This window comes from Cervus canadensis, chromosome 17, assembly GCF_019320065.1.
Source record: "Cervus canadensis isolate Bull #8, Minnesota chromosome 17, ASM1932006v1, whole genome shotgun sequence".
In the NCBI taxonomy this organism is placed as follows: domain Eukaryota; kingdom Metazoa; phylum Chordata; class Mammalia; order Artiodactyla; family Cervidae; genus Cervus; species Cervus canadensis.
In genome coordinates this window covers 34,331,871-34,453,766 of record NC_057402.1, presented here as the reverse complement: position 1 = coordinate 34,453,766, position 121,896 = coordinate 34,331,871, and the positions used below count along the sequence as shown (strand labels likewise).

General features: G+C 44.2%; 1 protein-coding gene, 1 non-coding gene and 2 pseudogenes across 3 annotated transcripts; 2 read left to right on the top strand and 2 right to left on the bottom strand.

Annotated features, from left to right (window-relative positions):
• Positions 1-1,389: 1,389 nt before the first annotated feature.
• On the bottom strand, positions 1,390-52,042 carry ARID3B (AT-rich interaction domain 3B). 2 transcript variants are annotated; one of them, XM_043490321.1, is made up of 9 exons: positions 51,891-52,042; positions 48,318-48,946; positions 21,720-21,791; positions 21,426-21,498; positions 8,175-8,358; positions 6,675-6,943; positions 6,317-6,571; positions 4,800-4,901; positions 1,390-3,927 (listed from the first exon to the last, which is right to left on the bottom strand). In XM_043490321.1, the coding sequence occupies exons 2-9, from the start codon at positions 48,867-48,869 to the stop codon at positions 3,764-3,766; spliced, it is 1,671 nt and encodes a 556-aa protein (XP_043346256.1). In that variant the 5' UTR covers positions 48,870-48,946; positions 51,891-52,042; the 3' UTR covers positions 1,390-3,763. The 2 variants fall into 2 exon arrangements, with proteins under 2 accessions (XP_043346256.1, XP_043346257.1); XM_043490322.1 differs by having other exon boundaries at positions 4,800-4,898; positions 51,891-52,025.
• Positions 33,323-33,395, top strand: TRNAG-CCC. Its single transcript has one exon. It is a non-coding gene; the product is annotated as a tRNA-Gly (tRNA).
• Positions 52,043-63,046: 11,004 nt separating the features above from the next.
• Positions 63,047-63,201, top strand: LOC122454783 (annotated as a pseudogene).
• A 31,403-nt stretch (positions 63,202-94,604) lies between these two features.
• Positions 94,605-108,452, bottom strand: LOC122454930 (annotated as a pseudogene).
• Positions 108,453-121,896: the final 13,444 nt, after the last annotated feature.

Genomic DNA, 121,896 nt, shown 5'->3' with positions numbered 1-121,896 from the left:
GACCACTACTCCTTCGTCAGTTCTGTATTCCAAGTATCTGCTTCCAGTTTGTCTTTTTATGGTATCTTTGGATGAACTTTCTTTTTGGAGGGTCTAGTTTGAAGAACTCGTCTTTTCTCAAGGTCTTAGATATTCTCCTATATCTATATATTTTTTTTCTGTTAAGAGTGGAATGGAACTGCAGGCCTGGTGCCTTATTCTTTCCAGATTCTCCAATTCTAACTGGAGCCGTATTCAGCTTCCACTTCTCCCTCAGTTGCCTCACGTTCACTCCACACTGTTTCTATTTCAGTGTCTTTGGACCATGCTTCTTCTCATCTGGGGCCTCCTCCTGTAACAGGCCCACTCAGTCTCCACGTGGCAGCCCTGTGATGTGCCACAGGAAGTTGTGACGTGTTATCCCAGTTATGGGTTAATAAGTAAAGTACTAAAGGGTCGGTTATTTCTTTCAAAAATTTTTAAAATATCAGTGAGAGGTTCAAGACTGTCCCAATGTCACTCTCACTTTCCAGCACTTCAAAATGGCAGAGAAAGGTCACAGACAGATGAGGTGTATGTTATGGATGGAGGAGGACTATCACAAATCCACCCAGTGCTTTGCCTCTCTGCCCATTTCTCTTCGTTTTGTCAGTACCAGGTTGCACCTGTAGGATGTGCACTGCGCTAGAGAAAAGTGCTGAGCAGCCTGGCTCTAGGCCGAAGTTTCAGTGGCAGTGTCCCAGGGTGTCCACACCTAGAACGTCTCCCGGTTCCAGGTCACCGTGCTAGAAAAGCCTCTTTCTAAGCCTATGCCCTCCTCAAAACATGTCAGTAGTGTCTTGATGCTCAGAGGATAGTGCCCAAACCCCTCAGCCTGGGCTCCACCCTGGCCCCAGCCACACTTTTGTCTACCAGTACTACCCACAGTTCCCAACGCCAGGCCCTTTGATGCCACATGGACCCATTCGTCTGCTTTTCCTCATGTCTTCAGTTGGCGACTTCATTCTTCCTGCTGAAATGTCCACCTCCAGGAAGCCTTCCAGGGATTATCTGCCCATGGGTTCCAATCATGTTTTGTCAAGAGTCGTGTGTGCCTTCCAGACAAGTGTGAGCTCTGTAAGTGTGGGGACTGTACTTACTCAGCAGCAGTTGAAAGAGGGCTCATGGCCCTGTGCCATCTGGGACCCTGACATGATGCCAGGAGTCATGGGTGGTCATGCAGTTATCAGAGGTGCTCAGCTAATACAGAAGACAGGCTGAGAGTAACTGCTTTGGGGAAACAGTGAGTGAGCAGTGAAGAGAAAGTTTAGGAAAAATCAAGGGATCAGAGTAGTTTATTTAGCCCCTTTTATTCGGAAGTCCCTTGCCCTCTTCCTATTACTGTCAAATGAAAGAGCCAAAGCACCTGTGTCCTGCTTGTGTGAAGAGGTAGAGGTTTATTGAAATATAAACATTCGAGAACATGTAAGATAGAAAATAACCACAACATATACAGACACTTGCTGCAAAAGGACTTCTGAGGTATTCATCCACTGCCTAGGCTACCCATGTGCTATCACATTTTTTTTTCCTGGTTAAATACAAGTAAGACGGGGAAGGGGAGGGGACAGAGCGGCCCCGGTCAATGGCTGCCATGTGACCTCAGGGCTGCACCGTCCAGACAGCTCTTCTTGGCCCACGGCCCCATTCTGGGGGCACTGGCTGGCACGCCTACCCTCTGGCTTTCAGGCTGAGACCCTGCTGTTGCCCCTCAGGGCAGCGAGGCCTTGCTGACAGGGTGAGGCTGGGCAAGCTGCCTGGGGAAAGGGAGAGGATCCAACCACCAGGAAGACACAGCACATGGTCCCTGTGTCCTCTGGGTGCAAGGGGCCATCCTTCGCGAACTAAGTCCTGAGAAAGACACATGGGCCAAATGTCTGTGATGCCTTCAAGTGGGCCCAGCGCCAGCCAACCGGGCTCCTCCCTGCCCAGCCCTGTGCCGGCCTGGTGAGGCCAGGAGAGGGTCAGCCCCCAGCACATGGGGCTGTGTGTGTGTGTGTGTGTGTGTGTGTGTGTGTGTGTGTGTGTGTGTGTGAGAGAGACTGTGTGGGCGGCTGGGGGAAGAGAGAGGAGATGCAGTCAGCAACGCTGCAGCTCACCGGGCTGAGATATGTGTTCTGTGCTCAGGTGTCTGATTTCCCTTTCCTTTCCTAGCCAGACTGAGCGTGGGGCGCGTGCGGACTTGGGTCCACCTCGGCCTCCCACCGCTACCGCCGGATGATGTCACAGTGGGCGGGGTTCCTGAGAACACTTCGGAGCGAACCTGACGGAGAGGTGAGCCGTGTGTGAGAATCACTTCTTCTTTATGACACAGGAGCAGCCTGTTTCACCCCAGCGTCCAAGAGGAGACAGAGCTCTCTCAGCATCTCCTCATCTTCTGGGGCAGCTCGACCCCTGCAGTGTCCATGGCCTGCGCCATGGCCTGAGGTGGGAACGCTGAGTGAAGGGGAGACGCCCTGATCCTAGCCCAGTGAGGGACTGCACTACTCTGGTGGGAAATGGGTCAAGGGCCATCCTGACAACCAGTGTGGCTTCAGGACCCAACCTGTGTGAGAGGGGTCCCTCCGTCCCAATCCTCCCACCGCTGTGATCCCTGAGTCATCTCTCCCGCAGCCTCCCCCTCCTCCTCACTGGGGGGAATCTTAGGGAAGGGCCAAAGGGGCTGGGGTACCAAACCATCTGCTCGGCTTTGGGGGAGATCTGCTTTCATTTCTTTGGTGCTACAGTAACAACAATAAAAATTTTAAAGTAAAAAAAAACACAAAAGTCAGCAAACACATATAAAAAAGATTTCAGAGATGCAAATACTTCCTGAAGAATCAAACATCAACAATTACAAATCTGAGGTATTTCAATGAACCTGACACTGGCAGGTTTGGGGATGTAGGGGCTGAGATGGCCCCCCGCCGAGAAGAGGAGGGGCCTGAGGGACAAGCGGGCTGTTTCCTGGGAGAGCTGGCCAACAGGGATGAATGGGGGGGGCGGGTGGTGTGAGGTCTGGGCGGGTCAGAAAAGGGCCAGTGGAGTGGGTGCCAGGGTCTGCTTGGGCTGCCCCCGGGGCTCTGCCTCTGCCTTGGCAGATGCCCAGCAGGTCCTGGGTCCTGAGGACTGCCCTTATCAGGCCTTGCTTGGAACCATTAAAAGGGGATACGGGGCCCTGAGGACTGCTTCAAGACATGAATTTGAGGGACCCACACTCCACGAACCAAACATGGTAGGCAAGGTGGACTGGGAGGACCCCATCCCATGCTCAGCAGAGAAGGGCCACAGAGGTGTGCTCTTGGCTCCAAGCAGCCCCACATGGGAGTTAAAGATGGGGGAGCTGAGCAGGGGATGAGACCAGTGATGCTGGAGTCACAGCAGAAGGCAGGGGGAGAGAAATAAATTAAAGGGGAAGGGGTGTGGAGGGCCTTCAGCCCTGTGTCAGCTTACAGATTGTCGATACACTGTGCCCGGGATGGGAGGGGGCCCGGGAGCCCTGGAGCAAGCGGGACGCCCAGACCCTGCCCAGTTCTCCAGGACGATCCCTGATTGGACAACGCTGCCCTGTCAGGCCCCTCCAGCCTCTCCCTGCCTCTAGAGTACAGCAGGACCTGATGGAGCCTGGGCAGACGGACATGTCCAAACCCTCAACATCTGGCCAAATGGTGTCTGATGTGGGCTCCGTGAGATGAGGTAAATTCTGTGCATCAACTTCCGCCGCTCTCGAAGGGAGAGTGGGGAGTGGGGAGCTGGGTCCTGCCCCTCAGAGGGACCAGCTGGTGGAGGGCTCTGCACTGGGGGTGCCCCGGGATGAGGTAGGACTCGGTGAGCAGTGAGAACTGCTGCTGCTGCTGGAGCTGCTGCCGATGCTCTGCGGGGCGGATCCTGTGATGAGGTGGACTGCGGGTTTCTGGGCAAACAGCACACCTGAGTGAGCGGGGAGGGGAGAAGGCAGTGTGAGCAGACGGGGAGAGCAGGGATGCGTGCAGGGGTTCAGTCCCTCACCACATCACTCCTACCTAACCGGGTGAGGCTCCAGGCTGGAGGGTGCACTGGGTGCCCACACTGCCCTGCCGGCAGGTGCGTCTAAGCTGCTGAGGGGCAGTCATTTGGCTGAAAGGCCCCAAAGGCTCTAAGGGAAGTGCTCCCAGACCATGTTTGGGAAGAACAGAGATGAACCCGTCAAAGAAAGGAGCCTGTGCTTAGGAAGACTGTAATGGCAGACACATCTAACTTATGCATGCGTGTATGCTAAGTTGCTTCAGTGGTGTCCGACCCAGTGAAGACCCTCGGTGACCCTATGGACTGTAGCCCACCAGGCTCCTCTGTCCATGGGATTCTCCAGGCAAGATTACGGAGGGGGGGTAGCCATGCCCTCCTCCAGGGCATCTTCCAGACCCAGGATCGAACCTACATTTCTTAGGTCTCCTGCATTGGCAGGCGGGTTCTTTACCACTAGTGCCACCTGGGAAGCCCCAATTTAGTTTACAATACAACGTTAAAGGCATGGATGGAGTTGATTATGATTCTTTACATTCAATGACTTCTTTTAATTAACGAGTCAACCATTGGTCAAAAAAGGGTTAGACAAGGGGTCTCTCTGACTCGGTCACAGGTGGAGGGGGGCCTGCCATCCTGTTAGCAGTCCTCAGGCCTCCTCATCCAGAACTACTCTACCTTTGGAACTTTGAGACAACATGAAAGGCCCACCCCCTGGGAAGGTGTCCAGACAGGAGGGGGGCGAGGGGGCCCTGCAGGGAGCCGCACTGAGTCTGGCTGCCAGCCTGTACCTCCCTTACCTGCGTAAGTGGTACCATCGATGTCCACAGACATGCTGATGCTCCCAATGCTGCTTGTGGTTAGGTTCAGTGCTGCCGCTGAGGCCTCTGCTCTGTCCTCTGCTAGGGACAAGGGAGACAGCAGGCCCAGTCAAGCCCTTGGGCATTTCTGTCATCCCCTCTGAGGCCTGGCCACCCTCCCACCCTGGCCGCAGCAGGCTGAGGTCTCCCAGAGTTAGAAAGCACCTGTGTAACCTTCTCCCAGTGTAAGGTCTGGCAGGAGACCCAGGCTGGTCAATATCCTATCGCTTGCTTTCTCCACTGACCCACTTCAATTCCCCGGCTCGCTCTGCTCTCAGAGAAGAGGGGTCACATTGGGAAGGAGGCTGACCTCAGCTCACAGCTGTGTACTGACCCGTCTGGTGCGATTCAACAAACCCTGAGCACCCATTATCCACCGGGGGTGGGGGGGGAAGGGCCCAGGTTGAGGGGAGGGGTTGGAGTCAGAGATCACTAAGACCAGCCCCATCCACTGAGGACTCGCCTGGCTTCCTCCTCCCCTTTACTAGACTGGGAGGTCCTCAAGGAGGGCGTCTGCCTGTCCAGCCCCTGGCACTCCCTCTCAATCTGAGCCATCCACGGCCTGGCACACGAGGCCTCTGCCTGGCCCACCAGAGACTCTCCGTTCCTGATGTCGAGAGCCAAGAATTCTTCCAGATGAGCTGCTTCATCTATTAGCCTCTGGCCTGTGCATGACCAGGGGCAGCTGGCCTGAGTGGGGAACAGGGCAGAACCCTGCTGTCTGAGCCACCATCTCCAGTTTCCTTGGGCTCCTCGCCACGGGAGAGTGGGACAGGAAGGGGCTGCCTGGGAACATGCACAGCTCCCTTCACACCTGATTTTCCCCCAACACAAGCCTGCTCATGTTTGTTCTGAGACAGAGTCATGAATGGCAAAGAAATGTGTGAGGGGGAAAGGGGAGAAACAGGAATGAGGGGTGTGGGGTGTGTGGCTGCAGGGATGAGAAGGTGGGGCATCTGAAAAATGTGGAGGGCAAGGGACAGATGTCAATTATGCTGCCAAACTTGTATTTCCTCCTCCCTTCCCTCCTGAGGGCCACTGGCTGCTGGCCTGAGGCAGCTCCGGCCCCTTGCTGGGCCTCGGGAGTGGGGCGCAGTCTTTCTTCCAGGTGGTGGGGCGGTGGGGGGAAGGGCGAGCCCTTTAACTGAGACAGATCAAAAGGCAGGAGTGGACGGGGAAGACCCTGCAACTGGCCCTGAAGGTCTCCGGCTCCTCCTCCTTGAACAACTGCTTTTCCTTTTTGCTACAGAACAGAGCACGCCTGAGGAACTGCAGGCACCCTGGAAAATGACCTCAGCTTGGTGAACTGAGGTCTCCGTGGCCACTGAACCCCCAGGTGACCCCCTAGCCTCTAGATCCTTCTGCGGACCGGGTGAGAGGGATGGGGGCAGAACCTGGAGGGCCCCCCCCAGTCCCCGGACATGAGCCCGCCCAGAATGGAGCCGGCCGCTGCTCACCCCTGCCATTGATCCTGATCTTCATGGGCAGCTGCCGAGCCATGTGGAACAAGTTGCGCTGGAAAGCCTGCTGCACCAGGCGCTGCTCCTCCTCTGACAGCCTGGACACCTTCTTCTCAGGAGGCTCCCCCGACTCTAGCCGCTCCCGCAGCTGCTCCAGCGTGGCCGTCCGGGTACTGGCCTGCTGGCCGGCCAAGGTCACAGGCACAGCCAGGCGATTTGGCACGGGCACGGTGGTCACTGGGACTCCATCACCTGACAAAGGCACCAGAGCTGGACCCAGCCCACAAGCCGCCCTCCCACCTGAGTCTTGGGCCCGGGGAGTTGGTGCCCCTTCTCCCCCGGGAGCCCTGCAGACCTTTCCTGAGAGGAGCTGCCGGGGACAGTCGCGAGCCGCCGGCACTGGTGCCACCACTGGAGCCCAGCCCAAGGATGGGGAAACGGATCTTGGGTGGGGAGAGGAGGGCAGGGGCCCCGGCAGCCGCGGTGGGTGAGTAGCCAAAGAGGGAGGAACTATAGCTGGGCCGCCGGCCCTCCCTCCTGTTGCCGTCAATGGCTGCCTGCAGCTCGGCCGGGGAGCTCAAGGCTTTCTTCTCGCACTCGTAGGCATAGAGATATTTCATATACCTGGATGGAGGAAAGGAAGGAAGGAAGGAAGGATCACCCAAAATGCAGTGTCAGGACTGCCCAGTGTAAGCCGATGATCCTCTGCAAGGGGCCTCTGTGGGGCAGGCTCTGTCCTCTAGGATGAAGCAGCACAACCTGGTGAACTCGGTGGGAGAGGAACCATCAGGATAGCAGGACGCCCCAGCCCAGGCCCCCTAACTGCACCCAGGGCTAAATGCGGCTGGAAATGGAGTCACGGCTCATCAGGGAAACGGCTATCATGACTAATGTTTCGGGTTTGTGTGGCACCTTTCCAGTACCCTGGGAGAAAGGAGAAATGCCACGTTTTGCAATGTCTTTCTGGCTCCTTGATCTCCTAACCATTCTGAGTCAGCTGTTCAGACAGGCGCAACTCTTCCTGTTGTGTGTAGGCCTAGAAGTGCCGTCTCGCTTCGTGTCAGATGCCCCAAGAAAGCAGTTCTCTACCTAAGAACCTTGGGAGAAAGATGGCTCTGCTGGCTGTCGCTCTGTTCCCAACTTCTGCAGGAACCGTTTCATTGGATAAGACCCTTCTAACTTTTCAACAAGGCCTTATAAATGCCACCCAAGCCACACACAGCTGATCCTTCTGTCTTCTTCACAGAGCAATATCCTGAGTTCCCAAAGAACAGATTCCCCTCTGGCCCCCATTCTTCAATGCTCCCCCTGCTCCTGCCACCCTTATAATTAACTCAAATGGGTACAAAAACAGGTCACCAATCCCAGCAGAGGCTTGCCTGCTTTCCTCTGAGTAAGCTGAATGTCAAGTAGAAAGAGTCAGGCTTAGCGTAGGGGTACTGTGTAGGAGATGATGTCTTGGAAAGGTTGTGGACTTCAGAGACAGAAGTCCAGCTATGAACCTCAGCCTGCTTACTAGCTGATACGGCCCTGACCAAACGATCTAGGCTCTGAGACTTAGTTCTTGTTATCGGGAAAACAGGGACAAAACCTACTTGGTGGGACTGCCGGTGAAATGGAATGAATGAAATGAAACAAAACGGAAAGGTGAAGCAACAGCACACAGGACACGCCTGAGAAAAGGCGCTCAGGTTTACTCAGGTGACCGAGGGATTCATCTCAGAAAGCTCCTGGCTCTTTCAGGCATTCCGCCCGTCTTGCTCACTACACGGTGGAATTTCCTTCCTTCCCTGCCTCAAGGTTAATTCCCTCTCACAAGCCTCAGCCTCCTTTCTGTAGGGTGCGGGCCACTCACTGGGTCCTCAGGGTGAAGGCGGCGCTGGTGATGGACGTGGGCAGGTTCAAGCCTTTAGTGATCTCTCTCCAGATCTTCTTGTTGATGATCTCCACCAGGCCCCCCTTCTCCGTCACCAGCTTATACAGCATGTACAGGTCCAGGATCTGCTTGGCCATGATGGGGATTCGGTTGATGGGGGTCCCTGCAATGGTATAAGGAGAGAAACACAGGGCTAGGTCATTTTCAGGCAGAGAAAGAAGACATCTGTGCATGCCCACCTTTGACTGAGTTGGAAATATGTTCACAAATCTGCTCAGAAGTGTAATTTGAGTCAAACTCCCAAAGCCTGGAAGCTATCAGGCTAGCTGCCAGGTCTCCTTGGGAAGAACAGAAAGACAGGTTCAACTCACAGGCTTCATGGCCTTGGGTAAATCACATGGCCTCTCTGGGTCTGTTCCCCGCTGTAAATAAGAGAGCCAGACTACATGACTTCAAAGATTTTATTTTTTTGCTAGCAATATGACTCCTAATAATTTGGCAACTCAGTCCTCTAGAGCCTTCAGAAGTCATTCGGCTGCCTCCCCAGTGAACTAACTCTTTCCTGACCCCTGCACAGGGGAGGGCGGGTCCCACCGTCCACCTGGACAGCTCCCGTGCTTCTCTTCTGCAGCTCTCAGCGCCGTTTATAACTGTGCTTTAATTTCTCTGCATACTGCCTTGTTTTCTCCTCATCTCTTCTCCTGCTGCAGGATAGAGAAATGGGTTTTTTTTCTCTCCTGTGTCCCCACCATGTCAAAGGAGCTGCTGGGCACACAGGTCTCCAAGGGGATGAAAAGCCACTCAACAATTCTCTCCCCACTAATCACTCCACCCTCTCCCTGGCCTCTGAAAGAGGGAGGGTCAGAGCTGCTTCCGCCCTCTGGCCCCAAAGGGAAGTGACAGGAGTCAGGGACTTGATTAGGAAACCTGGCCCGGAGCAGGAAGGCCCACTAATGAGCACCCAGGGACGGCAGGGAGGGCGGGGCCAGGCTCCTTTCTTGGGCAGCCGGGATGCTCGTCAGGAGGCGTGATGGATGACTGTCATTTGGCAGCCCCGGGATTAATGATCTGGAGGTCAGAGGGGAGAATTCCAGTGGGAAGGGTCACCGTCCGGGGCACAGTATGAGACTTGTTGCCTTTTGATGGCAAGTCCTTTTACTGTACACCGGCTGCTCCTCCTCTGCCTTGCCACCAACCCCCAGACCCCCTCCCACCCCCACTCCGGCCTGCTGCGGTCTCACTGACTGCCTGGTGGACGTCAGGCCAGCTTGATTAGAGAAGGGCTGTTTGTTTCAGCTCCTCCTGCTTCTTTCCCCTCAAGGAATGGCATTTTCATCTCAGTCCCAGCACACTGCCCTCACTCTTTTTATAGGGTAATTCAAGCCAGAGTGGACTGAAGGGTCCCACGGTTATGCGGAAGCAGCAGTGTGAGTGCAAACACATGGCATTGCTGTGGTGGTCCCAGGCCCCTTTCCTCAGTGTAGGAGGGAGCTAGAGGTCTTGAAGACCTTTGTCCTGACAAAGGCCATGGAGTTAAATTCAAAGGATCACTGGTAAAATGTTAGAGAACTGCTGGCCTGCCCCTAAGACACAACAGCGCACACACTGGTTAACTTCTCCCTGAGCTGTTCTGGACAGCAGACTTCATTCCTGTCATAAGCACAGAAGTCTCAGGCAACAAAACTGGTCTCCCAGCAGAACAGGGCTAAGGTCTCCCTCCTCTGCAGCCAATGGCCTTGCCTTGAGAGTCTGGGAGGACCACTTCCGAGGTTCCCTCCCACAGGACCCCGAAGCTCTCAATTCCAGAAGCTTCTGGAACATCTTTACACATGACCCATTCACTTCCAGGTCAGATGTTCACACTCAGCTCCCCTTCATCCACTAGGCGAGCTCCCTTTTCCCATCCCTGCCTCTTCATCCAGCAACACCATTGCTCTGAGAGGCCTTAGGCAGGAACCTCACAAGGAGACTGCTCCTCTTCTCTCTCCTCCACCTTTAATTTGTCTGGAGGCTCACCGATTCCTCCTCTGAGGCACCTTTCAAAGCTCACTTGCTCTCTACAGCCATCACCCTGGGCCAGGCCCTCACTGGCTCCCCATTAGATGCCCCAGCAACCTTGAATCCACACGCTCAACCTGCATGCTACTGCCAGACAATCTGATGAAAACACCACTTTCACCCCATTACTCACTTCCTAGTTTAAAAAACCCACAATGACTCTTATTGCCAACCCAGCCCACCTCACGTGTTCAATATCATGACTCAGGTTCCCGAACACTCCTTAGAAGATTGTGCATGTGTTATTTGCTGACTTGTGTCTGACTCTTTGCGACCCCATGGACTATAGCTCACCAGGCTCCTCTGTCCATGGAATTCTCCAGGCAAGAATACTAGAGTGGGTTGCATTCCCTCCCCCAGGGGATCTCCCCAACCCAGGGATTGAACCTTGGTCTCCTGCATTGCAGGCAGCTTCTTTACCATCTAAGCCACCAGGGATGCCCCAACTTAGAAGATTATGTATGATGTGTTTCAAGCACATCCCAATAACTTACTCTCACTCAATCAGCTGGGTCTGCTCACCCTCACCCCACAACCCAACTTCTTTCTCCTCTATTTTTTGGGTTTTACTCTTCCTCTTCATCAACTCTAAAATCATGTGCCCAAATCCTTCTTATACAGGCCTTCAATGTTCGCTCTCTCCAGGAATAATTTTCTAACTACCTTGGTTCGAATGTATTTCTTTCCTCTTTGAATTTCTATTATAACCACTACAAGTTCCACAAATAATTACACATATTTCACTTATGCTCATCTGGTATCCCAGGAGGATTGTAAGCTCCATGAAAGCAGGGACTCTTTTTTCCTTCATCATGTCTTGAATATTATAAAGTTTAATAAGTGAAACTACCATGTAGATTAAACAAACAATGGGCTTCTCAGAGTCAAAGCAACCAGCTCTGTGCTAACCCAACGGGGAATATTAAATGCATTTTCTTCCTGTCAGCAGTGTGCCCGCCCGGGTCTGTCACTATCTGTAAGTGTCTAATGCTGACAGCCCTGAAGAGAAGTCATCCTCTCTTCTCGGATACTGGCAGGTTCATGAGTGTCACGACCTTTATTAAACAGACTAGGGAAGTGAGGACTCTAGCGGTTCAGCCCTTGGCGTCTGAGTCCTACATTAAGAGGAGCAGCAGCATGGGAATGGCTGGAGAGCTGGAGATTTTGAGGAGGTAAAGAAACCATGAAGTCCTTCAGTGGGGCCACAGAGAAGGGGAGACAAGTGTTAAAGCGGTGAAGGTGGCTGGGTCTGAGATGTACACAGAACAGGCATGGCTGAGTGAGTGACCACCAAGCTGGGCTTGCCCAGATGAGGGTGTGCCGTCCTTCAGAAATGTCTCCTTAGAGAGCCTGCTACCACATGGCTTTGGAACTCCACTTGCAAATAGCTTTCAGAGTTTATATTATTTTCATTTGATTCTCTCCAAGGTGGTAGACCTTCAAATATAAGGTCTTGGGGTACAGATAAGGCCCTGGATTGCTGTCAGAGGTAAGTAAAACACAGGATTGCTGTGTTTTACTTTTAGAAACAGTCATTCAAGGAAACAAGCCAGGAAAATAGGACAAAGTAAGCAGGCGGTTTATACTGATTTTGTGTGAAGATGAGGTGTGGCCATAAAGCATGACAGATTTCCTCGTGTGGCTCAAACTGCCTCTGAAGGCAACTCCCCAGGGAGGAATTATAGATTCCCTCAAAGCAGTCACTGGACTAAATGTCTAGTCATTCGAGATGACTTCTTTCAAAGACAACAACATCATAGATGTGGAAATGTCATTAAAAATTCGCCTCTTTATAGTCACATAGCAAGTGACTGCATTAGGCTGGGAGTTGCTCAGGGGCATGGGAAACAGGTGGAAACGGGCAGATACAGGACCTGAGAAGATGAATTAGGAGCAAAGTGGCATTCTGAGTCCCCAGAGTGACCTCTCCTCTACACCAGGGCTGCTCGGCCACCCAGCCCCACTCTGGGCACGCGGGGGTCACGATTTCTCTCAGAGGGGCCCCTACTGCCTGGCCAGGCACCACAGTTCCAGGAATCGGCGGGTAAGAGGAACAGGTGTTTTCCTCCTCATGGATGGCCCTCCACAAAACCCCTAAAAGTAGCGTCCAGAGCAGGTGGGCCCCTCAGTCCCACCAGAAACAAAGCTGACCGTATCCTGCAAGCCAACTTTAGATGACATCATGGCTTTCTCACATTAAGCAGCCAATCCGGACACAAAACCTGCCCTGGCTTTGATTATTTCGACAACTGAGAGACAAGCAGGGTCCTCAGGCCAGTCTGGCTCTGGGGTCTGCCCTGTACTTGGTGGGCCTAGTAGCCATCTCCTGTGTCCCAAGGAGACTCAACTACGAAAAGAGGGGGAGAAGACCTATAGCTGAGTTTCCCTCCCTGAACAAGAAAAAAACCCAAAAACATCATACTGGGGGGTGGGGGTGGGGGATTGACATATTCTAGGCCTCAGTTTCCCTGTCTGGCTGAAGCAGGGAATTTGGACTAGATGACTTCCAGCTCTAAAGTCCTATGAGTCTAGGAATAAAAACTCGAAGTTCAAGTCCATAAGCAATGCCTCTTCCCCCAGCCTTGGGAGGAAATGGGGGACATTTTGGCCTACCCTGTGGAATGGATTACATTATACTCTAAAGAGCCTCTTCACCTGAGAGACAGCAGGCCTCAGTCCCCAATAAAAGCCAAAGCAACCTGCAGAGAGCCAGGAAGGAGGCCAGCAGCCACTGCAGAGCACTCTCTGCAGTGGTCACCAGCATTGGCCCTGCAGGGGGCCGAATCCCCGCACCCCCCCACCCTGTTACACCTCCCAGAGAGGGCGGGAGCATGTTGCGGGAAACCCTGTGGGCTGTCAGTCACTGCTATCAAAGCAGGAGCTTGGATTGAGGGTAATTAATCATGGTCCCTCTGACAGCAATCCAGGGCCTTATCTGTACCCCAAGAAATGCCGCTGGTCTCCAGTTCCCTCCTCAATAAAGGAGACTGACAGTTCCAACAAAGAGGCCCCTTATCAGATTTCAGCCAGGGAGCCTGACGCAGCCCTAGGGAGATGCGGAAAAGGCTTTTATGAGGCTGGGACCCAGGGAAGCTGTTGGGGGCTCCGGGGGCTTTAACCCTTGGAGGTGGGAATGCCGCTGGGCACTGGCACTGGTGCTGCTATCCGGAGCCCTCAGCCCTCAGCGCAGACGGAGCCAAACAAAACCTGCTCCGGTCCTTGGCTCGCCTCCCTGCTGAGCCTGTGGAGACACAGCAGAGTAGGGGTGAGAGCAGAGCGGGGAGATGGTCTCCTTGAGCATGGTGGGCATGTTAGGGGAGGACCACTTCCTCCCCACTACAGAGAGTGGGCACATTCCAGGGATGACCAGAAGTAATCAGGGGCAGGGACCCAGGACGGAGCTGCCCCAGGACAGAAGGCGCATGGCTGCCTTCCTGCCTACTGGTCAGGGGTGAGAGCCCAGGACCCAGGGCGTGGCCCTGCCCAGGACCCTCGCTGCTTTTCCTGACTTTGAACAAGATCATTAATCATTTCCACAGCATGTCAAGAGAGCTGGGAGCCTGGAGGAGTTAAGTCCCCAGTTAAGCGGGAACGCAGAGGGGCAGGCAAGCCTCCTGCTGCATATTAATTCCTGCCCAGCTCTAGCCTTGCTCCCCAAGAACAAGTAGGGGAATCACTGGTGGTGTTCTCCCCCTGACTTGCTAATGTAGAAACTATTTCCCACTGGGAAACTAGGCAGCAGGGTGAGGTGGTGTGCCATGTAGTGTGGAGCTGACTGTTCTACCAGTCAGGGCCGAGCAAGGATGTGCGGATATCCGGATACTGGTCCTACACGTACCCTTCAGCCCTCTACCACGATCTCTCACTGAGGAGGCCTGCCTGACACAAGGCCTAGTGCCTAGAACCTAGATGAGTATCTTAAGGATACAGCACACCAGATCTTTTTTGCTGTGTACACCCCACTATCCGTTGCTCACAGCAAAATACAGAACATTTCCAGCACTCCAGAAAACTCTTCCATTATCCTTCCCAATCAATACCTACTCCCCACCCCACTCAGAGGTAATCATTATCCTGTATCACTATAGGTGATTTTCTTGAACTTTACACAAACCAAAGAATGCAGTATACGTAGTTTTCTGGGAATGGCTTCCTGTGTTACACATTAGGCCTGTGAGAGCCATCCAGCTGTGTACAACAGTAATTCATTCTTTGTTATTGCTGTGTGGTATTTATTCCACTAGAGGACTATGCCACCATTTAGTTGTCCATTTTACTACTGATAGACGTTTCAGTTCTTTCCCATTTTTGCCTATAATGAATGGTGTTGCTATGAATACTCTTGCGTGTGTCTTTTAGTGAACCAGAGCTTTCATTTCCACTGGGGATACACCTGGAGGTTTAACTGCTGGGTAATAGGGTTGGCATTCATTTAGCTTTAGTAAACACCACTGAACAGATTTCCAGTAGTGATGCCCATTTATAGTCCCACCAGCAATGAATGGAGTTCTGCAGGCACCACAACCTGAGAGGCTAATTTCAGACCCATTACCCTTCTTGATACTCTTGCTCAGACCAACTGCTTTAGGTGAAGTTTAATAGCACATGCAGTCTTGTACTCTACTATGGCCGATGATAAAATTAGGGCTATGGTGGTGCTGTTTCCTCCCATAAAAACTACGCTCAGAGAAGAAAACGAAGGAGTTAGAAGGAGGTGGACCATCAGGTCTTCTTTGCTTTGCCTGCTGCTGATTAACAGACCGGCCTGAGAGTCCAAGAGAAGGGTGGAGGGGTGACTGGGGAGAGGCCCAACAACTCAAGGCCATTCTCCCTGAGCATGCATGGCTGTCTGAGCTTCCATTGCCCATCTGTGCCTCTAGCCTCTCAAGACCTAGTAGATGTTCCCACAGTGTAAGCAGGTCAACCTCTCGCTTCAGACTTTCGCTATACCAATCCTTGGACGGTCTGCTGAATACTGGCTCACTTTGGAACAAAGGAGGCCAAACTATCAGTCCATGGAATTCTCCAGGCTAGTGGGTAGCCTTTCCCTTCTCCAGGAGATCTTCCCAACCCAGGGATTGAACCCAGGGTTCCCACATTGCAGGCAGATTCTTTATCAGCTGAGCCACAAGGGAAGCCCAAGAATACTGAAGTGGGTAGCCTATCCCTTCTCCAGTGGATCTTCCTGACCCAGGAATCAAACCGCGGTCTCCAGCATTGCAGGCAGATTCTTTACCAACTGAGCTATCAGGGAAGCCCTCAACCCAATTTTACCAAGTGCTAAAAGTACCAATAAATGATTTTGAAGGGGAAGAGGCTGAATTTAAAGACAATAATGAGCTATTCAAATTAATCATGCCTTTCAAAAACCAGGGATCTCTTTCCATTATCATGGATAACTGGTTAGTAATAAGGTATTTAGAAGTGGGGACATGGGGCTTCCCTGGTGGTCCAGTGGTTAAGAATCCACTTTGCAACGCAGGGGACACAGGTTCAATCCCTGGTCCAGGAAGATCCCACATGCCTTGGGGCAGCTACGCCGTGTGCCAAGACTAATGCTGGTGCTCTAGAACCTGAGAGCCTCAACTACTGAAGCCTGTATGCCCCAAAGCGTGTGCTCCGCAACAAGAGAAACCATCGTAATAAGCAGCCAGCGCACTGCAATTACAGAGCAGCCCCTGCTTGCTACAACTAGAGAAAGCCCACACGTAGCAATGAAGATCCGGGAGAGCCAAAAAAAAAAAAAAAACAGTGGGAGGGGAAGGGAACCCTAGCACTAGAACATCAGCTACCACCTGGGGAAAGAAAAAGACCTGGCCTGAAACAAAGGATTAATCCTGAGACAAAGATTTGTATTTTGGACTTTGATTTGGGGATAAAGTTGGAAAATGAAACCCCAAAGCCTATTTTATCTGACAAAGACAAACATATTTTAGTCTATCAGGAAGAGTGTCCATGGCACAGACCATTTAAGGTACAAAGAATATACGAGGAACTCCCTCCACCAAGAGGCAAAGCAATATATGTCACGAACATTTCCTTGCCTGAGATGGATAGATAAGCACACAACAGAAGGAAAAACACTCAAATTGCACTTTGAGGCAGACCAAGCCCTTTTCCCACAGTAAATTCTTTGTATATACACATCAAAAACAGATCCAACAATCCATTTGGGAAAACCAAGGTCAGTGTGCAGCCTTGAACAGAACTGGTGGGGGAGGGACAGCAGTTCTCCCGTGAAGTCCTGACAAAACTTGTCTTCCATGTGACCAAGCAGGTCTTCTGTCTGCTGTGGCAAGCTGGGACAGGGGCTGGAGGAGAGATCCTCGCTTGTGGGCGCTTAGTTAGGGGGCCCATGAGGCTACTGTTAGGGCTTTTCCCGGCCCCCCAATCCTGCCTTGACAGACGGCAGCCTCTGTGCCACTGTGACCCGTCACATCTGCCCTTCCCTGAGAGACAGGCTGTCTTACCTTGAGATGAACACTCTTCTTGCATGAAGACCTGTGCCCCATGTTTATCAGCTAGATGCTGTCAGACCCTCCCGGGCCCTGACCTGTGCAGGTGGGCCACAGTCCCTGCGGGGTTTAGAAGGCTGAAGGACAGCAGAGGCTTGTCCACTGCCCCAGTGGAAAGTGATGGAGCTGCTGGTGCTAGGGGCCAAGTTTCTCCAGGGCAGTGTGGGTGAGAGAAAGAATCCCGGCCTGAGGATGAGGAAACCATGTGCTAAAGCAGCTCTGTGGCCTCACGGGGGTCATCTAACCTGGGGGCTGGCTCCTGTGATAACCTTTGCTCTCTCTATCCCACAGAGGTGGAGCTATGCGGAACAGCAGATCAGATAATGGGTTGAAAGGGTTCTGTAAAGTACACAGGGTAACAATAATAAAATTAACAGCAAAATCATCTTCCTCCTCTTTGATGAAATCATACTTCTGCTTCGCTGCCTGGGGAACAAGACAAGAAGCTCTTCTTCCTCACTGATGAAGGAAGAATGTTCATAAGCCTTTGCTTATGAGACTTCCAAATCAGCACCTGCCCGCCTTGCCCACAGGATCCCCTGGAAAATCTACCAGGGAATAAACAACACCTCAGAAATCACCCACAGTGAATTAAATTAGTCAAAGAATTTTGTTTACAAATGTTTGCCTTTTTTTTTTTTTTTGACAAAAAAAGGTATATGTATGTGTTTTACACACATACCCACACCTGCATGTACATATGGCAAAAGGTGAGGAAAAGGGGGCATCAGAGTTTTGAAATCTAACCCATCTTTCTATAGAAACGTCTGTGTGGGAAGCACAAGCAAAAGAAACTTGTTTAGTTCAGTTTGGCTTCCCTCAGCAAAAGAAGAAACACATGATTCTGCAAGGAAGGGAATGAAACATCTGGTTTGGCTGGAGGGGGAGTGGGGGTGGGGCTCCCTGGTGTAGTTTTTACACAACTGTTTTAATAGAAAACTGCTCAAGGGGCTTTTCTTCTGTTTTGGTTATTGCGGGTGGCTCACTGTTTGCTCACAGCTCAACAGACACAACCACGGACACATAATACACAACAGAGAACTTGGAAAAAACTTCCAGATTGACTCTAACCAAAACCTTCTCTTTTTAGAGATAAGAAGAGGAAGGATTTGCTCAGGATGGATGCTAGCCCCAGCTTCACCTGCCTCAGTCCCCATGCCTCCCCACAGGCTGCAGCAGCCGTTCCGAGGCAGGCAGGACACAGGTGCCTGACTGGGCACTGTCTCAGCCTCTTCTCAAGTGCCTTCTGGGGTAGGTTTCTCTGCTGGGGGCGGGGAGGAGGGATCACGAGGGTGCAAGTCACCCAGTCTGGCCTAGAAACCAAGGTGCCTCAAGTTGAAAGGCCCATCTGCTGCAGTCAATTCACCCAAACATGTTAACAAGCTGGAGAGACCCAGCACAAAGCAGCAGTTATGGCCAGGCCCCTCTCCCACTGCACAGCCGTTTTATCACCTGCAGCTGCAGTCATTCGAGGCCACGGGCTGGGTGCCACCTCCCCTGGAGCCCGGGCCACTTCCTCTGTGGTATAGCTTCTGTGTCAAAGCTGTCCAGCCCACTCACGGCCCAGGTGGGCACCACTGGGCCTTTCAGACTCTGGCTGCTTTCCGGGGCTCCTTTAAAATCAACTGCTTATCCTTTATCTTAGCTCTGGAGGATGAGCTGCTGACGCACTGCCAAGGCTCTTCCTTGCACCCAGCCAGCTAACACGAGTGGGCTCCTGAGTGCCCCAGACTCCAATTTGGAATGACAAATAACTCACAAATGTCTAGGGGCCCTAGGTCTCACCATTCTGCAAAGAAGAAAGACAGCAAGCTTCATATGGCTAGAAGCGCAAACTGCTCCCAGTCCCCTTGAACCACTCATTCTAAATTTAGGTCATCAGACATGAGTCTTCCAGGGAGGAGATCACTGATTTTAAAGGGAACAACCTAAGCTCCACAGGCTCCTTGCCTCAGTCTTCCCTCTCAGCCCAGCTACACACTGACTGCCACAGCGAGCTTCCTGAAAGCACAGCTCTGATGACACTCCCCGGGTGTCCCTTCAATAACTCGGCTATGTCACAGACTGGAGAGTTACCTTCTGGGATAAACGCAGCTCTTCACAATCTGATGCCACCTGATTCATCTAGGCCAGACAAGGGTTCTTCCAGCCATGTCTGGACCACATATATACCTCTGCATTTCTGCCTCCACTCTTCCCCTGCCGGGGCTACAGCAACTCTCAGGTCTCTACACCCCAGCCTTGGATGGCGACCAGCGCCCACTCGTCTGGCCCTCAGCTACAGGCGGGAAGTTCCTCCCATTGCCAGACACAGGCCCTGCCACCCTCAGGTACTGCTCTCTGAATGGAGCTAAGATGATTTCCCTGAAGAGTTTCTCTGCAGAGAAAAGTTTTGATCTTCAACTTCTTTCCTACCCTTCTATGGCAGTGGTTCTAAACAGAGGGACACTTTTGTCCCCCCAGGGGACATTTATAATATCTGCAGACATTTTTGGTTATCAAGACAGGGGAGGAGCCCCTCCCCCCTCCCCCCCCCACCGACAAAGGACTATCTAGTCCCCAAAATCAATATGCTGAGGCTGAGAAACCGTATACTAGAGTAATTAACAAGTAGCAAAACTGACTCAACTGTTTCCCTTCTATTGTTGATATCAGCAAATAGTGAAATACCGAACATAAGTGCTGAAGAAAGAAAAAAGATTTACTCAGGGCCTGAATAACTGTAAATAGACAGGATCAAAGAGAGTCACTTCTGCTTTGGGTTCACTCTGGAATAGACTAGACGGCAGTCTGGCAGCCCCGGCGCTGTGCAATAGCAGGACACTCAGCATGCATCCCTCTGTACTGCTGACCTCCAATCACAGGCAGCTAACTGGGGGTGGGCTGGGCGAGGGGAGGCTCCCCACCACCACCACCACTGGGGCAGCTGAGTTAGGAAAACCAACAGGACTGTTCCGACAGAAAATGTGTCCTGAGCAGGGCTCCTCCCGATCCCTGCCCCCAGGTCTGGCCCTGTGCTGGCACTGGGGACACACAGAAATGACAAAGTGGCTGTCCTCAAGGAGATCCTCGTCTGTTGGGGACACAGAGTAGTAAACAAACAATTATGGCTCTTCACTCTTGGCTAGGCTGATATAACTTCCATTTTCCTTTAAAAATCCTTCTGGGAAGGGAGAAAAACAATAAAGCAGAATCTAAAGCAGTGGAAGCACACTGCTGATTAAAATCTATATTGCTATAGCAGCCCCTCTGAGACGAGATCAGCTCCTGGGTTTGCACCAGCTGGGCTTGCGGAGCTTGTAAATAATTAAAAGGTAATTGGAAGGGGAGACCAAAGTATTAAGTGGATTTCTCTCTCTCAGGGCAACCAGGGAGTTTCATTGCTGCGAGTCACATTATCTTTCAGGATTATATTCTTGTTTTTTACTGACACATGCAGCTCCAGATAACAGTTGGAGGAGTAAACTAATTAGAGCTGCTTAGACTGCTTTGATAGGCTTGGATGAGGGGAAACCCAGACTCAAAACTTTCGATTGCCTTTGTAAGCAAACCAGCGGTAATAGGCACACTGCTAAGAAGGCAATGAGACTTTGGAAGGAGGGGGAGAGAAAGAGGGATGAGGTTGGTGGGGAGAGGGAGCGGGAGAGAGGGAAGAAGGAGTTAAATCAGGATCTTTCATTGCTGGAGGCCGTCATTACAGCCCCACCTACAATAAAGAGGACTTCATTCCCAGGTCTCAGTAAAGGAGCTGACACAGAAACCAAGGGCTACATGATCAGGCAGGGTCCCAGGGAACATGCTGGCAGGAGCAGTTCCCCTAAGGCTTTGTCCTGAGGATGAAGAAGATGCCGCTACCCAGGTTGCCGAGAATTATCTCCTAGAGAGGCTGGGGTTCTGACCATGCTTCCTGAGGGCTGCCAGCTGGTGAACCCATTGCTGTGACAGAATACAAAGCCAGGAAGTTGAGTCACTGTGGGCTCAAGACTGAGACATGCCATGGTCCCAAGTGGAGATGGTTGGGGGTGGGTGGGTGCAGGAGAATGAGAAGGGGAGAAAGACCAGAAGCGGTAAGGCACCGTAAAGTGGATGCCCATGTGCCCTACAGTTAAACTGCAGGAGCACCCCAACCAAGCCAGTGGATACAAAAATCAAAGAGCCAATGGATAAGGAAAAAAGAGTTAGCTTTTCCTTCTTTTGGATCATTTCAGAATCCTCCCAACACATCCTGGAGGGCCTCCATTTTTTCAATTTTTTCACTGGCCATTCTAAGTCTCTATTAAGCCAGATGCACCAGCAGGAAGCCCCATATATGAGTTTTAAGTGATGTCCAGGACTACCTACTATAAGGCTAAGAAAAAAAGTGTATTTGAATTTGAAATGACTCCAGAGACCAGTTAATCAGAACAGTGACAAGAATAAAGCAGGACCGAATTTGGATGATCATTCCATTCATTTTCTACCCAGGCCCTCTCTGCCCTCTTCAACTTGACTGCCAATTATTCAGCTAAGTGTGGGACCAACTGGCAATAAATGGCTCTTGTCCTCCTGGGCTAAGATGCTGGCACTCCACAGGGAGGATGGCTAAGAGTGACGTGCACACAGTAGGCACTCAATAAATATTCAGTGAATTGAAATGATGAGTAGGGTGCACACTCACCCCTCTTCTGCATAAAGACGAAGAGGTCATCCAGGAACTCTTTCCTCTCCGGGTCACTGTCCAGTTCATACAGCTGCAATCCCAAACCCACCAAAAAAAAGAAAAAAACAAAAACACACCACAGTGAAAATAAATTCCATCTTATGTAGGAAGTCTTACAATAGCAATACATAACCATCTAAATGACTACAGATGTGACTCACAGGCCACTTCTATCCTCATTCCTTGGGAAGCAGATAGAATAACCCACTGCAGAACGGCCCCTTCTGTTATCACAAAGGAAACATTACAGACCTTGGCAAAATCACGAGAGATCTCTCTTCCCCGGCCTCCATCTGCATCATCACTCCAGGTCAAACCACCATTCTAAAGGGGAACAAAGCAAGAGGTCAGAAGGCAGTAGGCAGGGAGTAAGGGGGCAAGGCAGTCTTTTAGGGTGTAGAGGGGGACCCTGAGCAACTGTGCTCTCCTGGCTCACACTGAAAGACTGACTGCTTGAGTAACCGCCTCTGTCCCCCTAAAAGGGACATCTTGGTTTTTTGCTTTCAATTATGGTTCCAAAACCAGAGGGAGTCAGGAGGAAGAATCATCTTCATCTGCTGGAGGGGAGTGGGTGTTACTTATACCTGATAACCCTGGAAGAGGGGACACAAAGGCCTAGCTTTGAGAACTGGTTCATCCCTAGTTGATGTTCTGGAAGCCATAGCTCTGAGGTGAACCATTTTTCTGTAGGTTCAGTGTGACATATGTTTGTATGTTTTATGGTGTGCCTGTAAATTATACGGTATGTTGTGAAGATACCCAGCCTGGCCTCGCGCACAACACTTCAGTGGAAGATAAGGGGTCAAAGGGAGCAAGATGAAGATCTTGAAGATCTTGTGGTCGCTCAGCCAAGCCTCACCACCAGAAGACCTAACTCTAGTGATCAGAACTACCCAGTGATATGAGGGCCCCCAGGGCCTGAGATTACTCCCAAGATACAGAGAGACTGTTCCATTAGGGTGAAGTTCATTTTCATTAGAGAAGTAATGAAAACCTAATCCTAATTTAATTGATTAGGTCAAACCAACACCATTCAACTGATTGGGAGGAAATGGCAAATATGCTTTTGTTTATGTTCTTGAAATCTGCTTCCTGCTTTTATTCAGTTGAGTAACTCTTTTTTCTCAAATCAGTCATCATCTTCTAGAGGGAGCTTCCCTTCATACCCGGATGCACAAGTTCCCTGGAAGCACTCTCTGTTCATCTTGAGCTTAGAATCTGACATATTATTTTGGAATTATTTGTCATCCCCACATACTGTAAGCTCCTTGAAAGCAAAGCGTCTTCTTCATCTCAGTACCTGTAGCACACAGCACATTGCCTGACAATTTTAAGGCTCCGGTGAATATGTCATCAACTATAATCATTGTTAAAAGGCATTAGCTAATTATTTGAACCAATTAAGCACCTCTTCAAAAAGAAAAAAATATAGACACGTATACCACATAGGAGCGTCCGAAAGGCCCTCTGCCAGTGGAGAGGATGAAATGTCAGAGCAGAAGTCGCCCGTTCACCTCGTCCCACCTATCAATGAAGGAGCCAGGGATGGCACTGGGCACAGAGACCATCCTCTCTCTTCTCTCCTCCAGGGCCAAGGTGCCCACATGCACAAGCGCAGTGTACCACCCCGCTGGCTGGGGAGGGCATCTGGGGCTGGGGAGTGGGCTGAGCTGCAGGCCCACTTTGTGAGAACAGCAATTTACCACACACCAGGTTAAGGATAACCAGGAAGAAGTGACACCCTGTCAGTTGACATGAAACAGGCTCCATCAAATTGTTTCCCTGCTTATCTACTGCAAGACGTGCGTAAGGAAGTGCTCAGGAAACGCTATCTGGCTGTGCTCACATCATCTCCCCAGGCAGACGCTGTAGAAACCTTCTTACAGCACCTTCAGCTCAGGGAGGCCAACAACCGAGTGGAACACTGTTTCAAAAAAAAAAAAAAAAGCTAAAACCCACGCTGTAATTACAGTCAACAGAAACCTGGTGTCATCTGGTGGCAACTAGCACAATGAATAATCAAGATGAATTATGCCTGTCAGGTCAGCAAAACCAGACAGAGTTACAGTCCCCTTTCAAAGGCTGCAGCAGGTCACCCTAATGCCCAGTGATTTCGTTTGAGCCAGTAATTCCTGCTGGAAAGTCAATTATCCCGGGAGCCCCTATCAGCTGAAAGACATTTAATGGGGGATCATTGCAGCTTCTGTTATGTCAGCTGTTTACCGTGGCAGCTCAATTCCCAACTCTCTAGCTGGAGATCTGAAGCTGATTCTGCTCACAGGAGGATTCTTTCTCTATCAGTCACCAAGAGAGAGGGAAAAACAGTTTCTTTTTTTGCTAATCACAGTAACCTCGAGGCACTCTGAATGCTCACTCAGAAGCTATTTAACACTCAGCTGGGTGGAGAGGAAGGAATCCACAGCCTAGAATCTCAGACAGGGCTTTCCGCAGCAGGAAGGGAGTGTAAAAACAAGCATGCCAGTGCCAGTGCCACCAGCGGGTGTGACTATGTGTGAAAATAAACACCTGAGTGTGAGGGTTTGGCTCTGGGAACAGAGGAGAAGGCCTTGCAGGATGGAGACGTCGTGACTGCTGGTTTTCACCAGCTCTGCCCGAGTCACAGGACAGTCCAAGAACCAGGACAGTCAGACTGTGGATTAGTCATGGCCCACCAAGAACCACTCAGGTTCAAAATCTGCTTTGAGCTGTGATTTTACCCTGAAATGCACTAGGATGGTGACCAGAGAGGACAGGGAGGCTTGTCAGAACCGGGCAGAAACAGGATACGACATTCTTATGAGCAATCCCCCTGTTTGACCCATTCCTCAGACAGGAATGTCCATTAGTGTTTAAAGGAAACACAGGAAAAGAGCTGCCCGGGAGTGGAGGTGTTTTATTTTGTCCAAGGCAAAACTGGACCATTATATAATTGAAAATATTCAGTTGGGGCTGTTGGGGACACATCCACTCTCTCTGCATTGCTCTGTCTTGAGACAGTTAAACTTCCACCTTGATTCACAGGATTTTCTGGCTGAGGTGAGGGTACTTCCTAAGCCCTGCCTGTCCTTCACGGTCTGGTCTGGCTCTGGGAAGCCTCTGCCCACAGTCATTCTCCTCTGGGCAGTGTCGCCTCGTGTTCTGGTTATTAGGCCCCTGCCTGTGCCCAGTCTGTAAGCATCCTGTCAGGGTATCCCTGGCCCCCAGCACATAGAAAGCCCTGACTCATCTGCTGAGAGACAGGGAGGGGCTCCTCCATGGAACCTCCAACCCCACAGCTTCTGTCTTCCCCTCCTCCTTTCATTAGGAGGATTACAGGCTTCAGAAGTTATTTTCTTGGTTCTTAACTCTGCTCAACGGCTGCAAAACACAGCTCGCTTGTGCACTTCAAGTTTATGTACAGGAGGTTTCTACCTATCAACAGGGTATGGGTGTGGCTGCTGGGAAATTTTCAGCTCGGAAATGATTGAATTTCTCGAATGCAGAATGTGGCTGACAGCAGCTAGTGGTGGAGGAACACAGGGAATGGTAGAAGCAAATGTGGAGAAAATATACCCCCGAAGAGTCAGCTCAATAAAGATCAAGAGGGGTCCCCAAGTAAACCATTTCAGTTGAAGGGTCGCCACATGCAGTTGAGCAGCCGGGGAAGAGGCTTTGTTCCCTGTGGGCAGCAGGCAGTCAGGATTCAACAGCCCAGAAACGTGCGGAAGCAACAGTAGCCAGAGTGGCCGCTCGCTGCCATTTACGACCTTCTCAGCCTCCCCTACTTGAGGGCTCACTTTACCGGCTTTGATCTCACCAGGAGCTCACAGGAAACTGACAGTTTGTTCCCAAATACCCACCTAAGGCTAGCTTTCCCTACCAGACCCACATTCAGCTCATTTCCCCCAGGGAGGCCACAGAGTGTTTTGCCTATAAATCTCTCAAAATTGGTTGTGAAAGAAAGCTGGAGAAAGAAGAAAGCAGAGCAGGAAGCTAGTGTCCGCACATCTTCTGTGTAACCGGGGCCGGACCTGGAGCTAACCAAGCGATTTCTCCCTTAATTCCACAATGGAGAGGGGGTTATTTGGAGATGGGAAAACAATGGCTCACAGACCAAGTTAGTTACCTGGCCTGCAGTCTCAGAGCTTCTCAGTGGCAGCATCAGCATTGAAGCCCAGATCTGCCTGTCTCTCTGGTACACCACCACACTTCCTCGTGGGTGCAAAGAACAGTCAAGGTGGGACTTCAGGGAGGCATGGAGGGAGGAGATGAAGAATAATGTTCTCTGTACGCAGAATGCCTACAAATGCCAGGTCTTGCTTGGCCCTGGGCGGCTCTATCAACAGGAGATTCTTTTACTCCCTAATTCTTCTCATTGGTTTCATCTGGCAGGTGCAGCCAAACAAAACCAGCCCTCCCACAGCACTTGCCCAAGAGACTTATCTGGGACTACTGATGGTACCAGAGTAAGAACAGCTCACCTTTTACCACTACCTTCCAAACAGAATATCCTGGCTAAGAGGAGCCACCCACTTTCCTCTCTGAGAGAGAGAGAGAGAGAGGTGGGGATTGCTCTAAGGGGACTGAAAGAATATGGCACCTAGCACTCCCAACCTGCTTGTAAAAGGCCTTGAAAAAAATAACCAATCAGAGTCTAGTCTAACTGCCACTCAAAATTTAAATAGTGCCTCGTCAACACCTCAACCCTGGAAGGGGAAATATATTCATCATCCTTGAAAATCGAAAAGGCTGCCTTGTGGAAGAGGAAGCGGGCTTGTCTTTTTTTCCCCCTTTTCCCTCTAAAGCCCCAGAGGGCAGAACTAGAGTCACCAAGCAGAAGTTAACCGGGAGAAGATTTCAGGTTGATTACAAGAAAGACTTTTCCAACAATCAGAACGGCCCAGTAATGGAGTGGGCCTTCTCAGGACGTGGGCTGCTTCCTGTCCCCAGAGGACTGTCGGTCTGGTATGTCATGGTGGGGAATCCAACGTGAGGTGGGGCCCCTAGGAGAGGCAAAGAGCCTACGACATTCACTTTCCTGAGCACCTGCCCCACTTAAGGGAGCTGTGCAGGCTGCTGAGGAGAACCACCACTTCCCCCAGAGTGGTTCCCACACTGGTCTTCTACCACAGAGCTGGAAAAACAAGCTAAACACACGCAGCATTTAATATACAGAGCAAGCCGAAGTACCCAAACACAAAGTGCCAGGGAGCTGGAAGGAAGGAGGAGGCTCAGAGGTGGAGATGAAGCTGGCCTGGAAGAAAGGGCTGAGAGGTTTACAGTCTCAATGAGCATGGAGTGGGGGATAAACAAGGCATGTTTTGGCAGGGAGGATGCAAGTCTGAATAGTTAAGGTGGAAAGAGGCTGTGAGATGCCTTGAATACCAGAAGGAAATTTAAGCTCCGAAATGTGAAGAGCTGGGAGGCCGTGGATGTTTTCTGAACAGAAAAATAGATGATTAAATCAGTGCTTTAGCTGATTTTAATGATCCACTTTTGTTGGAAAATGCATGATATACACATACAAATGTCTGTAGGCATCTAATCGGACTGAAATTATGGGAGATTTTCACTTTCCAATTTTTTCATTATATTCATTCACATATGAACACTGGATCACCAGGATATATGAGATACTGTGAAAGGTTCTGAGGGGAAGAGAACAAGACAGATAAGAACCTCTGACTTCTTGGAGGTTAGAGTCTAATGGAGAGAAAGAGAGCGAGATGATTTTAAAAACTGTGTATTTTCTCTAGATTAACATCTGAATCATCTGCCATGACCCAACACTTGCTTCTCCTCCCCACCCATCCCTGCAACAAAGAAAATTCAGACTGCACTAAAATTACTGAGTAATTTAATGAACTGATACAATCACAATATTTAGTGTTTCAGGTAAGACAGCAATATGACTCTTCACTTAATAAAACGTATTTTTAGTGTTTCTCGGTAATGACTCACAAGGCCAACACATTACTTTCATAAACAACAGTGAAAACCTGAGAGGGAAAGCCGGCGCTGGGGCTGGCCACACTGGGAGTCTGGGTTGGGGGTGGGGAGAGCAGCAGAACCAGGGAGAAATGACTGTCCTGAGAGCAGCCCAGTCAGAGAACCAATTAGGGCTGGATGGAGGGGATGAAAAAGGACGAGAAGGATGAATCTGAATCTTAACGTGAGAAAAGTCAGTTCCAATGAAAACGGAGAGACGCCAGGCAGGGGGATCAAGCAGGACGCCTTGGAGCGCTAATGAAAACAGCCCACTGTCTCTGGGGGTGTGTTACAGGTGACAAGAACAACCCAACAGCCCTGGAGGAAGCCAGGATATAGCAGCTGGCAGCAGCAGGGCCAAAGGCTTATTGCCAAACTTCCAGTGAGAAGAGAGACATTTAACCAGCGTCTCCTGACCCAAGAAAGGTACCTTGGGCTTTTTCACTGGGGATTTGGAAGAAGAAGAAGGGGTAAAAAGAAAAAAAAAAAAAAGCCCAACCAGACCACGCCTCTAAGACCTTAGGAGCCAGCACTGCATTCCTTAGAGCTGTGCCTCCCCAGAGACAGGAGCGCCTGACTTTAAAAGCAATTAAGTATCTAGGCTATTTTAGGATTACTCCTTGACCACCTGGAATATCTTATTAAAGCACAGCTCAGATGTCCAAAGCAATTTTAGTTCCCATTCCTCACTCTTCCCCAAGGCAAGAGTTAACCCTTTCCTTCAGTTTTAAAGCACAGAGGCTAAGTTACTAGCTCTTCATTTAAGCTCCCCATATTCTGAAACCTATAAGATGCTGTCCTTAGAACGCCATCACACACACTATAGCTTTACAGAGATTCTTGAGTGTTCTCTGAAAGCAACACAACAGTAATGTGTTCCCTTTCTGTCTACTCTATACCTAATAGATTCTGAATCCCACCCACGTTCAGATCTGGGCAAATTCCTGGGACCTGAACCTCACAGTCAGCTCCATGGGTAGTCTTCAAAGGGCTGATCCCAAGCTCAAGGATATCAGTTAGTAACTTTGAAATATAAAGTGTAACAAAAGTATTCCGGCTGAATACTGCTGTTAGCACTGTTCTTTTTTTAAAATAAGCAACACATGGACTACCTTTTCTTTGCTATGCCTGTGTCTCTGTAGGTATTACGCGTAACACTTGTGACTATCTACTACTGGACAAGTGGATAATGTTGTAATGTTTAATGTCCAATTCCCAGATCTCCAGAGGAAGAAAAGAAAAAACACCTCTGCCCTCCCACCAGTTTTAACTGATCCCAAGAGGTAATGAGACATGCACAAAGGGGTAATGGGCAGGATTATAGGAGAATCCTGAAGGAGAGGGGAGCCCCAGGAAGTAAAACAGATACTGTTAGAAGCAACACTGTTGGACTACAAAACCCTACTGATAAGATCAGGATTACTGCTCTTAGCTCAGTGGCTCAGGCCTTGGAAGCACTAGTGTTATAATTATCAGATGCACACCTTCCGCGATCAGGTAACTTTAGCAGGAACCAGAAAGTGCTCCCCTAGTTCTTACTAGCAACAAAGGTCAATTCAAACTCGGTGGCTTGGAAAAAGAGCCAAGGGACCCTTTTTCTGATTAAGCAGCAGAAAGGGGGAAGTGTGGAGGAAGGGAGAGAGGGTTGCAGTCCTTCTGTTCCATCTAGGCATATAATCACACTTTCATGCCATAATCAAAAAGACTGCCCAGAAAAGGGGTGTTCCCACAAAAAGGAGGAAGAAAAACTCCAATGCACTCTTGGGGATGAAGACACCTCTATGGCGAAGAGTGAAGTGGCCCAGACAAGGCTAAGTCTGAGCACCCCACAGGAAAGTTCCAGCTCCTTTTGTGTGCAGTATTTGAGTTGGCAGCACAGCTTATTCACCCCGTCAGCTACCAACCACCTGACCGTCCGGAACGGTTGCTGACATCCCTTCCCACAGCAGCGCTCAGGAAGTCAGAGCAGGAGAGCCGAGTGGGACACCACCTCACCTGAGACCTGAAGAGGTCAAGAAAGCGGCCCGGAGTCCGTGCTTCAGAAAGGTTTTGCAGTTTTTTTTCAAACTACATATTTTAAATGTATAGAAAGAACAAATTTTTTAAAAAATGCTATGATGAATTATTTCATAAAGTTAAAAAAAAAAACCTTCCTTCAAGTTTGGGATTCTACAGAGCAAGTCTCCTCAGGCAGAATAGTTGCATTATGTTTACAAGTCAACCCCACGGACAATCTGAGAGCTTCTCCTGGGCTTCTCCCACCCCACTCCCACCCCGCTCCACACGCGGATGGCACTGTGGCGCACACATTCCAACTCTGATGCCAGCCGCCCCCGTGCTGCCTGCCACCTCTCCCAGGCTGAGTCTCTCTCATACAGGCGGTAACTTACTCCTCTGAGAGGCCTGTGCCCCCGGCACAGGGCCTGGCAGATAGAAGGGGCTCAAATGAACATCAGTACCTGAAAATGAAGCCAAAGGAATGAACTTCGGAGAGTTACTATGGGCTAAGTGATGAATTTGGCGTGGGGGGGGGGGGCGGCGGGGCGGGAATCACATACTGAAAAGCAGGTGAACTTCCAGTTTTAAAGGACAACTCCATAAAAGGGAACTAAAAGGCAATATAAGCCATTTTTAGAGAAAACAATTTAAAGTTCAGGAAGATAACAGAAGAGACTGTAGTCCCCCCTCCATCCCGGGCCAGCAAAAAAGAAGTTTGTTCATACATTCAATTAGACAAGCCTTAAAAAATGATAACATTCAGTGATAAGAAGGGATTCGGGCAATGGGATCTCCTAGATTCCCATAGGAAAATATTAAAACACCAGCACCTTTTCTGAAAGTCACTTGCCTCAAAATGCCTATGTCAATAAAAACAGCAGCAGCAATAACAACTAATAATAACTGCTTACCCAGGCCCTATTCCAGTGTTTTATGTGCATTAAACATTTAAACCTCAGCACAATGCTCTGAGGTAGGTACTATTACTATCCTTATTTTTCAAATGAGAAAACCAAGGCACAAGGAAGACATGAGGAAGTAAGTGACTTGAAGAAGGCTGCCAAGTGATCCAAGAGTGTGGAGTTGAGAAACTAATGCAGGCCGTGCACCTTCAAGTCCCTGCTGGTAACTGCCTTGCTTTCTTAGTTTCCTCCTGACTGTGTAGTTCTGTTCTATGAATCTACCTAAAAGCAGCAACTAAAAATACGGTACATCTTTATTTATAATAAAAAATTACAGTAGCCTAACAGTGTGACAGTGAGGGAACAGGGAACATGTGAAAATTCTCTCCATATGACAGAACATTGTGCAGCCATTTAACACAGCTTTTTAAAAGAGTTCAATCCCTACTTCACATCCTTTCCATTAATTCTAGATGGAGTTAAGATACACATATAAAAATACAACAATAACAACATATATATTTTATAATCTTGGGAGATGGGAGGGCCTTTTTAAGTATAACAGAAATCATAAAGGGAAAAGTCAATGAGGTTTAGCAACATCAAAAATTTAAACTACTCAATGAAAGAACTATAATTAAGCTGAAAAGCCAACAACTGAGAAAAACACTTGAAACACAAAGACAAGGGTCTATGCAAAAGAGCTACTACAGATCAGTAAGAAAAGATAACAGAATAGAAAAAAACAAGTAAAGGCAACATAAATACAACATAACAAAACTCATGGAATGCAGCAAGAGCAGTACTAGGAGAGAAGCTTATAGTTGTAACAAACACCTACATTAAAAAGTAAGAAAGATGTCAAACAAACAACCTAACTATACTTCAAGGAGCCAGAAAAAGAAGAACAAACTCAGCCCAAAGTTAGCAGAAGGAAGGAAATAATAAAGATTAGGGCAGAAATAAACAAAACGGAGAACAGAAAGACATCAATGAAACTAACGGGTTTTTTTTTTTTTAAGATAAACAAAATTGACAAACCTTTTCAGTTAAATTAAGAAAAAAAGAGAAGACATATTCAGAAATGAAACAGCAGACATCACAACAATGCCACCGAAATAAAAAGGATTATAAGAGCCTACCGTGAATGATAATATGCAAGCAAACTGGATAATCTAGAAGAAATGGATACCTCTCCAGAAACTTACAACGTACCAAGACTAAATCATGAAGAAACAGAAAAATCTGAAGAGACCTATAATTAGTAAGGAGACTGAATCAGTAATCAAAAACCTCACAACAAAGAGAAGCCCTGGAAGGGACAGCCTTACAAGTAAAATCTACCAAACATTTAGAAAATTAAAACATCAATCCTTCCCAAACTCTTCCCAAAAATTGAAGAGGAGGGAATACTTCTAAACTCATTTTATGAGGCCAGTACTACCCTGATACCAAAGCCAGAAAAAGCCACTGCAACAGAACTATCCGATGAATATAGATGTAAAATCCTTAATAAACTACTAGCAAACCACATTCGAGAGCACATTAAAAGGATCACACAGCATGATCAAGTAGGATTGATGCCTGGAATGCAAGGATGATTCAACATACCAAAAATTAATCAATGTGCCATCCACTTAACAGCATGATCAAGTAGGATTGATCCCTGGAATGCAAGGATGATTCAACATACCAAAAATTAATCAATGTGCCATTCCACTTTAACTGAACAAAGGATAAAAATCACACGATTATCTCAAGAGATGCAGAAAAAGAAACTGACACAATTTAACACCCTTCCATGATAAAAATACTCAACTAGGAAAAGAAGGAATGGTTTCAACATTTTAAAGGCCATATATGACAAGTCTCTAGCTAACATCCTGCTCAATGATGAAAAACTAACAGCTCTTTCTCTAAGATCAGGAACAAGGCAATGATGCATACCCTTACTACTTCTATTCAACATAGTACTGGAAGCCCTAACCAGAACAATTAGGCAAGAAAAAGAAGTAAACAGGCATCCAAACTGGAAAGGAAAAAAATAACATTACCTCTGTTGGCAGATGACATGCACTTATATGAATCAATAGAAACCTTTAAAGATTCCACACATACAACACACTAATAAACTGTTAGATCTAATAAATGAATTCTAGAAAGTTATAGGATACACAATCAACATACAAAAATCAGTTTTGTTTCTGTACATTAACAACAAACAACCTGAGAAAGAAATTAAGAAAAGCAATCTCATTTACTTTTGCAAATGATCACACAACAAAATACCTAAAATGAATCTTACTAAAGAGATTAAAGATTTGTACACTGAAAACTACAAAACATTACTGAATGAAAACAAAGGAGATACAGATAAATGGAAATACATCCTGTGTTCATGGATTGGAAGAACTTAATATTATAGAATGTCCATGCTACCCAAAAGTGATCTACATATTTAATGCAACCCTGACCAAAATCCCAAGGACATATATTAATACAAAAAGAAAAAACAATTCTAAAATTCTTTGAAACCACAAAGGACCCCAATAGCTAAAACAATCCTGAGAAAGACAAACAAAGCTGAGGACTCAGACATCCTGAATACAAAACATATTACAAAGCTACAGTAATAAAATAGTATGGTACTAGCATAAAGACAGACATATAGACCAAGAGAACAGAATGCAGAGCCCAGAAATAAACCCATGCACATATGATCAACTGATTTTTGACAGGATGCCAAGAATACACAATGGGGAAAGGACAGTCCCTTCAACAAATGGTGCTGGGAAAACTGGATATCCACATTTAAGAAATGGATTCTTATTTTACACCATGCACAAAAAAAATCATTTCAACCAAAATGTAAATAAGCATAAATAAAGTGAAATAAACCACTCAAAGAAGGACAAATACTGTGTGATTCCATTTGTATGCAGTATCTAAGGTAAACTCAGTGAAGAAGAAAGTAGAATGGTGGGAACTTCCTTGGTGGTCCAGTGGTTAAGACTCTGTGCTCCCAATGCAGAGATCCCAGGTTTGATTCCTGGTCAGGGAACTAGATACCACAACTAAAAGTTCACATGCTGCAATTAAAGATCCCTCATGCTGCAACAATGATGTGGCACAGCCAAATAAGTAAAATGAATAAACCTCAAGAAAAGAAAGGAAAAAGTAGAATGGTGGTTACCAGGGCCTGGGGTGGGGGTGGGAGGTTAAGAAACAGGAAGCTTAATGGGTATAAGTTTGTCATCCAAGATGGAAAAGTTCCAAAGCTCTGCTGTACAACACTCAGCTTAGAGCTAATAATATGAACTATAGACTTTAAAGTGTGTCAGAGTAAATCCTGTGTTTTTCCCAGGTAAAAAAAGAAAGAAAAATGAGCAAAGGCAGGGTAAGTCACAGCACAAATACAAAAGGCAAGTAAACATAAGAAAAGACAGTCATATACATATACCTGCAGACTGAGCAGATTCTAACTTCTAGAATATTTAATCTAGCCTACCACAGCAATACAGACAGAAGGACAAAGGGTCAAACAGCATCTACAAACACAGTCTGCATTTATACTAAACACACATACTCTCACACATTCTGTGGTCACACACTAAATAGGTAAATACACAGGAACAGTTATAGAAGCGGATTCATTCCTAACTGTGGCCTCCTTTGGGATAGGAGGATTGGTTGGGAGACAGTAAGGTAGGCAACCAGACACTATATTTTTAAAAACCTACATTTTTACGCATTTTTACTGTATTTTTCTATATTGTTTCTATTTTTCATGAGCATCTATTCAACATTACTTCAATAATGCTGAGATATGATTATAAAAACACTAATAAATAGGTCTTTATAAACATGCGTGAAAAGATAGTCATAATACTGAGTAAAAAACTAAGTTGTAAAACTCCTGTATCTATTAAAAACAAGTAAATGTATTTGTGAAGAGAAAATACTCTGAAAAGGTATAGAACAAACAATGACCTGTGGAAGGTCAGGCTGACTTTTACTTTATGTGTTTCTGTATCTTAAAAATTATTTGAGTCAATATAACTTCTGTGATATCTTTTATAAAAATAAAACTTTTAAAACAACACTTTAAAAATAAATTTTAATTATAAAAATTGCTCATGGTCTACAAGCAATAAATGCTGGAGAGGGTGTGGAGAAAAGGGAACCCTCTTACACTGTTGGTGGGAATGCAAACTAGTACAGCCGCTATGGAGAACAGTGTGGAGATTCCTTAAAAAGCTGGAAACAGAACTGCCATATGACCCAGCAATCCCACTCCTGGGCATACAAACCGAGGAAACCAGATCTGAAAGAGACACATGCACCCCAATGTTCATCGCAGCACTGTTTATAATAGCCAGGACATGGAAGCAACCTAGATGCCCATCAGCAGATGAATGGATAAGGAAGCTGTGGTACATATACACTATGGAATATTACTCAGCCATTAAAAAGAATTCATTTGAAACAGTTCTAATGAGATGGATGAAACTGGAGCCCATTACACAGAGTGAAGTAAGCCAGAAAGATAAACACCAATACAGTACACTAACACATATATATGGAATTTAGAAAGATGGGAACGATAACCCTATATGCAAAACAGAAAAAGAGACACAGATGTACAGAACAGACTTTTGGACTCTGTGGGAGAAGGCGAGGGTGGGATGTTTCGAGAGAACAGCATCAAAACATGTATATTATCTAGGGTGAAACAGATCATCAGCCCAGGCTGGATGCATGAGACAAGTGCTCAGGCCTCGTGCACGGGGAAGACCCGAGGGATCGGGTGGAGAGGGAGGTGGGAGCAGGGATTGGGATGGGGAATACATGTAAATCCATGGCTGATTCATGTCAATGTATGACAAAAACCACTACAATATTGTAAAGTAATTAGCCTCCAACTAATAAAAATAAATGGAAAAAAAAATTGCTCATGGGCTATTAGGTAATAAAAGCTGAACACAAAAATATAACAACAAAAAAATGCCTTTAACAGGCATTTAAAAAAAAGCACACAAATACAAAAAAGTTACATTTATACTGAAGTTATGTGGTTGATTATATTTTCTTCTTTATGAATTTTTAAAAATTTACTTATTTAATTGGAGGATTAACTACTCTACAATATTGTGATGGCCTCTGCCATACAAATTTTTTTTAAAAATATCTATTTATTTGCCTGTGCTGGGTCTTAACTGCGTCATGTGGGATCTAGTTTTCCAACCTGGGATTGAACCAGAACCCCCTGCATTGGGAGTGTGGAGTCTTAGCCACTGGACTACCAGGGAAGTCCCTTCCTTACAAATTTTCATATTTTCTAAAATGTATCTGAATTACTTGAAAAATCAGGAAAATGAAACAACTGAGAAAAGATTATGTTTGCCCTGCTCTCTCTGTAATAAAGAGGAGAGGCATGGAGGCAGAAGTTGGACCACCTGTGTTCACAGCCCAGCCTCCCAACTCTGAGACCACAACTAGCCCATTTCACCCCTTCTTTCCTCACCTGTAAAATAAAACAAACATGTAAAGGGGGGCAATTATCAGGGCCTACTTCACACAACTCACTGAAATGAGGCAAACACCCCAGCACAGGAGAGGTAAAAAAATTGAAGTGATTAAAAACCAGTGAAAAACCAAAGTAGCAAACAAAATCGTGAGTGAGAATAATCTGATGTAGAGCAACTCTACCACCTTCTCGTCTCCAAGGAAAACCTCACTAGAAATGTTAGATAAAATTTAACACCCCACACCCCTTACAGCTAAGCTTGAAACCAAGAGGGAAAGTGGAGTCCACTGTGTCATAAACAAAAAGGGAGGAATCAAAAAAAAAAATAAAGGGAGGAATCAGAGAGACTAGTGAGCAGGCACCGAAGTTGAAGGACTCAAGGGAGAAAGCACCCAGATATAGTTTTTAAAAGCAGAGGGCTGAGGACTGGGGATTTAATCACCCCTAAGGGAGAAGAGTCCAGGCTACAGGCCCCCTGCATGCCAGGAACCAGAGCTGAGATAAATTCATAAAGCTAGAGGCCAGGAAGGACTACACTTCCACACCATTCCCCCACCCCCGCCATGAAGTGGAGCCTAAAAAACTGCCCACCAACCTGGAAAAGAAGCAAGGAACCTTGCCATCTGCGAGGGGCCTCATAGAAAAAGAGGGTTTACAAGAAAATGGAAACTCAGGCTACACTCAGGTAGAGTGAGTGTAAGTTGCCCAGTCGTGTCCGACTGAGTATGGATGTAGAGGTACAGATGTAGACTCCAAATACACATACCCCAAACCAATGGCAACCAGCTAAATTTGTAGGGCCCCAGCAGAGGAGAAAACAAAACTCCCCTTCAGAATACTTCCATAATCCAAAACACATGGGAATCCCATGGAAACTAATCCCAACTCAAAATAGGCTTACGCTGAAAAACAAAAACAAACCACTGCAAGAGGAAATAAACCATCAGAGGGGAGAGTGACATGACAAAAGGAGGACTTGCACTCCAAGAATCAGAGATAATAATAATCTAAAAGCATCTTTAAAACAAGCATGCTGAAAGAATGGCAGAATGCTGGTAACTGTTGAAAGCTGGGCAAAGGACACAGGTGGTTCATTATCCTTTTCTTCTTTTGTATATATGAAATTCTCATAATAAAAAGTTTTTAGCAAGTCCATAATAAAAAGTTTTTTAAAAGTTAAAGAAGTTCAAAGAGCTAAAGGAAGAAATAGAAACCATATGGTAAGAAGAGGCAGTTTTTTTAAACCAAAAAAAGAGAACAGAAATTAAAACATGGTATTAAGATAACCATTTTTTTTGGTTAAGTAGTAGACAGAGCTGAAGAGAGAATCAGACACTGGAAAACAGAATGTGAAAATATTCCAGAATGCAGGAGAAAGACATAAAGAGATGAGGTTATAAAAGAAAAGCTACTAGGAAGGCTAAAAAGAAGGTTCAAATACTTCTAGTAGAATAGTGGTCAAGGAAAAAGAGGAGCCAAGGTGGGAAGGAAACATCAAGTTGAAGGAGCAGATTAAGGCCCAGGTCGGGTAAATAAAAATATGTTCAAATCCAGAACACTACTATAATACAAATGCAAAACAGCAGAGTCAGAAAAAATGTTGAAGCTAAAAAAGAGGGAAAAAAGATTCACAAAGGTGACAATTAAACTGACAATAGACTTCTCAATAGCAAAAATAGTTACTAGGAGATAAATGGGACCATATCCTCAAAGTGTTAAGGCAAATAACGGTCACTCTAGAATCTAAAGCTATGAACAATGGTACAGGAATAGAGGCAAGATAAAGAAAGACATATATCTAGAAGAAATTTTTTCAGTACCAAGACTGAGCTTACTGTATATAGAGTTACTAAACAAGGAAAGGATGAAAGTGAAAGTCGCTCAGTCGTTTCCAACTCTCTGCCACCCCATGGACTATACAGCCCATGGGATTCTCCAGGACAGAATACTGGAGTGGGTAGCCTTTCCCTTTCCAGGGGATCTTCTCAACCCAGGGATTGAACCCATGTCTCTGGCATTGCAGGCAGATTCTTTACCAGCTGAACCATAAGGGAAGAAGACAGTCAAAGGGAAAGAATGTCATGCAAAAAGTAATGGTGAGGTTTAAAAAAAAAAAAAGCATAATTTCTAAGCCAGTAAAAGAGAAAAAGATTGATTAAAGAAAATTCAATCAAATGAACAAAAGATAGAAAAGGAAAAAACAAGAATCAAAGTAAAAGTAGAGTTAAACTGGAGATTCAAAGTTAGAAGGCAGAAATAGGTAAACATGCATCACCGTCCTAATAACTACATGGCTTCCCCAATAGCTCAGTTGGTAAAGAATCCGCCTGCAATGCAAGAGACCTGGGTTTGATCCCTGGGTTGGGAAGATCCCCAAGAGAAGGGAAAGGCTACCCACTCCAGTATTCTAGCCTGGGTCGCAAAAAGTGGGACATAAGTGGCTTTCACTTTCACTAACTACATGGATTAAATTAACCTAATAAAAAAGACAGAGACTTTTAAGTCTTTTACATGTGGTCTCAAGATACTAACCAAAAGAAAGCCAGTCTTACACTGGATTATTTTAATTCACCTCTTTCTGAAAGTGATCACACAAACACAGCTTAGTAAGGATAAGAAAGACATGAATAACACAATTCAAAAGCTTGATCCAACAGACAGATATACAACCCCATGTCTAGACATTTCTCCAAAGACGACACACAGATGGCTAACAAACACATGAAAAGATGCTCAACATCACTCATTATTAGAGAAATGCAAATCAAAACCACAATGAGGTACCATTACACGCCAGTCAGGATGGCTGCTATCCAAAAGTCTACAAGCAATAAATGCTGGAGAGGGTGTGGAGAAAAGGGAACCCTCTTACACTGTTGGTGGGAATGCAAACTAGTACAGCCACTATGGAAAACAGTGTGGAGATTTCTTAAAAAACTGGAAATAGAACTGCCATATGACCCAGCAATCCACTTCTGGGCATACACACTGAGGAAACCAGATCTGAAAGAGACACATGCACCCCAATGTTCATCGCAGCACTGTTTATAATAGCCAGGACATAGAAGCAACCTAGATCCCCATCAGCAGATGAATGGATAAGGAAGCTGTGGTACATATTCACCATGGAATATTACTCAGCTGTTAAAAAGAATTCATTTGAATCAGTTCTAATGAGATGGATGAAACTGGAGCCCATTATACAGAGTGAAGTAAGCCAGAAGATAAAGAACATTACAGCATACTAACACATATATATGGAATTTAGAAAGATGGTAATGATAACCCTATATGCAAAACAGAAAAAGAGACACAGAAATACAGAACAGACTTTTGAACTCTGTTGGAGAAGGTGAGGGTGGGATGTTTCAAAAGAACAGCATGTATATTATCTATGGCGAAACAGACCACCAGCCCAGGTGGGATGCATGAGAAGTGCTCGGGCCTGGTGCACTGGGAAGACCCAGAGGAATCGGGTGGAGAGGGAGGTGGGAGGGGGGATCGGGATGGGGAATACGTGTAAATCTATGGCTGATTCATATCAATGTAGGACAAAACCCACTGAAATGTTGTGAAGTAATTAGCCTCCAACTAATAAAAAAAAAATAAATTAAAAAAAAAAAAAAAAAAAAAAAAACCCACAACCCCATGTCTATCAAATAAACAGTACACATTCTTTCCAAGCACACATGAAGAATTTATAAAAACTGATCATATATAAGGTCAACACAAAGGACATCATAACGAGTTCCAGAAAATTGACAGTACACCAGTTCTCTAACACCAATGGTTAGAGCTTAATTAAACATTTATAAAATAATATATTTTTAAAAGATAAAACTCACATATTCATAAACAAAAAAAAAACTTTTGAAAAAACCCACAGGTTAAAGAAGCAATCACAACCGAGATTTTGTACTAACCAATGGAAGCACTGAACATCAAAACTTGTGGGATACAGCAAAGGCACAACCTTGAGAGAAATCAGCAGCTTCAAATGCATTTTTGTTAAGTAACAAGAATTTCAGAAGATGTGTTAAACACATAATGAAAGAGGGTTAAAAAGCAGGACAGACACACAGAGTACAAGTAAAATTTAGGAAATCTAAATAAGATCAGTGGATCCCATCAATATCAAGATCCAGATTGTCAACATATACTACAGTTTTATGAAATGTTACCATTGGGGGAAACTGGACAAAGTGTATAGGATCTCTCTAAATTATTTCTTAGAACTGCATGTGAATATACAATCATCTCAATGAAAACGTCAATTAGAAAAAAATCCCCTACACTGATACTAACACACGCTGATAAGGATGTGGAGCAACAGGAATTCTCATTCATTACTGGTAGGAACGCAAAAGGGTACAGCCACTCTTGGAAGACAGTTTGGCAGTTTCTTACAAAATTAAACACATTCTTTCAACACAATCCAGCAATCATGCTCCTTGTTGTTAATATAAATGGGTTCAAAACTTCTGTCTACCAAAAACCTACACACAGATGTTTATGGTAGCTTTATTCATACATGACAAAACTTAGAAGCAACCATGATGTCCTTCAGTAGATGAATGGATCAACTGCGGCCATAGAGAAAATGGAATATTATTTGGTGCTAAAAAGAAAGGAGCTACCAAGCCATGAAAAGACATGGAGAAAACTTAAATGCATACTATTAATACTAAGTGAAAGCAGTCACTCTGAAAAGGCTGGAATGAATAGGTGGAGCACAGAGGATTCGGGGGGCAGCAGAACTATTCTGTTTGTTACTGTAACGGTGGATTCACGGCACATGTTTGTCAAAGCCCACAGAATGTGCAACAAGAGTGAACCCTAGTGTAAAACGATGGACTCTGGGTGATAATGATGTGGCACTGTTGGTTCATCAACTGTAACAAATGCAGCACTCTGGTGCACGGTGGGCATGTGTGGGGGCAGGGAGTATATGAAAAATCACTGTACTTTCTGCTCAATTTTGCTGTGAGACTAAAACTGCTCTAAAAAATAGTATTTTTTTTCAAAGAAATGAAATGGTGCTATTCACATAAAAAAACAGAGCAAATTAAAAGAAAGTAGAAGAAACAAATATTTATGCAGCACATAATAATATCTACTATTATTCTGCTGGTGCTAGGACACAGAGATAAGCAGAACACATCCCCATCCTCTTGGAGCTTACCACTGAGTACAGGAATCAGACATCAAACAAATAAACCACACAAATATAAAAGTGCAATGTTCAATTATAGCCAATACAGGCAAACCTAATTTTATTGTGCTCAGCTTTACTGCGCTTTGCTGATACTGCATTTTTTTTTTTTTTTAACAAACTGAAGGTCTGTGAGAACCCCAAGTTGAACACATCCATTGGTGCCATTTCCCAACAGCCTTTGCTCACTTCATGTCTTCTGGGTCACATTTTGGTAGTTCTCAAAATATTAAAAATTTTTTCATCACTGTTATATTTGTTATGGTGATCTGTGATCAGTGATCTTTGATGTTACTATTGCAAAAAGGTTACAGTTTGCTAAAGGCTCAGATAATGGTATTTTTTTTAATCAATAAAGCATTTTTAAATTAAGGTATGTACACTGTTTTTCTAGACATAATGCTACCACACACTTAGCAGTGCAGCAGACTACAGTAAAATGTAAACACAACTTTTACAGGCACCGGGAAACCAAAACATTCATGTGACTTTATTGCACAGTGATATTCACAACCAAATCTGCCATATCTCCGAGGTATAACATGACCCACACTAATAGTGCCTCCAAGAAAGTGACATTTAAAGTGAAAACGGAAGGCTGGGTAGGAGCATTTTAGGCAGAAAAACCAGCATATGCAAAGGCCAGGGTGGCTGGAGTACAGTGATAGGTCAGGATATTGGCAAAAATAAGGCTGGAGAAGCAGGCAGGATCAGATTATGCAGGTCCTGGCTTTTACAATTACAGCAACTGCCAAAAAACTTGAAGGGCATTAAAAGAGTGACATAATCTGATTTGGTTTTTAGATCACTCTAGCTGCTGTGTGGAGAATTAGACTGGGGGAGGGAAGACACACAAACTTGTTGATAGCTCTAGCAGTAAGTAGCTGGGATTAAGCAGGTGATGGTGGAGGAAAGAAGTGGCAGGATTCTAGATATTTAGATGAAAGAACTGACAAGACCTGGTGATGGACATCACCAGATGCAGTGACAGAGTAGGAGGTATACAGAGACAGTCAGTGCTAAGGTTTCTGAATGACCAAGTGGGTAGAAATGCCCTTTATAGTGAAGGAAAATAAAGGAGGAAATAATCGTGGGGGAGTAGGTTAGAAAGTAAGAGTTATATGCATTAAACTTGAGGTACCAATAAAACATCTAACACAACATCCACTGAACTCAGAATGGAAACACGGGCTCAAACAATATACATTGGACTCAATGGCTTGTGGATAGTATTTAAAGTCATGAAAGTGAAAGAAACTGCCCAGGGGAAGCATATAGAGAAGAGGGTTTAAAACTAAGCCCTGGGGAACTTGGAGTTCTAGAGGTTTAGACAGAAGAGAAAGAGATCACAGAAACTAAACCAATGGATGGGGCTACAGAAAGCAAAAAAGAAAATGTTTCAAGGAGAGGAGCCCACTGAATTCTATTGAATACTGCAGAGAAATCACAGGAGGGGAGGGCAGGCAGGGCTTAGTAAGATGGTGATCCCTGGGCGGCCTTACCAAGAGGAGCTTCAGGGATATACACAAGAGACACAGTCCAGACTGAAGTGTGTTGAGGAGTGAGTAGAAGGTGACGTAAGGCGTGCAAACCATTCCTCTGAGAAGCTTTGTTATGGCAAGCGGGGGGACCATCTGGACTACACAATGTGCTGGAAGGAGATGTGCAATCAAGGGAAAGCTTTTAAAAAGTGACTTCTCTGGAATTCCCCGGCAGTCCAGTGGTTAGGATTCTGTTCTTTCACTGCTGAGGCCTGTGTGTGATCCCCGGTTGGGGAACTAAGATTCTACAAGCCACCCCGCGCAGCCAAAAGATAAGTAAACAAAAATTAAAAAGATAAAAAGTGACTTCTTCTTCCCTGGTAGCAACTGAATTGGGCAGATTTACTGATTAAAGGAGACTTAAAGAGTCAGGGAAATGGGCTCACTGATGGAACAAGTCCTGAAAATTAGGAACTAGGGATGGGAGTGGAGACACACATTAAGGGATGAGTCGTTAAGTCCCTAACCAAGTATTTATAAGAATTCAACATAAAGCTTACTTTTACCTAAAGGAGAAATATCCCTATTTTAACACGGAAAGAAGCAGCTTCAAGAATGCAATGGCTTTAGCTCACATAATCCTGAAATGCTTCAGAGAAACCCAGAATACTAGAGTTTGGTCACAGTTTTAGAGCACTAAAGTTTATGCAACATCTTACCCCTACAAAGGTAGTAAAAACTGAAAAGTGACAGCTTCAAAAAGCATTTAGGCGCTAGTGACAATTCAACCTAACCTTTGCATCATGGCACACATTTTAGGAAGATTTTTCACACTCATATTCTCTTCTTCCACCTTTGTAATATCTTTAAAATTGTTCCCTGAGGATGGCAAGAGAGGATTATCATCCTCTGGGAAAGATGGAAGCATGGGTTCAGAATAGTAGGAGAGGACCTCCATCCAGAGCGCTATATAGCAAGCGTTGGAGACAGGATCTAAACCCACATCTTTAGGTTCTAAAACCAATGCTGAGTTAATAATCGCATCTCTTAATACATAACAAGGTTGCTGAGTATTTATGCCTTGACCTTTTGGGGTTCATATCTAGAAGGGCAACCAAGTTCTCTCACAAATCAACAGTGACATCTTAGATACCATGAAGCATTGGGCTGGAAGAACGCACTGACAGAGCACAAAGTTGTAGGTCCCAATCCTTTTCCAAGTAATGGACAGTCTGTTCACCCACATGATGATGGGAGAAGATACAAACTCAACACGGATATTGAAAACAGAAGTGAAGAAAACTCCAGGTTGCCAAACACTTCAGTTACCAAGATCAAGACACAAAGGAAGCATCTTGGGCAGTGTCTGATGAAAGCAGAGTGTCTCTGTTCGTCTTCTAATTACACAATCTAGAGCAGGGTTTCTCAACCTTGGCACTGCTGACATTGGGGGCCAGGTAATTCTCTGTTGTGGGGGATCGTCCTGGGCACTGCAGGAGGTTTGGCAGTATCCCTGGCCGCTACACACTCTGTGCCAGCAGGGTAACTCCACCTGCCCCGGTCATGACAACTGAACCTATCTCCCAACACTGCCAAACACCCACTAGGAGCGGGAAGGGGTGAGGAGATAGTCTCCATTTGAGTAACACTGATCTAAATGGATTCCACCATGAATACAGAACCTAAGGGCATGCAAAGTAGACCTACAAAGAAAGTGGAGAAAGCTAACGATCTTATTTATTTTCAGGCAATAGTTTGCACAACTTTAAATTAAAAGCACTGAATGTTCCAAAGACAAGCAGTATGAACCCAGAGCAGTAGGCTAAGCCCAAGAGAACACACCTCACTGCTCAGAGGAACTCTTGGTAGTGGATTCTGGAGACCAAGCAGTCAGTCAACTTTCCTCCTTCTCACGCTCAGTAACAAAGAGACTGCCACAGTACACAGAAAATCAGACATGCTCTCTGGTTCCCATATGCCCATCAAGCCATCACTTATCTTCCTATTCCACAGGAAGGAATCCTATGCCCTTCTGGAAAACTTGGCTTTACTAATAGGGGCTCAAGACAGACAAAGCTTGTACTGCCTGAACTGCTCTGTTTCCAGAAGGACAGAGGACCACCCCTAATGGGCCAGCAACACTCCTAGCTGGTTCTATGTTGATGGGGTTCTATTGATCTCTCTTGAGAGATGGGACACTCAGCTCTTTGTTGCCTTGTTTTACGATTACTTACTCTGCCCAATGAAATCTGATGGGTTTTAGAAGCTTGGTTCAATGGCATTATCCATCTACCCATCACTCTGGTGTCAGAGAATACCACTCTCTAACAGTCCAGGCCTTCCTTAAGAATGAATTATTTTCTAAGAGTTTCTTCAAGGAGAAAACATCAAATAATTTTGACTTTACAGGCTATAAAATGATTTCAGAAACAAAAGATAATCTGTGGAGCTCTTAAACTTTTCAAATTTTGCTTTGCAGTTGGCAGATGCCTGCTGTAGCCCCCCACAGCACCCCTAAATCTTCTAAAATACTTTTGAGTTTTCCTGTTGATTTACCAAGCTATGTTAGCTATGCTGCAGACAAAATCAACTTTATCTTGGTATATGAATACCTGAAACAAAACTTTTAAAATATCTGCAGCAGAGCTCAGATTGGGCAGTTGGGCTTTAACTGACTCAGGACAGAGTAAAATTGTCACAACCCAAGACTCAATCCCCCTTGAGGTTTCCACACTGCCTCTGCTAAACCTAGTTGGAAGGATCTTCAAGGGAGAAGCAGAGGCCTTAGCCCCTGGAGTATGGGCCTGACCCAAGAAGCTTCTGTAAAAGTCTGTTGTGTGAAAGAACAGAATGGACACTGTCACCCATTAATAAGATCTTTTTCTGCTCTCTAGAAGTTAAATGAGTAAGAAACAAGACTTTGAAGAATAATAATAATAAATTTTTAAAAAGCTAGTTTTAGTTTGTAATAGTTTCTACAGGCTCTCCCTAGGCATATCATTTTTTTAGTCCCCTTTCCAAAGCACAACTAAAACGTTTTTAAAGTCCCCAAGCACATTAACTACCACTTTCAGAAGCAGGATTAGACAAAGGGAGGGCAAAGAGCAAATCAATCTTGAACATTTAAATTCAAAAGGAGAAAAGAAGATGCACATCTGAAGTTTAAAGTCATTCTTACCTCGTGACCCCCTAATCTCCAAACTCAGGGGGAGGGTAAATTTAGGGTGAAAGATTAGGCCTCAGCTATGTGGCTCAGACGGTAAAAAATCTGCCTGCAATGAGAACCCAAGGAGACCCAGGTTCGATCCCTGGGTTGGGAAGATCCCCTGTAGGAGGGCATGGCAACCCACTCCACTATTCCTGCCTGGAGAATCCCCATTGACAGAGGAGCCCGGTGGGCTACAGTCCATGGGGTTGCAAAGAGTCAGACACAACTGAGCGACTAAACGCACACACACACACTGGCATTTAAAAACATTCTGGCAAGTGGTCTGTCAGGCAGTCTATAATTAGTGAGTATGCCTTGGAAATTTAAAATGAACTCAGAGGGTTTCAGAAGCCAACAGCCAGCCTCCTGAGCCCTGAGCTGCACAGGCATGGGACTGATGCTATTGAGAACCGGCGCTGGGTGCTGGCCACGGCGCACACGTGTGTGTACCCACATGCCACTTCTGCAGAGTGTCTTTTTTCAAGGCTCTCATGGCTTGACCTCAACACCTGCTGCACTTCCTGAAGACAGACAGGCACTGGAGCTGCACTTGTTCCTCGCACGAGGCTGCACTTTCTAGGAACGACCGCACACACGCAGAGGCTGGCCAGCTGCCAAGGCAGGGGCAGCCCAGCCGCCTCGGGCCTGAACTTTCCCAGTGCTGTCAGGGCGGGCTCCCGCTAGGAGCTGACTCAGCGGCCGGCGTGGAACTCTGCCAACCACACAGCAGTTCGGGGGCTGCCGGCAAGTCACAGATGTTTTGCTAAACCAAAGCAATCAGCCGGGAGGCGGGTCTGGGCTGGCGGCCAGGCCGCTGCTGTCGGGGAAGTTAGGACTCTCTGATCCTAGTCCGAGCTCTGCCACCACCTTCCTGGTGATCAGAGGGGACACCTCTGCGCTTCTCGGGGTCTCCCCTGCTTCTGAGTGTGTCTGTGGAGCTGCAGTGGAGGATGGCACTGTGTGCATGAAAAAGCACCTGGGGCATTACTACCACCGTGAGCTAGTTCTGTTAATCCTCACAACATCCTTGGAGGTATGCTTCGGTATTTTTATTTCACAGAGGGCTCAAAGGAATTAGGAGCCCTACTGAAAGATCACAAGGGTAACAGATGGAAGAGATGGTATTTGAACCCACTTTGCTGGCTCTGGAACCTACTGCAAACACTGCTACTGTAAAGCTCAGATCAACTGCATAGGTAAGGCTCCTGGATACAAAGATGCTCATTTTTCAGCCTACAAAGGACTTTCTCATATGGCTTCTTGGTTGCTCTGTGTAAATCCACAGCTCTTCACAACTGATTTCTAAACAGCATCACTGGACCACAAGAAGTATACATGCTGCGCTCTTCCCTAGAGGTCCAGGGGCCAAGACTCTGAGCTCCCAACACAGAGGGCCCAGGTTCCATCCCTGGTCAGGGAATTAGATCCCGCATACGGCAACTAAGAGTTCACATGCTGCAACTAAAAACCCCATATGCCTCAACTAAGAGCCGGCAAGGCCAAATAAATAAATAAGTAAATATTTTTCAGGGAAAAAAAAGAAGTATATGTGCTTACAGGGAGTACCCAAATATTACCCGGTTTATTATGAACTCCCTGCCTTCACACCAAGTCACTTGGCCTGGAAGAACTGATCATCACTCCCATTCTTTGGGTGAAGAAAAGGAGCGTGGCAAGTCAGGAAGACAAGCAGCAGAAGGCGAAAAAAGCACAGATTCCTTAGGCTCCACCTCCTGAATTAATTTATTAAGACCCTGGAGTCTACATTTTTTAAAACTATTCTGGAGCTCTCCTTAGATGACCCTCAAGCTCTGCCTTGTGTAGGAATCACTGAAGCTTGCCTTGGCTAAAAAGAGAACTGTGAGAGCCTCCCTGGTGGTCCAGTGGTTAGGACTCAGGGCTTTCAATGCCTGGCGTGAGTTCAATCCCTGGCTGGGGAACTAAGATCCTGCAAGCCGAGCAGCACAGCAAAATAAGTAAATAAAAAGAAAATTGTGAGGTCTACCCTTCCATGTTTCAAAGGAGGTAAAATAAGGGTGAGATGAAATCATGTCTACAAGGCTCTTTGCTGGAAAATATACACAATGCAACAGCTTCCCATCAGCCACATTTAGCAGCAAAACAACAAAATTGCCCTTAAAAAGCTCGATCCTGGGTTAGCCTGGGGCTAAGACACTATCTTAGGCAAGACAGTTCTCTTATCATACTACTACTAGAAAAACTGAAATTGGAGTCATACATCTCATTTTTAGATATCCCTCATAACACTGTTGCAACCTCATTCTTCCTCAACCCCCTCCCCCCAAAAAAAGACTGTATTGACAACCTTTCCCATTAAACTTGGAACTCTCTATATTAGGAGTAACTTACACATTTCATTGCTCTAATCAAGAAAACAACTATGAGGGGAAAACGCAAGGTTTATCCCTGTCTAGGCTGCTGGTCACTGAAGGAGGCTGAGAAGACACAGCCTGGCACAGACCCTGGCAGTCCAGTACCCCTCCCTGACTAGCCTTTTGGGGGAACAAATAAGCCCCCAAGCAGAAAAGACTGACCTGCTTGAGCTGCTCATCCAGATTCCAGCCCGGCTGCCCTGCCGTGGAGACTGAAGCGGAGGTCTTAGAAGCATCTTTGGTATGGTCTTCTTTAGCTTGCTGTCCATGGGGTGCGAGCCCCGGCGCTGGGAGCAGACCAGGTAAGGGGGCTGCTCTGGGGTCTTGGCGAGCCACCTTCTGCACATGAAAATATTTTGAAGCAGCCTGGGTCTCTTTCTCAGCCACCTCTGCAACTTCATCATCCCCATCCTCACCTTCCAAACCTCCTTCCTCTTCCTCAGGCTCTGAGTTCACCTTGCTCCGTTCAAAAACTCGGGCCACCGCGGTGGCTGGTGGAACTCTGGCTGAGGGACCCAGGGCAGGGCTGCCCGAAGGCCTCCCAGGTGTGGCAGAAAGGTGAGTCTGCTGTGTGACCAGCTTCTGGGCGTACAAGAACGGGGTTTCTCTCGTCTGCTGCCCCTGCTTCTCTCTGGCATCCATCTGCAGAGGAGCCAGGTGGGGTGGCTGTGGCGGCGGCGGCGGCTGCTTCTGCTGAGGGCGCAGTGGCTCCATCACTGCCTTGAGTTTCACCCACAGACTGGCATTGCTCCGAACCTGGGCACAGCCTGGCAGGCACACTGGGTCTAAACCTTTATGTGATTAATAGAAACCACATAGATGGAGAAAGAAAGGGGAAAAAAAAAAAAGATGTAAAACAGGTACAAAAAGGTTTTCTGGGCTTCCCTGGTGGCTCAGTGGTAAAGAATCTGCATGCCAAGGCAGGAGACCAGGGTTCGATCCCCGGTCTGGGAAGATCCCACATGCCTCAGAGAAACGAAGCCTGTGCGCCGCAACTACTGAGCCTGTGGCTCCAGAACCCGGGAGCCACAACTGCTGAGCCCAGGTGCCACAACTACTGAAGTTCGCGTGCCGGAGAGCCTGTGCTCTGCAACAAGAGAAGGCACCATAACGAGAAGCCCGCACACCGCAACTAGAGAAAGTGTAGCAATGATGACCCAGCACAGCCAAAAATAAATAACTAAATAATTTAGGGGAAAAAAAGACGTTTTCTTTGCTCCAGTAAAGGGCATGAGTTCTCAACATTAAACATGTGCCCGTAAACCTGAGCAGCAGGAGTTTGGGGTGGGTGGGTAAGAAAAAGTGTGAGGAAGAGGAACAGGATTTAAGAGGAGAAATATGGGATGAATCCCAGTAGTGCTGGACAACTGGTGGGTTTAAAACAAAGTAAACCTAGATGACATGAAGCCTGCAAACATCTGTGTTCTAATTCTCTTCCTCAACATTATCAAACACTAATCTGTTTATTACTGAAAAAGCAACTGGGTTTGCACGGTACAGAGGTTGTGAGTAGGAAAACCACAATAAAAAAGGAAAAGAAGGGCCTGCCTACAAGAAAGAGACTATTGCTTATGTTCCCAGGCCCATCAGAGAAAGATATTACCATCAAAGCAAGACAGAATTATTAGGCAGACACAAAGATTTTTCTCATAGAAAAGCAGAACCTAGCAAACTCCCCTTGGGTTTAAACTTTTAAAATTTTCCAGAATAAATGGCCAGCCTGCTTTTTGAGTGGGCTTAGCCAATGCTAACTGGACATTATAGCATCAAAAAGAATCCAATTTCAACAACATGAAAGAATGAAACACGAAAGGAGGCCCGAGTTTCAAATTGCAATCGTCAACTCAAAAACAAACAGGGGAGGGGGGATTCCTCTGGAGATTTTTAAGCTTTAATTAATTGTAAACAGGTATCAATATCGTCTAAACAAGTCAAAGCTCTTTTTTTAAAAACTTTTAATTTTTTTTTAAAGCTTCTTTTTTAAAAACAGTCTAGTAAATCTCTTCACATCCCCTTTCTTTCTGATTCACTTCTATGACATTCTATGACAAATACAAAAAGGAAAGGCTTTCAGGCCAAAAGTATTCTGGGGGCAGGTTTATCAGCATTCTTACCAATCAGTCTCCAAACACACACCCCTTTCACACCCTCTCCTCCTCTAACCAGCCCCCCTCTTCCCTTCTTCCTTTTCAGGCTCCCACCCCCAGCAAACCTCACTTGAGTTATGTTTCCTCAGCAAGTCTCCGCAACTGAATGGATTACTATGCATGGGCAAATTTTAGGTGAACAGGACTTGCAACATGGTGTACACTGCTATCATCACATGAAAGAAGCAGCAGCAGTGCACAGGTTGGGACTTGATAAATTTGATAAATGCACTGTTCCACTGTTTAAGGATTGGGCAGAAAGACTTTAAAAAAAAGAAAGAACGAAACCTAAATGTCTTAGCATCTTCAAAATTTCACGGGGAAGTAATCACACCCCTAGCAAAATCAACTGCTTGGATTTATGTTTTTTTGTTGTTATTTTTTAACATATTGAAAAGGTACAACTTTTAAAGCTAGGCAAAAAAATACATTTTAAAATTTTCATTTTCTGTTTAATCTTAGAAGCACTTCGTTTGTCTTTTGCATTCTGTGAAAAATTCAAATTCCAATTTGCCTCTTACTGCCTCTACTTCCTCTCTTTGCACTTTAGAAAGTGTGAGTTATGCCTGCAGCAATACTTTCATTCTGCTATAGACCTTTTTATAGCGTAACAAAGCATGAAAAGGTTAACACCCACATTAAATCCAGTCGCCAAAAGTGTTCATTTAAAATAAAAACAATCTGCATCAAAGAAAAGTAAACAAAAGAATAAGGCAAAGCAAAGAATTCGGTGATCATTTTCATTCTCCTTATAACATTACAACATCAATCGATCACAAGCGGGATAATTTTTCAAACAAGTCCTGCCAGTCATCGAACAACTGTTTCTCCTCTTGTGGCACCATCTTCTCTGTATGCTGTCCCCAGCCGGGAGGGGTGGGGGGTATCTCACAGCCTCTTTAGGAAGACTGAGATGACTCAGTTCTACAACTCGATGCGCACACCCTCCCCCAAAGAGCCCATCTTCCCTCTGACCCTAAGCAGCTACTAGATCCAAACAACAATACCACCTACCTACTTTTAGAAAACTTAGGTCTCAAAAATCTAAACCACTCCATCCCTTCACACGGCCCCCTCCCCCATTTCCCCTAAAGTTCCCGGACCTGCAAGACGGGCGCAACGGACTCCTTGCAGCTTTGAAGCCCGCCTCGCCCACCATTCCTTCTACCTTAGCTGCCAGATCCCTCTGCCAGCCCCCTTTAACCCCATACATCCATTACCCCGCCATTCTTTACATCGCCCCAAACCAACTCTATCCCTTTTACCTCTACCAAGCCCCCCTCCACCCCCAAGCCAATCCGCTGGCTCTTCTTAGATCGTCCCAACGCCACCTTATCTTTGCTCTCTCCGTTCCCAGGGGCCCCTCACTCTTCCCATCCCTTTATCTCAAATCACCCTAATGGGCGAGGGCGCTTCTGGGCTCCTCCCAGCGCTCTCACTTTTCCTCCGCGGCCCCCAGTGCTCCGCCGGCCCGCGCCTTCACGTCTGCCGCTACACACCTGCCTTCCCTTCTACTCCTCCGTCTCCTCCACCTGCCACAGCACCCGCTCCTGCCGAGGCTGAGGGAGACGGACCCCGCGCGGCTTACCTGTGCGGGGCGCTCCGGGTCCGCCGGCGGCGCAGGAGGCGGTCACTCAGGCCCCGGCGCGGCAGCTGCGTTTCGGAGTTCTCCGCAGCCGGGGGCCACAGCCGGGGCGGGGCCCGCACCGGAAGCGGCGCCGCGGGGCCGGGTTGCCGGCCCGGGGCGGGAAGGGGGCGGGGCCACAAGGAATGGGCGGGGCCTGATACCGGAAGTGGCCAAAAAGGGAACGAGGGGCGGGGTTTAGCGGAAGTGACTTCCAGGGAAAGCTCCGCCCAACTGAGTCGTGGGCGGAAGCTACTGGAAGCTGGCAGAAGCTTCCGCCAATGGGAAAGCGCAAACACGGAGGAGTTCCGGTGAGAGCACTTCCGCGGGGAGTTGAAAAAAGCCGGTCTTCTTGCTCCCTTTTCTGTGAGTTTTCTAGCTGTGAGGGTTGGTGTAACGCGGGCTAGCGGTAGGTTGGGAGGAAGGTAAGTAAAGGACAAGTGTCAGGGTTTTCTGCTGCTCCGGTCCCCTCCTCAGCCTCCTGCCTACAAACCGCTCTTCCTCTGAGATTCCCGCTTCCAGATTAGCTTTTCTGTGTCCTCTGAGGATTCAGCATCCCCTGGAACTCTCTCACATGGGTTAGTATTCTCACTTCCCAGGTTCCAGAAGTGGGGGCAATGTGTCAAATACTGTCACCTCTTGTAAAAACCCTTGCTTCTGTTACGCTTACTCTTAAGACTTTGCCACCCGTTTAACCACTTATGTGAAGATCTGTTAATACGTGCATCCAGCTCCTTTTCTTACTTTCTATAACCATCTACCATCTTGATAAATTCAGAATCACTGACAACTCATTTAACTTGCAGACTTCATCCCTTATCTCAGCCTCCCAATCCCAGTCAAAAAACCTGGATCTTGTCACCATAAATTCTGTCCTGTTCAGTTCAGTTCGGTTCAGTTCAGTCGCTCAGTCGTGTCCGACTCTTTGCGACCCCATGAATCACAGCATGTCAGGCCTCCCTGTCCATCACCAACTCCCGGAGTTTACTCAAACTCATGTCCATCGAGTCAGTGATGCCATCCAACCATCTCATCCTCTGTCATCCCCTTCCCCTCCTGCCCCCAATCCCTCCCAGCATCAGGGTCTTTTTCAATGAGTCAGCTCTTAACTTGAGGTGGCCAAAGTATTGGAGTTTCAGCTTCAGCATCAGTCCTTCCAATGAACACCCAGGACTGATCTCCTTTAGGATGGGCTGGTTGGATCTCCTTGGAGTCCAAGGGACTCTCAAGAGTCTTCTTCAACATCACAGTTCAAAAGCATCAATTCTTAGGTGCTCAGCTTTCTTCACAGTCCAACTCTCACATCTATACATGACCACTGGAAAAACCATAGCCTTGACTAGACGGACCTTTAGGAATCAGTAATTCGAACATCCCTCTATCCAACAACAGCCTGGTAACCTTGAGCTTGACTGCTCAAGAACATCACCATAACTGTCTTTTTCACATTAAAAGAACCTCCAATCTGATGAAAGCTTCTACTTAATTCCCACTTTTCAGTTCCCTCCTTATCCATCTTAAATTCAATGTTACATCATTACAGCCCCCCTCGTACTCTTAAGCCTGCCCCAACACTCCTCTTTTCCCCAAACAAGTCCTCCATCATTGATTGATGGGTTAACATGCTTCTGTATGCCTGTATCTTGTCACAGTAAATTGTCCTGCTGAGCAGATTGGCATCACTAAATACAATAATTTCAACCTTAAATGAGCTCTGAACAGTGTCTGGAAATTTCATTATATGTTTCTAGTTAAATTGCTCTCCACTGTCTGCAAATCTCTAATCCTATGCTTCCTGTACTGCTTCCCTGATTATCCTACTGTCTAAGTAATATAAAATGTAGAATGCCCTCAAATCTATAAATCTGCATGTGTTCCCATCCTATCCCTGCCTCCTATAAGTTAGTCAATCAAAAATATTCATTGAACAACTATATGCCAGATGAGACATCATCTAAGTGCTTGTTGAGCAATGAACAAAAATTTTTAAGGATGTTTCTAGTGTTCAGTTCAGTTCAGTCGCTCAGTTGTGTCTGACTCTTTGCGACCCCATGAACCGCAGCACGCCAGGCCTCCCTGTCCATCACCAACTCCTGGAGTTCACCCAAACCCATGTTCATTGAGTCGGTGATGCCATCCAGCCATCTCATCCACTGTTGTCCCCTTCTCCTCCTGCCCCCAATCCCTCCCAGCATCAGGGTCTTTTCAAATGAGTCAGCTCTTCGCATCACGTGGCCAAAGTATTGGAGCTTCAGCTTCAACTTCAGTCCTTCCAATGAACACCCAGGACTGATCTCCTTTAGGATGGACTGGTTGGGTCTCCTTGTAGTCCAGGGGATTCTCAAAAGTCTCCTCCAACACCACAGTTCAAAAGCATCAATTCTTAGGTGCTCAGCTTTCTTTATAGTCCAACTCTCACATCCATACATGACCACTGGAAAAACCATAGCCTTGACTAGATGGACCTTTGTTGGCAAAGTAATGTATCTGCTTTTTAATATTCTTTGTAGGTTGGTCATAACTTTCTTTCCAAGGAGAAACCCAAGTAAGATGGTTTCTAGTGTGGGGAGACAGAAAAACAAATATATGTGTGTTTGTATATATTCCAAAAAGAACAAAGCAAGGTAGTGGTTAAACAGTGGTCTCAGGTGGCTACTATTTTAGATGTTAGAGAAAGATTCATTGATAAGGGACACTTAAGAAGAAAATGGAATTGATCTGATGGGACTGTGCCATGTGGATATCTAGGGAAAGCAAGTTCTAGACAGGAGAAGCAAATTTAAATGCTCTGAGGCAGGAGGGTGCTTGACATGCTATAGAAATAGCAAGGAGATCGCTCTAGCTGATACAGAGTCAGTGTGGGGAGAGTGGTAGGAGATGAGATCAGAGAGGTAGCCTGGGGTCCAATCATGTGGGACTTTGTAGGCCATGGTGACAACTTTGGATTGTTACCACTAAAACCACTGAAGAGTTGTTTGATCACATTTAAGCCTCTTAAACTTTCATTCTAGCTATTATGTGGAGAACAGACAATGAGGGTAGAGAAGTAAGAGTGGAAGTGCTAGTTCTGGCAGAAGATGATGGAAGCAGTGGAGATGGTAAGAATGGGTCAAATTTCAGGTGCATTTTGAAAATAAAGCCACAGGACTTATTAATGGATTATATATAGTTTAGGGAAGAGAGTAAAGGATGATGTCAAGGTTTTTGTCCCAAGTAACTGCTAGAATAGTGATATCATTACTAACCAAGAAATTTTGTCCTAAGCTGACCCCGATTGAATGCTACTCAGCAATAAAAAGGAATGAAGAATTTTTTTAGAAAAGGGAATTAAGTATTGATATACCCAACAACTTGGTGCTACAACAACATAACAATAACAGCATTATGCTGAGTGAAAGAAGCTAGTCTCAGAATGAAAATCTTGAAAATATTAAAAATATACTGACAGAGAATAAGTCAGTGGCTCCCGGATTTAGGAATGGAAGAGTGACTATAAAGAGATAGCAAAAAGAAGGACTTGGGAGTGATGGAACTCTTCTGTATTCTGATTGTGGTGGTAATTACGTGAGTCTATACATGTGTTCAAATCCATAGAACTGTATAACAAAAATACAATCATTTTTATTGTATGAAATTTTTTTTTTTTCTGTGCTCAGAATATGTGTGCTGTCCATGCTCAGCCGTGTCCAACTGTTTGCAGCCCTGTGGCCCACCAGCCTTTTCTGTCTGTGGAGGACAGAAGAGAATTTTCCAGGCGAGAATACTGGAGCGGGTTGCCATTTCCTATGCCAGGGGATCATCCTGACCCAGGAATTGAACCTGCATCTCCTGTGTCTCCTGCATAGGCAGGCAGATTCCTTACCATTGCGCCACCTGGGAAGCCCCAAATTGTATGATAATTTTTTAAACCAAACTAGCCATGGGAGCTTTAGTTTCCCTTCCTAATTCTCAGGGTTCTCCCTTTAACATTTTGCAATGTTGGATCCTTCTATCTGCATTCAAACAAGCTCTAGTTTCAACCATCTTTTGCTTTGAAAAAACAAAAACAAAAAAAACACCCTTTCCCTTGACCCTATATTCTGTGACTAACGCCTTATCTCAAGATTCCCCTTCCTGGCAAAGCTTCTAGAATTACTGTCCTCATTGCAGCCAAAGCGATCTTATCTCTCTCTCTTTAAAATGCTCTTCGGCTTCCCATTACTCTTGGGATTGAGACCTAAATTCCTTCATGTGGCCGGCAGAACCCTAGTCTCTGCCTACCTCTTTGGTTTTAACTCTTTGCCTCAGGTGGAGTAGAGGACCCAAGGGGGGCAGCCTTCCTAGATAAACTCAGTAGTAGTTGAAACAACACACAAACTCTCTGCCCCACTCCCACCCCCCCACCCCCCATAGTCATGTGTTTAAGCTCTGGAGATATTCATCCATTCTGGTTACCAGAAATATCATTTAATCTCTCTACTTTGGCATCCAAGATGTGGTAGATTGAACAGAATAACCATAGTATTTTTCAGCTGCTCCCGTTGAGAGGTGGAGTCTGTTTCTCCGTTTTCTGAATCTCAGCTTGGTCATTTGACTTGCTTTGGTTCTATGGGATATTAGCAAATCTGATACTAGAAGTATTTAAAAAAAATTTTTTTTAGCTTTATTTACTTTTGGTTGCACTGGGTCTTTGTTGCTCTGTGTGGACTTTCTCCAGTTGCAGCAAGTGGAGGCTACTCTTCATAGTGGTGCATGGGCTTCCCATTGCGGTGGCTTCCCTTGTTTTGTAGCACAGGCTCTAGAACATGGGCTTGGTAGTTGTGGCACACAGGCTTAGTCACTCCTTGACATATGAGATCCTTCCAGACCAGGGATCGAACCCCACCTGTGTCTCTGCGTCGGCAGGCAGATTCTTAATCACTGGACCACTAGGGAAGTCCATAAAAATCTTAAAAGGTGCTTACAATTATGGCTTGCTCTCTCTTGCTGCTGAGAACTCTTTCACCACCTTGTGAAAAACTCTAGCTAACCTGATAAATGATGAAAGACATGTAGTCGTCACCCCAACTGACATCTAAGCAATTGCCAGACATGTGAGTGTGGCCCCTTAGACAAACTAGCCTACCAACCATCAGATGTGTGAACCAGGCCATTGTAGACCATCTAGGCCAAGCTATGCTGGCCAAGCCCAGAAGTCCATTGACAAACCCATAGACCAGTGAAAAATTAGGTTTATTGTTTTAAAGTTAAACCAGTAAGTTTTGGGGCAGTTTGTTTCACAATAAAAGGTAATTGAAACCCAGGGCATTTCTTTGCATTGTCCAGCTGGAATTGGTTGGTGGAATTCTTAGAGCTGAAGAAGAAAGTCTCCGTACATCGTCTTCACATAGCTGGCCTATGTTACCTAAAATTCTCCCATCACATTTTGCTTAAATACAGCATGGATGTACTCTTACATCATGTCTCTTATTTCAGCTGTTCAATATAGGTGATATCATTTGCATGGTTTTCATTGATTTTATTATTTTTTAAAAATAAAGGTTGAATTGTATAAATATTAGGTACCATTCATTTTAAAAATAAAGGTTGAATTGTATAAACATTAGGTACCATTTGTATGTATGTTTTGTTATTAATTTATTCTTAAATAGTACAGGGCATAAAAGCTAAGAAACAAGCTGAGAAATATGGTAAATGGCCACATTATAGAAAAATAATGTAATTAGTTACAATTAATGAAGGGAAAATGCTTTTATATATGATATAAAACCTTATATATCCTTATGATAACCAATGTGCTTATGATAACCAATGTGAATTATTGATGTAATTGTGTCCATCTTAGAGATTTGGTGTTTTCACATGAATAGGTTTCAATCTGGGGACTTGGGAACATAAAAAATGTTTTTGCATTGAAATTAACAGTGATTACATTTTCCACTTGCATTGGCCCCACAAGAGGCTTTTCAGGTAAGGCAGGAGGGGACCGTCCTTTTACTGTAATAGAAAATTAAAATGTGACAGATGATTAAGGCTCTTCTTGCTCTGAGATCAAGGTATAGCCTCAGGAGCCTCTATTATCACATGTGTACAACTGTGTGTAAAGAAAGAATGTGACAAGCCTAAAAGGAGGTGTATCCTGTTCACACATCCCTGAGGCGACCTTGCTTTTGTGGTGGTGGTTGTAGCAGTAATGTTATCTGTATCCTGATTTGACTTCCAGTGTGTTTTCCTACAGGGGAACATATGCCCATCAGGCTGACTCCTAGGTCCTTTCACAAAACTGTTTGAATTTTTTTTGTTATTGTTCATGTTTTGTTTATTTTCTTAAAAAATTTTTTTTCAATTTATTTTTTGACCTTACAGCATGTGCAGTCTCAGTTCCCTGACCAGGGATTGAAGCCGTACCCCCTGCAAATGGAAGCATGGAGTCTTTAACTATTGGATTGCCAGGGAAGTCCCTGTTGTTCATCTTTCAAATCAGGTAGTTAGTATTTGGTGCCTGATTGTCTGAGTTATGTTTGTTAGCCTCCACAAGCCAATCAACCCTGGGAAACTGCCAGCACCTAGTTATTGAGGCCCAAAATATCAAGGCCGGCCGGTGGTGGGCAGCCAGCCTTCCCCTGCAGGAAGCCCATTGCCTTTTAACCTGCTCTCACCAGAGAGGTCCTTTCCAATCCTTTGACTCTGGGATTTTCCAACATTTTGATGAACTGGGCTATATTGTTCTTTCCCTGACCTGGAAGAAGTCAGACCCCTAAGGCAAGTGATTCATCTTTGCAAACATTGGTTCATTTCTCTCTTCTTGACACAGAATTGAAAGCTATTTTTGCAAAACTTCACCCAGATTTCCAGCACTCAGTAGTCCCATAGGCTTCCAGAGCAAACGGGAATAGGAGACAGTTCAAGCCATCTGTCCTAGAACAAGACTTCTGGTCTCAGGTCTGTGTCTCTGGTCAGGGCTCTTTGGGAGCTATCTGGCCTCCCATCCAACAGAGCTGTTATAAACCAGATACTGTCCAGTGCTGACAAGACTAAGAGGAGAGGGTGCCCAAGCTGAAGTCAGCCTGGCAATGAGCTTGGTTGGCTGGGAGAAAAGTGGCGCCAACCAGTTCCTATAAATGTGTCCACAGACACCTACATGTGGTTAGGGGCTTTAACCCATCAAAAATCTTTATTCCTAAGCACCAACACTGAATGTTGAGTTCTTAAGAATAGTAATATACATTTTCTGTTGTCAAGATTGGGCTTCCCTGATAGCTCAGTTGGTAAAGAATCTGCCTGCAATGCAGGAGACCCCAATTTGATTTCTGGGTCAGGAAGATTCCCTTGTGGCACAACTGGTAAAGAATCTGCCTGCAGTGTGGGAGACCTGAGTTTGATCCCTGGGTTGGAAAGATCCCCTGGAGAAGGGAAAGGCTACCCACTCCAGTATTCTGGCCTGGAGAATTCCATGGACTGTATAGAACATGGGGTTGCAAAGAGTTGGACATGACTGAGCAACTTTCACTTTCGCTTTTCATTATCAAGATTGGCCAGGACTCTTGCCCTTTCTGTGTTTAAAAAAATATATATAGAGAGAGAGACAACTATAGAGATGTTATGGAAGAGACCAGGCAAAGATTGTAGAAACATGAGCTCAGAAGATGCAAAGTATATTGGAGAAACTTCAGTGGGGAAGAAGTTTCCCAAATATAGGGTGGGGAGCACTTGCTTTTGTAATGTTTAGGCATTGGGTTCATCATGTCTTTATTGCTCCCACACAGCACAGCTATGTTCCTTCCTGTTGTGAACTTAATGCTAGTTAATCCAGAATCTGAGCTAAAGGAAACCAAGTATGGTTTAATAGGCGTTAGGAGTTCCTGATGTTGTATTAATGTGGAATATATTCAGTACTAGAGAAGTTGAAAAGGTTGTCTGTTCTCCAAGCTTTCATTTGCTACTTTATGGCAAGAGCACGTGTTGAATGCTTTGATGGATTCAAGCCAATCTTAACACAGGTTCTTAACTCGGATGCAATTTCAGGGAGTGAGATAACTCATTTGGGAATCTGTTTCAGAAACTTCATCTTGAAAAACTGAGCTTGGTTTTCAGTCTCTCCAATTAAAGTGAAAGTTGGACTTTATATTGCTTATAACTGTACTAAGATTATGTTAGAAGAGAAAAGAGTGGTTGTAAAGCTAACTGATTTACTAGTAGTGTTCTCCCGACCAATCCCCTTTCATGCTCCCTGCCACCCTCACAAAAAATAGGGCAAAATACTTAGCTTAACACCGTGGTCATCAACCAACGAGTCATTTCCTAATATGGACAGTTGAACCCTCCAGTTTCACTTCTGGAATTCAAGTACTTGGAGAATGGCATTTACATTTGTGTACATTTTCTGCAACTCCTTCCCTCTCACTCCCCAACTCAGTGAACCCTCTGTGTTGTTGCTTTAACATTAATTTTGGCATCTACAATGGCTAAATTTCTGGAACCTAAAATATAGGACCAGCCTGAACCCAATACAATCTAACCCTAATAGTTTGATACAAAATTCAAATGAATAGTCACAAGATTTGAGGGCTCTCTCCTTAATAAAACTGAATCATTACCCCATGAAATTACAGTCTTTAAAAAGAATGAAGTCAGTACATTTCTACTGATATAGGAAGTCATCAGTGGTAGAATTTAGAAACTAGGAAGTCACAGAAAAGTATGTAAGAAAAAATCATCTTGGAAAAGAAAAAGTGATTTAATGAAAAATAATTTCCTATCTTAAAGATAGTTATGATACATGTGCTAACCTTAGACTCAAGTTTAATTTTTGTTTTCTTTTGTAGTTAGACAAAATTATATATTACGGAAAACTCTACACTGCTTATTAACTGATGGTTATCATGTGCTAAGCACTTTACTTACATTATCATTTAATCCTCACAGGAACCTTCATTTTGTGCCCAGTCGCTCAGTTGTGTCTGACTTTTCGCGACCTCATGGGCTGTAGACTGCCCAGGCTCTCTGTCCGTGGGATTTTCCAGGCAAGAATACTGGAGAGGATTGCCATTTCCTTCTCCAGGGGATCTTCCACATCCAGAGATCCAACCCATGGCTCCTGTGTCTTCTGCATTGGCAGACAGATTCTTTACCTCTAAGCCACCAGGGAGGCCCGAACCTGCATTTTACTGTATGAGAAAACTAATGCATATAGGAGTTAAACAACTTGCCCGAGGTCAAATACATGTTACGTGTAGCAGAACTGGGCTTTGAACGCAGGGTCTCTGACTATGATTCATGCTGCTGACCTCCATGCTATATTCCTCCCATCAATGTAAATGTTTGAATTTGTAACCATTTGAGTTTTACAATAGTAGGCCACAGAGAATCAATATGGTCAAATATTAGCTTTGTAATTTGGCTAAAAGGAGCTAAGTAAAGTCCTAATTCATAGAGTAAAGCCAGATACTGGTGGACCTGAAGCTGACCTGTGCCTTACATTTGCAGAGTACAAACCGAAAGAACTGCAACATAGGATACTAACTAAAGGTTAGAAACAGCCTCAATGGTTCATGTGTAGGAAACTGGTTAACTAACATGGTACTTAAGCTATCAAAAAGCAAAATGGAAAGAAGATAAAAATGAAGTTTGCAATGTACTAATGTGGATCACTTTCCGAGACATTAAAAAAGCAAGGCTCATTACAGGATGTTTGTATGTTACCATTAATAATTATGTTTAAACAGGATGTGCATATATAATCATTATGTTGAACAAGCATGACTCATGGGGTGTATATCAGTTAATGCAGGCTAAACAACTGCAACAAATAGATCCAAAACACAACTCAGCAAAGTAATTTATTTCTTGCTTACCTAATAGTTCTGGACAGATATTTAGGTCAGGGAGGAAGCGCTCCTACATTACTGTCATTCATGGGCCTTGGCTCTGTTCATCTTCTGGTTTGCCATCCCCTGGGTCAGAAAGTGACACACACTGCTTCCACTCAGACTGGAGAAAACATTGTCATGTGGCCGTACTCAAATTGAATGGGAATATGGGAAACTAGTTTAATAGTTCCAGGGATTAATGGATTTTGCTAGACAGACAAGGCCTCTGTCACAATCAGCCTCTCTGGTCACCAAATATATTCACCTTCTCCCCAAGGGTGAAGACAAAAGTCTCATTCAATTATTGAATTTCATATCAAAATCATGATTGCAGTCTTTTCTAATTAGCTTGGATGAATTGCCTCATGGTCTAGCAATCTATGAGCTAAAAGTCAAGTTGTTGCTATCAATACTTCATTACTACTCCACCCAGTACCCAACGATAAGACAGAAAAACAGCAATAAAAGTCCCTATTTGGAAAAGGGAAAATGGGAAACAAAGCAGTCATATCCAAAGCTATCACGGAATTCTGACATATATATTATGAAGATATTCTTGGGCAGAGGATCAGAATAGACATTTTTCTGAAAGAGACATACAGATGGCCAAGGGCACATGAAAAGATGCTCAACATTGCTAATCATTAGGGAAATGCAAATCAAAACCCACAATGAGTTTAAAAGTTAAAAAAAAAGAAACTCACAATGAGGTATCACCTCATACCTGTCAGAATAGGTATTATCAAAAAGACAACAAATAACAAATGTTAACAAGGATGTGGAGAAAAGAGAAACCTGAACTGTCAGTGAGAATGTAAATTGGTGCAACCACTGTGGAAAACAGTATGGAGGGTCCTCAAAAAACTAAAAATAGACCTACCATATGATCTAGCAGTTCTACTTCTGGATATTTTTCTGAAGAAAAAAGAAACATTAATTTAAAAAGATAAGGTCTGGGGTTGCACTGCCAGGGACTCTCTGCTCTCTGGAGGGAATATCCACAGTGACCCATTCCCGGAGACTGGGCTGCATGACAAGAAACTCCCAGTTCACTCCTGGAGGGATCCTGACCATCTCCTGGCCAGAGAAATGGCTCCAGAGCAGTACCTGCTGCACCTTTTCACAAGTAGTACAGGGTCTATTTTTCACATCATTTGGTTGAGTTTTATGTTTGTAATTTACTCTCTTGTTTGAAAGCCTGAGGCAGTGGAATCAACAATAACACTTCCTACATCATTTAAGAGTAGAAATTACAGGAATTTGCTGCTTGCAATGTCTTCTCACCAGACTTTCAGGATCAAGTGATTCCTGGCCAAGGAACAAAAGCGGCATTGTCCCATTTCCCAATGGATTCAAATGAAAACTGGCAATAAAATTGGTACAACTCCAAGAGAAGACATTGGAGAAGAATCAGACTGAGTCTGTAAGAAGCCTCGCATAAGTGCTACTTACCTGCTGAAAGTCTATGTAGGATACATTTTAAGTTAAAATTTTTATAAAACAATATATGTATTATGAGTCCATTTTCATAAGGTTTTAAAAATATGTATGTATACACAGATATGCATACACACACACACACCCCTATATGTGTGTGTGTACATTAAAGAAACTGGAAGACTGGGGCTTCACTGGTAGTGAAGTCCAGCAGTTAGGAGTCTGCCTTCCAGCACAGGGGACATGGGTTCGAGCACTGGTCCGGGAAGATCACACGTGTGGTGGAGCAAGAAAGTCCCTGTGCCACAAATACTGAGCCCGTGCTCCAGGACCTGGGAGCCGCAGCTACTGAGCCACGCGCTGCGACTGCTGAAGTGTGCCCGAAAGCCTGTGCTCCGCAACGAGAAGCTGCCACCATGAGAAGCCCATGCACCGCAACTAGAGAGTAGCCCCCTCTCACTGAAAGAAAGCCCGGCACAGCAGTGAAGACCCAGCACAGCCAGAAATAAATAAATGAATAAATAAGTAAAATTTAAAAACAACTGGAAGACTATATACCAAAGTCTTAACAATAGTTATCCCTGTATGGTCCTATTATAGGTGATCTTTATCTCCTTCTGGGTCTTTTCTACACCCTCTAATGACCTACTGTCTGAACACCTCGTGAGTATTTTAAGGGAGAAATAGAATGTTTGGCTCTTGGTGTTTCCTCACTAGTGGTCCATCTGGCTCAGTAATAAATAAGTGAAATGTGTTGTTGGAAAAGGTCTACCCTTTAGTGGACCAGAAGGACACATCAAACGGTAAACTGTGACTATGAATGACTTTGTTTTCTGCTTCTTTTGTTTTTTGGTTTCCTATTATGCACATGTTAACTTTAAAAAATGTTATCTTAAGAACCTTAAAAAAAAAATATGCATTCCTATGGCTTTGCAACCTTATTTACAATAGTCAATTTACAAAAGCAACCTAAGTGTCCATTAATAGATGAGTGGATGAAGAAGCTCTCTCTATATAAAACATATATATAACATACATAACATATATATAACACATATATATATCCTGACATATACACATGCAATGTAATATCAGCCTAAAAATAATGAAATCTTGCCATTTGTAATAGCATAAATGGGCTTAGAGGGTATAGTGCTAAATGAAATAAGTCAGAGAAAAACAAATATGGTTATTATCTCACATGTGGAACCTAAAAAACATAACAAATGAACAAACAACAAAACAGAAACAGACTCCGAGAGAGCAAACAGGTGGTTGTGGAGGGGAGGGGTGAGGGAGGGTGGGTAAGTGAAACGGATGGGGAGATTAAGAGGTACGGTTGTTGTTTTTTTAAGAGGTGCAGTCTTTCAGTGACAAAATAACTGAGCCACAGGGATAAAGTGAACCACATAGGGATTATAGTCAATAATTATTTAGTATCTTTGTATGGTGACAGATGGTGATTAGACCTGGGGTGATCATCTCATAACAGAAATATCCAATCACCATGCTGTGCACCTGGGGCTATTAATAACAAAATGTTGGTCAGTTATACATCAATTAAAATGAAAAGTTAAAGGGAGTTCTTAAAAAGATGCTCTATCCGGGCAGTGAAGGAAGTTCTCAGATTAGACCAAGTTCTGCTCTTGTCATTGTTATTCTCTTGTCATTGTTCTCCGTATGCCCTGCTTCTGCCCTCTGGCAAGTCCTTGCTCAGCCACTTTTCTCCCTGGCTCTGTGTGAAGTGGGAGCATGCCTTCCTTGAGGACTGTATAGCTTTGACAACCTGCTTCCAGATGGTTGGAGACCCAAGCGCTGTTTTATGGTTTTACTTATTTATTCAGGCCAGGCTTGTGGGGGTTTGGGGCAATATAGTTCCCCCAGAAATTTCAGCTCTCTTTGCTTCTAAGCAGCTTGTATTCCCAAAGATCTCTCAGAGAGGTTTTCAACATTAGCAAAAAAGTAAGAGAAACTTCAAAAAATTTCAAAAAGTAACAACCTGGTCAATACTCCTTATGTTATTCCCATAATTTAGGTCAAGAAGAGGATCTTTCCTGAGGGTTTAATCTGTGAAAATCTGGATCATGACTTTGGTGAACTTTCCAGTCCCTCTTTATTCTGCTAGTTGTATGCTTATTGATGTTGCAGCCGTATACTCTCTAGTTGGTGTTGGAAAAAGACCCTGATGCTGGGAGGGATTGGGGGCAGGAGGAGAAGGGGACGACAGAGGATGAGATGGCTGGATGGCATCACCAACTCGATGGGCATGGGTTTGGGTAGACTCCGGGAGTTGGTGATGGACAGGGAGGCCTGGCGTGCTGCGATTCATGGGGTCACAAAGAGTCGGACACGACTGAGTGACTGAACTGAACTGAACTGAACTGATGTAGTGGCTGCCTCATGAGATGGTGCAATAGATGAGCCTGAATCAAAACCACATGATGATCACCGCAATCCCCATTTCACCTGGCAGGGAAAACCATAACCATATCTCAGAATGAATCTAAGAATCCATGTAATCTAGATGAATTAGATCTAGAATTCTAGACCAGGGCTCAGCAAACTGCAGCCTGTGGAGCAAACATGGCCAACCATCTGTTTCTTTAAATAAAGTTTTATTGAACACTTACTTGTTTATGTATTCATGATGCTTCTGTGCTACAACAGCATAGTTGAGTATCTGCAACAGAGATGGTACGGGTCACAAAGCCTGCAATATTTACCTTCTGGCCCTTTGCAAGAAAATAACAAATTACCCATTCTTTTTTTTCTAATTTTTGATAAGATGCATCCTGATATATCTGTGCATATATTTTTTAGCATTCTCTTTCATATCTTTTTTAAAAATTGAAGTATAATTGATATACAATTGTATCTCCATTGTATAATTATATACAATTGGGTTAGTTTTGGGTGTACAGCACAGCAATTCAGTTATATAGATATTTTTTCTTTTTCAGATTCTTTTCTCTTATAGATTATTTCAAAATATTAAGTTGCCTGTGCTATACAGTAGGTCCTTGTTGGTTTTATTTTATTTATTTTATATTTATTTATATTATATATTATCATATATTATTTAATTTATTTTATTTTCAATTTTATTTATTTATTTTTGGCTGTGTTGGGGCTTTGTTGCTGCGAACGGGCTCTCTGTAGTTGTGGTGATCAGGGCCTACTCTCTAGCTGCAGTATGTGGGCTTCTCCCTGCAGTGGCCTCTCCTGTTGTAGAGAATGGGCTCTAGGGCGCACAGGCTTCAGCAGTTGCAGTGCATAGACTCAGTAGTTGTGGCACACGGGCTTAGTTGCCCCGAGGCACATGGGATCTTCCCAGACCAGAGATCAAACCCATGTCCCCCTACATTGGCAAGTGGTTTCTTAACCACTGGACCCTCAGGCAGGTCCCAGTTACCTATTTTATACATAGTGGTGTGTATATGTTAATCCCAACCTCCCAATTTATCCCTCCCTCCACCCTTTTCCCTTTGGTAACTATACTTTTGTTTTCTATGTATGTGAGTCTCTTTCTTTTTGTAAATAAGTTCGTTTGTATCTTTCTTTTTTTTTAGAGTTGCCCCTTCTTGTTCTAGACAATAGTAGCCTCTTCCATGATCTGTCAGTGAGGACCAAAAGGGAGAGGAGAATGGAAAATTCCACTCTTTATATTACAAAACTACAGAAAAATTCCACTCTTTATACTACGAATCTCCCTATCAAAAGGGAGATGAGAATGGAAAATTCTACTCTTTATACTACAAAACCAGTATGGTACCAGCACAAAAACAGAAATATAGACCAACGAAATAGGATAGGAGGTCCAGACATAAACCCACACACCTGTGGCCACGTAACCTATGACAAAGGAGGTAAGAATGTTCTATGGAGAAGAGTCTCTTCAATAAGCAGTGTTGGGAAAACTGGACAGCTACATGTAAACGAATGAAATTAGAATACTCTCTAACACCATACACAGAAATAAACTCAAAATGCATTAAAGACCTAATTATAAGGCTGGACACTATAAAACTCTTAGAGGGAAACATAGGCAGAACACTCTATGACATAAATCACGGCAAGAACTTTTTCAACCCACCTCCTAGTGTGATGAAAATAAAGACAAAAATAAACAAATGGGGTCACAGGTGAAAAATAAATAAATGGAAACTAATTAAACTTAAAAGCTTTTGCACAGCAAAGGAAACCACAAAATAAAAGACAACCTTCACAATGGGAGAAAATATTTGCAAATGAAGCAACCAACAAGGGATTAATCTTCAAAATATACAAACAGTTCATGCAGCTCAATATCAAAATCCCCAAACAACCCAATCAAAAAATGGGTGCAAGATCTAAACAGATATTTCTCCAAAGAAGACATACATGGCTAAAAACACATGAAAAGATACTCAACATCACTAATTATTAGAGAAATGCAAATCAAAACTACAGTGAGGTATCACCTCGCACAGATCAGAATGGCCATCATCATCAAACAATCTACAAACAATAAATGCAGGAGATGGTGTGAAGAATAGGCAATCCCCCTACACTTGGTGGGAATGTAAATTGGTACATCCACTGTGGAGAACAGTATGAGGGTTTATTTAAAAACTAAAAACAGAGCTACCATATGATCCAGTAATCCCGCTCCTATATCTGAAGATATGCACCCCAGTGTTCATTGTGGCACTATTGTCAATAGCCAGGACATGGAAGCAACTTAAATGTCCACCAACAGAGGAATGGATAAAGAAGTGTGGTACATATATACAATGGAATATAACTCAGCCATAAAAAAGAATGAAATAATGCAATTTGCAGCAACATGGATGGACCTCAAGATCATCATACTGAGTAAAGTAAGTCAGAGAAAGACGAATATGTTGATATCACTTACATGTGGAATCTAAAAAATGGGTACAAATGAACTTATCGACAAAACAGAAATAGAGTTATAGATATAGAAAACAAACATGGTTACCAGGGGGAAAGGGTGGGAGGAGGGATAAACTAGGAGGTTGGGACTGACATATATACACTATCATGTATAAACTAGACAGCTATTAAGGAGCTATGTATAGCACAAGGAACAGGACTCAATACTCTGCAATGGCTTATTTGGGAAAAGACTTAAAAAGAGTGACTATGTGTATAACTGATTCACTTTTGTACACCTGAAACCAACACAACACTGTAAATCAACTATACTCCAAAAAAGATTTTTTTAAAAAGAAAAAAAATTCCACTTTTGCCTGAAGAAACTTACTCATGCCCTTAGGAATTGAAACAGGAAAAGGTAAGACTTTTCATTATCAACCTTGGGCTGAATCACCCATGGACACCAAACTTGTTACAGTAGGTCTGCTCTTGAAATCCACCTGATCAATGACTAACCCCACTTCAGTTTGAGCCAGTCATTGCCAATCATTTATATTTAATCTAAACCCCTCATTTTCCCCAAAATCTATATAAACCCCATCTTTTACTTTGTTCATAGACATTATCTGTCTCCTTGCAGTTCTCCCTTGCCTGTCAAGAAATAATTTCCACTTGGTTTTTTTTTTTTTTCCTTTCTAGTTTTAAAGAATTGTGATTCCTTTAATACTGCAAATCTAAATGATAGTGACTTAACATAATAGAAGTTTATTTCCTGCTCACCTAGTAGTCTTGAGCAGGTGTTCAGCTTTGTGGGGCAGCTCTTATCTTCCTTTTCATTCATGGATCCAGCTGCATCCAGCTGGCAGAAGAGGAAAGAGAGTTCCCCTGTGTGTGGATATTGTGGGAGGTATTTACTAGACCAGTGCTGGAAGTGGCACCTCACTTGTTGTAGTTGTTGTTATTCAGTCGCTAAGTGTCTGACTCTGTGACTCCATGGACTGCAGCGCACCAGGGTCCTCTGACTCAGATTCATGTCCTTTGAGTCTGTGATGCTGTCTGACCATCTCACCCTCTGCTGCCCGCTCCTCCTTTTGCCTTTAATCTTTCCCAGCATCAGGGTCTTTTCCAATGAGTCAGCTCCTTGCATCAGATGGCCAAAGTATTGGAGCTTCAGCATCAGTTCTTCCAATGAATTCAGGACTGATTTCCTTTAGGATAGACTGGTTGGATCTCCTTGCAGTCCAAAGGACTCTCAAGAGTCTTCTCCAGCACCACAATTTTAAAGCATTAATTCTTTGGTGCTCAGCCTTCTTTATGGTCCTTCTTTATGCTCTCACATCCATACATGACTACTGGAAAAACCATAACTATGACTATATGGACCTTTGTTGGCAAAGTGACGTCTCTGCTTTTTAATATGCTGTCTAGATTTCCATGGGGTCGCAAAGAGCTGGATACGGATGAGCGACTAAGAGCAGCACAGCTAGGTTTGCATAACTTTCATTCCAAGGAAGAAAGATCTAATTTCTTGGCTGCAGTCACCGTCTGTGGTGATTTTGGAGCCCAGGAAAATAAAATCTGTCACTGCTTCCACTTTTCCCCCTTCTATTTGCCATGAAGTGATGGGACCAGATGCCTTGATCTTAGTTTTTTGAATGTTGAGTTTTAAGTCAGCTTTTTCAGTCTCCTCTTTCACCCTCATCAAGAGGCTCTTTAGTTCCTCTTCACTTTCTGCCATTATAGTGGTTTCATCTGCATATCTGAGGTTGTTGGTATTTCTCCTGGCAGTCTTGATGCCAGGCTGTGATTCATCCAGTCCAGCATTTCGCATGATGTACTCTGCATGGAAGTTAAATAAGTAGGGTGACAATATACAGCTTTGTCATACACTTTCCCAATTGTTCCATGTCTGGTTTTAACTGTTGCCTCTTGACCTACATACAGGTTTCTCAGGAGACAGGTAAAGTGATATGGTATTCCTATCTCTTTAAGGACGTTCCACAGTTTGCTGAGATTCACACAAAGGCGTTCGCATAGTCAATGAAGCAGAAATAGATGTTTGTTTCCCCCCGCCCCCTACCCCCCGCCATTTCCTTGCTTTCTCTAGGATTCAACAAATATTGGCAATTTGATCTCTGATTCCTCTACCTTTTCTAAATCCAGCTTGTACATCTGGAATTTCTCATTTCGCATACTGCTGAGGCCTAGCTTGAAGGATTTTAAGCATAACCTTGCTAGCATGTGAAATGAGTGCAATTGTACAGTAGTGAACATCCTTTGGCATTGCCCTTTTTTGGGATTGGAATGAAAACTTACCTTCTCCAGTCCTGTGGCCACTGCTGAGTTTTCCAAATTTGCTGACATATTGAGTGTAGCACTTTAACAGCATCATCTTTTAGGGTTTGAAATAGCTCAGCTGGAATTCCATCCCTTCCACTAGCTTTGTTCATATTTATGCTTCCTAAGGCCCACCTATTTGAATACCCCAACCCATCTTACATTTCAGTGGATAAAATTTATTCTAGACATTGTATCAAATTGCAAAGGACAGAATATATGTTAGTAGGGAGTCAGAAGTCTCTACTACAGAGTATAAATCAGAAAACATCTTTTTTAAAAAACTTTTTATTTTGTATTGGGGTATAGCCAATTAACAATGTTATGATAGTTTCAGGTGTTCATAAAGGGACTCAGCCATACATATACATATATCCATTCTCCCCCAAACTGCCCTCCCATCCTGGCTGCCACATAACATTGAACAGAGTTCCCTGTGCTATACAGTAGGTCCTTGTAGAAAGCATCTTAATTTTTGTCTTCCACTGGCCCTTTAGTTTATTCTGTATGGCTGTTTTTCCTTTGCCCCTTTTACCTAGGTCAAGTCCATCAACTTTTCGAATCACTCTTAGGTGTTTAAAGTCCTCCTGAAATGCTAGTCTCCCGAACAACATTAACATCAGTTAATTAACAGAAATTAACATCAGTTAATTATCAGAAATGCCCAGCTCCCTCTAATAGTCATCACTCTTAAATTGATTTAAAATTGAGGCCCCTTCCTCTTTCCCAGCCTGGGCCTCTAGGATGTGGGTCACCTCCTATGAAAAAATTTTGCGTGATCAATTCCATTCCTTCTTCATTCAGTGCTTCCACTTTCCTCATCTTGTTGCTGTCTCATCCTTCTAAGCTGAGTGGCTGTTTATTCATCTGGTGTGTTTGTAGAGATTAGAAAAAGGTCCCCCTTCTGAGTGAATGCAACCCCATGTGAGACCACTGTGCCTCTGTTTGAAGTAGAAAAAGGCAACTCTTCCTCCAAGTAGGCACAGCCCCATGCCAGGGCATATGGTTTGGAGACTGAAAGCATGCTGGATTTCAGCCCCCTTTGGCACCTACAGCCAGGCACCCCTTTCAGTGAATGACTTTATACAACCACGAAACTGCTTAAGGTTGGAACACATGGAGGAAGTCACAGGGGAGACAGTAATGTTTGTACTTGACTTGTGCTGTCATGGGTGACATCTGCCTTCTCTAGGGTTCACAGATGTTTAAGGTTTACTCTTATTTGTTTATTTTTTGCAGGCTGTATTTATGAGTTCTTTTTTTAAATTTCTTTTTTTATTGGAGGTAGATGCTTTACAGAATTTCTGAGTTCTTTGAAGCTCCATCATTCCATCTTTGAGGATCTCATCTCTGCACCTATTTTTTTTTTAAAAATGTATGTATTTACCTGCATGTTAGTTGTGGTATGTGAGATCTAGTTCCCTGACCAGGGATCAAACCTGGGCCCCCTGCATTGGAAGTGCCAAGTCTTAGCCACTGAACCCGCATGCAGGTCCCCTCTCTGCACTTGCTTTCACACAGATGAGTATGTTGCCTTTGTGGTTGTTTGTTTATAATTCTTTGTTGGGACTCGGCATCTGGTGATACGCCTCCACCTTCCTTCTGCTGAAGTCCACTCATTTCTTTAGGCAGCTTTCTTGAACAGGATCCAAGACAGTACTTCTCCAGAGTTCTTGCCTGTATGTACTACACTTGGACTAGAGAAAACATGCTCATTTGACCTACTGTTGGGAAATCTGTTATATCCCAAACTGTAGCCTCGTCTCTTCCCCACAGGATGGCTAAGCCAGACCTTTATTTTTCACATATCCCAGATGTAACTGAGATCTGAGCCACTGTGTCTCAGATTGGAAGGAACATACATATGGCCGCACGATCCCAGCCAAATTCCTTATGTCAAGGGGCACACACACCTCTGGATGAGGTTGGGGATGGTGGCAATGACCCAGTACAAAGTAGAATAACTTTCTCTAAAACCTTGAATCCCCTATCTTTTTTTCTGCCTCTCCAACAGCTTTGGTAAGCTGGAGGTGGGTGGTGAACTAAGCGTAAAAAACTGGTTTTTCTACATTCTCCTTCTGGAAATCCTGTGTTGGTGAATTTGCATCTAACTTTGAATATGACCTTACTGTTTTGGGATCTCAGCCAAATCCAAGACTAAGTGAGGTTCATTTAAATGTTTCATCTATACATATCTCTGGAAGTATATACATGGAACAGAAAATATTGGTTATCTTTGAGGGAAATTTGTTGGCACAGGGAAGTTGTGGGAGGGAGAATTTTTCACACATACTCTTTTGAACTGTTTTAATTTTAAACTATATATATGCAGTACCTATTTAAGAAATTTACCTTCTAAATATATACTAAAGTACATTCCTGCAATAGAGCACTTTCCAACTCAAAAAAAATGAGCTAAAAATTCTGATGTAGAAAGAAATCTCAAAGATGTTAAGAAAAGGAAGATCCAGAATGTTTCATAATGCACCTATTTATATACAATAAAATTATGTGTAATTACATGTTTTTAACAATAAAAATAATTATTTTTTCATAATAATTTTATTGGGATAGACTAAATTATGTTGTAACAATATATTAAACTTGAAATATTTCTGGTGCATACACATGTCCATTGAGAGATAAGCAACTCTTTTAGGGCAGCTGTTCTGTTCTCCATGTGGTGATGCAGGGATCCAGGGTGTTTCCATCTTGTGGCTCTTCCACCTAAAGGCAGGGCCCCACAGTTGCTGCAGCATAGGAGGGAGCTGGCACTAAACACTTTGGCTAAGGAGGACACATATCACTTCTGTTTGTAATCTTTGAAGCAAAACTAGTCTCATGGGCCCTGTCTCACTACAAGGCAGGGTAGGCAATATTGTCCTTCAAGTTGAGGAAGAAGAAAATAAAATGGGTTTCAGTGTCTTGTGACATTGTTTCTGCCACAAGGACACGTGCACAAAAAGGTAAGATAAGGGAACTTCCCTGGTGGTTCAGTGGCTAAGACTCCTTGCTCCCAATGCAGGGGGCCTGGGTTCTATCCCTGGTCAGGGAACTAGATCCCACATGCTGCAACTAAATACATTTTTTTAAAAAAAGGTAACAAGAGGAGGGAATCTGAGGATTTGAAATCAGAAGATTTACTTTTCACAGTACTACTCACTACATTCACTTTGTTGTTTAGGTTTTTTTAAACCTTTGGGTCATGTATGCCTTTTCAACTAAAGGAACAATTACATTTAATATCAATGGATATTAAAACTAGTTTTAAGAGGAATAGATATAGTGTAAAAATATCTCCCCACATGATACTTATTAATTACAAATGGACAAAGTTTAATTTTACAATGGGAAATGTGACAGACACCGCCTTAATTTAGGAGTCAAGTTAATTAACATCACCAGTAATGGGACAAACAGATATCATGTGCCTCCTGATTTAGTGAACTGAGAAGAACACAGCATCATTTTTGTGATGTTCCTGCCAAAATTGCATAGCCTGAACTTAATCATGGGGAAAAGAACAGATAAAACTTGAAGGATTTTATACAAACTATGTTGCCTATATTCTTCAAGTGACAAAATAATGAAAGGCAAAGAAAGACTGAAGAATTAATCTAGGTTGAAGCAACTAAAGAGATGAGTCAACTAAATGCAATTTGAAATCCTGGATTGGATCCTGAACCAGAAAAATACTATTTTCCTCTTGGCTGTAAAGGTTATTATTGGGACTTCCCTGGTCATGTTCCCAGTGCAGGGGGCCTGGGTTTGATCCCTGGTCAGGGAACTAGACCCCAGTGCTGCAACAAAAACCTGGTACAGTCACATAAATGAAAATAAATATAAGAAAAAATAAAGGACATTATTAAGACAATTTATGACATTTGAATAAAATCTGGAGGTTAGGTGGTATTTTTTTTTTAAAGATTTATTTATGTATTTAGTTTTAGGTTTTGGCTGTGGTGGGTCTTTGTTGCTATACATAGGCTTCCTCTCATTGTGACAAGCGAGGGCTACTCTTCATTGTGGTGCTCGTTTCTCATTGAGGTGGCTTATTTTGTTGCAGAGCATGGGCCCTAGGATGTGATGGCTTTAGTAGCTGCAGCCCGCGGGCTCTGTGCTGAGGCTTCTGGGCTCTAGAGCACAGGCTCAATAGTTGTACGCACAGACTTAGTTGCTCTGCGGCATGTGGGATCTTCCCCAATCGGGGATCGAACCCATGTCCCTTGCATTGCAAGGTGGATTCTTAACCACTGCACCACCAGGGAAGCTCCGGATGGTATTATTGTAACAATAACATTTTTTTGATTTTATAATTGTGCTATTTTTATGTAAAAGAATGCTTTAGGAAACACAAACTGTCAAATATTTAGGGGTAAAGGGGCATCATAACCGCAATTTACTCTCAAATGATCACAGGGCTCAGGAAATAATTATATGTTATATACATACATACATATATGTAGAGAGAGAGGGAGGTGGGAGAGAGGGTAAAGTAAGTGTGGTAAAATGTTAACATTTTGAGAATCTGAATAAAAGGTATATAGGAGGTCTTTGTGTTTTTCACACAGCCATTCTATAACGCTGAAGTTCTTTCAAAATAAAAAGTTTTTAGAAGTGACTAGTTGAAAATTCCCTGGTGGTCCAATGATTAGGACTGTCAGTGTTTTCACTGCTGGGTTTGATCCCTGATAGGGGAACTAAGGTTCCACAAGCCATGACATGCCCCCCAAAAAAGTGACTAGTAACTGTGCATATTAAGTTTGTGACTTCTAAATACAATACTGATGACCAAATTCTATTTGTAATAGGATAAATGTACAGAGTAATTATTTTCAAATTATATCTCACAGACTTGTGGTGAGAATCAAATGTTGTAATATGTATAAACGCAGACCATTGTCATTATTGCATTGTTTATGTGTGAATACATTGTTTTGATTATTATTATTTTCAATTTGGCTGAAGTGGGTGGTTCCCACTGGAGAGTAATAGAAGTTGAGGTTGAAAGAGTGACAGGAGAAAAAGACAAAATCTTTTAATTTTGAAAAAGATACTGAATCCCAGGCAAGGGGGCTTAGGTTTTGCCTTGTGAAGGTCAACTTGGGATACTGAAATGTTGAGTACCAAATGGGGATGGGGGAAGCTGAGTTCTTAGCAGCGCTGGTAGTCTCCTTAGGGGTCAGCTGAAGAATGTTTCAACCTCATTTTAGGTAAGCTGCTGGGTTTTGCAGATGAAGCATCGACTTTTTTTTTTTCCAGTGGGTTTTGTCATACATTAATATGAATCAGCCATAGAGTTACACGTATTCCCCATCCCTATCCCCCCTCCCACCTCCCTCTGCACCTGATTCCTCTGGGTCTTCCCAGTGCACCAGGCCCGAGCACTTGTCTCATGCATCCCACCTGGGCTGGTGATCTGTTTCACCATAGATAATATACAGAAGCATCGACTTATGAGGATTCAAAGATTGAGAGGACAGATAAAGAAAAACAAGGAGATAAGAAATATCACATCACCAAGACCAGCGTCATAAATTGGGGGGCCCATTGTGAAATGAAAGTGCAGGGCCTCCTGTTTAGAAGCTAAGAAGAATTTCAAAACAGTAACAACAGAAGATTAAATCAAGTCAGGGTTCCTACTGAGCATGGGGCTTCATGTGAGAGCACAAGCCACAGACCCGTGAAGCTGGCCTGTTCGCACAGTCACCAAGGATGTCCACATCCTGTCGTTCACCCAGGGTTACCAGGTGCTTTCAGCTGGAAGGGGCTGGAAGCTGATTCAAAATGGCTTCAGCTATAAGGAAATGCAGACGGCAGAAAGTTGTTCTTCAGGCATAGTATGAGCAATGGCATTTGAAGTCATAAAGGCCCAGGTTCTTTGGGGCAAATCTCTGCGCTCAGCATATGGGATTTGCCCTCAGGCCCCATAACATCCAATGTAGGAAATGGGCCACCTCCTCCTCCTCTTTACGTTGAATGGAGTAAAGATGCCTTTCCCAGGTGGTGGTTTAGTTGCTAAGTCATGTCTGACTCTTGCAATTCCATGGACTGTAGCCTGCCAGGTTCCTCTGTCTATGGGATTTTCCAGGCAAGAATACTGGGATGGTTTGACATTTCCTTCTCCAGGGTATCTTCCTGACCTCGTGGTTGAACCCAGGTCTCCTGCACTGCAGGCAGATTCTTTACCGGCTGAGCTACCAGGGAAGCCTCTCACATTTCCTTAGTAAGGTCCCGTATCCGTGGCAGGAGGTATTTGGAGCCATGATTGAATTAAGTAATCAGGATGCTCCTCCTGTAGCTCCGAGTGGGGTCTTCTTCCGCTGAACCTCAGGGAGGAGGGTGGACAGCTAAACAAAATCCGGGCTCTGGTGGGAAAGAGGAGAATAATTTTTTGCAATGGTCTCCAACAAACTGCTGATTCCAGAACTGCTGATACAAAGGCAGGGTGGTGGGTTAGCAACACCATGCTGTGTTACACTGTTTACCCTTAGGTGGGTCACAAAAGTATATTTTTATTTCAATAAAGACATGTTTATTCTTATGTATATATTTAAAAAATTAATTGTAAGGGGAAAACCAAAAGCACCAACCATAAAGAAAAAATTGATAATTCAGGCTTATTAAAATGAAGAATTATTGTTCATCAAAGACACTATTAAGGGAGCAAAAAGGCAAGCCACAGAGAGGGAGAATGTATTTGCAATATGTGTTTCAGACAACAGACACTTACCAAGAGTGTACACGCACACACACATACATACACATCAAATATACATATACAGGAATGGGGAGGGGAGAGGCGGGAGAGGTGGGAGAAGAGGATGTGTAACTTGTGGCAAGTCAAAGAAGAGTCCCTGGGGTTCTGGAGCAAACCCATGCCACCTACAGTGGAAAATTCAACACCCTTTGAAAAATATATACACATATTACAATACAAAAGATCAATAAGCAAAAACTTATTTTAGATAAGTTAGCTAAAGGGCAAAGAACATGAACAAATACTTGACAAAAGAGGATATACAACTGACCGATGAACATGAAAAGTTTTCAGCCTCATTAGTCATCAGGGAAATACAAATAAAAACCACAATGAGATACCACTTTATGCCAGTGAGAATGGCTAAAATTAAAATGACTGATATCAAGTGCTGCTGAGGATGTGAAACAACTAGAACACTCATTCAGTGCTCCTAAGAGGACAAACTGGTACAGCTAGTTGGAAAATTATTTGGCAGTACCTAGTAAAACTAAAAATGTCTATGACTCTTTTAACGCTTAGGTATGTATCCTCAGACAGGCATACATGTGTATATGAGCAAGAACGTTCATAGCAGTGCTATTCATAATAGCTAAGACCTGGAAGCAACTTAATTGTCCATCAGTGGTAGCAAGGATGAACAAATTGAGGTGTTATCACACACACAAAAATACTATATATCAATGAGAAAAAAGAAATTATTGCCATGTACAGCAAAACAAAAATATGAACTTCACAGACATAATGTCAAAAGAATGAAACCAGCCACGAAAGAATACACATGGTATAACTTATTCCATTTATATTAAGCTCAAACATGGGTGACTGAGTACACTCATACTCACAGCGGTGTTACTCACAATAGCCAAAAGTTGGAAGAAGCCCGTGTCTGGCGACAGATGAATAAATAAAGAAAGTGTGGTATAGGTTTACTATGGAATCACTCAGGCTTAAAAAGGAAGGAAATTCTGACATATGCAACAACCTGGATGGACTTTGAGGATATTATGCTAAGTGAGATAAGCCAATCATTAGAAGACAAATACTGTACGATTTCCCTTACATGAAGTATTTATTTATTTAAAATATTTATTTATTTGGCTGTGCCATGTCTTAGCTGCAGTTTGTGAGATCTAGTTCCCTGATCAGGGATCAAACTTGGACCTCCTGAACTGGGAGTGCAGAGTCTTAGCCACTGGACCACCAGGTAAGTCTCTGTTGTTGTTGAGTCACTAAGTCCTGTCCAACTCTTTGAGACCCCATGGACTGAAGCATGCCAAGCTTCCCTGTCCTTCACTATCTCCTGGAGTTTGCTCAGACTCATGTCCATTGAGTTGATGATGCCATCCAACCATCTCATCCTCTGTCACCTCCTTTTCTTCCCGCCCTCAATCTTTCCCAGCATCGGTCTTTTCTAATGAGTTGTCTCTTCTCATCAGGTGGCCAAATTATTGTAGCTTCAGCTTTAGCATCCTTCCTTCCAATAAATATTCAGTGTTGATTTCAGTAGTATTGACTGGTTTGGTCTCCCTACATGAGGTATTTAGAGTAGTCAAAGGCACAGGGATGAAAGGAAAATGGAGGTTTCCAGGAGCTGGGAGGAGGGGCAGGGGCAGGGAGTTTTTTTAATGGAGGGTTTCAGTTTGGGAAGAGGAAGAGTCCTCAGGATCGGTTGTGTAAGAGTGTGAATGTACTTAGCATTCCTGAACTATACACTTAGAAATGGCTAAGATGGTAGATTTTATGTTGTGTTTGTTTGACCACAGTTTAAAAAAAAATTTTTTAAGGCAGTTAAATGAATCTGTGGTGACAGGGGGATAGTGGTTACTTTGGAGGAGAGACTTGGACTGAAAGGGGGAATGAACGGGGCTTCTGTGGGTGCTGGTAATTTCTGTTTCTTGAGCTTGGTGATGATCACCTGGTGAATTCACTTGGAATTTATGCACTTTTGTGTATGTATATTACCATGGGATACATGGTGGTGAGTTGCCCAGATTGCCCTTCAAGGAAGGACCTGCTGCCCGGCTGCAGGGAGAGTGGTCATCGGATAGTCTCCAGCTGTCAGTTCCCTCAGAGCCTACAGAGGGCTGCCTTGCCTGAGGTCACTCCTTCCTGGGGCAGCCTGCATCTGGTGACTGAGCAAGGTAGGGGTGTAAAGATCCAGCCATTTAGACTTAATGTTGGACAAGTCTGATGGGACTTCTCACTCCAGAGTGAGCTGCTGATTGGCTGAGACTCTGTTGAGCCTGCAGCACAGGTTAACTTCCCCGCTGCCCAATCCTGCTCTCACTCCCTTCCTTTCACAGGTGTGGATCTCTAACAAGCATTTCACTTATTTATTTACTTTTTAACTGTGCCATGCAGCTTGCAGGATCTCAGTTCCCTGATTAGGAATCAAACCTGCACCCCCTGTAGTGAAAACATGGAGTCTTAACCACTGGATCGCCAGAGAAGTCCTCATCTAATAAACATTTTACATCCCAAACTCTGTCTCAGCATCTTCTTCTTGAGAACCTGACCTTTGACAGTTGGTAGCAGAAGCAGATGAGAAAGTTGATGATAAGATGATGTTTTAGAAACTGATCACCACCCATCCGACAAGGAGGACCCCCTTACTGGAGGCAGATGGAACGCACCAGTGGTGAGTTGGGAGGGTGGGCCAATAGAACAGAATGCTCTGGAGGGCATAATGTACCAGATGACTGAGATGTGTGGAGGGACTAGGGCTACATGGATGATGGGCTATTGCTAATCTGACTGGATGTGCACATCTCATGCTAAAGTCAAGGTCCTGGTTGGAAAAAACCTGAAATTCTGACACATGGAATGAAGATATCATGGTGGACATTTCTAAACATTTTAACTCCATGAATTCCTTTGAATCTTCTGAACCTGCAGAAATGGCCCACTCCTCCCTCATAAGAGCCAGCATTGCTTCTCTGCTGGGGGACAGTGCAGATGACCCTCCCTCACAAATCAACAAGTTCCCATCGTGATCTACCCCTACTCCCTTCCCAGTCACTTAGCCTACACTAGGTTAAGTGCAGCATAACCCAGCTATGGAAGTGCTGATTGTGATAAGGGAAGGAAGGGATTGTGACCCAAAGAAGCAGCAAGGTCCAGCCACATATATCTACAGGAGCCAGAGGGGATACATATGGAACTGGGTTCTGAGGGTAGTTGATGAAGGGGAAAGAAACATAAAGTTAGAAATGGAAAACTTTATTGACTTGGGATCCTTCTCTTGAATTACAAGATTCAGTGTCCTGGCAAAGACCAGGAGATGGTACAAACTCACCACTAGGATGGATCCTAGAAGCATGGAAAAAGCTATGATCCATGCTACATGTGTGCATGCTAAGTCACTTCAGTTGTGTCCGACTCTTTGCAACCCCATGGACTGTAGTCCTCCAGGCTCCTCTACTCTTCTCTAGGCAAGAATACTGGAGTGAGTTGCCATTCCCTTCTCCAGGGGATCTTCCCAAGCCAGGGCTCGAACCCAGGTCTCCTGTATTGTAGGCAGATTCTTTACCATCTGAACTACTAGGGAAGCCCTATGCATGCCACAGGAATATTAAATGTGGAAGATGAAGTAGGATTAAAAGACTTTCAGGTAAGTGAGAATGTCAAATAGATTATGGATAACTAGACCTGCTAACAAAGGACAGAAATGGTATGGACCTAATAGAAGCAGAACATATTAAGAAGAGGTGGCAAGAATACACAGAAGAACTATACAAAAAAGATCTTTGACCCAGATGATCACGATGGCGTGATCACTCACCTACAGCCAGACATCCTGGAATGTGAAGTCAAGTGGGCCTTAGGAAACATCACTACGAACAAAGCTAATGGAGGCGATGGAATTCCTGCTGAGCTATTTCAAATCCTAAAAGATGATGCTGTTAAAGTGCTGCACTCAACATGCCAGCAAATTTGGAAAACTCAGCAGTGGCCACAGGACTGGAAAAATGTCAGTTTTCATTCCAATCCCAAAGAAAGGCAATGCCAAAGAATGTTCAAATTACCACACAAATTCACTCATCTCATTACTTTTAGCAAAGTAATGCTCAAAATTCTCCAAGCCAGGCTTCAACAGTATGTGAACTGTGAACTTCCTGATGTTCAAGCTGGATTTAGAAAAGGCAGAGGAACCAGAGATCAAATCACCAACATCCATTGGATCATCGAAAAAGCAAGAGAATTCCGGAAAAACATCCACTTCTGCTTTTTTGACTATGCCAAAGCCTTTGACTGTGTGGATCACAACAAACTGTGGAAAATTATTCAAGAGATGGGAATACCAGACCATCTTACCTGCCTCCTGAGAAATCTGTATGCAGGTCAGGAAGCAACAGTTAGAATTGCGCATGGAACAGGACTGGTTCCAAATTGGGAAAGGAGTACGTCAAGGCTGCATATTGTCACCCTGCTTATTTAACTTATATGCAGAGTACATCATGTGAAATGCCGGGCTGGATGAAGCACATGCTGGAATCAAGAATGTCAGGAAAAATATCAATAACCTCAGATATGCAGATGACACCACCCTTATGGCAGAAAGTGAAGAAGAACTAAAGAGCCTCTTGATGAAAGTGAAAGAGGAGAGTGAAAAAGTTGGCTTAAAGCTCAACATTCAGAAAACTAAGATCATGACATCTGGTCCAATCACTTCATGGCAAATAGATGGGGAAATAATGGAAACAATGGGGGACTTTCTTGGGCTCCAGAATCACTACAGATGGTGACTGCAGCCATGAAATTAAAAGACACTTGCTCCTTGGAAGAAAAGTTAAGACCAACCTAGACAGCATAATAAAAAGCAGAGACATTACTTTGTCAACAGTGGTCTGTATAGTCAAAGTTATGTTTTTTCCAGTAGTCATGTATGGATGTGAGAGTTGGACTATAAAGAAAGGTGAGCACAATTGCTTTTGAACTGTGGTGTTGGAGAAGACTCTTGAGAGTCCCTTGGACTGCAAGGAGATCCAACCAGTCCATCCTAAAGGAAATCAGTCCTGAGTGTTCATTGAAAGGACTGATGTTGAAACTGAAACTCCAATACTTTGGCCACCTGATGCAAAGAACTGACTCATTGGAAAAGACCCTGATGGTGGCGAAGATTGAAGGCAGGAGGAGAAGGGGATGACAGAGGATGAGACAGTTGGATGGCATCACTGACTCGCTGGAAATGGGTTTGAGTGAGCTCTGGGAGCTGATGATGGACAGGAGGCAGCCCATGGGGTCGCAAAGAGTCAGACACAACTGAGCGACTGAACTGAACTGAGACTTGCCAGATAGATTATGGTCCATGAAAAGAACCAAAAACATTATTTACCAAGGCCATAAAAATTTTGTTGCAGCTTGGTGAGAGGCCCACCAAAATCTCTAAAATAGTTAAGCAGCAGCCCTCCTCTGTAGACTAGCGCTGATGATAGAAGATACTGTTCTAGAACTTGGCTCACTATAGCAATGAGGATAACTGGACCCTGAGACAATAAAGGCCAAGTAGCAGTGCTTAACTTCCAGAAACTAGGGAATAATAATGATCATAGTGGCTGGTAAGTTTGGAGTGGCAGTCAGGAGAACCTGGCCCAGAGAGTTATGGTTAACAGAGGAAAACATCCCTAGAGGTAGAATAGATGGGCAACTGTCAAGGGTACTTAGCAGATGCACCAGCTTGTACCAGCTAAAGAAATTAAGGGTAGATGATTGGAAGACTGAAAGTAACAGCCTCAAGAAAAAATCACAATCTCTTGCCCAGTGTCCAGACTTAAGCCAATTTTCAGACCATGACTGAAGGAGTAGAGAGTCCCTAGGAGGAAGGACCTTCAACTCTATAGCAAGAGTACGTGATTCCATTCTGCTCATAATTGCCCTTTTTGGGGTGGAGGACCACGTACATCTCCATGGGATAGAGCCCTTCAGTTTGGACTGAATTGTATTCCTATTTATTTTCAGACATGCAGTTTGCAAGCTGGAATGGTGGTCTCTTGGGGTTCTCAGGAATCCAGAGGACTGATGATAAGAGCGGTGGCCATCGACTACAAATTCTGCCATGGAGAAGCTGACACCAACATGCCTGAGAAACTGGGGGAAAGGCCCAGGTAGCTCCAAAGGTTTGGGAGGGCTTGTGATCCGCTAGGCTTCCCTATGGCTACTGCAGCCTACTGTCTTGGTTAGGGGAGGTTTAGAGAGGCATGGTTGCCATGACATCACAGTGTTGTGACATCACTAAAGCAGTAGGCAGCAATGCCTTTGTCACTTCCCTTTGTCTCATGGGAATTTAGAAAGAGATATATAGTAAGGATAAAAGGAGAGGAATTATCTTTTTTATGAGGTCAGGCTGCCTTCCTGATATGCTTAATTTCTTCTTTCACTTCCTGTAAATTATGCCCATTCTAATATTTCCTAGGTCAACTTTACCCATGAAATAGGAATAAGTCCTATCCCAGTTGCATTTCTAAAGAAACAGTAAAAACTCTCAGGGAGCATTAGGAATCTGTGACGATTATCAGTTCATGGGTAAGAGAGTTCTTTACCAGTTACCCCTCCCTGAGAACCTAGGTAGGAAAAGAAGGCCTCATTTGTAATTTGTTATCAGTCTTTCCCCGGTAGAGACCTATGGCCATTTACTTGTGTAACTGCACTAGGAAAGGAGGAATACAGACGTATCAAGGTCTGTTGGATACAGCGTCTATGTTCACAATGATCCTGGAGACCTCAAGTATCATCTTCCCTTTCCCCATTAGAGCTGAAGGCCAGGAAATAAGTGGAATCCTGTCTTAGGTTTGACTTACAGTGGGTCCACTGGGTTCTTGGACCCACGCAAGGGTCGCTTCCCTGTGTGTATAGTTGAGGTTAGCTTACTCCTGAGGATCAACACAGATAAGTGCTGAGAGTGGGGATAACAGAGGTTGGTTCCATTCTTAAGCAAACAAAGGCTGTAGGGTGCTGGCTTCAGTCATATCTGTTTAATTCACCATTCACCCCTGTAGAGCCCAGATGAATTCTGGAGGGTGACCACAGACCTCTGTGAGCTCCGCCAGGTCCCAGAGCCCTGACTGCAGCTATTGTGCCAGGTGAGGTATATATACCAGAGCACATTACATCGGCCTCAGGTGTTTGCTATGCAACCACTGACTTGGCCAAATCAGAGAAAAAAAAGGACAGAACACAATTGAATTTACGTGGAATGGACAACTGTATACCCTTAGAGATTTCCCCCAGGGTTACGTCTCTTACCCTAGGTCATAATATAGCCTGAAGAGACTCCAGTATCAGGACACACTGCAGAGCATCACGCAGACGAATCACACTGATGACCTCATGTCACTGGACCAGATGAACACTGGACTTAGTGGAATGGTACACTGGAGGCCTTGGTAAGACACAGGCACTCCAGAGGGAGCTGTGAAGATTCAGGGCCTTCTACATGCATAAAATTCTTAGGAGTCCAGTCGTCAAGGGCATGATGACTCTCCTCCAAAGTAAGAGCCAAATAATTGCCATCTTAACGTCTATCAGAGAAGGAAGTACACTGCCTGGTGGGCCTCTTCAGGTTTTAGAGTCAGCACATTATATACCTGTGGATACTGCTCCAGTTTATGATATGAAAGGCAGAATGCTTTTTTTTTTTAAATTATTTTTTGCTGCAATGAGTTAGTTGCAGCACATGCTTTCGTTGAGGAGCATGGGCTTAGTAGTGCGGGGTTAGTTGCCCTGCAGCATGTGGGATCTTAGTTCTCCTTCCAGGGATCAAACCCACATCCTCTGCCTTGGAAGGTGGACTCTTAACCACTGGACCTCCAGGGAAGTCCCCAGAGGCAGACAGATGTGAATGAGGCCTAAAGCAGGCCCGGAGCATATTGGATCCCTTCCATCCTGGAAGGGCCCGTGGCTCATTCTCACAGGAGCAGACATGTATTCCAGGTATGGTTTCCCCTTGTTTCCCGCAGAGCCTCATCCAGCACCACTAAACAAGGCTTATCGAGGATTTGATCTGCTGTCACAGGATCCCACATAACTGTATCCGATCAGGGCCCACTTTACAGTGAGGGTAAGACCATGTAGGGGGGAAGCCTGTGACCATGGGATTAATGGTCATATCCTCCGTTGTATCTGATGTAAGAAGATGCTTAGGGCAGCCTGTTGAAGGCACAGCTGAAGCAGAGGCAAAGCTCTGCAAAGATCGGATGCCCTTCTCCAGGATACAAGACACACACATTGCATCAATGTAACAGTGGTATGCCACAAACGTAGGAATTATGTTAGAATGGATAATATACATTAGTGGCATGGGGATCATAGGTTGACTCTCCATGGCCAACACTCCTTTCTTTCTAGAAATACATCATTCTTTCTAGAAGTTTACAATTATCTTGTGTTGAAGTGTGTGCACAGGTACACAAAAATATAAATCCTAATTATACCTGTGTGTTTTTGTTTTATGTTTCCTTTTACCCCCCCCCCCCATTGGATCAGTGGTTAAAACAAAGCTTTTTTTCCTTTCTCTTAATTTTGAACTAATTTCAAACTTACAGAAAAATTACAAGACTAACACAAACTAGAACTTTGGGAAGTTTACTAGAACTTTTTTGTCCTGAACTACTTGAGTGTGTTGCCAGCAATATGCCTTGCTTCCTGCACAAATACTTCCCTGTGTGTATTTCCTACAAACCACGATATTCTCTTATAAGAAGTACAATACAACCATCAGAACCGGGACACTGACAATGAAACTTCACTACAATCTAACCTGCAGAGTCCATTCTGGTTTTGATGGTTGTCTCAACAATGTCCTTACAAAAGAACCCAACCCAGGATCATACCTTGATTTTGATTTTTCATCCCTCTTAGTTTCCTTTAGTCTGAAACGTTTCCTCAGTCTTTCCTTGACCTTCCTGACCACTTTTGATGATAACAGGCCAGTGATTTTATAGAATGTGCCTTGATCTGGGTTTGTCTAATGTCTAGATTTAAGTGATGCACTTTGGCAGGAATATCACAAAAGTGATGCTGTGTTCTGCCTACTGCATCCTATCAGGGAATGCACAATTTCAATTTGGTGTGTTACTTGTGATGTTAACTTTGACTACTTGATTCACTTGATTAAGATGGTCTCTGACAACTTAAACTGAGGTAGTTACAATTTACTTTCATATTTCAAGATCAAATCTCAGCTTTAGGGACTTCCCTCATGGCCCAGTGGTTAAGAATTCACCTTCCAATGCAGGGGGTGCGGGTTCAATCCCTGGTTGGGGAACTAAGATCCCATGTGCCTCATGGTCAAAAAACCAGGACATAAACAACAGAAGCAGTGTTGTAACAATTCAATAAAGGCTTTAAAAAATGGTCCACAGCAAAAAAAAAAAAGAAAGAAAGAAAAACTTTAAAAAAAACTAAAGAAAAAAATCTCAGCTTTAGCTAGAACTCACAAAGTATAAATATGAGGGTTTTTTTAAACTGTGATCTTACATAAGCTTTACAACTTTCACTTAAAGAAGAAAGAAAAAACACCATTATATCTTCCCCTAAATAGAATACAAAAGACTGGGTCCATCTCTCAGTATAGTTCATATGTAAAATGTAGGAATAATATATATCCAGAATGGGAAGGAACCTTAGGAGTCAGATCGTTTAGCCCTCCTACCCTCTTCAGGCCTTTCCTGGTGGCTCAGATGGTAAAGAGTCTGCCTGCAATGCAGGAGACCCACGTTTGATCCCTGGGTCAGGAAAATGCCCTGGAGAAGAAAATGGCAACCCTCTCCAGTATTCTTGCCTGGAAAATCCGTTGGATGGAGGAGGCTGGTGGGCTGTGGTCCATGGGGTTGCAAAGAGTCAGGCACGGCTGAATGACTAACACTTTCACTTTCACCCTCTTCAGTCAAGGTCACAGTATCTCGGACAGCCTCGGTGACAGGCACGGTGAGCCAGCATCTGCTTGCACATCTCCAATGAAGAGAAACCAACCATCCCTGGGGACAGAATGTCCATCGTCAGATGACACTGATGATAAGAAAGTCCTTTACTTTGCTACCAAACTTTACATACCTGAATTTTCACCATTTATACCACCAAGTAAACAATGTCACATAAATCATTTACTCTAAAATTTAAAAAAAAAAGATGGTCTCTGCCAGATTTCTTTGGACTCAGAATCTAAGATCTGACTGCTAAGTGGGCTTCTTGCTTTGGGATGTTGCCCCTCCCCAGTCCCTCTCAGTGAATAGACCTGGGAAAATCTGTTCTATATATACATACCTTTACTTATACATACATTGTTACCTACTTAAATATTTTTGTTATATTTTTAAGAGTTTTTATTGAATGATAGACATAAAATATTATATTAGTTTCAGGTATATGGCATAGTGATTCAATATTTTATATATTATGAAATGATCATAATAATCTAGTTACCATCTGTCACATACAAAGTTATCACTGTATTACTGACTGTATTCCCTATGTTATACATTACATCCTGTGACTTATTATTTTATTTTATACCTCCTTATATTAAGTGAAAACCATTCCACTTCCAATCCAAAACCACAGTTTTTCTAATTTCTCCATGAAAGTATTTATCCTTTCATTAAAAAAAGTTATTGAAGTATATTTGATTTACAATGTTGTGTTAATTTCTGCTGTAGAGCAGAGAGACTCACTTATACATGTATACGTTGTTTTCCATATTCATTTCTATTATGGTTTATCACAGGATGTTGACTATAGTTCCCTGTGTTATACAGTAGGACCTTGTTGTTTGTCCTTTCATTTTTGATAGTGACTCCCATTATCCTCAAGATACTTACATTTTTTTTAATATATATTTACTTATTTGATCAACCCTTTGTATCTTCTGTGTCTCTGCTGTCCCTTTCAGGAACACTCTCCTCACCTGGCTTGGACTCTGACGTTCCCAGTTGGGCTGCTGCCGTATTCCTGTTGTCCTGTGCAAACCTTCCTCATGCTTGGACTAATATCTCACCCTTGACCACTGCTGATCTTCCTTTCCCCACCATGGACTGCTCTCTCACTCTGTTGGGCTCTGACATTCTACCTGACACTTATTTTTGTGAACAGTATAAAATGGGGCTCTAGATTTTTTTGCTGGTAAATAATATCAGTACTGTTTATTATATAGCCATCCTTTTGCCATTGAATTAAAAATTCATCTTTTAATATGTTATATTTTTATAATCAGATATCTATTCCTGGATTTTCCAGTCTGTTACACTGGTTCATTTGTCTAAGCCTATGCCAATATCATGTGGATTTTATTATGGTTGCTTTATAGTGTCCTCTGACATCTGGTAAGCCAAGCGCACCTTTAGCACACTTCTTCCTATATTTAATGGCTAGTCACAGGTACCTTATTCTTTCCAAATGAATTTCAGGATAATTCAATCCAATTAAAAAGAAATACATGGGGATTATAATAGGAATTTTATTAATTTTACATAAATTTGTAAAGTTGGCCTTTTTGTGACACACCCAAGAAGGAAACAATGAAGGCCTTCAATGTTTTTTTCGTTGTTCAGGTCTTGTCTCATACATTTATCCAATGCATATTTTTGTTGACCATCTACCATGTGCTAAGCACTGTTCTGGATGCTTGGGATACAAGAGTGAACAAAACAGACACACTCCTTGCCTTTTTGAAGTTTCCATTCTATTAATAGTAGGGAGAGACAGGTAATAAACATATAATACATAACACAGGTAAATATGTAATATGTCAGACAGTGTTAAATACTATTGCAAAGAAAAAAAAAAGACTCCAGCTGAGAGGGATATAAAATGCTGGGAAGAGGGTTGTGTTCCATTTAGGATGATAAGGCTGCGTGGTGACATTTGAGCATTGCTATGAGGAGTGATTCATGCCTTCCAGGCAGAGGAGATGGCAAATGTGAGGGTAGGAGCCTGCTTTGTGTGTTAAATGGTCAGAGAAAGAGCAAGACGCCCAGCACGGCTTGAGTGGGCTGAGTAAGGGGTAAATGTGTTGGCGGATAGTGAGGACTTTCGTTTTAACTGTGACTGAAAAGAAAAGTAATTCCTGAGTGTTGAGCAAAGGAGTAACATGATCTGACGAGGGTATTAAAAGATCAGTCTGGTGGACAGGAGTGGAAGAAAGGAGATCAGTTAGGAATTTCTTAGGATAGTTCTCACCTGAGATGATGGTGGCTTGGACCAGAGTGGCAGAGATGGTTAAGAAGCGGGGGATTCTGATCCACGGACTCAAGTGCCGCCATCGTCCACCAGAGGGCGCTACATATGAGTCCTGGTGAGGCTGGGCTGTGACAGCCGGTCCTTTCCTCACCCTCCCAAAACGACAGGTTGTGGCATCTACCTACATAACCGCTACCCCTCCCCTTTTGATTTTATTCAAGACCGGTGTGTCCAGTCTGAAGGGATGAATCATGATAGTATAAGCACCATTCCATCTCCACGATGATATTATCTAATGTCATAACCTTCTTTTCCTTCCAAGACCCTACACTCTCTCTTAACCTCTCCTATACAGGGTACATGCATCAGCTAGTTTCTGAAGGTACCGGGAAAACAGGTCTACTGACTGTGAAAGGAACTCCTTTCTTTGCCATTTCTTTTGGGAACATTGCCTCTTTAAACCTATGGTGTTGAAAAGAAAATTATATAATGTTTTTAAAAATGTACTTCATGTGCACTTAAAGAAAAACAGACATACAAAAGAGTTGACAGCAGTACTGTCCAATAGAACTATAATGGGAGCCGCATACATAATTAAGTTTTACAAATGTTTAAAAGTAAAGAAATGAAGTTTAATAATGCATTTTAATCCAATATGAAAAATATTATCATTTCAAAATTTGAACAATGTAAAGTATACTTAATGAAATATTTTACATTCCTTTTTTTTTTCATATGAGGTCTTCAGAATCTAGTGGGTATTTTACACTTATAGCATATCTCAGTTTAGACCGGCCACTTTCCAAGTGCTCAGTACCCACATATGGCCACTGTACAGGGCAGCACAGTGTGTAGAAGGACATTTTATCATCCTCCCGGTACCCTATCTTCTCTTTCCTTCACACTAAACTCTCTCCTGCACCCCAGCTTGGTAACAATCACGACTGTCCAACCAGAGACACCATTTCCCAGTCTCCTGTCCAACTAGAGACTCCATTTCCCAGTCTCCCTAAAAGTTGTGTGTGTATCCATTTCTCTACTGCAGTATAACAAGCTTCCACAAACAAGAGTGTAAAAAGAAAAACCACCCACTCACTGTCTCAGAGCCCTGTAGGTCAGAAGTCTGGGCTTGGCTGGTTTTCTGCTCAGGGTCCCACAAGGCCGAAATCAAGGTGTCCACTGGGCTGGGATCTTGCCTGGAGGATCTCGGGAAGAACCTGCCTCTTTTGTTGGCAGAATCCAGTTCCTTGTGGCTATGGCTCTGAGGTCCTGTTTCCTGGCTGGCTGGGCCCTGGGAGCTGCTCTCTGTTCCTACAGGCTGCCTAGACTCCTTCTCATGTGGTCCCAGTTCCTCACACTTTGAATCTCTGACTCTCCCTTCCACCTACTAGTTGGAAAAACCTGTTCCTTTAAGGGGCTTGACAGCCAGTCGCCTGAGATTATTGATAGATTAGGTCCACTTGGGTAGTCTTCCTTTTGCCATATAACATAATCACAGAAGTGAGATCATATCCACACTCAAAGGGCAAGGATTATGCTAGGGGCATTGGGGAATTCTAAGAATTTGGCCATGTGACTAAATTCTGGTCAATAGGAGGTTAGTGGCAATTCAATCCTCGTTGCTCAGGCCAACATTTTGGCTGTCATCCTTGTTCTCTTTTCCTTACACCTCACTGATCAGAGGTCACATTCTGTCAGCTCAACTTCCAAAACACACTCAGAGTTCAACCACTTCTCATCACCACCCTCTGCCTCTCTTGAGCTGGCTGAAGTTATCTCTCATGAGGTTAGCGCAGTCACCTCCTAATTGGCTAGGCCTCGGCAGTCTCTTCTCAATACAGCAACCAGAGTGATCCGGGTACAACTATAGTGGACCATGTCGTTCCCCTGTTCAGCACCCTTTGATGGGTGCCCATCTCAGAATGAAAGTCAAAATCCTTAATATGGACTGCAGGCTGCTTTGTAGTCCTTGTAAGGTTCTACTTTGGTTTCCTTATTATCTCTGCGTGTGACCTTGAAATCCTACCACTTGTCCCTTTTTTCACTTCACTGTAGCCTCACGTGACTTCTTGCTGTTCCTTAAACGTATCAAGACATCCTTAGGGTTTTTGTGCTTGCTATTCACTTCGTCTGGAATGTTCTTTCGTCAAGATATCTGCATGACTAGCTACACTCACACACACACAGTCAGGGGAGGCTTCATATTCCCATACCTTTCTTTGTTTTGTACTTTGTAGTACTTTTCACTGTACCACATACTCTGTTTTAAATTTGATTCTTGTCTTCCCTGTGCTCAGTCACATCTGACTCTTTGTGGCCCATGGACTGTAGCCCACCAGGCTCCTCTGCCCACGGAATTTTCCAGGCAAGAACACTAGAGTGGGGTGCCATTTCCTCTTCAGGGAATCTTCCTGACCCAGGGATTGAACCCATGTCTCTTGCATCTCCTGCACTGGCAGCTGGCTTCTTTACCATTAGTGCCCCCTGGGAAGCCCGTTTGTCTTACCTGCTTAGTCACTGCAGTTGTGTTTGACTCTGGGCGACCCCATGGACTATAGCGTGCCAGGCTCTCTGACCATGGGATTCCCAGGCAGGAATACTGGAGTGGGTTACCATGCCCTCCTCCAGGGGATCTTCCCAACCTAGGGATCGAACCCGGGTCTCCTGCACTGCAGGCAGATTCTTTACCACTGAGCTACCAGGGAAACCTTTGTCTCCCCTACTGAAACATAAATCCATTAGAACAGGGACCCCCAGTCCCCCCAACTGCCACACCCATACATTTGTTTATTACTGTACAACCTGGCCCACAGTAGGTACTCAAAATTCTTTGGTATGTGAATAATAACATGAGAGGGCGATGATGGGAGTTAAAGCATCCTCAGGTCCTTATATTGTGTGGAAGGAAGACAGCGATATTGATTAATTTTAGACTTTGCTAAGCTAAATGTGCATGCTACGTTTTTCAGGATTACTTTTAAAAGAACAGAAATAGAACTGCAACTTCAATGTTGTTGAGAAGGGAAGGGCAGAAGAGGAAAATTTAAGCCATTGGAAGGCAGGAATAAAGGAAAAGTGGCAGATATATGATAAAAAGAAATCACAGAGCTTTCTGATTCCTATGGAATAATGGCAGATGCCTAAATCCCTTCACAATCCTGCAAAACCCAAACAGATCAACAATGAAAGCAAATTACATTACCCCAGCCTTCACCTACAGCATCCTAGGAAAGGGAGAGTAGCTCCAACTTCAATTTACATGTAAATGGAAAGATTAATATCTGAAACCAGAGGAGCCTGCTCCAGAGCTAATGTCTGAACAGAGGAGTGGCAGGTAGGGATGTGGTGTGGAAGGGAGAGGACTGTGGCCTGGTCCTAGAGGAGGCCAGGTACTAACAACATCAGCTAGAATTATCCCAGAAGGAGAGAGGATCCTATTGTGAGAGGAGGAACACTGAGGACAGGTCTGAGACCTGGTGGATCAGAGCACTGGCAACTGGGTGATTGAAGCATTTGTGAAAATTGATGATATAAGTCACAAAAGAAAAATCTCAATTTTCTTTAAAGAAAGCAATGATATAAATAACAAATTTATTGAGATTTAAAAAAAAATCTCAATTTTCTTAAAAAGAACAGTGATATAAATAGAATTCTCCAATCACAATGCAATAAAAGTGTTAATCACAAAAAGAATCTTTCACCTAGAAAATTTTAAAACTCTGTACCAAGCAACTCTTGGGTTAATAAAATAATACAAACCAAAATTCCCGAATTTTATGAAATAGCAGTAATGGAAACACAGTTTATCTGAATCTATGTGATACTGCAAAAGTAAGTTAGGAGAGAATTATTACATTAGATATCTATGTAAAATTAAAATCAATTTAAAAGCTAAAAAAATGCAAAGAAAACCAAAAGAAAGTAGAATGAAGGAACTATTAAAGATATAAGCAGAAATTAGTGTTAGAAAACAGAAAAAGAAACTAAAAGGAATAAATAAATCCAAATGCTGGTTCTCAGGAAAAAAACTCAACTCAACAAATCACTAGCTAATCTAACCAGGAAAAAAAAAAGAGAGAGAGAGAGAAAAGGCATAAATATGCAAGATAAGAAATGACAAGGAGGAAATAGCCATTGAAACAGAAGAATTAAAAATTTAAAAAACACATTTAGTTTTATTGTAACAAAGCAACTTGTACACTTTAAACATTTAAAACTGAGCATCATCTTTACTTTTCAGTGAAGCAAAAAGAAACATTTAAAAATATACAGGGACAAAATTACAATAGGGAATGTCAACTGCATGTAATTTCCTACAGGTCCTGCTGATTCTCCCATCAAGTGGCAGGGCTCAAGTCATTAGGAGAGAATTTTGTTTTAAAAGGGGGGCTTCCCTGGTAGCTCAGCTGGTAAAGAATCCACCTGCAATGCAGGAGACCTGGGTTTGTCCCTGAGTTGGGAAGATCCTCTGGAGAAGGGAAAGGTTACCCACTCCAGTATTCTGACCTGGAGAATTCCTTGGACTGTATAGTCCATGGGGTCGCAGAGTGGGACACAACTGAGTGACTTTCACTTTTTTGTTTTAAAAGTGTCATCTTAAACTGAAAGTACATCCGTTAAATATCACAATTAAACTTGCCAAAGGAGTAGTCATGTTGTCAAAATACTCATTTAACCCACCCAAACATCTCAAACCCACCTTTTGCTGACCTTCTGTAACCCCATTGTTTAAAAGTTTTTTTTCTTTTTTAAAAAAGAGAAAGTAGACACTATATGTTGGTAAATGCTAACTGTCTGTATTCACATAGAGACACAATGTAATCTCTGAGCACAATATACAGAGAAAGGAGGGGAAAAGGCTAGAATTCTATGCACTATCACACAGAGGCCTAGGACCCTCCAGCTTCCAGCAGAGCTAAAGGAGCAGAAGGTTTTTCTTTTTTCCCACAGAGCATGGTGGTGTTGATTCTATAGCCTTTGTTGTGACAGGAAGGGATAAAAATGAATTTGGATTAGAAAGGAGTAGAAATTCCTTTTCCATTGAATTCTGCTCAAGGTATTCACAAATAAGTTGTGAACCTTGGTATAAAGGGGAAAAGAGATCTTAAAAACAGGGTGACTGAGCACAGGAAAAGAAAAAAGAAAAAGACTGCAACTTGCTCCCAGGGACTGGAGAAAATGAAAAAAGGAAGGTTGGAATCCATCCATGTTCCATTAGTCATCTTCTCCTTCATCTTCCTCCTCCTAATCTTCTGCACTTTCATCCTAATCTCCTTCATTAATATCTTCCAATCCTTCCTCCTCTTCATTGTCACCATCATCTTCTTCTCCTTCCCCTTCCTCATCATCCATGTCAGGAAACAAGTAGCACTGTAATGGACTTGGCCAAATACCATCTTTGATGACCTCTCCTAATCCATCTGCACCTGCATCAGAATGATCAATAAACCAGGTGAAGAAGCTCCCTGGTTCCTCATGCTGTCTCTTCCTGCTGGCTTTATTCTGCATTTGACTTGATCAAATGAAATCCTTTCTGGATTTCCATTTGATTTCAGTGGACTTTGAAGATAGATCACTACTCTCACGTAGATGAAAGTTTTTGGAGACAACTTTATTTTCAAAGTAAGTGAAAATAATTTTCTAGTGTCATCAAGATAAAAATCTGTTCTGTAACCTGACTTAATATCTTCAAATTCCGTCACTTCAGTGCTTGTCAAATAAGGCAGCGCCTCTTCATCCTCCTTCCCAAGCAGTGCAGACGCTTGCGGATGGTTAACAAATGTTGTTACCCCCAAATTTGGGATTTTGGCAATCAATTCCAACTTCTTCTGAAAAAATGATTGGCGGAATTTGTTATGTTTCTGTTCTACTTTCAAAATCTCCTCACTGGCTTGTTCATTAAGTCTATTTCATTTTGTTCTCCATCAATATGTCCAGTTGCTTCTTGCTGTTCTTGTTCTTCCTTCAGCAAGTTCAGAGGAGACGTTTTGTCTGGCCTGGAGGCAGGAGTCAGTTTTGGTTTCTTTGGTTTCTTTGTGTGGGATGGAAGTGGAGACTGGTGTTTGGGGGCCGTGCTGGGAAAAAAAACAAGAATCAATCCAGGGGAAGAGGTCCATAACATGAACTCTGAGAACTAAGGCTGCCCCAGCAAACAGAGGTTTGAATACCTAAAAATCTTAAGAAACTACTTTTCATAAGTCTAGAACAAACACATTTGAAAATGTAGCATAAATAGACAACTTCCTAGGAAAATATTATTTGCCAAAATTTACCCTAATAAACATTAAAAATTTAAATAAACTAAATAATTACTCTTCAAGAATTCACAAGGCCCGGAAGAATTCATAGGAGAACACATCAAATCTTCAAAGCTACTTAAGAAGTTCCAGAGTATAGAAAGAGACATTCCCACATTATTTTTATTTTTTAAAATTTCCCCCCACATTATTTTTAAATAGCCACATGCAATTTAAAGAAATCAAGAGGGAGAAGTAATCTTTGATATTTATTCAAATATTCACCATTTCTGATACTCTTCACTATTTCCTGAAGATTCAACTTCCCATTTAGTTCCAGGCAAGAAAAGGAGAAATAAGTAAAAAGGGGAGAAGTGGTGATACTTAAAACCAGAAAGCAAAGCTTTTCCAGATATCTTTGGCAGAGTTTGCTTAAGTCTCAATGGCTGGAAAACTCTGCTCTCATTTTTAGCTGGCATATGGCTTTTCTAAACAAATTCAGAGTTCTGATGGTAAAGAAGACACGGAAAATGCTTGTTGGGTAGAAAGAAAGCAGTAACTCCAACAGCCCACCCTTTTGGCTATCCATCCTCCCATAAACAGAACATATTCCCTCCCTAATGAAGACAGTTCTGAGGTCTCATTCAGATACTTCATCCATCTCAAAAGTCAGAATATCTAGTTCATTGGCAGTTTCTCCACTTAGCCCTGGTGTGAATCCTCATACCAAGCCCAGTAACCTATGAACTAAAAGCCAAGTTATCGTCCCCTGATTCCATATGTAATAATGGAGAAGGGAAGGGAAGAGTGGGGAACTTATCAAAGCTATTGAGACTATTAGATCTATGGCAAATACCAAATTCTGCTAGACAGGAAAAGCCTCGTTTGATAGTAATTTCCTTACTCAGACAACCTATTCCCTGGGAAGAACTTTATCGATTGTGCTTCATAGTCCAAGTTTCATCTTTTTTAAAAATAGACATCTTATTTTTAAAAAGTATTTGTTTATTTGGCTGCAGTGGATCTTAGTGGCAGCACTCAAGACCTTTGGTCTTTGCTATGGCACACGGGACCCCTAGTTGCAGCATGCAAACTCTTAGCTGCAGTATGTGGAATCTAGATCCCTGACCACAGATTGAACCCAGGCTCCCTGCACTGGGAGTGCCGAGTCTTAGCCACTGGACTGCCAGGGAATTCCCTCCATCTTCTTTAGAGTGACTTCTCATGCGTTACCCTCTTGAACCATATTTGGAGCAAACTTTGTGGAGGATGCCCTGTCTGTTGTGTGTGTTCGGGGACCTTGGGTTGAATAACGATAAATTCTTGCTGGTCAGATCCTTAAATTTTCATTTTTGGTGATATGATTCCCTTAAAAATGTTGTAAGCTTCCAGTCTATTTACCTCTTCTTCAATCCTTTGTGTGAGTAACCACAGCTGAAGCTCCTGTGAGGTCACAGTCCATGGACCTAAACATCTTCCTCTATTATCTTTTGGCGTCTGTGTTCTGCTTATTCTTCTGGCCTTCAACTTAATGCTCACTGTCGCTAGACAATTGGAAACAAAGGGCTCTAGCTGAAGAGAATGCTTTGCAGACACCCCACCCCACCCCCCCGGTTCTTCTCTTGAGTGGTGATTCTTTCTTTTTTTTAAGTTGATTTTATTGGAGTATAGTTGCTTTTTAATGTTGTGTTAATTTCCGCTGTACAGCAAAGTGAATCAGTTATATGTATGGATATACCCTCTCTTTTTTAGATTTCCTTCCCATTTAGGTCATCACAGATCATTAAGGAGAGTTCCCTGTGCTATATAGGTTCTCATTAGTCATCTATTTTATACATACTCGTGTGTATAAGTCAATCCCAGTCTCCAAATTTATCCCATCCCCTCCTTCCCCCTTGATATCCATAAATTTGTTCCTTACATCTATGCTTTGCAACTAAGTTCTTCTGTACCATTTTTCTAGATTCAACATATAAGTGATATTATACAATGTTTGTTTTTCTCTTTCTGACCTCATTCTGTATGGCAATCACTAGATCTATCCACCTCTTTGGAAATGGCACTATTTCGTTCCTTTTTAGTCCTGAGTAATATTCCATTGTATATATGTACCACATCTTCTTTATCCATTCCTCTGTTGATGGACATCTAGATTTTTTTTAAAAAAATTTATTGGAGTATAGTTGCTTTACAATGTGTTTGTTTCTGCTGTAAAGTGAAACAGTTATACATGTATACATGTCCACTCTTTCATGGATTTTCTTCTCATTTAGGTCACCACAGAGCATTGAGTAGAGCTCCCTATGCTATTCAGTAGGTTCTCATTGGTTATCTATTTTAAGCAAGTGTGTGTTAGTCGATCAGTCTGATTCTTTGCGATCCCATGGACTGTAGCCTGCCAAGCTCCTCTGCCCGTGAAATTCTCCAGGCAAGAATAGTGGAGTGGATTTCCATTCCCTTCTCCGGGGGATCTTACCGACCCAGGGATCGAACCCAGGTCTACTGCATTGCAGGCAGATTCTTTACCATCTGAGCCACCAGGGAAGCCCATTTTATGCATGGTACTATATATATGTCAATCCCAATCTCCTGTGGAGCAGTGATTTTTAAAAGAAGGTGCTTAGGAAAGGCCCAGGACACCAGTCTCATCTTCTAAGCTATTGCTTGGAGGCCACCTTCCTATTTGGAGAACAGATGCAATGATCTTTTTCAGCCTTGCAAATCTCCAAGTTATAGAATCATCAAATTATCCCAATAGGATCAGATTATCCCAAATTATGGGATCTCAAAGGAGATGGCAGGCCCTAAGCAGAGTCTTCCTTAGTGAAGTGGTACTTCCTTCCTTTTTTTCTTCAACCTGGATAAAACTAGCTCATTGGTCTCCTTCAAGACTTTGTTGAAAATGGAATGAAGTCACCAGCATGTGCCAACATTCTGAATCATTCCAGCTGTTTTCCCTAACACAACAGAATAGGTTGGCGTGTGGGGTATCTCCCATAGAAGAGCAAATTGACCGTGTGTTCCACCACTGCACAACAAAGTCATTGGAATTCCACTCTGCAATGCATGTACCCTCCCAGCCCAAAAGCCCATCTCTACCACTCAACAAAGTTCATGTTTCGGATTATGTCACTTGCAGTATCCCACTTCAGGGTACTGAATTCTCTGAGTGATAGAACTGTATTTGGCTGCATTTAGAAACCCAACAAAGTGGCCAAATCCGTATGAGGTTTACTTTTCTCCTGTTACAAGGAGTCTGAGACAGGCCGTCTGGGAACTGATGCAGCTGCTCAAGGAGTCAGGCTCCTTCTCTTCTTTCCTGCCATCCTAAAAGTGAACACGTTAGTTGCTCAGTTGCATCAGACTCAGACCTCATGGACTGTAGCCTGCCAGACCCCTCTGTTCATGGAATTCTCCAGTCAAGAATACCAGAGTGTCTAGAGTTTCCCTTCTCCAGGGGATCTTCCCAATCCAGGGCTTGAACCTAGGTCTCCTGCATTGCAGGCAAATTCTTTACCATCTGAGTCACCAGGAAATCCTGCCATCCTTAGTGTCTGTCTTTCGGTTGCATGATCACAAGTTGGTTGTCTCTATTCTGGATATTGTGTCTGCTTGGAAGACAGGAAAAAGGGGGTTGGGAAAGGCAGAATGCATGTGCCAGTTGAATCTGCCCTCTTTAAAAAAATATTCAGGAAATCAATCACTTTTCCAGAAGCACTACCCAGGGACTTTCAGTAGTATCTTCTTGGCTATAGCCACCCTTAGCACCAGGGGAGTAAGGGAGATAAATATTTTTAAACTATGACTAAAAAGAGGGTTCTATTAGTAAAGAAGAAGAGGATATTACATACTGGACAGTAATTAGGTCTGCCAGACCAATATGAACTGTTTAATACAAGAAAACAGATATCATGGCTCAAGGATCTGAAAAGTCCAGAGGCTGCACTTGCTTGATTCAGTGGCTTAAGAAATCACAAGGAATCCAGTTGCTTTCTGCTCTCCACCTTGCCTTCCTCCATGTCAAAATAACCTGAGGCTGACTCCCCTCATGGTCCTCAGACAACTTGCAAGGTTACAAGCTTTCTCATTCTTGCCCAGTGGGAAATAGAGAGTATCAGGATCCTAGCATTTGCAGCTGACATGCTCAGTCCATCGCTGGGCTCAGAGGATGGAATGCACTGATTGGTTTGGCCCAGGTGGTGAGCTTAAAGCTAGGTCTAGGATGGAACCATTCCAGGAACTCCAAGGATCAGATTCTCCATGGAAAGTATGGTCTGTTGAAAAGGGGCCAGGGACCTCTGGAGAAGGAGCTGGGGAAATGGACGATACAGAGACGACCAACAAATGTCCTCAGAATATCCAGAGAAGAGAAGGAGTCAATCGGAAAGGGAATTAATCACCACAAGAAAGACTGAAAAAAGGAAAGTCTCTAAAGGGACATGGTCAGTATTCATCCGAGCATTGGCTGGGGACAGGGAGGTCTAGTCCAAAGTCATATCCTGTCCAGTCCCAGTGTCACATGCATTTTTACTATGAGGGTCTTGGAAGCATGCTCCTGCTATTCTTGGCGCCCCCCTCCCCCAATTTTGGTGCTCTGCTTCCAGCTTACCACACAGCCTTCTGATTATACTTGACTTCCCAAGCCGTTTTCTTATAGGGAGTGAATGTCTTAATCAGAGACTGGAATGCTTGGTAATTCTGGTTCATGGTGTGAATTAGTACATCAGCATTCTGATTTTCACATGAATTTCTGACTCACTGTGTCAGCAAAATCTCTTTTCTGAGACTGTGTCTGAGAACAAGACCCTGAAGTCCTGGTGTTCCTAGGATACCAGACGACTCATTGTGAGTCTACTAGCGACCAGCCAGTGGCTTTTCCTTGAAGATCCCCACATTATCATGTGTCTAACTCACTGTCTACTTCCTGGGTACTGATTTGAGGTTTTCTAGAGTTAAATGTCTTATGCTAGAATCCCACTGTATCATTCCTGATGTGGATAAGGCTGGGCTTGAGCTGATACAAAGTTCTTTTTCATCTTTAGGACCTCTTTCTGTGAAGACTCATTACCTGCATAGCTACTCTTCTAATTCTACAATAAAAGAGTCTGAAGTACAAACTTGAATCTTATATGAACAGATATTTCACACGAAATTTGAATTGAAAATATACTCCTGCTCATAAGTCATATTTCAGTTCAGTTCAGTCGCTCAGTCGTGTCTGACTCTTTGCAACCCCATGGATCGCAGCACGCCAGGCCTCCCTGTCCATTACCAACTCCCGGAGTCCACTCAAACCCATGTCCGTAGAGTCATAAGGGATGTGTAAACTAAAATCAAAATGAGATATTACTACATATCCGTTAGAAAGGCTAAAATGAAAAAGACTTGGCCACACCCAGTGTTGGCAAGGATGTGAAGAAAGTAGGACACATACATTTCTGCTGGAAATGTGAAGTCAAGTGGGCCTTGGGAAGCATTACTACGAACAAAGCTAGTGGAGATGATGGAATTCCAGCTGAGCAATTTAAAATCCTAAAAGATGATGCTGTTAAAAGTGCAGTATTCAGTTGTTGTCATTGCTGAGTCTCTCAGTCATGTCCAATTCTGAGGCCCCATAGACTGTAGCCCACCAGGCTCCTCTGTCCATGGGATTTCCCAGTCAAGAATACTGAAGGCGGTTGCTGTTTCCTTCTTCAGGAGATATTCCTGACCCAGGAATCGAACCTTCATCTCCTGCAAGTTTCCTGTATTGCAGGAGGATTCTTTAATGCTGAGCCACGAGGGATTCCCACTGCACTCAATATGTCAACAAATTTGGAAAACACAGCAGTGGCCACAGGACTGGAAGAGGTGAGTTTTCACTCCAATCCCAGAAAAGTGCAAGGTCAGAGAATTTTCAAACTACCGTATTATTGTGCTCATTTCTCATGCTAGCAAGGTAATGCTTAAAATCCTTCCAGCTAGGCTTCAGCAGTATGTGAATCGAGAACTTCCAGATGTACAAGCTGGATTTGGAAAAGGCAGAGGAACCAGAGACAAATTGCCAGCATCCACTGGATCATAGAAAAAGCAAGAGAATTCCAGAAAAATATCTACTTCTGCTTCATTGATTTTTCTAAAAACTTTGACTGTGTATATCACAACAAACTGTGGAAAATTCTTAAAAAGATAGGAATACCAGAGCACCTTACCTTATCTCTTGAGAAACCTGTATGCAGGTCAATAAGTAACAGTTAGAATTGGACATGGAACAATGGACTGGTTGAAAACTGGGAAAGGAGTGTGTCAAGGCTGTATGTTGTCACCTTGCTTATTTAACTTCATGGCAAATAGAAGGGAAAAAAGTGGAAACAATGACAGATTTTATTTTCTTGGGCTCCAAAATCACTGTGGACAGTGGCTGCAGCCACAAAATTAAAAGACATTTGCTCCTTGGAAGAAAAGCTATGACAAACCCAGGCAATGTATTCAAAAGTAGAGACATCACCTTGCTGACAAAGGTCCACATAGTCAAAGCTATGGTTTTTTTAGTAGTCATGTACAGATGTTAGAGTTGGACCCTTAAAAAGGGCAAGTGAAAGTTGCTTAGTCATGTCCAACTCTTTGTGACCCCATGGACTATATAGTCCATGGACTTCTCCAGGCCAGAATACTGGAGTGGGTAACTGTTCCCTTCTCCAGGGCATCTTTCCAACTCAGGGATCAAACCCAGGTCTCCCATATTGCAGGTAGACTTTTCACCAACTGAGCTATCAGGGAAGCCCAAAAAAGAGTAAGTGCCAAAGAACTAATGCTTTCGAATTGTGGTGCTGGAGAAGACTCTTGAGAGTCCCTTGGACAGCAAGAAGGTCAAACCAGTCAACCCTAAAAGAAATCAACCCTGAACATTCATTGGAAGGACTGATCCTGAAGTTGAAGTTCCAATACTTGACTGAGGCAAGGAGCTGACTCACTGGAAAAGACCCTGATGCTGGGAAAGACTGAGGGAGGGAAGAGAAATGGCCAACAGAGGATGAGATGGTTGGATGACATCACCAACTCAATGGATATAAGTTTGAGCAAATTTCGGGAGATGGTGAAGGACAGGGAAGCCTGGTGTGCTGCAGCCCATGGGGTTGCAAAGAGTCAGACATGACATAGTGACTGAACAACAACAACTTGGGAAGTCTGTTTGGCAATATGTATTAAGTGGAACATACATTTATCCAATACCTTGACAATTCTACTCCTAACTATGTGTGGAACAGAAATGCATACATATGCTCACCAAAAGACATAGGTAAAAATACTCATTTCAGCACTATTCCTAATAGGTCTACCTGGGAAATAATCCAAGTGTGCATTGACGTAGCGACTTAACAATATCACTGATAGTAGAATTTATAAAGACATTGTGTTATATCCAAACCATTGTTGACTTAAAAAGTGTTCATAACCTAAAAGTTGAGAGCAATGTTTATCCCGTGGAAATTTTTAGGACTTCAAGCCTGGAAGACAGCATCTCAAGTGACCCTGAGTCAACTGCTCTGAGCAGGTAGGGGGAGGAGCCGTGTTATAGAGAAATTTTGCAACAAACAGCAGGTAGGATGAACATCAAAAGATTATTGCTAATTAAAGAAAACCAGATAACCAAAGTTAAGGGATTTAGTGCTTTTGGGGCATACCTGGTGCCTGGAGAATCCCATGGACAGAGGAGCCTGGTGGGCTGCAGTCCATGGGGTCGCTGAGTCAGACACGATTGAGCGACTTCACTTTCACTTTTCACTTTCATGCATTGGAGAAGGAAATGGCAACCCACTCCAGTATTCTTGCCTGGAGAATCCCAGGGATGGGGGAGCCTGGTGGGCTGCCGTCTATGGGGTTGCACAGTGTCGGACACAACTGAGCGACTGAGCGCGCGCACACACACACACACAAACACACATATGGGAAGATGTAAGAGTCTGGCTCACTGAGACTACCCCTTTCACATGCATCTCAGCCATCTGGGACCAGTATCCTGTTTTCACATCCTGAGCTTCCTTTCCTCAGGGCTTATTGTAGGGAGTGGGTAACAGTCTGATGACTGCTAGATGGCAGATATTCTCCTTCCTGAGTTCCCTCAGGGCTCACTGGCTCACGTTGGAGGGCTGCAATCACTGATGACTGTGACATCCGTTTACTGATATGGCAGGAAATATTCCATATCTCATCACATCATACTATAAAGCAATGAAAATCAAGGAACTCCTATTGCTATTCACAACAACCAGGACTACTCTCATTACTATAATGTTAAATGAAAGAAGCCAGACGCAAAAGATTATATTTGGTACGGTTCCATTTAGAAGATGATCAAGAACAGGCACAAGCTAATTTATGGTTAGATGTCAAGGTAATGGTTACCTTTGGAGGACAAGGTGGGTAAAGAGTGGGAAGGGGTTTGCAAGCTGCTTCTAAATGCTGCTAACATGTTCCTTTTTGCTTTGGGTAGTGATTACATAGATGTGTTCACTCTGTAAACAATTCATCTGGTTATACAATGATACTTTGTATACTTTTCTTGGCTGGGCTGTGACATATCTATAGGGCCTCTGATCAACAGCTGGCCTCTGCTAAGGCAGTTTAGGAGACTCAGCTGGGCTACGTGGCCTTGAGCAGGCTAGCCCGGGCCTGTTCTCCCGGTAATGGCTGTGGGGCAAAAGGGCAGTGTTCAAGTCCACGTCAAGCCTCTGCTGTCATCATATCTGCTAACATTCCATTGTCCAAAGCAAGTCACATGGTGGACACTGGAATCAAGGGGTAGGCAGGTCACTCCATTCACGGTGGGCGGGTCCTGCAAAGTCATATGGTAAATGGGCCTGTTTCAAGGGAGGGTGATGAATTGGGCCATCAACACAAGTCTACCACTTAGTGGGAGAAAGAAAAAGAAGTTAATGACAATACAGTGAAACACATACAATAACTGAGAGAAATACAGGGTCCTTTAAGGACACAGAATGAGGCACATTTTACATTTTATCTGACATTAAAATCATTCACGGAAAAAATTTATGCATGGACATTTCCCCTTCCAGACTATGAACTTTTCTATATGCTTCATTTTCACATCTTCCAGCTCTTGGCATAGTGCCTTGCATAAAACAGCACTTCAATGTTTGCGAAATAAGTGCTCAGTCATAAAGGTAGTAATTTCCTCTTTGTCCATTTTTATTTCAGGCTCTAGGAGAAGAATGAGACCTGCATATGTAGCAAGACACATTTTTACATTTCATAGCCATTTTAGTGAACTCATAAACTCCATTCATAGAATAGGCTCCTGTCAAGCGAAGGGTTGGAGGAGTTCCAGCACAGAGATGGGTGGAATCATTCAAATTTTGATGTGTTCCCTTTTGTTTTGCTGGTGGTGGGGTGTCTTCTATATATTTTTAGAACTTGAAGTAAAATATACGTAACATGACATTTACCATTTTACCCATTTAAGTGTACAGTTCAGTGGCGTTAGGTACACTCAAACTATCGTGCAACTGTGACCACCATCTGTCTCTGGAACTTTTTTTATCTTCCCAAACTGAAATTCTGCACCTATTAAACAACAACTCCCCATTCTCCCTGCTCCTCAGCTCCTGAAAATCAGCACTTTACCTTCTGCCTCTATGAATTGGACTGCTCCAGCTGCCCCCTATAAGTGGGCTCATACAGTCCTTTCGTGGCTGGCTTATTTCACTTATAATGTCCTCAGGGTTGTAGCATGTCCACATGTTGCAGCATGTGTCAGAATTTCCTCCCTTTTTAAGGCTGAATGATATCCCATTGTATTTATATACCAAATTTTGTTTATTCATTCATCTGCTGATGGACACATGGGTTGCTTCTACCTTTTGGCTATTGTGAAGTAATGTACAAAGCAAATTCCACCCAAGGATGGAATTTTGGACAGAGGAGCCTGGCGGGCTACAGTCCATAGGATTGGACACGACTGAAGTGACTTAGCACATGGAATTCTGGGGTGGAAAATGCCTCTTCACTCAATTTGAAAGTGAGTGGAATCACAGCCACATTAGGGCAGTATGGCTAAAACTCACGGCCTAATTAACTTTCACCAGAGGTCACTTTAAAAATAGAGATTCTGATAATGCTAATAAAAATAGGGATTTCTGATAAGAAAATAAGAATTACATTTCTGAAGGTGATAAAATTGGCTGAGAATTTAAGAATAGGATGAGACATTAAACCAAGCCTCATTATTAGCCCCAGAAATGATATCCAGAGCATGGCAGGCACCATGATTTCGAAACTAGTCTTGTGGGTGGAAGGTCACAGGTAGACTGACGCAGGCCATTTCTAAGGTTGGCTGCTTCAGCCTGGATATCACATTCCCTCAACCAAACAACCGCTTCCCTGCCTGGCTAACCTCTAATTAATTCCTTGACAGCCAGTCCAACACCTCTTCCTCAGGAAAGTTTTGCTTGACCTAGGCCCTCACCTTGAAGCCTGGGTCGGGCTTCTCTCCCTGCTCCTCCCTCAGTTCAGTGACTGCCTGGCGCCCCTCCATGGAGGAATGAGGACTGGCTGGCCTCTACCCCAGCTGCTCAAGACTCAGTCAACTCTCATAGGATGGATGTGTTGACTTAAAAAAGTATATATCCACAAACTAAAAGTTGAGAGCCGTGTTTAATTTGGTGGGAATTTTTAGGACTTCAAGCCTGGTAGACAGCATCTCAAGTGACCCTGAGATAACTGCTCTGAGGAAGGAGAGAAGCCAGAGCATAGAGAAGTTTGGCAACAAGTGGCAGGCAGTCTGAACATCAAAAGGTTATTGTTAATTAAAGAAAACCAGATAACCCAAGTTAAGGAATTTAGCGCCTTTTTATGTATGGGAAGATGCTAGAGTTTGGGCTCATTGAAATCTTTCCTTTCATGTGTATCTGAGCTATCCTGCACCAGTACCCTGTGTTTTTCACATCCTGAATTCCCTTGGGACTCACCATAGGAAGTGGCTGCCATCTGACAGCTGCCAGATCTCACGTATTCTCCTTCCAGAGTGCCCTTAGGGCTCAGGAGCTCACAATGGAGCTCTGCGGTCGCTGATGACTGTGACAATGTTGTGTACTAATATGGCAGGAAATACTCGATTTCTTAGATGAGTGACTCCTCCATTGAAACTGCCACAAGTACCCAAGCCAGGTGGTCAGTGGAGCCAGGCCATGGGCACTGGGTGCAGGAGTGGAAGCCGCAAGGACAACCGCCCTTGCTGGGAGCACCCTCTCCGGTCACACTATCAAGCCCCAGCTGTTCCTGCAGCAAAGCAGGCCAAGTGGAAGGGCCTCGCAGAGCAGAGAAAAGCTCAGCGTCCAGAGTACCAAAGAAGCCGTGTGAACATCAGAAGGGGGAAGACTGACCTGAAGGCTGGGCTGCCCGGAGGCCTGCAGGGCGTGCTGCAGGGCTTGGCTGAAGAGATCGTTGGTGATGGGCGTCCCTGACTGGACGCTGGAGGACATTGGGGAGGTCCCTGAGGAGTGGCCCTAGAGACAGACCACGGTCAGTGCCACCCTCAGAGCCACCCCAGTCTCCCAGCACACACCCACTGCTGTCACATCACCCCAGGCTGCCCAGGGTGCCTCACCACTGCCTCCCAGCAGGGGCCAGCATGAGACAGCCACACAGGGCTACCTAAACGCTCTCTGTGTGGGCACAAAGGGTTCTGTACTCTTTGGCTCCGGGGAGATGGAATGGGACCCCTGACCAAGCCTAGGACCCACACTGGGAGAGGAGAAATGGCCCTGCCGACTGGAGTGACCATCACCAGGAATGCTTAAGCCTGTGTGTATGCTTGGCCACTTTCAGGAATAAATAAGGAACCATTATGCGACAAGAGGTTCTTCCAACTGCTGAGAAGAGTCAGTCAGGCCTGGGATGAGCCCCAGACTTCTGAGCCTAAAGGCAGGTGAAGGGAGGTCACCTGAGCTGCAGTGGGAAACCCACTGGGGTTCCAGGTAGAGCTCAGATCAAAGCAGATGGAGCACAAGGATCAGCAAAGGTAAACCCACTCTACCACTGGGCCCTTCTCCCTGGGGGCCCGGCCTGGACCTTCCCACCCCTTCTCTCCATACCTGGGTACCAGGAGTCGGCGTGTGAGAGCTGCTCTCCGGAGTGCTGGCCAGGGCCAAGGCGGTGGCCAGCTCGCTCTGGGTGATGGGCCGGGGCCCGGCAGCTCCACTGTACCCCAGGGAAGCTGGGCGAGAGCTGGGGGTGCTGCTTGAGGGCGTGGACCTGGCACTCTGGACAAGGGAGGTGCCCACATCAGGGCGGCAGCCCCAAGTGGTTCTCAGAAGAACCCCATCCCTGCTCCAGGAACAGTTCTTGGGGAGACTCCCCAGGCTGCCAGGTTCTCAGCAATAGGGTGACACACCTGGGCCCCCACAGGGCCTCTGACCACCCCTTGCTGGGCGTGCCAGGTCCCGGGGAGGGTGCCTCCCAGCACCATCTCCCCCAAGTGGCAGGCAGCCCAGTCACTTACTGGGTGAAAGTCGTCCTCATCATCAGAGAGCCCGTCAAACAGGAAGCCACCTGGAGGAGGGAGGACAGATTTCAGGAGGAGGAACAGGAAGGCACAGGCGCTGCTCCAGCATCTCGGCGCTAGTTACTCCAAATTCATGTTCTCATCTCTCCCCTGGAAAATTACAGGACAGATGCTCTCCCTGACTCAAACCCAGAGTTCCCAAGGAACACCCTCTGCCAGCACTATACATAGCTGCGAGTAAAGCAAAGCCCTGGGCCACTGCCCACTCCCCGGGGCCCGCGTCCCCCTGTCCTGGGGCTCACCTGGCATGTCCCGGTAGGCGCTGGAGGGCATGCCCCGGGAAGAGGAATTGCAGCCCCCACCCCCCTCCCCCTGCTACTCTCTGACTAGGGCTGCTGGCAGTCTTTGATCTTTACAGATCTTTCTGGCATGGCAGCGCGCACACTCACTCACCCAACCCACACGCTCCCTGTAGGGACAGCCGTGGACCCACAGAGCCATGTGCATGCACTTCCTGCGGTGCCATACTCCTCAGGCATCCAGGTGGCATCTTATCCTTCCCAGTTCCTGTGCTGGCTCCCTACGGCTCCAGTCAGTAGAGTTGTGAGGTCTGCTCCTTGGGAAGCCTTCGGAGGTGCTGGCTTTCCAGAGCAGCAGCAGCATGCCAGGATGCAGGGGAGCAAGTCTTCGAGTGATGGGCATCAGAGCAGAGGTCGTGCTACCCACAGCCAGGGCGGGAAGTTGGCCAGCAGACAGACTAAGCCAGGGCAGGACCGCAGGCAGATCCCAGCAAGAGGAGGCAGAATCAAATGCCTGACCCCACCCAGTCCCTCACGGCCTTCTGGCTGGCCTCCAGCCTACAGGAGTAAGCGGTGCCAGCAGCCAGGGGCGACTTGCCACTTACTCTCCCCTCAGAGAGGAGTGGTGGGGAGGGCGAGGGTAGGCGGAGGGTGGATGATGTGTGGGGAGCACTCAAAGCCCCACCATTGCTTTGTTGTGAGAACACTAGGAATTTTCAACTTGGGCTGTTTCTCCCCCTTTATCATTTTTCCTCCCATTCCCGGGCAGCAGTCTTCTGGGCTGCCCTGCCACACACAAACACCCTCCTCCCCAGATGGTCTATGCTTAGAGAATTTAAACTCATTTCTATGTGAGTGGGAGGGGATAAAATTAAGAAGACACTTTATTATCATGTTGAGGTAGTTTCCTTTTATTGTTTTTTGCTGAACATTTTTATCTTGAAAGGGTGTCGAATTTTGTCAATGTTTTTTCTACATTGAGATGTGCATGTGGTTTTTTCCCCCTTCATTTTGTTGATGTGGTATATTACATTGATCACTTTTTGTGTGTTGAACCATTTTTGCAATCCAGGAATAAATCTCACTGGGTCATGGTGTGTCATGGTGCATCTTTTTGATACGATACTGAATTCTGTTAGTATTTTGTGATTTTTGTATCAATGTTTATAAGAGGTATTAGACTGTAGTTTTCTTGTAGTGGCTTTGTCTGGCTTTGATGTCAGGGTAATGTCCTTGTAAAATTAGTTAGGAAGTGCTCCCTCTTCTTTAGGTTTTTGGAAAAGTTTGAGAAGAATTAATATTATTTATTTAAATATTTGGTAGAATTCACCAGTGAAGTCATCAAGTCCAGGAATTTTCTTCGTTGGTAGTTTTTTGTTTTCATTGTCTTTTTTTCCCCCAAAGTTTCTCAGCATCATGTAGTTAATAAAATTTTGATTACTGATTCAATCTCCTTACTACTTATAGATCTATTCAGATATTCTATTCATGGTTTAGTCTTTGTAGATTTTGTGTTTTTAGCAGTTTGTGCATTTTATTCCAATTTGTTAGCATAGAACTGTCATAGAACTCTCCTATAGTCCTTTTTATTTCCATAGAATTGGGTACTGTTTCCATTTTCACTTCTGATTTTAGTAATTTGAATCTTCTCTCTTTTCTTCTTAGTCTAGTTAAAGGTTTGTCAATTTTGTTGCTCTTTTCAAAGAACCAACTTTTGGTTTCATTGATTTTTTTCTACTGTTTTTCTCTTCTCTACTTCACTTATCTCTGCTCTAATGTTTATCATTTCCTTCCTCCTCCTAGCTTTGGGTTTAGTTTTCTCTTTTTGCTTTAGTTCCTTAAGTGGTAAAGTAGGTTGTTGATTTGAGACCTTTGTTTTGTTTTCTTTGCTTCAGTTCTATTGAGGTATAATTGACATACACACAGCAGATTTACTCTCTTAACAACTTTCATATATAACATACAGCAGTGTTGACTGTATTTATCATGCTGTACATCACATCCCTAATATTTATTTATCTTATAACTGGAAATTTGTACCTTTTGACTCCCTTTATCCAATTCTCCCTCTCACTTCCCCCCACCTCTGGTAATCATAAATATGATCCCTTTTTCCATGAACTTGTTTGTATTTGAAGTATAAACAACCTGCAACACTATCTTAGTTCCTGTTACACAACATAGTGATTTGATATTTCTCTACATCTCAAAATGTTCATCACGTAAGTCTAGTTACAACAGGTCACTATACAAAGATAAGTAGTTACTGACTGTATTCCCCACACTGCACATTTCATGTTCAAGACTTATTTATTTTGGAACTGGAAGTTTGTACCTCTTAATCTCCTTCATCTATTTCTTTTCTCCTCCTACCTCTCTCCCCCGTGGAAACCACCTCTTTAATCTCTATATCTGTTTTGTTTTGTTCTGTCTGCATCTCACTTGTTTTGTTGTTTAGGTTCTACACATACGAGAAATCATACAGTATTATCTTTCTCTGACTTATTGTGCTTAGCATAATACCCTCTAGGTCCAGTCATGTTGTCACGAGTGGCAAGATTTCGTTCTTTTCTTATGGCTGAATAATATTCATTCTGTGTGTGTGTGTGTGTGATTGTACAAACACATCTTCTTTATCCATTCATCTATTGATGGGAATTTATCTTGTATCCATATCTTGGCCATTGTAAATAACGCTGCAATGAACTTACGGGTGTATATATCTATTCTAATTAGAGTTTTTGTTTTCTTCAGATAAATACCCAGGAATAGAATTGCTGGATCATTTGGTAGTTCTATTTTTCATTTTTTTTGAGGAATCTCCATACTGTTTTCCATAGTGGCTGCATCAATTTACATTCCCAACAGTGTGCAAGGTTCCCTTTCCTCTCCACCCTCATTGACAATTGCTGTCATTTTGGATAATGATAGCCATTCCGACAGGCACAAGGTAATATCTCATTGTAGCTTTGATTTACATTTCCCTGATTAGTGATGTTGAGCTTCTTTCATTGCCTGTTGGCCACCTGTATGTTCTTGTTTTTTAATGTAAGTATTTATAGTTATAAATTCCCATCATCACCACTTTCACAGTGTCCTAGAAGTTTTGGTGTGTTGCTTTCATTTTCAATAATCTCTAAATATTTTCTAATTTCCTTTGTGATTTCTTCTTTGATCCATTGGTTATTTAAAAGTGTGTTGTTTAGTATCCACAGTTTTGTATACTTTCCAGTTTTTTTTATGTTAGTGATTTCTGATTTTATCTTGTGGTAAGAGAAGATGCTTTGTATGATGTGTCTCAAAATCTATTGAGACTTAATTTGTGGCCTAATATACAGATTTTGGGCTGCAAAGTCACTGCAGATGGTGACTGCGGCCATGAAATTAAAAGACACTTGCTCCTTGGAAGGAAAGTTATGACCAACCTAGACAGCATATTAAAAGCAGAGACATTACTTTGCCAACAAATGTCCATATAGTCAAAGCTATGGTTTTTCCAGTAGTCATGTATGGATGTGGGAGTTAAAGAAAGCTGAGCACTAACGAATTGATGCTTTTCAACTGTGGTGTTGGAGAAGACTCTTGAGAGTCCCTTGGACTGCAAGGAAATCCAGTCAGTCAGTCCTGAATATTCATTGGGAGGACTGATGCTGAAGCTGAAACTCCACTACTTTGGCCACCTGATGTGAAGAACTGACTCATTTGAAAGACCCTGATGCTGGGAAAGATTGAAGGCAGGAGGAGAAGGGGTTGACAGAGGATGAGATGGTTGGATGGCATTACCAACTCAATGGACATGAGTTTGAGTAAGCTCTGGGAGTTGGTGATGGACAGGGAAGCTTGGCGTGCTGCGGTCCATGGGGTCGCAAAGACCCGGACATGACTGAGTGACTGAACTGAACTGGTATAGAAAATGGAACAGAAAATGTTCCATGTGCACTTGAGAAAAATGCTTTTGCTGTTGTTGGGTGGAGTGTTCTGTATGTCTGTTAGATATAACTGGTTTATTGTGTTGTTTAAATTCTCTGTTTCCTTATTTATCTTCTGTCTGGTTGTTTCATGTGTATTTATGTATATATATATTTGAAACTACAAATTAAAAGAGCATAACACATGGACTTCCCTGGTGGTCCAGTGGTTAAGAATCCACCTGCCAGTGCAGGGGACACAGGTTCGATCCCTGGTCTAGGAATATTCCACTTGCTGTGGGGCAACTAAGCCCATGTGCCACAACTACTGAAGCCTGCATGCCCTGCAACCTGTGCTTTGCAACAAGAGAAGCCACTACAAGAAGAAGCCCGCATAACACAACTAAGGAGTAGCCCCCACTTGATGCAACTAGAGAAAGCCTCTGTTCAGCAATGAAGACCCAGTGCAGCCAAAAATAAACAAATTAATTAATTAAAGAAAAAGGAGCATACCACATGTTTGAGACTATTGTCCTAAAACAATCAACACCAAGATGTAGTCTGGTAAATTTACTGGTTAAAAAAAAAGAAAAAAAATAGGTAACTAGGCGAAAAAAAAAAAGAAAGATGGCTGGGTATAAGCAGTCCTCCAGCATCACAGGCCCCCAGCCAGGCCATCCCTAGGGCTTGGATCCTGTGGAAACCAATCAGACCTGACCCCTCTGGTGGCCCCCACCCTCCCAGCACAATACCAGCAACCGACTGTCTGGGATAAGTGTGACCTTCCGTGGAGGGGGTTTTCCTAAAGCGGGGCTGCCTGGTGGAGCATCATTCTTCCTCATCAGTGCTGAGTGCCGTCACCCTCTGGTCCTCAGCGTCCCCACATCCTCACTGCCCGTGAGAGAGGGCTGCTCAGGGGAGGGAGGAGAGGTAGCCAGAATGGGGGGCGGTGTCATAATGGAGGTGGAGGGAGCAACAAGGGATGGGCCCCACAGTCTGGTCTGGACAAGGACAGCCTTCCAAGCTGACCCACTGGCCCGACAGGCCTTGAATGCTAACCTCAAGGAGCCCTTTGAGAGCAGGGATCAGGGCGGGCTCCGAGAATGGCAGGAATGCGGTATCCAGCAGGGAGTGCCTGCAGCAGGCAGCCAGGGAGGCCCGGGCACGGGCACGGGGCAGGAGCCAGGCCACCCTCCGACTGGAGGCCCAACCACAGCCATCAGGAGCCTCCTCCCATAGTCGGGCCCCACCCTGGATCACCAGACCCACCTCACACCCTCGCCAGAGGGAGAAGAGGGAAGGCCTGCGCAGGGCCCAGGAGTTAGCCCTCAGGCTGGCCATCCTGTGGGAGCCCATAGGTCAAGGAGAAGGGAAGGGAACAGTGGCTGAGCTGAGGGGGCCCGGAGGCCAGAGAGACCGTGCCGCTGGCCCAGGTTTCTGGAGCTCAGCACCCTGCTCCAGCCCAGGACCACAGCCCAGACTTCCGTGAGAGGGTCCTCATCTTCAAAAACCGTTCGTCCCCTTCTCTCGGCTTCCCTGGGTCATCTCCTGCTCTCTACCCTACATTCCCTTGCTGGCCAAGGGAAAAGTCACTGACTTGGTAACTGGAAGGATCAGCCACCCACCATCCTTCCAGTAGGACTCTGACCTCCAGGGGCTTTCAGCAATCAAAGCCTTCAACTCGAAGGAAGGACTGTGGAACTCTGTGTCAGATCAGTGGACGGAAACCTTTCCCCTGGAGGAGGTGAGGGGCAAAGGAACAAATGTTTCATCGTTGCCTCTGGCAGAATGGCAGGGAGGAGGGCCCGGGGAGCCGCTCCTTGTATCCAGAAGCCCAGTTTATGGGGTGGCATGGGCCCGTGCTAAGGAAGGGTTGTGCTTGCTGTTGGGGTGCTGGCGGCACTTGGCAGGGCAGGGCTCCAGACAGCTGCCACAGCGTTGGTGTGCTGGGGCAGGTGGCGGCCCCTGAGGCGGTTCTCAGGGTCATGGGAGATGTGCCTCTCTTTATCAGCCATGGGAACAGAGAGCGGTGTGCTGGGCCACTGGGCAGGGTCCTTCCGCCCGCCAAGGTCAGCTATGGGTGGGAGGGGAGCATACCTCACGTGCAGAGGGAAGTAGCAAGTATAGAATGAAAGGGCATATGCAAATATAAATGTAAACTTTTCTTTTAATTATATCGGTGATTGTAGTATTCATATTCTTATGCTGGAGACTGTTGTATATGCAATGTGGGGTAGGGTGAGTAATTATGGAATACTCCTTATGTTCTTGAGAACTAGGATTCTCAGTGTGAAAAAGAAAAGAAACATGTAATATAAAAAGGTTACATAAACCCCTGTAGTCTTGAATTTGAAGTAGCAGTATAAATTATCTCTATTTCTATCTTTTAAGTATAGCTCTAGATATAAATAGAGATATAGCATAGATCTAGCTCTCTCCTCTAAAGCAGCTTAGAAAGAATGACCAATCCAGTAGAAATGAGCATCCCAAGTGCCAGGTTGTGGTCTTGAAATTCAATTTACCACTAAACACCATCTGAACTTTCTGAAGAAATGCCTCATTGTTTGGTGCAGGAAATGTAAAGATGAGGCTGGAACTCTTGCCATGCCAGATGGTAAGGCAGTGATCAGAACCTTTTAGGTTAAACGTTAAAATGACTCAGGCACAAGCTGAAGAGACTCCACTGTGATGATGGTACTGATCTTAGGTGGCCTTGGCCTGCAACTGCTTGAAGCGGAGCTTGGGTCCCCACCTGGAGATTGAGGACAGATTGCAGCCATCAGAGCACCAAATCCTAATCACTAGACCAGTGGTCAGTGACAAGGGCCTTGGCCTTTCAGCTATGCAGAAAATAATTGCCACAAAGACAGAAAGTAGTGAAACAAGTAAAGTATTTATTAGGAGGTAAAATAGAGTACAGTAAATGTAGATAGACACACAGGGAGACTCGGAGAGAGAGAGAGAAAGAGAGAGAGAGGGAGGCTGACTTGTGTCAGTGTGGCAGTTTGAATTACTTTTATGAGGCATTGCTTCCTCCCATGTGTACACACGCATCTCTCCAAGATGGATTCTACTGCAAAGGCCTGTGGATAGAGCATCTCTTGACATCACTCCCCTTTGACCTCCAAGGAGCCTTTCTGTGCATGTGTGGTCATGGAGGTCTTCTGACTTTGAGAATGAGAAATATTTGATTTGGGCAGGGCCCAGCCTCCTCCCTTAATTGTCTTGCTATGCTCATTTGACTTCCCTGCTGGCTCAGATGGTAAAATGCCTACCCGCAATGCAGGAGACCTGGGTTCAATCCCTGGGTCAGGAAGATCCCCTGGAGAAGGAAATGGCAACCCACTCCAATACTCTTGCCTGGAAAATCCCATGGATGCAAGAGCCTGGTAGGCTACAGTCCATGGGGTCGCAAAGAGTCAGACATGACTGAGCGACTTCACTTTCACATGCTCATTTGAAAAGACCCTGATACTGGGAAAGACTGAAGGCGGGAGGAGAAGAGGATGACAGAGGATGAGATGGTTGGTTGGTATCACCGACTCAATGGACATGAGTGAGTCAACTCTGGGAGTTGGTGATGGAAAGGGAGGCCTGGCGTGCTGCAGTTCATGGGGTTGCAAAGTGTCGGACACGACTGAGCGACTGAACTGAACTGATGCTCATCTTGGAGTTTCAGTCCAAAGGGAATAAATCTCAAATAGCTTTACTTTGGCCCACGGGGAGAGGTGGGTCGTCCATCTACTTCCTGCCTCAGCACAACAGATTTCAATATGAGCAAATGCAGGTAAATATATTGTAGAAAATGGGAGCCATTTTGGAGAAGGTAAAATTATAGAGGGGAAAATTAGGAAAGACTATGTAGTGTGAGTTGGAATTTGAAGTATTGGTAATAGAACACATATAACAAACTGTTGTTGTTCAGTTACTTCAGTTCCGTTCAGTCGCTCAGTCGTGTCCGACCCTTTGTGACCCCATGGATAGCAGCACACCAGGCCTCCCTGTCCATCACCAGCTCCCGGAGTTTACTCAAACTCATGTCCATTGAGTTGGTGATGCCATCTAATCCTGTTATCCCCTTTTCCTCCCACGTTCAATCTCTCCCAGCATCAGGGTCTTTCCCAGTGAGTCAGTTCTTCGCATCAGGTGGCCAAAGTATTGGAGCTTCAGCTTCAACATCAGTCCTTCCAATGAATATTCAGGACTGATCTCCTTGCTGTCCAAGGGACTCTCAAGAGTCTTCTCCAACACCATAGTTCAAAAGAATCAATACTTCAGCGCTCAGCTTTCTTTATAGTCCAACTCACATCCATACATGACTAATGGAAAAAACATAACCTTGACTATATGGACCTTTGTTGACAAAGTGATGTCTCTGCTTTTTAATATGCTGTCTAGGTTGGTCATAACTTTTCTTCCAAGGAGCAAGTGTCTTTTAATTTCATGGCTGCAGTCACCATCTGCAGTGATTTTGGAGCCCCCAAAAATAAAGTCTGCCACTGTTTCCATTGTTTTCCCACCTATTTGCCATGAGGTGATGGGACCAGATGCCATGATTTTAGTTTTCTGAATGTTGAGCTTTAAGCCAACTTTTTCACTCTCCTCTTTCACTTTCATCAAGAGGCTCTTTAGTTCTTCACTTTCTGCCATAAGGGTGGTGTCATCTGCATATCTGAGGTTATTGATATTTCTCTCGGCAATCTTGATTCCAGCTTGTGCTTCATCCAGCCCAGGCTTTCTCATGATGTACTCTGCATATAAGTTAAATAAGCAGGGTCACAATATACAGCCTTGACATACTCCTTTCCGGATTTGGAACCAGTCTGTTGTTCCATGTCCAGTTCTAACTGTTGCTTCCTGACCTGCATACAGATTTCTCAGGAGGCAGGTCAGCTTCAGTCACTAAGTTGTGTCTAACTCTTTGCAACCCCATGGACTGTAGCACACCAGGTTCCTCTGTCCTCCACTATCTCCCAGAGTTTGCTCAAACTCATGTCTATTGAGTCGGTGATGATATCTAACCAACTCATCCTCTGCAGCCCCCTTCTCATTTTGCATTTACTCTCTCTCAGCATCAGGGTCTTTTCCAATGTGTTGGCTCTTTGCATCAGGCGGTCAAAGTATTAGAGCTTCAACTTCAGCATTAGTCCTTCAGATGAATATTCAGGGTTGATTTCTTTTAGGATTGATTGGTTTCATTGCCTTGCTGTCCAAGGGACTCTCAAGAGTCTTCTCCAGCACGAGTTTGAAAACATCAATTCTTTGGTGCTCAGCCTTCTTTATGGTCCAACTCTCACAACGTTATGTAACTACTGGAAAAACCATAGCTTTGACTAGATGGACCTTTATTGGCAAAGTGATGTCTCTGCTTTTTAAATTTGCTATCTAGGTTTGTTATAGCCTTCCATCCAAGAAGCAAGGGTCTTCTAATTTCATGGCTACAGTCACCATATGCAGAGAGGGTAATGGGGCATTGTATCGACAACTTGGTTTCAAATGACTTAGGGGTGGAGGTGGGAGAATAATACATAGGGTGAGAAAGAATGATAAGGTAGTAAAAATGTCAACAATTTGGGGCTTTGGGTGGTTAGAGGGAATTATTTTGTACTATTATTGCAACTTTATTGTAAACTTGAAATTACTGTAAAATAAAAGTAAAAATGTCACATTTGCAAAGACAATCTAAGCACATGGGGAAATATTCACGTTACATGAATTATGCAGTTTACTAACATGTGCAGTATAACCTAAATTTTGTTGAATAAAAATTTAATTCAATAAAATTATATAGTTTTAGAAGGATTAAAAAAGTTAATTGTTATCTGTTAGTGATAGAGCCATGTTAAAGCAAATTAAATTTGGAGGACTTAAGCTACTAGATGCCAGGACCTACTGTAAAGCTACACAAAGTGGCACAAAAATACATCAGTGGGACAGAATAGAGTCAGAAATTGACCAATACATAACAGTCACCTTATTTATGACCAAGCTGCCAGGGAAATTCAGTGGGGACACAATTTAAAAAAAAACATAGTGATCAACTGATACCCAAGGAAAATAAGAACCTTGATTCCTATCTCACTTGATACATAAAAGGTAATATGAAATTAATCATAGGCCTAAATGTGAAAGATAAAACTTACAGAAGAAAACATAGGAAAATATCTTCATAATTAGGGCAAAGAGTTTTTAAATAGGACACAAAAGACTCTATCAAAATAAACTTTTATAAATTAGACTTATAAGAAATTCTTTAAAAGTACCATTAAGAAGGACTTCCCTGGTTCAGTGCTTAAGACTCCACGCTTTCACTGCAGCGGGCACAGGTTCGATCCCTGGTTGGGGAACTAAGATCCCACGTGCCATGCAGTGTGGCCAAAAAAACCTCCCCCCCAAAAAACATTTTAAGCATGCTAACTTTTAATTATTTTTTTCACAACTTTAGCTTTTATATTTTTTATTCACACAGGTCTGGTTTTTGTTGCTTTCTGTAAAAGAATGAATTTGATTACAATTTTAAACTGTAGACCTCATGTGACATGTTGTCTGCTTTTCCCTCTTATTAAAAAAGCAGACTTCAGCTAGTCAACTTCACTCACACAAAATTCACTGACTACACACTTCCTCCTGCCACTGAATCTTTAATTTCTTAATAGATTGCCCCAGCTTAACTGTATGTTGAAATGCTGATCTCAGGAACAATCTTGGACGTTTCTGGGAAAGTTTGGCCACAAAGTTACACAAAGAACAGTGCTAGGGTTTCAGATTCTCAGGGAAGACTATTCCTTCATACATCAGCTCCCCTTTCACTGCCCTGCCTTCCGAGCCAAGCAGAGAACTTTTCTTGTCCTCTTAGTGCTGATGCATCATTTTGAGTTTTTTGTTTTTTTGTACTCTGCCCTTTTACTTAGGATGCAGCTCTTTCAACGTTTTCAACTTTATGTAGTGGTATATGGTATCAGTTTTAATTGCTCAGAGGCCCAGTCTAGTGTTTTGGTGTTAAAACAAAAATCTCCAAGCAAGGCTTCCAGGACCACTTACCTCTCTGTAAAGGTGATCATCAGCTTCCAAAGCTCACTGCCTTTTTCCAGTTACCCCTTCATTTCTGGTATCAGAAGATTCCCCACAACTATGTGATTTTTTTTTTTTTTAAATTGGAGGATAATTGCTTTACAATGTTGTGCTGGTTTCTGCCGTCTAACAATGGGAATCAGCCATAAGTATATATATATGTTCCCTCCCTTTTGAACCTCCCTCCCACCCCCACCCCCAATCCCATCCCTCTAGACATCACAGAGAGCTAGGCTCCCTGTGTGTGATTTTTAATAAATGTATTATTTTATACATTTTTGTTTGTAGCAGGAGTACTTGCAGATGATTTTCATTTGCTATCTTGCCATTCCTAGAAACTGCCATATTAACTTTATAAAGTTACTTTCAAAATGCAAATGTACACTCTTATAATTTGCTTTCCAATAGCTAATGATTGGCCAAATAGTCTCTTGAAGGATTAATGAAAAACTTTTCACTACTTTCTCAGGGAAAGCTAATGAGGGTATTGTCTCCAAATATGGACAGACTGACTGAAGGACTGGGGCTGGACACTTTCTTTTTCACCAAGTATGGTCATCCTTCTTTGTCTTCTGTCCAGACCTCTGATTCTATCTGGAATCTGACCCTGCTTCTGACCACAGCACCTACGTGGTAAACTGGTTCCCAAAGAACCTGCTTGGTCCTGGGTTACTTCTTCATTCATTTACTCATTTAATAATCTATCATTACAAAACTCAGAGAAGCTTACCTCCTTTCCTGGGAGCAACAAGCCATAGCAAGACAACCACATTTGGTAGATGACTTATTTACTCAATACCTATTTATTGCTCATCTACTACGTGCCAGGTCCCGGTCAACCGCTGAAGATAAAGTGCAGGGTAAGATAGTCATTGCTTATTCTCTTATGGAGCGGATAATGAAATCGTCAAAACAAAAACCTCATGAGCACCTAGTCTATTTAGATCCACTGTGAGGAAAACAAGATGACAGGGTCTTCATTTCACATGCTACTAAGGTTATGCTTAAAATCCTCCAAGCTGGGATTCAACAGTACGTGAACTGAGAACTTCCAGACGTACAAGCTGGCAGAGGAACCAGAGATCAAATTGCCAACATTTGTTGGATCATGGAGAAAGCAATGGAGTTCCAGAAAAAAAAACATCTACTTCTGCTTCGTTGACTAAAGCCTTTTACTGTGTGGATCACAACAAACTGGAAACTTCTTAAAGAGATAGGAATACCAGACCATCTTACCTGTCTCCTGACTGGTTCAAAATTGGGAAAGGAGTATGTACATGGTTGTATACTGTCACCCTGCTTATTTAACTCATATGCAGAGTACATCGTGTGAAATGCCAGACTGGATGAATCACAAGCTGGAATCAAGATTGCCAAGAGAAATATCAATAATCTCAAATATGCAGATGATACCACTATAATGGCAGAAAGTGAAGAGGAACTAAAGAGCCTCTTGATGAGGATGAAAGAGGACAGTGAAAAAGCTGACTTGAAACACAACACTCAAAAAACTAAGCTCATGGCATCTGATCCCATCAGTTCAGTTCACTCAGTCATGTCGGACTCTTTGTGACCCCAGGCTTCCCTGATCCCATCACTTCATGGCAAATAGAAGGGGAAAAAAGTGGAAGCAGCAACAGATTTCATTTTCTTGGGCTCAAAATTACTGCACATGATGACTGAAGCCATGAAATTAAAAGAGGCTTGCTTCTTGGAAGGAAAGCTATGACAAACCTAGACATCATATTAAAAAGCAGAGATATCACTTTGCTGACAAAAGTCCATATAGTCAAAGCTATGGTTTTTCCAGTAGTCACATACAGATGTGAGCACTGGACCATAAAGAAGGCTGAACACTAAAGAACTGATGCTTTCAAATTGTGGTGTTAGAGACGACTCTTGAGTGTCCCCTGGACAGCAAGATCAAACCAGTCTATCCTAAAGGAGATCAACCTGAATATTCATTGGAAGGACTCATGCTGAAGCTCCAATACTTTGGCCACCTGATGAGAAGAGCTGACTCACTGGAAAAGGCCCTGATGCTGGGAAAGATTGAAGGCCAAAGAAGGGGGTGGCAGAGGATGAGATGGTTAGATAGCATCACTGACTCAATGGACATGAATTTGAGCAAACTCTGAGATAGTGGAGGACAGAGGAGCCTGGTGTGCTGCAGTCTATGGGGTGGCAAAGAGTGGGATACAACTTAGCAACTGCACAACAGCAACAATGAGGAACCTAGGCTTTAGGAAGATGGGGTAACATTCGTGAAAATCTCCTATATTAGAAGAGTTCAGTTCAGTTCAGTTGTTCAGTCGTGTCCAACTCTTTGAGGACACGCCAACTCTTTTGGACTGTAGCACACCAAGCTTCCCTGTTCATCACCAACTCCCGGAGCTCGCTCAAACTCAAGTCCATCGAGTCGGTGATATCATCCAACCACCTCATCCTCTGTCATCCCCTTCTCCTCCTGCCCTCAATCCTTCCCAGCATCAGGGCCTTTTCAAATGAGTCAGTTCTTCG

Bases quoted from the DNA above. Each gene is read 5' to 3' on its own strand.
- ARID3B (XM_043490321.1), bottom strand. From the start codon at position 48,869: ATGGAGCCACTGCGCCCTCAGCAGAAGCAGCCGCCGCCGCCGCCACAG. The intron at 6,572-6,674 runs GTCTGCAGGGCT...TGCCTTTGTCAG, and splicing joins GGCAGCTCCTCTCAGGAAAG to GTGATGGAGTCCCAGTGACC. The intron at 4,902-6,316 runs GTGAGCAGCGGC...CCTTGTCCCTAG, and splicing joins GATCAGGATCAATGGCAGGG to CAGAGGACAGAGCAGAGGCC.